Source organism: Chiroxiphia lanceolata, chromosome 28 (genome assembly GCF_009829145.1).
Source record: "Chiroxiphia lanceolata isolate bChiLan1 chromosome 28, bChiLan1.pri, whole genome shotgun sequence".
In the NCBI taxonomy this organism is placed as follows: Eukaryota; Metazoa; Chordata; class Aves; order Passeriformes; family Pipridae; genus Chiroxiphia; species Chiroxiphia lanceolata.
Genome location: NC_045664.1, coordinates 4,142,422 through 4,285,304, shown reverse-complemented (window position 1 = coordinate 4,285,304; position 142,883 = coordinate 4,142,422). Strand labels below are relative to the sequence as shown.

The following is a 142,883-nucleotide window of genomic DNA, read 5'->3' as shown; positions in this document are numbered from 1 at the left end:
TTCAGCTCTGCAGGCTGAACATTCCCTGGCTGGTCCACTGGGGTTACTGGCACTGCAGAGTTGGTTTCAGAGCCCCAAACCTGGCTTTGGGAGCTGGCTGGGCTTTGGAAGGTTGCAGGATGTGAACACCTTGCAGTCAGTCCGTGGTGGGGCATCACAGGGACAATGTGCAGATTGGGGGTGTGTAATTTGGTTTATCTTCACAGCAGCAGCACTGACTCTTGGCATTTAGTGGCAGAGTGTTGTGGAGTACAGAGCACCACTGTAGATGTGGTCCCTGCACTGAAAGCTTAATGATAAACACCCAGAGACCTGCAAACAATCTTCATTTAACAGCAGGGTCACCTGCAAGTTGCTGCCATTGCTCAGGGTTCAGAGCTCAAGCCTTAAAATATGTGTTGGTGCAGCTCTTTGAGTTAAATAAGTTTGGGTTCTGTTTGAATTAAAACTAGTTCCAGAAGACCAAAAGGGAGTTTATACCAGCCTATTTCTATTCCTGCTCAGAGGAACAGCAAAGCAACAACCCCACCTTTATTCTGCTCCTCCTTTATCACTTCAGACAGAGCAGTGCAGTGGAGTGAAGGATCTGATGAATTCTGGCTCAGAGGGGCCCGGAGTGAGGCAGGAGAATGCTCCAGCTTTGCTAATTTCCCAGGGAATGATCAAGTCAGGGTTGTAGCAGCCTCTGATAAGAGGGCTCCTGTTTACAACCAGAGCCCAGATAACCTGCCTTTGTTTTAATGGCACCTTTTTCATCCTCAGTCTGGGAGTCTGTCATAGCAAGGGACCATAAATTACTGCCACAGCCTCCCCCTGCCCACCTTCTGGGGCCATGTGTGACCCATAAATCACACTGACACTCCTTGCCACGGCTCTTTTAATGCTCTTCCCTCTCTCCCCTGCCCTGCTCTCTCCCTTCCTCCCCCTCTGTGCTGGGAAGCCCAGCAGTTCCACCAGCAAGGAATGGAGAACAAAAATAAAAAAGAGGCAGCACGAAGCAGATTTTGTGGGGAGAGCTGGAGGTGACCCCCGTGGGGGTCAGTGGATCTGGACACAGAGTCCTCCCAGCCCTGGGAGCACTTTGACAGGCAGGGCTTGCTGGAGGGGTTGGCAGTGACAATAAACTCTTTTCCTACAACATCAGCAATAGAGTTGGTCCTGGGAACCAGTTCACTGCAGATTTCTGTCCAGAGATCACTCCGTGTTCTGAGCAGCCACATGTCCTAAAGGAAAAGGAATTAGATGAACTTTCTGGGATAACTCTGAGTCACTGAAGCCAGCTTGGTTGGTGGGCAGGTGGTGGCCCTTTAGAGGCCCCTTTTCAGTGTGACAGTAACTCACAGAGAGAGACAGAGACACAAAAGTCTGTAAGAATTCACTTCAGTGCATTTAGATTTAGCAGACTCTCCTGAACTACCAGCATTCTCTTAGCAAAGAAATTGCTTAAATGGTTTATATCATAATTTTCCCTCAGATCTCCTCATTGGCTCACTGGACAATATGACAATATCACAGATACCTGTTCCTGTTATTTCTTATTTCGTTATTCATTTTGCTCTTTGTTCTGTTACATTTATTCCATTTAGCCAATAACATCTCTGTCAAGTGCAGTTTAATTGGTATCTAAGGCCTAGTCTGCATTTTCATTTTACTGGAATAATAATGTTGCTAAGGGGTGTGATTTTTTTTTTTTTTAAGAAAAGAGTTATGCTGCTATGAACTCCTGGGTGGATGCAATGAGGTTGGTATAAAAGTGATTTATACTGGTTTACTTCTTCCCCTACTCCGTGGTAATAGCAATCTAATTATAAAGTATGTTTATGCTGACACAATCCTATCCACAATCGGGCTTTATTTTATTTTTTTTTTTCATTCTTCATTTGTCTCAATGTAAATTTTGCTGGGGGAAAATGGCACATGCACACACACACACAACACCCAGCAGCAGCATCAAAGCCCCGAAAATCCATTTGGTCGAATTCATCAGAAGATAATTCTGTCCCTGGGGCTTTAATCTCTGAAGAGCGAGATCAGTTTGTGGGGATCGTAACTGCTTGATTTGCATTGCAGCAGTAATAAAAGACTCCCACAGTGCTTAAAAAAATACCCCATTTATGGAGCTTCCTTTCAGAAAATAGGATCAACAGCAGAGTAAAGTGCTAAACTGCTGTTACTTAAAATGTGTGCCAGATTAATTTAACCCTCGAAGTTCTGCGTGCAGCAGATCAATGACACACAGGCAGAGGGAACAATTGTGTTCATTGATGCTCAGGCTCGTGAATCACTGAGCCATGAGGGCAGGGGCTGCTTCCCACGTGGTGGTTGTTTGACTTTGGTGCTCGTTTGTTTGGTTTCAGTGTTTTTATCTAGCTTTGGTGCTGTTTGTTTGATTTTTGGTGTGTTTGTTTGGCTTTGGTGCTCGTTTGTTTGGTTTCAGTGTGTTTATTTGGCTTTGGTGCTCGTTTGTTTGGTTTCCGTGTGTTTGTTTGGCTTTGGTGCTCCTTTGTTTGGTTTCAGTGTGTTTGTTTGGCTTTGGTGCTCCTTTGTTTGGTTTCCGTGTGTTTATTTGGCCCTGGCTTTGGTACGAGTTTGTTTTGGGGTGTGTCTGTTGCTCGCCTGTTTCATTTTGGTTTGTGTCTGTCTGGTTTTGGTGCCTGTTTCAGCCCCTGTGCTGGCTGAGGTGCCTTCCTGGGACCCATCTGTGAGGTTGGATCCAACCCTGTGCTCTCAGTTAATCCTATTTTGGTTTGGTTTAATCTGGTTAAGTTTCTTGGTTCCACTCGAGATTAAAAACCACGACCAACAAATGCTTGACTAGAGGTGAAATGCAAGTGGTGTTTTCTGAACTTCTGGGTTTATAGAAATGCTCTAATGTTGTTGCAGCCTGGCATTGAGACTGAAGAAGGGGAGATGAAGAGCTGTGGTGGGTTTTCATCTCCCAGGATGAAGACAAAATGAAAGGATTCCAGTAAAAGTTTCCTGAATTGCCCCTAAGCCATTAGAGCAGGATCTAATTCTGGGATAATAACGAGCACCCTCCTCCAGGCGTGTCCCACAGTGGGGAGCTGGGAGAAGAGGAATCCTGCTCTTGGGATATGAATGCCTGACATTTCTATGGGATGGGAGGTGATGGAAGAACCTGGCTGGCTGCAGGGATGTGCCAGCTGGTTCCCTGAGCAGCCCCTGCTCCTTCCCTGTGTTTGATGGGCAGGGAAATCAGCTGGGACGTGGCTGGGGGTGAGTGGCAGGAACACAGGGAGGGAGCTCAGGCTTTTCCTTTTTCAGGAGGGTGCCACAGGACAGCAAATCGATATCCTGCCTGTTCCAGGAGCAGAGGGAGCAGGGAGTTCAGCCTGGAGCTGATGGCAGGGCCAGGACAGAACTGCCTCGGCTGCTGCTGCCCTGACAAATAATGACAGAAAATGACTGAGGCATTTTACAGGTAATGCTGCAATAAAAAATATCCCGGGGGCTGCTTGGTTATAGCTGGGCAGGGCCTGGCAGGGCTCAGGGCCAGAGCTCTGTGGGATGCACAGGGAGGCAGGGAAAGCTTGCACAGAAGGGTCCAGCAGGGATCCGAATTTGGGGTTGCAGGGCTCTAGGATTAAGTTGCTCTGGCCACCCCAGCTTTGTTAGACTCCTATCACTGATCACCTCTGGCACCTGCTTCCCCCAGGACAGTGTTTGTGGGGCAGAAAATGAGCATCTCTCTGCAGTGAGATGGGCTGTTTGAAATTTTAAACCAGTCAGTGCTCTCTTCAGTATGACAAAGGCATGAGTGGCAGGTTTCCTGCAATATTCAAGTAATCCTGTATATTTTTGGGATTTTTCCTTTCTTCAGTCACTCTAAATAGATGGTAAAAAATCTGTAAAAAACGTGCAGGTCCCCCACACTAACAGGCTTGGTTCTGGGCATTGTACCAAAATGGAGAGCTGGGAGTTTCTTTTGCAGTTTCAAAGACTGTACTTTTTGTCTCTGAGGAACGTGCTGAACGAGTTAGCATCGATTCCAATGCAAAAAAAATAACCCAGTAGTGCAGGAAGTGCATCATTTTCCTCCTTGTGCTGCTCCCCTTGGCCTGCAATGACCACGGGCTGTCAGAAGGCCATAATTCCAACAGGGAGTGAAGTTACAGCAATAACTGTGTGCGAAGGCATCAAACATTCATGGCCATATCTGAGGCTTTCTAGTCCATAAACCTTCTCTGAACTCAAGTAATAGAGTTATCAAAAAGACAGAGCAGCTGTTCATCATGACTGTGTGATACTCATGGGCTTCTCTGGAATGTTCCCGTGTATTGAGTACATTGGTATAATCTGGGCCATTGTAAAATATATTAACCAGTACCCAGCAGACCTCAACTTTTGGCTTTTTCCAGTTTGGAGGATCAGCACATTATTTGGTGCAAACTTTTTTTTCTTTTGTCTGATTTGTGATATTTCTGGAACATACTGATTGTACAGAAATTCGTAGGGTTGTTTCTCTGCTGGTTTAGTTGAAAACCAAAGTGTGCTCATTCTAATGTTTTCTTTCATTTCCAGACTCTTTCAGAGGACATTCTCGTGCCTCTGCTAAGATTGATTAAATCTTAAAGCTTTCAAGTGTTATTGTCTTTCCAATAACACTCGGACTGGAGCTGTTAGCAGAGTTCCTCAATGCGTGATGTGATTTAGGGGGAGTGTTACATGACCTGAAGTTTTCTGCACAGGCACTTGCACGACTGCACAGCCCAGTCAATGAGAATTCTGTTGCTGTGATCCAAGTCCTGCTGGTTTCCCAGGCTGTGGAGTGGAGCCTGTGTGCTGTAGGCCAGGGCAGATTGTGCACAGCAGCACGTGCTGGGCTTCTCCCTCCCTGCCCAGTGGGTATTTACAGGGCTCAGGAAATACATATGGGCGGTGCTGTTTATAGACACAGGTTTAATAGAACCCTGTAAAGTGAGCTTTTACATCAAGTTCTGCCACAGGAAAGCCCAGAGGGATAACAAAGCCTGGAGGGGGTCCAGTTCTGGGTGAACTCTCCACCCCTGAGCTCTGCAGCTCTCACGGTCAGATTGTCAATACAATTAATTTGTCTCTTAATCTTTATTTTATTTTTTTTTTGGAAACAAACCACTTCTGGTGGGTACCAGAGTGAAAGCTGGGCTGTTCTTCACTTACTCCTTCCAACTGCTGTTCCCTCGTGGGAGTGTGGCTTGTGTGAGGGATAAAGGCAGTTCCCACACGTGGAGCAGAGTGTGAGGATCTGCTCTGGGCTGCACTCAGTGACAGTCCTGAGTCCCTAATTAGGCTGTTAGTGCCACGCTGCTTCTGCCTGAGTGCTCTTCAGAGGTGTGAGTTAAAGGGCTCCACCGGCAGAACTGCAGTCAAACCTTTGCCGTTTCGGGGGAGTGTTAAATTTAATGACCCTTCTCGTGGCTCTGCTCTGCCCTTTAACCACTGCTGTGCCAGGGGCAGGCTGGGCACGAGCTCCTGCTCTGAGCTCCAGGAGAAGCTTCAGTTGTGTCCTTCAGAGGGAGTTTCTAAGGCCAGCAGTGCTTTTTGTGCTTTGGCTTTGCACTGGGCAGAGAAAGGGGGTTTCCTCTCAGCCAGCACGTCTGTCCTGATAACTGAGAGCTGTGCAGGGAGTGCTCAGGGACAGGGGTGGCTTGGAGGGACAGGGGTGGCTTGGAGGGACGTGGAGGGACAGGGGTGGCTTGGAGGGATCCAGCACCAAAGCAGAGCTGGGGTGGCACTGCTGGCCCTGCCCCTGCACTGCATAGTCACATCTCCTCCTGGGGACACTCCAGGAGTGCTTTAATTCCAGTGACATGTTCCTTGGACTAACACAGCAGCAAGGAGAGGGTGGGTTTGATGCTGTGAAGACTCCTTTGTGTGCCTGGTGCCCAGGTGACACGGGGCACTCCTGAGGTGCAGCCTGTGTCCAGGGTTTACCTGCAGTGCCTCATGTTTTGCACCTCGTAGCAGGGCTTGAAAGCATTTTGATGGACAGGCCTTGCTCAGAGCCTTGTAGCCTTTCCAGAGGTTTGGGAACCTCCTGTTTCCGTGTCATCTTGTCGTGTGTGTTCTCTTTACATGCAAATTGTGGTGCTGCCTGTGGATCACTTTGAACATTTCACCCTCTGCCTGTCTAAACTTTTGAGCTTTACAGTCGTAGACCATGCACGTAAATAATTTATGAAAGGCATTATGTGGATTTTTGAGACTTACCCTTTTGGCATCTGCATTTTCATCTCTGAATGTTACTCATGTATGGCAGGGCTGTGATAAATGAGCTTTTCAGGGAATTGGTTATGGTGGATTTTAGGAGAAAGCAGAAGTAGCTGTTACTCACGTAAATATGCAAAACTTTGCTGGTAACAAACTAGAAAAAAAGGCTAATTAGTGTAATTACTGTCATTATAATTCTAATTTAACTGCATAGACTTGTATTGCAGCAACATCAGAGCTGTCACATTTGCAAACTGCATAATTATATGTATTAAGTACTGTCTCTGTTGCATCCAATATATGGAATAGGCTGTTACCTTAAAGTGCTCCAAAAAAGAAGTCAAAATGTCACTAAAGGGCTGACTTGATCTCCTTGATTTCTCTGATTACCAGTGAAAGGTGAAACAAAAAGCTTGTCTAAATAAACGTCTTTTAAAAGTTTACCTGATAAAATCCATAAATAGGTGGCGAGCTGGAAATGCTAAATGAAATAATTCAAAGCTTGTCAACCAGCTTCAAGCCCTGGTGCTGCTGCTGCTTTTCAGAGGAGCACATGTCAGCGTGGCAGTGCTGTAGTTGTGTGTGTGACGTGCAGTTCCTGGAGAAGTGCAGCTTTAGGGGAAGTGGGAGTTTAAAAATAGTCAGAAAAGTTCTCCTACCTTGGCCAGAACCTGCTGTAACCTGAGAGGTCAGTTTGTTCCTCAGGCAACGTTCCATTCTCCTCGTTTCACTCCCCAGTGTTTGGGAATTGGGCTGGTGTTTATCCCAAGTGTGGGGGGCAGTGATGGGGACGCTCCTTCCTTTGCTGCTCCCTGTGGGATGCTCTGGATCCTGCTGGGAACAGGCACAGCCCAGGACCTCAGACCAAAACCCTCCTGAGCTCTGCAGCTGAGAGACCCGAACCAGAGACTGCAGCTCTGAGGAGGATGAAGGGAAAACTTCAGCAGGAACAGACACGAGTTCTGACATGACCCAGATCAGACTTTGATTCTGAGCTTTTTAACTCGGTTTCACTCCCCGAGACCATGACATGTTGCACACCCTCTTTGAGCCCCCAGCCCTCTTTCAACAGTCTGAGGAAGTGCATCCTGTGAGACTTCCTTAGTTAATATGTATTTATGCTTCTGGAGCACTCTTGACAGTTTGTTTTCTCCCCCTTTCTACATAAAAAATGAGTTGCTTTTGTACCGCTCAGCATTGTGTTATGAATATTAATCCAGAGGGTTTATTTTTGTTATTCTAAATCTGCCTGTATCCTTTGTAAGGAGAAAAATGGGACATAATTAATCTCTCTGTTAATCTTGATATTTCCATGGAACAAGAGAAACAAGCTCTTCAAACCACTTGCTTGTCTCTTAAGAAGTATTTACGTTGCAGTTCAGAGGGAAACTCGAGGGCTTATTTATTTATTTATTTTCACCGTCTCAGATTCAATACACACAGTGGGAGGCAAATTTTCTAATTCCCAGTGAGTTTTATCTGGTTCACTGTGGCAGCTGGAAGATGGTTTCAAACGTGTCTGCAGGAGAAGGAGTGGGAAGTTCCGAGCACGAGAACAGACTGGGGCTTTTTTTTCCCCTCATGTTGGTGGATTTCTGCAGGCTGAGCTTAAATTTCCTCAGAATCCTGAGCAAGGACACCCAAAGCAGTGAACATTAGTAGGTGCAGCAACAATTGTTTGCCAAGACAAACCCCCCGTGTGTTAAAATTTCTGAACCAAACTGGTCTCGCTTCAAAGCGCCGCGGTGAGGACGAGGTTGGCCCTCCATCTGAAAAGTAAATTGGAGCAATATCGAGTCTTTTGGAAATGGTAACCCCGCTTTGAAGGCTCCTGTTTTATGAAAGGTGCTTTGAAGGTATTCATTTACTCTGAAATGAATTCATGCTATTCATTCTGCCACTCAGAGAATAAGATATAATGGCAGTCGCTGAGGATTGCTGTCATCTATCAACAGTTCATTACAGCCCAGTTAGGCTGAGGGTACGGAGCATTTGTGAAAAGTATTACCTGAAAAGAAAGAGGCAGCAACTTCATCTGTGAAGAGCTGAGCCTGTTCCTCTGCCAGCCCCTGCAGCTGATGTTTGCAGTGGGTTTTATCAGAGGAAGCTGCTGATGCACTGGGAGAGAAGGAGCCAGTTGAGCCCAGCTGAGGGTCTCAGCCTGTCCTGGCCCATCCGAGCCCACGTGGGGCTGTCCTGGATGGAATGGCTCCTACCAGCCCAGGGGAGCTGGGAAACTGGGAGGGGAAACAGGGCTTTGCTCTCGCTTCCACCAACCAGATGGGAAGGAATCCCAGCGGGATCTTCCTTAGAAGCTCATCCCTTTGGAGCAGATCTGCCAAACTGCTGGGGTGTCCCCTCTGCTCTGCCTGGGGAGCTCAGCCAAAAAACCTGGAGCTGAGGAGGGAGTTGGATGGGCCTGAGATTTGTTTACAGAGGGAGCTGGATCCCTCTTGTTACTAAAATCCCTTTTTAGGAGAGTGACAGTGTGTGAACAGAGGGGATCAGTGGAGCCCCAGTGACCTTCCTGTGCAATGCTTGCAGGAGTGTTTCCCTGGGTCATTTTTCATACCTAAGCACTGGTTTTAATACGGTTTTAATCCTCTCAACAACTTCTCTGTACACTGAAGAATATACAGGCTACAATGGACACCTTAGCTGGGAATACAGTTTCTCCCCAATCTCTGAAGAGTAATTGAGTTAATAACTAGTTAACTACTTGCTAATGTATAATTTTCTCATTTGGACAAGTAAGTTGTAATTAACACACATGGCCTACAGATACATGCAGGGCAGGGTGTGGGGGGGATGTATCTAATTCCCCCCCTCTTTTTTCCAGGAGTGGATAGATTAGAATGTCCTGTTCTGTGGGAATTACATTTTAATGAACTGTAATATGTACAGATCCCTTTAACGAAGGCTTTTTTTTTTTTTAATCAGCTCTTTTAATTACGAGGATCAGCTCGAAGCAAAAGGACTTGAAAAGCTTTGCATTTAGAAGAAGGGGGGTGGGGGAAAAAAAAAAGGTGGTGGTGGGGAAGCTCCCCAGCCAGGGGAGTGTCCTTGCACTGGGATGCAGCTCAACATCGTGCCGTGATTCGGGGTGGGGAGGTCTCCAAACATCCCCTGCTGCTCTTGTAGCTCCCCTTCTTTCCTTTTCGTCCAAACCCTGCGAGGTTTTCACTCCGGGAGTAGCTCAGGGCTGATGCTCCGCGCTTGTAATGGCGCTGTCTGTCAGCAGGGGTCCCTTCAAGATCGTCAATATTCTGCTTTAATTTATATATATTTATATATGTGTATATATATATGTATATAGATATATATATATATGTATGTGAGGGATATCACAGAGATTATCCTGAATGAAATGCCCCATGTGAACGTCCCAGGTTTGATCTTCATTTTTCACTGGTGTAGTTTGAGGAGTTGACTGGGGGGTTTTGTTAATAATGCCTGTAAAAAGGGGGGGGAAAAAAAGAAAGAAAATTAATAAATCTGTTGATGACCCGCGTTCCAGAAATCTAAAATAACTCTCAGGAACCAAACCTCTGTGTTTGCTGGGAGGGGGGATGATAAGGGATCCCCTTTGGCCAGCTCTAACTTTCTGGTGTGCTCTGTTGTTACGTGACACGTGAACAGAACCTGCTTTTGAAGGGGAGGGTAAAAAAAGCTGCAGAAAACCTGCCTGGTGCGAGCTGCCAATTTTAAAAGGATGTTTCTGTAGCTTGCTCTCAGCAGTGTCTGAATCAAACTACCAGTCTGGAACATTTGTGGTGCGTGGGAGGTTGTTTAGCTGGTTTGGGTGGGTTTGCAGGGTGTCTTTTAGGAAGCTCTGCTACTATCCTGGGCCACAACCAGGACTGGAGGAGGGTTCCTTCCACTCCACAGGATGCAGGGACAGGAGTTGGAGGTTGAGTCCCTTTTCTCCCCTTTGATTTGTCACCATGGATCAAGTTGTCTGTGGCACTGAAGGGGCCCAAGGGCAGGAGATGCCCCGGCCAAGGTTTTGATTCGTGGTGATTAATAAATGACAGGACAAGTGGGAAATTCCTGCACCAGCTGGGATGAGTGGCAGAGCTGGGAGGAACAGCCCCTCTGATTCCTGCAGGGGGGTGTGTGACAGCTCACTGAGCAGCTGCTGGGGCTGATGTGGAAGGGACTGACAGCTGGACTTGTAGATTCCATGGATTTGGTTTTGTGCTGGAGCTGAGTCTGAGCAGAGTCAGCCTGGGAGAGCTTCACTGCACCAGCTAAAAACCTGCTCCTGTGTCTGCTAATGCACCCTGTCCTTCACAGGCAGGGAGAGACTGCAAGATCTTCAGGGCTCAGATGCCATTTGGATCTTGCTCTCATCAGCATAATTATTCTCGTTTTAGAAAAATGAAAACGTCATTAGAAGGAGAGCCTGCATTTTTCTCTTTCAAGTGTAGGCTGTTGATTTTCGGTGCCTTTAAACAGCCCTGACTCTCCAGCTGGGTGGGTGGAAGCTGCCCTGGGCTAATGCAGCTGCAGGTTTTCTGGAAGTCTTTTGTAGATTGGTTGTAGGCAGGTTTAAGTTTAGTCCCAGAGGAACAAATTCTACCGTATGGATTATCCTGACCAGGATAATTGTTTCTCTGCTGAATCACCAGCTGAAGCTCCACAGTGCTGGCTGGTTTTAGCTTTGCCTCATCCTCCAGAGCTGATCCCTGCCCATGCTCTGCATCTCCACTTGCTGCTCACACCTGTTGGAGCCCGTGGCATTTAGGGGGTTATTGAGGAGCTGATTCCTAATTAACTGCAGATGGTTAGCAACGCTCAGAAGTATAAATAACAAACACCTACCACGGTAAGAAGCAATAAAGTGCGTCAGGCTCTCCTGTGAGATGTTCTCTGCTCCTGCGCCTCCCCCCTCCCACCATTCTTCAGGAGTTTGTGCTCTGAGAGCAGTGACAGCCATTTCCCAGAACGTTCCACTCCGTGGAGGTATCTCTGTGCCATTCTCTGCTCCCAGATTTGTAAATAAATGCCTCGTTGTCAAGGTGACGGGCATTTGATGGCAGTCAGTGGAATAAATAAATATGCTGGGAAATTAAAGCTCCCAAGTTTGCCAGTCCCTCTTGGTGCTCCTGCTCTGTGTCCCTGCTAACATGGAGGACAGCTGAACCCCTTTCTTGTCGTTCTCTGCTTTCAGCAGAAGAAGGTGTAAATCTTACCTTGAGCAAAATTCCACCTTGGCATCGCCAGCAGAGGCTTTGGCATTGACCCTGCAGAGGTCTGTGCCAGCCCAGGTCTGTGCCAGCACCGAGTGTTTCAGGGAGAGAATTAAGAAATCTGTAGGGAAACGGGATCAGATTATTCCATGTGTACCAGTGGATTGTTCTCCATCATTCTGTCAGACGGGAGGGGTGTGAGTGCTCTGGAACACCTGGCTCGTGGGCCATCACCTGCTTCCTGAGCATCCTCTCTGAATTTTATGGGTCAAATTAGGCTCGTGGCAGTTTATCAATTTCCAATTATATTCCCCCTTGCAGTGGAAGTGTCCTAGTGTTAATTTATTATTGTAAGTGGGGATAAAAACCAGCAGTGTTTGAGGACGGGCTCAGTGTTACAAACACCCCACAAATGAGGATCCCTTCAGCCTCCTGTTCTGTTGGAGTTTGGACATTCCAAGGAAACGAGAGGGAGCCCCAGTTTATTAATATGTTCTTGCTAATTTGCCTGGTTAAGGGTGTTGGATTTCTCCTCTGCAGTGTGTTTGTGCTCCCCAGTGTTTCCATCCCCACCACTGAACTCCTCCATATGATGCTGTCGCCGTCAGGCTCCCGATGAATCCCTGCCCAGATGGACTCCAGTGCTTCTCTCCACCCCAGGGGCTGGTGGGACCTTCCCCCACAGTTTGCAGCACCAAGTACAGCAAGCAGAAATTAAAAAACATATGATAAGTTGTTGCCCTTGCAGACAACTCGTGACCACTCCTGTCACCAGAGCAATCTGGTCACCTGTTCCTGCTGCATTAACAGTTGGTGTTTTGATATCCAGTCCGTTATTTCTGTTTAAATCCTGACTGCTCCTGACTGCAGAAAATACAGCAAGGGGTTACCTCAAATAATTCCTTAAAAGTTTTTTTTAAAAGAAGTTGGTAAACCACGAAGTTAATGTCTTAAAAAGACCCAACAAAAACCCCCCAATCCCTAAAAGTAAAAGGCACATTAACACACTGGTGTTTAAACCCAGTGGGTGCTGGAGATACACAGAATTTGTATTTTCTGCTGCATTCATAGCATGGAAAAAAAATTGCCTAGAGCTTTGAGTTTTGATGGTTTTTGATAAATTACCAACTGGCACATTTTCTCCCTTTTCCCGCTGTGTCAGACAGTGCTGGAGCCACACTCTGGTAAATGTTTCCAGCCCTGAAGGGGTCACAGCCCAGCCAGTCCAAAAATGAGGCACATCCCATCTTGCACTGGGCCCTTCTGTGGAGCAGTGACAGGGCCAGAAACAGAACACACTGCCAGTTTTTATAAGAACCTGGACCCTGCTCCTCAAGCATCTCAAACCTTCTTTTTCCTTCATCTCCACTGTTTGGATGCTGCCCCAAAGCATCCCTGTGATGCACGTGGCACTTCTGCTCCATGTCTCACCTTGTGCTTCAATCCTGTGTGCTTTGGGATTGGGGTTCATCCTCTGCTGCTGATAAATCCACTTGTTTTACTCTGCTGACCCTAACACAGGGAAATTCACTGTCTGGAAATGAGAGATGTGGACAAAAGTGTCTGTGGGATGCTGGAAAAACAGTTTTGGGGATGGTTGTGATGGGCATCACGTGTGGAGTGAGGAGGAGAATCGTGTGTTCTTCTGCTTTTCCTCCCACTCCCATCGAGTCTCTTGGCTCAGAGCACCCCAGGGGGCACTTCCACAGTGTTTTAAAGGTCAGTGCTCGGCAGGTTTGGTGACATTTGTGGATCTGCTGGGACAGACTCTCTCTGTGGGGAGAGAGCAGGGGCTGCAGGTGCAGGGAACAGGATTTTTAGAGCAGCCCTTGCAGAGGCTTTGGCTGCTCTGGCTCAGCAGAGAGAAGTGATTCTGTTTACCTGGAAAGATTAAGCAGAAGCAGCACATTAGAGCAGAGGTCTCCAGCCTGACAAAAAAAGCTGGAGTGTAATAAGGTGCTGTGTGAGTGAGGTTTTTCCCTAATTTGAAGTAATTACAGTTTCTGCTATTTCACATTAGGGCTGTCAGGCTCACACCTTGTTTTCCAGGAGCACTGCACTGTGTAACTCATCCTTCCCTTTCCACCTGTTTAAAATGGGAGGGAATTCCCTAACAAAGCTAAGGCTGAAGTGCCCCTGTCCCAGGCTGGAGTAAGGACATCCTCTCAACTTCTTATGCCAGTTTAATGGATGAGGTTTGAGACACTGAAATCTGATAAAGGTAGTGAGAAAAGAACATTTGGCAAATGATGTTTTAATACAGCGTCCATGAAATAATTGGGAGTGAAAGCCAATTAATACAATCAAAACTCCTTTATTCTGTGGAATGAGGGGAGAAAAAGCCTAAATGGAATAGATAAATTTCTCACAACTAATTTAACCAGTCCCAACAAAGAGCACCAGAGAAAACAGTGACTTGTTTGCTAACTCCAGCCTGGTTAATGGAGCAGGACTTTGCATTAGACACTTAATTTGTAGGAGGAAGGAGGGGTGGTGTGTAATTAAATATCAGAGGGCTGTTCAAAGTACTCTGGAAGAAATAAGAAGCTCAGGACAGCTGCTCCCTGTCTGCATTTACACAGAATTACAGGAGCTGCAAATGTAGAGCTGGGGTGAAGAGCAGGGTGCTGTGCAGTGTGCTTGGAGAACTGACTGTCAGGGCATCTCTGCTGCAGTTCTTTCTACATTTCATCCCTCTCCCACCCCCAGGTATTTTTCAGTTCACTGCTCCCTCGGTGTGTCAAATATAATTGGAATTTCCCGCTTGATTGTCTGAGCAAATTCTCGTGTATTTTCTGTAAAAATGCAATAAAGGAACAGATCAGACTGAGGGAAGAGTACATGAGCTAAAAAAATAAATAAAATAATTAACAAAATCGCTGCCACTGGTGGTTGTAAGTGGAAATAAACCATCTTAACAGAATTCCTCCTGGATTAACCAGGCAAATGCAGCTCCTCTGGCTTTGCTGAGCACGTGTCAGCTGGAGCTCTGGCCAGGGTCTCCCCAGTCTCAGTTCAGGTGATTCAGTGGCCTGTGATGGCTGCAGTGACACTGGGCTCAAGGTTTGCACAGCCAGGAGCTCACACAGCCACAGAATTAACTGTTGAATGGGGGAAAAGGAGGAAAAGGCGAGAAAGGAGCAGAATTTATAGGAGCAGTTTCCACCAGGTATGACAGTCAGTGCTAATGCCAACATAAACACAAACCAAAGCCCCCAGTTGGGCTGGAACACCAGAGACCTCCTGGTATTTCTTCAGGATCACATTAATCCGGTTGCCAGTAACAGGCAGGGTTTTTCCAGTCATTCTTCATTTTAAATGGGTTTAACAGCTCTGGAAGTGTTCATGAATTCAGGTTTCCTCGCTCCCCTAATCGTGTTGTTGGCTTAAAATTCCCATTTAATTAACCTCTTCACCCAAGGCATAAATCAATACTCAAACTCCAAATGCTCACCACCCTGATAGTGATTTTCATTTGGGCTCGCCTGCTGGAAATTAGAAATTAAGATGCCTGCGGGAAAGGAGCAAACTGGTTGTGTGGAGTGAAGCACAAGGAACTCGTAAACTGTAATAATGAATGTCCTTGGATGGAATGGGAAATCCATTCATTAGGGTTCCAGGGAAGAAAGAGAGAACCAGCCCAAGCTGAGCACGAGGCTGGAATTATAGGAATTTCTTTCCACAATTATTTTGCTAAAGAGGAGCTAAAAAAAAAAAACCCCCTAATGCTGCAAGCTTAAAAATTTGCCTTGGTCTGTTGTTAAAGCCTGAGCACCCCCTGAAATAATAATGGGCAATAATGGAATAGATAATTAATAATCACGGGATTTAATGAGCTGATAGAATGTGGTTGTTTAATGAGATGTGATAGGTTCTGTGACTACCTGCTGCAGCCAGTGGTCTCTTTTGCAGGAAGAATTCCTGTCTTTGTGTGCTGGAAATGCTCTTTGCTGTGGTGGGGAACCAACTGCCTTTGGGAAATGAGCTGCCCTGGCACCAGGGCTGTGCTGCAGGGGGGTGCTCAGGGGTGTCCCCACCTGTGGCAGGGCAGGTGAAGGGTGTTTTTCCTCCCAGGGGTCCTGGTCAGCCTGGGTCTGGAGCACAGGGATGGACAGAGAAAAGGCTGTGACTCCCTGAGGGGCAGCAGAACACGGTTCCCAATTTAGGGACTGGAGAAATGGTGTCTTTGTAGAACTGGAGGTTTTCTTAGAGCAAAGGACCTAATTTCCCCCTGTCAGGTGTTTGTAGCAGTGCAAGGACAACGTGTTGCTGTGTTTTGGGAGCAGACAAAACATCTTTATTCTGCTGTGCTGACACAGTGCAGAGAGGGAAGCACAGGCTGTCCAGTGTTCACTGCAGCTGCAGTGTGGGGTTTGAATCTCTTTAAACCACAGAACACTCTAATCAAGGGAGAGCCACCTTGCTTTGAAATGGTGAAATTGTCCATATTCCAGAGACATTTCTGCAAAGCCCCCATGGCCAGCTTTGCACACCTGGTTTACAGGTGTTACTTCAGGGGCACCTTTCTGTTTGGCAGTAAATGCAAGTCCACACACCTGAACCCTTAAACTGCTTGAGTTACTCACCTCACAGTGCTTGGTGTATCCTCAACAGGATCACTAAATGAAGTCTTAGCTCAGCAGAGTATTTAACCATGTGCTTAAAGCTCAGCACACTCTTAAGTCTCTTGGTACCTGAGGACCTTGAGGCAGAATTATATCTTCAATTATATGCACGTTTCTTCCTTGGCTGAAATGGGATTGCTCAGATGTAACAAAAAGTAGAATGGGGAGAAAAGCTTCCATCTTATAGATCCACTTGGCTTTGCCCTGGAATTGGGTTTTCTGGTAGGAAAACTTGAGCAGGATCCAGGTTCAATCCTGTTGGTTCTGTGTATTCAATGCTCAGGTTGCACAGAGTGTTTTTAAGGCTTGGAATACAAAGTTTCTGAGTTTCTATAACCAGGTAAATGAGGAAGCAGAGGGGAACCCAACCCACTTTCCAGTGTATGAGCTGAGCTTGTTGGGAGCCCAAGACACATCTGGAACCCCCCAGTGCTCCTCCCCCCCAGACATTGTTTGGGCTCACAAACCTCCTCTTCTGCCCCGGGTGGCCCAAGGCAATAATTAGTCCCCTGTTCTTTATTACCCCTCCTCACATGCAGGGAGGTTCCTTCCCAATTTCCCTTCTGCTTCCTTTAGGCAGATGATGCTCAGCAGCTCTCTGGCTGGAAATCCTGAGCATTTCTTGAGAAGAGACTTGGGAGTCAGATTTTCTTCTTTAAATAAAGTGGAGGATGCTGCTATGCCCAGGCCAGAAGCCACATAATTTTCACTTCAAACCCTGCTGGAATCAATACAGTGTTGCTGCTGCATTCATCTGCAAAAGGAAAATCTGGTTTGAGGCAGAGTGTCCTGCCTGTACCCTTTAATGAGCATCCCCTTGGTGGGACCTGCAGGGCTCTTGGCAGGCTCAGGGCTCTGTGCTGCTGTTGCAGAGCATAACAACGAGGTGCTTCCCAGCCCAGGGAGCAGCAGCTGGGCTCTGCTCTCCCTGCCCTGCTCAGGGATCAGGGGCTGGGATGTGGAAAAGTCTCCTTTGAAAGCTCTGAGTGCTGCTCGGGCACTGGCTGGTTACTGCTCGTGTAAACAGAGTTACTTTGTCCACCTTGAGGGTTTTGTTGGTTTTCTAATTTTTTAACTTGAGTGGGAAGGCCTCCTGTTGTTTCCAGAGTCGCCCTAAAATTCTCTTGCTTGTTGATCTGTGTAAGGGGAAGCATTTTGGTTATTTTCAACACTGATCAGCTGCCTAGTATATTTTAATGTTTCATACAGGGAGTATTCTCATCCCTTCAAATCCAAAAAGAAAGGAAAACCAATGAAGATATATTTAGGGAAAAACCTCAGAATGGACTTTATTAGGAGGAGACCCACATGTCCTTGTAAATAAATCTTTATTTTCCAGGGCTCAGGAGCCTAAAGCCAGCCAGGTGAGGCTGTGCAGGAGTGCCCAGCACTGCTGTGTTCTGCAGGCAGGGAACATTTTGGGTCTCCCCAGAGTTTCCTTGCTTCCCTCAGAGCTGCACAGGGTGTTCACGTGTGAGAGCCATCACTGCAGGCTCCATTTCACCCTGTCACATCCCATTTAAAAACTGGGGCTGTGCTGGGATGACAGGCAGCCACTGAGCAGGGGAGGCCTCAGAAAATAAATAAAGATCGAGGAAGTCAGAGATCATTAGAGCTGACACCACCTCACATGTTCATTAATTATGAATCTACTTGGAAGAGGTTCATTAGGCTCCTGGCAAATGTGTGTGACACAGCTTTGGAGAGCACTTGACTCAACTCTTGGAAGATCTGAGGTAGAGGAACCCAGAAGGGAAATCCAACCCCAGGGTGTTTGACTCAGGTCTGCACTCAAGCCCAGGATTTAAGTTTGCTCAAGGCTGAAATTCTTGCCAAGTGGGCTTTCTGTGCAAACCCACCTCCGAGGTGTTTTCCTTGTGGAAAAGAGAATCTCTGTGTGTGGGGGAGCTGTTTTTTTCCTGAGGGCTGTGTCATCACAGCTGTACTCTGACTTTCCTAATAAAATCCCAGCAGTCCCCAGTATGTCTTACCCTACATAAATGAACATTTTGGTTGTTACTTAGAGGAACAACTGCAACTTATTTTCCCTTCCAAGATAAATAGCTGGCTTTGAAGTTCACTCTTTCATTAAAGGATGGGGAGAAGCAGCTTTTGGAGTAATGTTGGGATGATCCCGGCTTGGGTGTCTGCAAATTGCCAAGGCTGAAAAAGGGATAATTGGAGCTGAGCAACCATTTGCATTATTGAGTTGAAGGGCACAGACACTCTCTGGAGCAGGGACTGGTGTTCCCCAGCTCACTCTGCACTCAGGGCTCAGACAAAGCCGGGCTGTGCCTGTCTCAGCTGCTGGGGAACAGTTGGGGGTGAGGAGCTTTAGCGGGTTTAGATGGAGCAGTTTGAGGTGTTACCTGTTCACACAATGAGGCGTGATTGAAGTCCCTTAATTAACCTGGCAAAAGCCTTCATTGACGTTTTACCTTAAGCTGTTTTTTATTTAACTTAAGAGCAACCCAATTAAGTCATCAGTTTAAGCTGATCGGTTTAAGTGTGTGCACCAGAGGTTTAACTGAGGCACTGGAGATAAAAGAGTGGAAAGTTGTGCATGGGAAGGGTGTTCATTTTACAACCTTGGCTGTGATACAGCCCTTCTTACAGTGCAGCTTCTCCTGTCCTCCCTAAACTAATTAAACCACGGAGGCAGGACACGAGCCAGCACTCAGGAGCTGGGACCTTTCTTCGTCCTGACTCCTCTGAGCCAATTTCTGCTTCCCTGCAAGGGCAGCTGGAAGAATCCCTTGGAAAACACTGGGAACATTAAACTTGGGTTAGAAACACCAGGGAGTCGTGAGGGTTTTTTAATCCTGCTCCCTGAAAAGGTCAATTAAAGTGAGCAGAGCAATTTATCCAAAGTCAGCTCGTGAGTGACTGATGGAAGTGCAGCCCAAAGCCCAGGGGTTGGATGATCCATTGCCAGGGCTCTTCACTGGAGCTGCTGTGCCACAAAATCTCTCCAGAGCTGGTGGTGGCACCCTGGGGGTCCTGGTGCTGTCCTGTGCCAGCTGAACAGCAGGATCAGAGGAGGTGGTGTGTTCCCAAGGCTGGACCAGCACAGCCAGTGCAGAGCCCGTGAACGTGCTCTGGGTCTGAGCTGGGATTTGCCTCCGGGTTTGAACCAGCAGCTGAAAAACACCAGTCAGTTATTGAGCTGGAATCCTCAGGGTGGCTCTGAAGTAGAGAAAGAGAAGCAAAAAAAGAAGCCCAGAGGGTGTGATTGGTAATTCTTGCGGTGATTTAAGGATTTCTACCAGGTGGTGCAGTGTCTGAACCAGGACGGGGCACGGAGCAGGAAAGGACTCTGGATTTAGTTTAATATATTCTCAACAATGTATCTGCATGTTTGTAAGTGTTACAAATCAAACCCAAATGAAAAATAGGCCACTGTTCAAATATTCTTACGTGTAATTGCATTTTGACTGTAATAACATTATCAGAGCATCTTTCGAGCTCCAATTAATGCAAACCTAATTCTCCCTTAATACCAGTACCAGGAGGATTTGAACTTAGGAACACACAGATTTATCTTGGAGCTTCTGGATGATTTTCAAATGCCTTTTGTACAACTTTTACACCGTGTGTCTGTGGCTCCTGGAATGGAACTGTGCTCAACTGGAGATCTACACCAGTGCAAGGGCCTGGCTTTGCTGTTATTTACACTGCAGTCTCTTTGCAGAATGGAATTGTGACCTACAGAGAAAGTTTTGATAATGCCAAACAACCAAAGACAGACTCTGGGAGTTAAAAGACATTCCCTGACTTCTATTCTTAGATATTGCTGTTATATCAAATAAGTATTTACAATTATTGACATTTCTGTTTGAGACACCTTGTCCCAGAATGGGGCAGTACCGGCTTTAATTTCCTTTTGGTTGCAGGATGCAGTTAGTGATAGAATGTTGTTTGCATTTCTTTGCAGTGGACGTTTTTCCTGAGGTATTTTAAGATACTGTTCCTGAGAATATAAAATTTAAATGGGCACAGCAGGCAGCACAGCACGTCTCAGTCATGTCTGAAAGTTGCATTAACATCACAGAAGTTGTTTTTTTTTTCTTTTCTTTTTTTTTTTTTTTTTATGAGTGCCCATGAAATGAAAACAGGTATAAAATTTGTGTCTGGTTTAAAATTTTACAAGTCAAGTTACACCCAACGCTAAGTAGGTCGTTTTCTAATACTATAAAGTGCAGAGCTTCCTGAGCACTGGCAAGATTCATTGTGCCCCAGCACTGAAAACCCCAGAAAAGAGGCAGGAAAAATTAACCTGGACTCTAAAGCTGGCAGAGGCAAATTCACCTCATGAAAACCCCTCATTTGCTGCCTTCAGAAGATCTGCAAAGGCCTTGAATAGGATTAAGGAAAGGGCATCAAGATGAGCAGAGTATCAGCAAGGGGCTTTGCAGATGGCATCTCTCCCTCTCCAGCAAAGCTTTTCATGCCTTAAAATGATGCTCAGACAGCTCAGGATCAGGTCACAAGGAGTGTGGGCTGGGGTGGGTGAATGTGCAGGAAGGCTGGGAGGGTTTTTCAGGTGATATTCTCTGCTGGGAGGGTTTTCCAGGTGATGTTCTCTGCTGGGAGGGTTTTCCAGGTGATGTTCTCTGCTGGGAGGGTTTTCCAGGTGATGTTCTCTGCTGGGAGGGTTTTTCAGGTGATATTCTCTGCTGGGAGGGTTTTCCAGGTGATGTTCTCTGCTGGGAGGGTTTTCCAGGTGATGTTCTCTGCTGGGAGGGTTTTCCAGGTGATGTTCTCTGCTGGGAGGGTTTTCCAGGTGATATTCTCTGTTGGGAGGGTTTTCCAGGTAATATTCTCTGCTGGGAGGATTCTCCAGGCAATATTCTCTCTCCCCATCCCATCAGCACTGGTGGTATTTGGTGTTGACACAGGAGGAGAAGAGGAAGAGGCCCCTTTCCACCCCAATTGCAGGGCAAAGCTCGAAACTCTGACCTCTGACAGGGGTAATACACAATAAAGAAAACCTCTCTCAGTGCAACTTTTTAAGAAATCAAAGCATTTCGGGGAGGGGGGATGTGGGATTCCTCCAGTGAGCACAGAACAGCCCAACCACTGCTGGAGGATCAGCTGAGCAGGTGAAAACCAGCTGCTTTCTGTACTGGAAAACATTGTTTTCCTGTTCTGTCAGGGAAAGAAACACGTTGAAAGCTTCTAAAGAGCAAAACTGAAGCAGAGCTCTTTGGGAGAGGTTAAAGAACCTGCTCTGAGTCATTGTTTCAATGTGTGTTCCTATAAAAACATGCTGAGTGACTGCTTGTTTTGACATCCAGCAGGACATCAAACTGCAAGGTCTCCTGGGCAGAGAATCAGTTTTTCCTTGGTTTTGTAAAGCCCAGGCACCACCTTTGTGCCAGGATGAGCAGGAGCCTTTTAAAAGCAGGGGACCCTCCAGGCCCTGCTGGTGATACCAGGGGTGCAGGTGGGGATTTTTGGTGTAAAGGAAGCTCAGCAGAGTTTTTTCCACAGATGGGAAACAGGCAGGATTTTTTACAGCTTGGTGTGAAGGAAGGTGCAAACCGTGTAGCAGGTTTTAAAAATAAAATCCTGGGCCTAAGTTTTCTGGGTGATACCTTGCAGACCTTTGATGTTCTGCACCCAAATGCCAGAGGAATATTTCCAGCACCAGCTCCTGGTCCCCACAGAGGAGCCCTTCATTTCCTTTGTCAGTGCAAGATCCTTAAGTACAGCTCACAACCAAATGTTATTTATGTTCTGAGCTCTATCCAGTAACTGCTAATTAAGTTTTTTGTAGCATGACTCTGAACTAATTAGGGTTAATTGAGCTTGGTTGTGTATCAGCTACTGCAGCACTTGTCCCGATAATCAGGAGTTTTGAGCACACAATATTTTGTGATCAGCCAACCCGAATCCAAGTTCTTTTTCCGGCTCTTGTGGCCCCTTGTGATGGCTCTGACAGCAAACACGAGCATCCCTTTCCTGCTGCCTTATTTCTTGAGGAAAGAAAATGAATTCCTGGTCACTCTAGTGGGCATTTTCCCAGGGGCTTTGGTGGCAGGAATGACTGGGGGAGGTGGCCAGTGCTTCATCCAGGGAGGGGAGGCAGCTGGAACTCTCCGGGGGGCACTGCAGTGAGGATATTTCTCAGCTGTCAGGACCGGGAAAGGTCCTGTCTGTCCCGGGAGCAGCAGTGGGAGGTTCCCTCCCGGTTCCAAACTCATTGCACCGCAAGCTTCCCATCCCGGAGTGAGAGCCCTGCGACAGAAGGTAGTGGCCCATTAAGCAGCACGTGGTACATGAATATTCATTCTTTTGCCTCTGTTATTTACATAAATTTAGCACAAGGCAAGTCTTTTTACTCCTGCCGTGGCTTTTTTTTTGATTGAAATGTTGATCCAGCTGCACATATTTCCTTGAATTGGAGCAATACCTTTTATTTTTCTCTGCTTTTTTTTTTTTTTGCTGTTGGAACTGAAAATAGTTTTTTTTCCTTTTGACTGTTCAATCTGGAACGATGTCATTAGCAAAAGGGATTGCATATGTATTGGACTTTCTGGGACCAGGGGGAATGCCAGAACCTGGGATTCAGAAACAGGAAATAGTTGGGTTTGGGTGTTGAGCTCTTAACTCCCCCCCCTGTGTGTGGTGCTCTGGGCAGGGATTTCCAGCTGGAGAGGTGAAGAAAGGAAAGGTTCTTTTCTCCCTGCCAGTTTACAGCGGCAGGGCTCTGTTTTCAGCAGAGGAAGATGCTCTGAAATCACTTTGCACACACATTCCACTCCTTTTCCATTTACAACATGGGTGTCTTTGCAAGGGAGATCAAGGAAAAAGGGACCACAGAACTCAGTGTAGTGCAGGTGGCTTTGTCTCCTCGTCCTCCTGTTCCTGCTTTGAAGGTAATTTGTTCATTAAGCACTAGAAAAAGCACTGAGCATCTGAAGAAACAACTGCCTTAAAACAAGTAATTCTGCACAGCCCTACAAGATTTTACTGGTTTTATTGTTGTGAGGAAGTCAGTAGTGAGTAAATCCAGCCACATGGGAACTACTGGTACAAATTAAAGTATCTGGCCTTGCAAAGCAGCCCAAGTTTTCCCAGGGTGGCCTGTCTGTCTTCCTGAGAGAAGGGCAAAAAGGTGACTGGGCTAAAACACCCTCTTAATGCGATTGTTTTACATTCCTTTCCCTCATCCCACTGGTTTTGGTCCTCTTTCATCTGCCCTTGATTATTCTGACCATACACTTTCCTGAGCTGCACTTCTCTCCAGTTGCACTGTGGTGGTTTGCAACTATTGCCCTTTTTAATCCAGAAAAGGGGAAAATGTGTCCCTGGCAAGTGCCAGAGGAATGCAGGAAAGCAGAAGTGTGCTCCACTTGGAATGGGAGCTGTGGGCAGCTCTGCAGTGACCAGGAGCCCAGTCAGAAAGCTGATTTATAGAGGTGAGAGGCGATGGAGAGTGGGCAATCTCCCCCCTACCCATCTGCAACCTTCATGGAAGGAGTTTAAGCACTGAAGGTATTTAGATGAACTGCTCTGATTTTGTCCTAAAATACACTTTCCATCCTGCCCCAGTGGGAGCAAAATAAAATCATTATCAGTTATCGCCCAGAGATTTAAATTAAGTTTTGGATTTGTTTTTTTTTCTTTCATAAAACCAAACTTCTGAAACAAAATCCCAGCGAAGTGGAATTAATTGCTGGGTCTGCACTGAATCACCCAGAGACATCCACGGCTCTGTTTCTGTGGTGCAGCAGAAAGTGCCTCATCAGGAGGAATTCACGTGGAGGGACACTGAGCCTGTCCCACTTATTGAACACGAGGATGTCCGGGATGTTTAATTATCCTTTGATTAATTTGTTTGGCGTTAGAGGAGCCGAGGGCTGCAGCACATCCAGCCCTGCCCAGGCTGCTGCCCCCAGCTCCTGCAGGTAAAGACACCTTGTGGCTCTCACCTGCAGCTGCTGTGAGTGAATTATTCCTTTTCTCAGCCTCCTTCCTCACCCCGAGGAGATGCACAGGGACCCGGCAGAGCCGAGGTGATTTGCAGCCTCTGTGGTTAACATTTAATACAATGTACTCAGTGTTTTCAAGGATAAAACATGGGGGGGGGGTGTCAGTTAAAACAAGTGTGAGGCTTTGGATTAATTACTTGGAAACCTCTCAGCCAGGCAGGGTACTTAGTGTGAGAACTCAGGCAGTGTTTTTGTAGGGTTATCATGCATATTTGATGTAAATCTAATAGGGATTAAGAAGTAGGACGTAGATACATGGCAGGCACTGAACATCAAAAGTTCACTGAGGTGTGAGAATGTCTCCTGGTGATGTGAACTCTTGGTGGCAACACTTTTGTCACGTGGAGATACCTCAGGCATGGCAAGCCAGGAGTTGGACATGATGATCCTCGTGGGTTCCTTCCAGTTCAGAATATTCTTCAGTTCTGTGATCTGATGTAGAAAGCATTTAGATCTGTTTAAATCTATAAGCACAGGGGTACAAATCAAATGTACAAATAAAGAAAATATCAGTGTAGTGTTTATCAGGCTCGCACTTGAGGGGTCTGGAAGTCCCATCCCAGTTTGGGGTGGAAATGCTCTGCTGAGGGGATGCTCCCTCGGCTGCCCCCACGTCTGCAGTGTGAGAACCCCCCAGGGCAGGCTGGGACAGGGCCAGGCCATTAAACACAGGACTGACAGACCCTCAGGGAACATCAGGGGCCATCCCTGCAGCTGGGAGAGCCCAGGAGCAGAACTGGGAGCCTTGTCAGCTCCTTCTGCTCTTTCACAGCATCAAAGTGTCACCTCATTCATCAGAGGGGTTTCCACAGCTCTCCAGCACTTGCTGCTCTGGTAGAGAGACAAAAGGCAACGTGAATGGACCAAAAATGTAATTTTGATCATATTTGAGTCCAGTGTTCTTAGTTTTGTCAGCGTCTATAGATGTCTGAGGCAGTGGAGAAGGACAATTGCTGGGGCAAAAGGTAGGACAAGGCATTTCCAGGGAGCATCCAAACAGGAGTCTCATCTTCCCACCAGGGAACACTCCTGTTGAGAACACCTAAAGCTCTGGTTTTAGCAAACCACAGGGCACATTTAAAATCCCACCCTAGGAAAGCATTTCCTACTGGAGAAGGACACACTTGAGCCTCTCAAAGTTCCTCAGAGTGAGAAGAGGAAATATTTAACGTGCCCAGACAGATGGATTGCTCCAAGACGGGTAATCTGTGGTGCCTAATTAGTCAATCAAGCTAAATTGTACTTAGCAAGCATGACACAATTACACCACAATGGGAACACAAAGGGAATTTCTGTTTCTGTGACATGAGTTGTGGAACTCTGGGAGCAGGAGCTGGTGCAGAGAGATGAGATCAGGAATGTTTGTTGGTTTTTCTCGCAGGGAAATGTGGAGGCTCAGGGGACAATGCAATGACAAGGGAGGGTTTCTCTTTTACTGTTTCTTTACAGACATTGATGTGCAGGACCCATAATTATATATGAATATTTTGGAGGCTGGAGAAATGTATTTACTGGTGTGTGAGGCAAAGTTGTGAGAAGAAGAAACCACTACAATATATCACCTTCTTCTCTTGGAATAGGGTTTTGGTTTCCCATCTAAATATGGCAGCCTAGTAACAAAACCTAATTTATAAATTATAGATGGGTCTGGGGGGGGGGTTTTGTGGCTTTTTTTTTTTCCTTTGTCTTTCCCCCACCCATTAAATTCTTAAGTATTTAAAATATTCACCATGCAGGTTTGGTACTGGGAAGAATTAATCAAACTGTCAGGCTGTAGACCAGACACTGCAGAGAATACACAGTGGTGTGTCATGGTTACTTAGCAACTCCAGCTGAAGAGGTTAAGGTAGAAAATACTGTCATTTTCCATGTGTGAGATCTCCTCTTCCACCCCCTCCTTTGTGTACAGAATTTCTTTTTTTTTTCCCCCAACAGATAAAGTCTTTTGTACGTTTTAATGATCTTTCAAATCGAGCTTTCAAAAGGACCTGCTATTTCCGGGGACCAATTTGAATTAGAGGATGAATTTGGAGGATTTGAGCGTAGCTGGTAGCAAGAACAGGAGGTATTAACCCAGAATGTGTAAAAACATCCCACTGTCACGTGGGAAGCTGTTTAATTTTACTGTAATTTTTCTCCTTAACAATTGGGGTTGGTGGGGGTGAGGGCAGTCCTGGCTGGGACAATGTTCCACCCTGGTGGCACTGGAAGGGGGAACTTCTTTGCACTTCTTTCACTGGGGTTTGTTTGCCCTGTTGAGGACGTGGAGTTTGTTTGCCAGGAGGAAATGGGTGACCCCTGGTAGCTGTGCTCTGCTGGGAGATTTGCCTCTGGCAGCAGGTTAAAAATAATAGCAGTCCTGAAAATTTTATGAAAGCTTCGGGGTAAGTGTTACTCCAACATCAGCAGCTATAACACAAACAAGCCTCAAACCCTGCAATTTATGAAATGATAATGAGGAGAGGGTCCAGGACTCGTGTTGGTGTCTGGAGGTGGGAGCTGAACAGAGGTATCTGGTTATTCAGCATCACTAATCCTGAGCTCTCCAGCTTTGTGCTGGACAAAATGTTCACTGGGCTGGGAGCCAAGGGAAAGGGGGGTTTCCTCTGCCCCCTTCTCGTTGCTGGAGGGGCTGCACAGCCCCTGTCCTGCTTTTGCTCCCCTGTGCCACACTCAGGGGGCTGCAGCAGCACTGCCCAGAGCTGCCCTTCCTCCCTCCTTGGCATGGGAGAGGCTCCTGAATGGGTTGGAAAATGAGCATCTTTGGGAAAAAAAGAGGCCTGACATGGCTTTAGTCTCCATCCCACAGCTGAGCTGGGAGGAAGCATCCAGGAAAGCTGAGCCTGGAAACCTGAGTTTGCTGTGAGATGGGGAGCTGTGGGATGGGAACTGGGATGGGAACTGTGGGATGGGGAGCTGTGGGATGGGGAGCTGTGGGATGGGAACTGGGATGGGGAGCTGTGGGATGGGGAGCTGTGGGATGGGGAGCTGTGGGATGGGGAGCTGTGGGATGGGGAGCTGTGGGATGGGAACTGGGATGGGGAGCTGTGGGATGGGGAGCTGTGGGATGGGGAGCTGTGGGATGGGGAGCTGTGGGATGGGAGCTGTGGGATGGGGAGCTGTGGGATGGGAGCTGTGGGATGGGGAGCTGTGGGATGGGGAGCTGTGGGATGGGGAGCTGTGGGATGGGGAGCTGTGGGTCTGAGTGTTACCCCCTCGAAGCAGAGCACCATGAAATCATTTCAAATGCCAGGCAGGAGGCTCGTGGCCTCCACAGCAGCACTGGGAGATGGGCAGGAATGAAGGTGTGTGGAAACACGTTGTGCCACTGCAATCAGTGAGAGGCTCAGAGAGGCAGCTCAGGAAAACGTTCCCAATGAATCAGGGAAGAGGAATTTGAGCCCCTCAAGGAAACAGGGTCTGATTTGAGTTTCCAGAAAGGGCATGAATAAATAGTGCAATCAGTGAGTTCTATAAATACACATTAATCTGACTGCAGTTCTCTTTCTCTTCCTTTGTCTCGGAAAAAGAAATAAGGGCAAAGAAAAAGCAGGATTTAAAACAACAGCTCTGGAGTATTTGAGGTGTTACCCCTGGAAGTCTGGGCATCTTTTGAGTGGGATGGTCTGATTTGATTGCCAGAGATATCCTGTCCCTCCAGCACTGATCCTGATGGAAGTGGTGGTCGTGCTGCAGTGGCCTCTCAGGGGTGTGCTGCATTCAGAAACAGGGAAATTGCCGTAAATTTGGGGATATTTGGCATTTAAGGGGAAAATGGGAAGATGGGAGATCTGGACAGCGACACCGTAGGCCTTTATTTTCTGACAGTAATTTGCTGAGGTGCAAACAATGTGGCCAAGCTCTGCTTCAGATAAATAGCTCAGACAGTCCCTAAATATGGCTCAGCTTTATTTATTGTTTGCAGGATTTTTATACCCCCGTGTTACATCTCACAGCCCCATTGATTTTTTTTTTTTTTTTTCCCCCGGGTTGTGTAATTTAACTGTGCATTGATTCATTGGCTTTCTAGAGCTCTGCATCTGTTCCTGTGGTCGTATCCAGGGTGGGTGTGCAGGACAGAAACAAGGGATAACTCTGAAATCCCTGCCTGGCCTTGCCAAGTTTAGTTTGTCCACCAGTTGCTCTTCCCTCCCTGGTTCCTGCTCAGGTTTGGCTCTTTTTAGCTGCTAATGATGGTTTTTGTCCTGGGCAGCCCAGAATGACATCCCAGCTGGGAGTTCCCTGGGCCACCCTGTGCCCTGTGTGACGAGTGATAAACATGTTTTACAAAAGCAAGGCTGACTTCAGGGAGCTTTAAAACACGTTTTTAAGATGAAGCATATGCTGTAAGTGCTTTCTTCACTTGAGATCCTCACAGTTTACCCAGGACAAGGAACGCTGTGGTTATATATTCATACTGCACTTAGCAGGGTGGTTTGCCCATCCAGGAGGATAAATAATGCATTAGGATCTCGCTGGGTGATCTCATGAAAACAATTAGGCAGCACCATCATTTTAGACAGATTCATCTAAATACCAGCTTAGCATTACCTTTAAGAAAGCTGAATGCCTCTCAAAAGTTTGGGGAAAAAATCGTGATGCAAATGTCATCTGTTGTCAGCAGCTGTTAAAGCGAATTTACTCCTGTGGAGTAATTAAGCGGTGTAAGGACATCAAATTCTGAGCCTGAAGAATAAATTGCATCCTGTCGTGGGCCTAATTTCTCTTATTTATTTCTTGGGTTTTTTTTTTATTTTTTAAAGAAAGCATTGCACTCAATTTACAAAAGACAATCATGGGATGTTTTTGTCCTCTGAAGACCTTCTGACAAGAGAAGGTGGGGGGAAAAGAAAATCACTGTTAAAGCATTTCCCGGGTGTTAAATGGTTTGGAGGTGTTATTATTGATGTGATTTTTATTGGAGCTATTTTCCCAAACAAGTTCTCAGTGGCAGTGCACTGGAGTGCAGTTAATTCATTAGAACAGGAGGAACTCGAGTTAAATGCATTATAGATGAGCTGTTGGTAAGTAATAAGGTCAGCTGAGCCAGGGCAGTGCTGTCTGGGTTATTAGCATTTGTTACAGGATCCAACCAACACGTGCCTTTGTTCTACCTGGGCTGAGACAATTTCTGCAGAGCTGTTCACTGGCTTTGCTGAAAATCCCTTTACAGAACCCCTTTAAATCCGCAGATGATGCTGTGCATATAATTCTTTACTAAATCAAAGTGTGGGATCAAGTGTTAGGTTCACACAGAGGTTTATATTCAAAGATTGATGCTCCAAGGGCGGTGCTGTTGATGTAGAGGAGCATCTCCCTTTTAAGTATTAAGCTTCAAGTTTCCACAGACTTTTCATATTAAAAAAAACCAGGACTGGGATGGAGATGGAAGAAGGATAATCCTGTGATCTCAACTTCCTGTGTGACCTCTATTTTTTGTGGCATCTGCTGGATTCTCGGTACCCTTGTATTTGCTTTTCCAAATTTCCTGGTGAAATATGAGAGGTGTTCAGTGCTTCCCAGAGCAATAGTGGGGTTTGTCCCGACTGTAACTCTTCACTGTAATCCACTTAAAGCCCTGGATGTGTAAAAATTATTTCTTTGGTGGCGTGGGAATGGCCATATGGCACTTTTGAGTTGGTAGTGCTTTAATTTAATAACCTCTCCAATAGTGGCTACCACTAACAATTATGTTGCAGAGTGATTTTGTGCACTTTTTAATTAAGGTCTGCTTGCAGGAAAAACCCTAATCCCTTAGAGGTCGATTTATGCCTTGAAGCAAGGTCAGTTTTTCTTTTCTTTCCTTGAAGTGGTGCAAAGGTAGAAGTTTCTCGTTGTTCCTGTCAGTAGCTTGGGTTTGGGGTTTTGTCTGTTTGGAGTTTTGATATCTGATTAGTGCTGCTCAGCAAATAGCAAGGAACATGTGCTGGGCTTTGTAAGGTTTCCCTGTTTCTGGTCCACTGCTCTCCCTTGCTCTTGAATAATGAGAACTGCAAGTGGAAGCATCTGATCTACCATTTTCACACCTATTTTAACCCAGTGTCTGTTTTATATAGTTATTTACACATATAAATAGACATAAAGAAATATAGGGGAAGATCCCAGTGTCCACAGCTCTTTTCACTGGTGACCCCAGTGTAGTCACCAATCTGCTGGCAAGGAGGAATCTTCCCATGGTTTAATAAAACAATTACAAACCTTTGCTCACCCCTGAATTTGCAGGGACAACTGAACACCCACTGCAGGTTTGCTCTGGGCCTCTAATTGGTTAAACCAAAAAAAAAAAAAGAATGTCTGGCTGTGTTTTCCAGCAGGACGTTTCTGGAATTCCTCAGCAGTGCTCCCCTGGCCCTCAGAGATGTCCAGTCATGTCTGATGTGCTGGAGCAGATCTTGTGCTAAACTAACCTTGATAATCCCGGCCCCTGGAGGCTGCAGCTCTGCCAGGGAGGCACAGACTCGTTCCCTGCCAGCCCCACAGACCCTGCCCAGGCAAAAATCACATCCAGTCACCACAACTGCGTGAGGACGAGGCTGGAGAGCAAAAAAAAAATGCTTTCAAGGGTGGAAGTTGATGCAAAATGAGCATCACTGATTTTTAGGGTCACTGTTGGCGCTCACGGTGCAGGATTGATGCTCCAGAGGGAGGGTCTGGATTCCTGGGGTTTAGTTAAGATGTGACAGTTTTTTGGTTGAATAACTGGAAGGCCAGCAGGGATACAACACCCCTGAGCCTGAATTCTGGGGGGTGTGCATGTAAACCCTCTGAATTGTGCAGTTGTCTGCTGCAACCCCAGCAAATTGGAAGGGCCAGGGCGAAAAATGATGGGCACAGCAAAAAAAAAAAAAGAAAAGAAGAGAATAAAAAACAAAGTCGAAATCTTTTTTTCTGAAGAGTAGGAGCCTTTGAAGTGGGCAAATCTCAGCCCTCAGAGGATAACAGGGGTGCAGAAAGCCAGGCAGGAGTTGATGATTGAAAGTGCCTGGTGAAGGGGAGAGCAAAATTTGTTCAACCTCTGAATGCTCCGACTTTGAGTGAGCATCTATTTGCCCGACAGGCTGGAAAATGCCATCTCTGAAGAGTTAACACTGTGTATCCTTCAGGGAGAGCAGGCACAGCTGGTGGGGGGCTTTGCTGAAATAAAAGAGCCTCTGGCAAGTTCCTGCTCTGCAGGCAGCGATGCTCTTCAGAGCAGGGCAGGCTGGGGAAAAGGCTTGAAAAAGTAGCAGTTGGTTTGCAAAGGCAGATAAAGTTGTTGCTCGGGAAGGGAGCTGCTGTTTTGTGTCCAGCTCCTCCAGCTGCTGGTTTATCCTCCCCATTCACTGCCTCTCACATCACAGCATTGTGTTCTCGGCGGGGGTTGGTTTGTTCTGCTTTAGCTCTCCAAAGGTCAAGCTCCCCTTCTGGAACTTGCATTTAACCTTTCAGAAAGGAGCTGAAGCCTCTGCCTGTGACCTTGAAGGCTGGGGGCAGAGAGGGTAACAAATATCAGCGAGCCTCACTAAAGACACCTTTAGAAGTGTCCAGCAAGGCATTGAATGTGAAGTGGGAGAAGAGGACACTCACTGTGAGTGACAGGGGCTGGGGAGGGGCAGAGGGATATTTGGCACGGTGACTGAAAGCTCATCTGGGACCAGGGGTGACAGTCACACGAGCTGGACAGGCAGTGTCCCTTCTGTCAGGTGAGTGCAGCCCTGGAAAAGGTGCCAGGGGAGTGAAGAGCTGAGCAGGGCAGGGATGGAGAGCACAGAGCCCCGTCCACGGGGCAGGAGGACTCTTCACAGTGGAGGTGAAGGTTGTCAGTCCACGGATTTCAGGTGATGGTGCTGAGAGGAAATGTCATTTCTTCCCTCTTTTCTCCTGCCTTTCCTCTCCTGTTGACCATTCAGTGCCCTGACACAAATGGGGAATATTGCATTTGCTTTTGAAGCATCTGGAGGCAGAATGCTGCCTGTGGTGCAGAGGGTTTGGTGTAAGGCAGGGAAGGAATTAGGTCTTTGTGAGGCTTTGGGGTCTTCTCTAGTGCCCAGCCTAGACCAGGAACTCCTTTAGTATTTGGTGGGGGAGAAATCTGGCCATAAACCATCGATCTTTAGCATCATTAATCTGGTGGTAACTTTCAGACAGACCTTATCCATGCTGAACTGGGGCAGCTGATGATAATTTTTGCCTCTCAGTTGTTTAGGAATCGGGCACTGCTGCCCTGGTTTTACAGGTGGGAACTGAGGTACAGGCCAGAGACTGATTTTGGCAGTGCCAGAGTGAAAGTCTTTGGCAGAGCAGGGGTCAGGTAATTGAGCTCTACCCACTGAGGTGCTGCTGCTCCTGTGGGAGCTGTGCTGCCCGTGGCTGGGGACCCTCCTTCACTCATCCTGCCAGGAGCTGCACTTCCCTCCCCAAAATCCTCTCCCTCCCCACCTGTCAGGCTGCAGCTCTGCTCAGCCCAGGAAATCAGCTGGGTTCAGTCACACAGCTTGGCACAGAGCTGTGGATGGGGCTCCCGGGTGGTGCCATCCCTCAGGAGGGCTGAGGAGTGGGTGGAACCGGGGGATAATTTAAGTTGCTGGGATGCTGGGGGTCAGATCTGCAGAAATCCATTGCAGTTGTGCCTGCCCCTCACTCCACTCTCAGCAAGAGTTACCTGCTTCCCTGTCAGGAGTGCTCTGCACCTCTTTGTAGAGCTATAATTGAGTTAGGAGTGTTACCATAGCAACCTCTGCAATTAATTAAAGTACTTGGGCATGGTAAGTTTAGAGATGCAGAAAACATTTTCATATATAAATAGTGCAATCTGTTTATGCTCAAAGGATTTGCCCCTTCCCTGTTTCTCTTCTGATCTCAGATGAGAAATTGGACTCTTTTTTTGGGTTTTAGTGTTATTTTTTCGTTTGAGGATGGATAAATCATGGTGTTGCTGCCCATAAACTGGGTAAATAAGTCTTTGCAGTGAATGTCCAGTGAAGAGCTGCTGAGTGAGCAGCACAGGAGGGATGAGCCTTCCCAGGGCATCCCAGGCCACTGTCCCTGCAACCCCCTCTCCCCCTGGGGTGGGAACTCAGGCTCTCTGCTCCTTCTCCTGTCTCCTCAGGTCTGGGCCTCCACTCTAACAGGAGAAGGCACCAGGGAGCCTCTTGTCATCCTGGTCCCTGCTCTGCCCCAGGCGAAATGTGTGACCTTGGAGGAGGTGGCTGTGCCTGCACTGCAGTCCTGGCTCTCTGTCCTGCTCTTAGATCTTTGCTGTGTGCCCTGTTTTACAGAGGAGGGAAATCACACCCAGCAGGACGAGGCATTGCCCTGGAACCTGCACTCAGAGCTCAGAAGGGAACGGGTGGGGCTCAGGAGTTTCCCTCTCAAACCACTGAGCTCAGATTTGGTTTATTCCCCTTTTCAATGACGACGTTGCTCCTCCCCTCCCTTTTTTCACCCTGGAAGACACCACCATCTCTGTTGGGCTGAGGAGAACCCCCCTGTGCTCTCTGGGCTCTGTTGTTCCCCTGCAGCAGCAGCTGAGAGATGATTTGAGAACTTGCTCGTGCCTCCTTTCTTTGACTCACTTGGAACCAGCCAACACAAGAGACAAGATGGATGGTGACCCAGACACAGCAGGGAATTGGCCTGTATTTCAGTTACCAAGATGGATCTGTACCATCTGAAACCCTCTAGGTGAGGGACAGGATAACTGAGAGCCCCGGGGAACATTTTAATACAGGATTTTAATCGAACCTGCCTGGTCAATAGAACTGTGGCTTTGTCAACTGTTTGCAAAATCAAGGGGCAGAATTGCTACTGAAAGGCTGAGCTTTGTGCAGTCAGCACTGAGGTGATGTTCAAACACCATCAGCTTCCATTTTCTCTCCCTGCTCCCGGAGTTTGTTCATCAGAGCTGTTACCAGAGCACGGAGCATAAATAAGCTCCTTAGTCAGAGGCTTTCAGGATGTAACACAACAAATTGTTCAGCACCACACAAACAGATGCTGCTCTGCAGGGTCAGAGCTTCCCAGGGAGGAGGAGGAGGAGGAGGAGAGGTGGGGGCTGCAGATCCACAGGGAAGGGGGTTGGGAATCCCGGGGGAAAGAGCAACCACTGGGCAGCTGGACAGTCCACACAGCAGCTGTTCCAGAGCTTTCCTGCCCAGGGAGGGATTGCAGGATTGCCAGGGCTGTGTGCAGAACCCTGAGGATGGAATGAGAGCTCTCCCTTAAATACTGGGGCATTTTGTGGGTTTATGATGTAGTAAAACTTTCCCTGGGTGTGACAAGCTCGGCTGGCAAGGGACAGGTTGATCTGATTCTCATGAGGAGGGAAGGGCCAGGCTGGACAAGGAGAATAGAGGGAAAAACAATCTCCACAAAAGCTCCAGCAGCAAGAGGAGAAAAAAAAGATTGAAGGTAGTTAATGGCAGAGGAATAGGCTCAGCTGGGCAAATATCTGATGGAGGGGTGAGTTTGGAGAGTGTTTTGTGTCTTCAGGTTATTTGTCACTTATTGGTTTACGCTGGAACCTTCAGGAATGACCTGGATGAAGTTGTTGGGAACAACCCCAACAGTTCCTGAAAAAAATCCCTGAATTAAAGCTGCTGCCATAGGAGTGACCTGTTCCTGGGGGGGGATCCCTTGCACACCCATCTCTGCACTTTCCTGTGCTGGGAAGGTGCAGGTGTCACCTCACAGCACTGCTCCTTTTCCTCCTGTTATTCAGTGGTTTTATCATCGTGTGCTCAAATGCACTGGGGATTTCTAAATGGTGTGTAAAATGAACATCTGCCATTGGCAGGATTGGCACATCTGGATCCATTAATTTTTCATTATTTCCCAGTGTTGGGGGTCAGATGTTCACCATGTGGTAATGTAAGAGATTCCACTGGTGGGTTTAATGTCTCTGAAGCAGATAATTCTATTTACAGAAGCATTTTGAAAGCCCAGACTGTGAGAGCTTGCTATAAAGGTTTCATTTTCTCATTATCTTTATTTTATTTTTTTTTAAAGTCAAGAATCCTACAGAACTCGTCCAAATAGCAACCAATTTATGATTTAGAAAAGTTTTGGAAACTGAGTTATTTTTGTTGTCTCTACTGTTTCGTGGCTGTACTGGGGTTTGCTCCACCTCTTTCTTGTCTTTCACTTCCCATTTTAAGCAGGAGGAATCACTTGCTTGTTGGCAGTAAGACTGCAACAAGTAGAATAAATATAGGTTAAATATATTAAACATACAAAGCTGGTAGCCTACAAGGTAACTGTTTTTTGTCAACTGTGCTAAAGAATTCTTACTTTTATTTGGTGCCAATGACACCATAATACAGGGACTCTCTCAGGCTGGAATTATGCTCATGCAGAAACAAATGATCAGTAAATCTGTGGTTCTGCCCCTCACTTCTCTGTTCAGGGCTTTGATTTAAGGAGCCTTCCAATGCCCTGAGAATTCCACCCATCCCAGTAGTCATTCCCATTCCCTGCCAGGGCCAGGGCTGGGTTAGGGACTCCTTAAAGGCTGAGTTGGTCTCTCCTGGTGCACAGATGCAAAGCAAATGTCACCCAAAGGTCACCCAGCACCAGAGTGCTTCGCTGGGATGGATGCTGAATTTCAATGGGCTTCCTTGATGGGGGGTGGGGGAAAATAAAAATTAAGGAAGGGAGAAAGAAAGTCCCTGTTAATTTTGGTGGCATTTTATCTGTACGGAGCAGCATCACCTCGGGCTGGACTGTCCACGGGGGAGACTCTGCAGAGCTGGACGTGTCTCTGGACTGTTCACTGCCTCACCTAGAGGGGAAAACACAAGGGCAGGGAAGGCACAAGGACAGGAGGGACCCAGCTGAGCCTCTGCAGGGCAGCAGGCAAAACTTTCACCTAAATTTAGGGGCAGGGGAGAAGGCAGCATCTCTGAAATACAGGGAGAGATCCTCGGGGTGTTCACTCACAGGTGCCACCTCCTCTGGCCCTTTGGTTGGCCTAATCAGCTGTGAATCTGCTCCTCTTGATTTTCTTTTCTCAGTTTAAAGTCTGGGACTGGCTGGGGCAAGGTTTAAATGTGGGTATTCGTGCCTGGTGTGCTGCCTGAGCTCAGCTCTGCCTTGTTCCCTGTGCCGGTGCAGCCGACACGCTGCATCATTTCGGCTCCTACCTGTCAGGATGCAAAGTGATTGTTTCCAGCTCTGTTAGCAGAGGTGCTGGGGGGAACAGCAGCCTGTGATTAGCTGTGAGTCCCCTGTCAGCTCCAGCCCGAAACCGAGCAGGAGCAGTTTGCCATTTAGAGGGAGCCTTTCCGGGGGAGGATTTTTGCTATCTATTGCTCAGAGCCCAGGGGTTGAAGCGGAGATTTGTTCCCCTCCAGCTGTTCATCCAGCACTTGACATTTAATGGCAAGCTTGGTCCTGTGTCAGAAAAGTGAATTTATTACGTCTTCTTGGCAACTCCTCACTCGTCTCCTCTCCACTTCCCCCGCATCCCCTCCGGGTCTGACGCAGCAACAACAGTCCCTGCTGGGGAGAAATGAGTGGGAAATGTTCCCAGGAGCAGCAGTGGTGCTTTCCTGGGCTCGTGTGTGGACAAGAGCCCCGTGTCTTGCTCTGGACCCAGAGATTTTCTCCGTTCCTTGGCACTGGGAGGAGTTAGATGGCTCTCCTGCCCTGTGTCCCACACCTCAGCCCAGCAGTGGGTGTTCTCAGGGTGTTCCCGAGCAGCTGGAAGGGGCAGAATTCGGGAGCTGGGAGAGCAGGTGCTCAGCCATGAAGCTTCTGGTCCCTGCAGGGGCCTGGGAGCAGCAGCCGTTTGGAAAAACAGAGCTGTGTGTTCTGCCTGGGCTCAGGTTTCAGCTCCTGAGCAGCAGGAGGAAGTTTGCTTATCACAAATGTTCAGTTCACACCAGACTTGTGTTATTTCTGCTGGGAAATCTGAGGTGAACTGAGCCAGTGTTTCCAGGGCGTGCCAACGTGAGGAGACTAAACAGCAGAACACTTGCACTGCTGAATATTTAAATGGGTGTCAACCACTTGTTGCTGTGGGAAAGGAAGGAAAAAATAATCCCTGGATGTGTTCTCTGTTGCTTTTCCTTGGGGGTTGTGGAACAGGCTCCTCAGTGGGCGACGTGCAGGAACCCAGAGCACAGGGATAGTTTGGGCAGTGGCCTTGGTGGGGTGGTTTTGCATCTTTGTCACCAGCTCAAACCTTGTCCAGTTGTTGATGTATTTGACCTGGGTGACTCAAGGCATGGGGTTCAATTAATTTGTGGGTCTCAGTGCATTTTCCTTTGCTCAGATCTGTCCCTTCCATTGGCAGCTGCTGCAGCAAGGCTCAGGCAGTCGTGGGCTTGTGACCTCTTCTCTAACCCAGCCCGAGTCCATCCCCCCCAGGATCAGGAGTTTAGCACGTGCCACTTCAGATATTCTGGATTTCTCTGCCATTCCTACTCCTTGACTGTCCTTTAGGGTTCTCTCATGTGTGACCTTCTCAATGACAGATCAAAAGTCTATCACAGTGTTCTTATTCCCCACCACTCCAGATGTAGCCCGTGGACTTGAGCTGAAAGTCAGGTCTTTCCAGCCACATTCCTGCCTGTCGGGGTGGGGACACTGATTTTAATAACTGCTGAATGAATTAATTGAAACAGAATATTTAAATGCTACCCACTGAAGTCCCAGAGGGTGATACAGCAGAGGGTGAGGCTGGGAGGCTGTGACATCTGCTGAGCAGTTGCTCCTTGTCTTCAGAGCTGTTTGAGGGCATCCTGTTAGATTTGTCCTGGTACCCATCACATGCTTTACAGTGCCAAAGTCCTTGCAGACTCAGGCCCAGAGTGGTGTTTGTACAAGAGGTTGTGGGGGTTGGTAGCTCAGGTTCCTGGGGCTGGGCTGGTCACACAGCAGTGAGTGAAGTGTGTTCACCAAGCCAAGCAGAAGAAAGGTAATAATCTGTCCCCTGTGCTGCCTGTGCCAGGGCTCTTTACATCAGAGCTCTCTGCCAGCCCTCCCCTGGGATCAGCTCAGCCCCAGTGGGATATTCCTTCTTGAGATTGCTCCAGGCCAGAGAAAAATGATCTCCTCATTATTTCCTTATCTGGACTGAGCTCTCCTTGTTATAAACCTCTGGAGTTCCTTCGAGATTAAGCTCTGACAGAGATACCCCCTTTAACTCCTGAGCACCCTGGTTTCTAAATCTCTGCTGCTTTTCCACGTCCTCCAAAAGGAGTCAGGCCAGTGAGCACCTCAGAAGAGTTATTTTGTGTATCTGGAGGGGAAGCAAGCAGGCAGCATCTCACTGAGTGGCTGAGCTTTTCCAGGACTGTGCTCTTGGTTGTACATTGAAATGCTTTTCTTTGTATGTAACATCCTATTAAATTAATCCTGGATGAACTTTTAGGTCCCACCCAACCATCTGAATAACATGGACACTGATGACATTAATGGAAGGTCCATTAAAGGCCTCGGTTTGGTTCTGAATGTGAGAATTAATTAATTAATTCCAGCTCTGTTGATTGCCTTTAATTTCTGCTGGGCTGTATCACTTTAAGCCAGCCCTGGATCTCTGCTCCTCGAGGACTCTGTGTTTCAGCAGCCTGTACTATTAACAATTAATGCTCGGATTTCTAGGATGGGTTTGCTCTAATTTGAATAAAAGGCCTCGAGGGAAGGGTCAGTGAACTGCCAGGAATCAATCTTTCATGAGCAGCCTTTGGTTCTCATTGCAGTATTTATGAGTGACAAAGCTGTCCTGACAAGGCAGAGTTCAGTGGGACAACAGGACCAGGTTTCCAAACCCACAGTGTGAGTGATTAGAGGAGGGGCACGGACTGGGAGCAGGAGGAGATGTGTCCATCCCCTTCCCTGAGTGCCCCTGGAGCACTGATCCCATGGGACTGTGCCTTGCACGAGGCCCTTCCCTCTCCAGGCCAATGAACTCTTCGGGGGAGGGAATAAAACCCATCCTTTGGAACTTTTTCTTCAGCTTGATGGGTGATGAGCAGAAAAGTTCTGAAGGGATAAATGCATTTAACCTAATTGAAGCTTTGCAGGGAAGGAGGGGTGTGCAGTCAGTAAAATAACTGCCTTGGCTTGTTAAATTTCCGTGATGTAGGAAAATGTTCCTTCGTTTGGAAGAAAGTCGCTCAAGTCACTCATAATTTCTGCAACTGAACTGGGAATAGAAATAACTTATTTTGAGTCCCTGTTCCTGTGAATATTCTTCATGTGGCTCCTGCAGATGTGTCCAGCTGTGTAAATGTGCACAGTGGGACAGGCCAGCAATTCTTCCTGTCCCAACCCACAGCCACTCAGGCTGTGCAGCCTGGCATTAAATGCATTTTGCCTTGTAAAAAAGGAAGAAAAATACGGTAAATAGCTTTAAAATCTCCTCTCAGTTTAAAAAAAACCGTGTTTTTTCATCCACTGAGTTCCACAGACTAAAGCCTTCAGCTCTGGGAGCAAGGCTTGGTTTGTGTTTTTCAAACTGCTCTGTAAAACACCTCGGAACGTTGCTGGTGCTGTTCCAATAATGAAGACAGCGAGGCAATTTCCCTTGCTGGTGATAAAAACAAATCCTTCAGGTGTTGGGAAGGACGGAGGGATTTATTACCCTTCATTGGGTATTCACCTGGCCTGTCAGGCAGTCAAGGCAGGGCCTTTTTCCATGTGTTTCCTGCCTCCCACATTCCCGTGGCATCAGCAGAGCCCAGTGCATTGCTTCCCTCTTCTCTCTCTTGTCTGCCCGAGTTAACACCCCCTCCCTTTCTTTTTTTTATTTCTTTTTTTTTTTTTTTTTTATTAATGTCAAAAGACATTTTCAGCCCTGCAGGGGACAGGCAGCATTACTGTCTGGGCTCATGTCGAGTTATTAATTTAAGCCCAAATTTCAATTTCAGATAGCCCGGGGTGAGTCTCCTGCACTGGCAGCCCCTCATCATTGCAGCCTGGCCCCAGGAATAACCTTTGCCTGCCTCATTACCCCCGTGCATGGCTAATGGCACCAGGTACAGGGGATTACAATGAGCACGGGGAAAAATGGGGCATGGCTGGCTGGGATATTTTATAATGGATTCCTCACCTGTTTAGAGAAATGACAGGCAGCAGGGAACTTGTTCTTCCAGGAGTATGGGGGGGGGATGCACTTTTTAAAGGTGTGCTGGTTTAAAGGTGAACCAGCAGGGGAAATGAACCCAACTCAAAAGAGAGATTATAAATCAGAATAACAATTGAATAAAATAATACAATAAATATGATTATACAGACAAACAGTTGGTTTTAACCCCCAAAACCCAAATGTCTAACCCAGCACCCTGGGGCATGAACAGAGTGGTGTTTGTTGGGCCCCCTGAATCCAAAGGAAAAGGAGAGGGAAAAACCTGTTGGTGAGAGTGCTGGTGCAGTCTGGGCAAGAGTGGTGGTCTCAGTCTGGTTGAGAGAGGTGGTCACAGCCCTTCTCTGGATCCCAGGAGTGGTCAAAAAAGTCCCAAGACCCCAAGATTCTCTATCCTCAGGTTCAGGCAGGAATGCCCAGCACCTCCCTCAGGCTGGGGAGTTCCACAGTGGGTGTGAGGACAGGAGCACCCTCCTGTCTCCCAGTTCCACACTGGGGGTGAGCACAGGAGCACCCTCCTGTCTCCCAGTTCCACACTGGGGGTGAGCACAGGAGCACCCTCCTGTCTCCCAGTTCCACAGTGGGGGTGAGGACAGGAGCACCCTCCTGTCTCCCAGTTCCACAGTGGGGGTGAGCACAGGAGCACCCTCCTGTCTCCCAGTTCCACACTGGGGGTGAGGACAGGAGCACTCTCCTGTCTCCCAGTTCCACACTGGGGGTGAGGACAGGAGCACCCTCCTGTCTCCCAGTTCCACAGTGGGTGTGAGCACAGGAGCACCCTCCTGTCTCCCAGTTCCACACTGGGGGTGAGGACAGGAGCACCCTCCTGTCTCCCAGTTCCACACTGGGGGTGAGCACAGGAGCACCCTCCTGTCTCCCAGTTCCACACTGGGGGTGAGGACAGGAGCACCCTCCTGTCTCCCAGTTCCACACTGGGGGTGAGGACAGGAGCACCCTCCTGTCTCCCAGTTCCACACTGGGGGTGAGGACAGGAGCACCCTCCTGTCTCCCAGGCCTCTGAACACTCAGTTCACACCCTGAGGGGTCAGGGCTGCTCTGGGCAGAGGGTGTAAATGGTTCATTGAGAACAGTTTCTGGGCAATGGCATGGAAGGCTCTGGAATACCCAGTTTTGGGTTACACCCATCCAGTGATGAACTGGTCCCAGCTGTTCTAACCAGGACAAAAGGGCAGCATCCCTCCATTTCTGATGCCCATCTGTAATCTCTGTGAACTGTGGGGCTTTAATGAGGCTGCTGTTTGCAAAGGGCTTCTCCCAGTGTTTCACCAGGCAGGGAGTATTAAAAAGAAAAGTGATCAGTGAAGGACGAAATGTGAGGGGGAAAATTGCAGCAGCTTTTCCCTGAGTCAAATTTTAATTGAATCTCCACGAAGCAAAACTGTGAAGTTCTTTCCCCATAAATGTTAAATGCAGAGGTTTCACCACTGTAACAACCCCATAAATTAGTTTGATCATAACAAATCCTTTAAGGAACAACTGTCGCTCCTCGGAAAGTTTGTAAATCAAGCCAAAGCTTAATGTACTTCTTCTTCCCTTCAATTTTAATATTCTGGGTGTTTCCAGAAGCCCAGGATCTCTGTTGCTTGTTTCCTGCTCAATCCCAGTCCCCTGGATGTGACAGAAGATCATGATAATGAGCAGTAAATAATTGTTAGCCGTGGGCAAGCACGAGCAGCAAACCCAACTGTTTCCAGGTAATGAGAGGGAAAATACCCCTGTATATACATGAAATGGGGATAAAGAAATGGAGGGTCCTACTTTCGGAGGTGTTTGTCCCCCACAAACAGGATGGCATTTCTCAAGAGACCTCAGCTGCTAATTAGCAGCTTCAAAAAGTCAGATTCTTTCCCAAGGTGTCCCAGGAGTGATCCCAGTGGTTCATGTGTTCCCCAGGGATGTGTGTCGTGGGGGGGACTTGGATCTGTGTTTTTGGAAGGGCTGTAACGTGGAGCCCATGGGGTGCAGGCAAAGCTGAGCTTCAGAGTGAGTGTGGGTTCAAGGTCTGTTCTTGTCGTTGTAGTTGTTGCTTCCGAAGCTGCCCAGAGCTCGAGGACAGGAGAGGATGAGATAAAGGGGGCTTGTGGCTGATTGGAGGAGGAAAATATCTGTGAGGGGAGGGGAGCATCTTTATTTTTCTGGGGTTTATTGGTTTTGTTTTACCCTGGTGTTGATTTTTGGCGTCTGCACTGGAAACTTGTCATCCCCTGGCAGCCCCCAGCCAGCCCTGAGCGCTCGGACAGGGATGTGCCCGAGTTTGACAGGAATATTTGCCTCCACCACCTTCAGTGCATTCAGAACTAAACAACTTGCTGCTCTTGCACTGCTTTGGAGCCTGGTTGTGGCTGTTGAGCTCAGCAGAGGCAGTTGGGTGGCCCGGGGAGCAGTGGTTTGAGTGCTCTGGGGGTGGCAGAGGTTGCTCCCGGCCCTGCTGCTCTCCCCAGGCAGCTGGAAAGACTTTGAATAATCAAACGGGTCGTTTCTGCTCAATTGTTGTAATTTATTGTCCCACTGAATCCAGATTTTCTGGACGGTAATGAAAAAAAAATACCTGTGACACCAGCTCCTGCCATTCTGCTTTATGACCTTATTAAATCTTACACCTTCTTATCATGTGGTGACAATTACTGGAGGACAGGACAGGGCTCCTTCCCACACCAGCTCTGCTGTCACAGGGGCAGGCTGGATGATTTAGACCAAATGAACAGTCCTGAGAGGTATTTTAACACCCCTGACAGGATTATATAACAAGGGAAAGGCCATTAACAAATACAAAGGGATAAGCAGGAGGGAGAAGGCAGGTGACGGATGGGGCACGTAAATCTTTAGATCTGTCACTCGGTAAGAAAATAACCTTCATGGGAAGATTTAATGAGCTGGTTATCCTGCTAAAAGGGAGGGAAACACTGACATCCTGCACAGCCTGGGGGGGTTTTGGCACAAGACTCACCTGGAGGGGGGTGTCGGAGGGTGTGCCCACCTGTACCTGGGTTTTTTACACCCCCCTTCCCAAGCTGGTTCTACCTTTTTTCCACCACGAGAATTTCTCAGCTCTCACCCTGATTTCAGTGGCTGCTCCTCAGCTGCCCTTCTCCCTAATTCTGCAGCAGGATTACCTTCTACCAGGTGTGATGAGGAGCTGGGAGCCCTCGTGCACAGCCCAGTCTGGGCTCCTGCCGACGACTCAAAACAAAACTCTTTGAATATTTCTGGTATAAGAAACTGAATTCTTTAAAGGGCCTGCTTTAAAGCTGATTTTTGAACTCTGGAGGCATTTTTAAAGAATTGGTGATTTATTTGCACGTTTTTCTAACAAAGCTTTCTGCAGGACTTCAGGCACTGCCCGTGATTTAAGGTTTGACTCTATGATGCTGTTATTTAGTGAGTCAGGCTGGCAGGGGAAAAAAAGAGCAAAGAAATAAAGCAAAATAAGGGAAAATAGCCTTGAAGCTGTGATAAGTACTGGAGTAAAATATATACAATCCAAATGATATCTCGGAAGAGGGAAAAAAAAGCCCAAACTCCCTCAGCAGAGCAGATTGGGATTGATTCAGTTTGGTTTAAATTAGTCTGGGGTGTTTGTAACCAGGAGTTCTCTCCAGTGTCGCCTCCTGTCACAACAGAAGGGTTACAGCATTTGAGTCAGCAACCAAATGGCCCTAAAACACAACAAAAAATAAACACAGGCAGGGAGAGAATCTTCTCCTCCCCTTCTTCTCTCTGTCGCCAGCCCAAGCCACACTTCTGGTCCTATTCCTGTAGATTTTAATTCTTTTTTTTTTTTCCCCAGGAAAAAGGTGCCCAGCACAGAGTTTTCCAGCACAAACCCAGCCCAGCCTCCCAGAGTGCTCAGCTCAGCCCCCCTCCTGTTTTCCCACAGGAACAAACGTGCTCCAAAAGGTCAGTAAAAGACTCTTTATTCATAAATAACTGATATGCAGGAGTCCCCACCTGTACATGTCTCTCCAAAAGGCTGGGGCCACAGCTCTGCAGCCCCTCCAGAAAACACCCAAAACCTCCCAGGGTCACTCTCTCAGTACAATATAACACAGCTGGTTGGCATTACCAAATATATATATGTATATATATTTATATATGTACATGTGCTGAAAAAAAGAAGCCAGTGCAGCCTTTTCCAAGGAGTCTTTCCCAAATATTTTACTGTACAACATTCAGAATTTACATTGATAGAACAAGGCACAGAAAGTGTGGTATGAAGCCAAGGCCATGCTTTTGATTTCATGTTCTGTCTCTCCTCCCTGCTCCTTCAGCTTCATACTAAAGAAAGGGTTCAAACCTCTGCTCTCCTTCAGTTCTAACCACACTGGACCTGGGGGAGGGAAGGATGCTCAGTCACATGAGCCCAGAACCAACGTTTTCAGAACCTACTCATCACAAAAATAAGGGAGCAGAAGAGAAAATAGGTCTCTCTAGAGGAATATTTGTGTTTTGTTTGTTTGTTTGTTTTCACTTTTTAAAAAGTAATTTACATTTTGTGTGGTCAGGGTGAAGTTCCCCCTCCTCTTTTCACCAAAGGGCTGGTCAAAAGTTTTCCAAGTTGAAAATGCAATGGGAATTTTTTTTTTCTTGTTAGCTCTTGTGGTGTGTAACACTGCTCTGAGTCTGACCAGTCCAATTTTACTTCATCCAAATCAACAGAAGGTGCACAATTAATGGTTTTGGAGCCAGGTTATCAAATGGGATCAGAATGGGATGAATTGGATTAAGAGGTGGGAGGAGGCAACTCCATCTCCCAGGTCACAAATTCCGTGATGTCAGGAGTCAATCTCTGAGGCATTTACCTGTGTGTGTATGTACTGCTCAGGGATGCAGCCAGGGAACTCTGGGAGGTTCAGGGACGGGGTTTTAGTGGAAAGGATGCAAAGATCTACAGCTTCACCTCCAAATATTGCTCCCTCCCCCTCCACCTTCAGCGCCCAAATGGGGGGAAAACCGAAGGAATCGGTGAAAAGGTGTCACCACCCCAGGGTTAACACTCCAGATATCAGCGTGGGGAGTACCAGGGGTCAGGATGTTTTAAACTGCAAACCCCAAGCACCAGGCAGCTCCCTGGGAGGATCTGGGAGGGCACATTCCCCTTTCCAGGGCAGGTCCCCTGGCTGTGAGATCCGCGTCCTCCCCTCCCGCCGGGCCACAACAGCTCGAGCCAGGCTGGGTGCAGAGCACCCTCTGACTCCCCTTGGTGCCACACCCAGGGCTGGACAGCGAGATTCATGTACAGAGAGCAGGGAACAGGGGGTTGGCATCTCCTGGGGTCTGCCCAAGGACAGTTCTGCACCCAGGGGTTCACGGCGGGGCGGACGAAGGAAGCGGCTGCTGACACGGGAGGGGAGGCTCCGGCTGGGCCAGGGCAGGGACAGCCCAGCTGCCCCCTGTGCCCTGGCCATGGCTCACAGGTGACTTCAGCTCCAGCTCCCCCGGGACACGAGGTGAGCTCCAGCTCGCCCGGGCTCGCCCTTGTAAAGCACAAACCAGTCAAGACAACTCGACAGCTCAGTTAAAGCAGCTTTTGCAACAGCTCGAAAATTACAACAACACCCCCTACCCCCCCCGAGCCCCAGACAAGAAACACTAGTAGAGTCTGTACTATTCACCTCTAATACAAAAAATATAGTGGCAAGTTCCTAGACACTTATGTTATTCTTGGACAGAACAGTGAACACGGGTACGGATAAAGGTTTTTCCTTGACTCGTGGCAAGGAGCAGAACTCGGGTTCTGCCTCCTGCACTGCAGACACTGTCACTACCAAACAATTCTCTAAGTGAGTCTTTAATCTTAGAGTGACTGATTTCTTTCTGTCTCGTGTTGGAAAGGAGATTTTTGCTACCATTTCTGCTGGTATTGGCAATGAGAGAAAAGGCATTACTGGAAAATGATTCGTGATGTTCGCCAGCATATTGAGTGTTGTTTGTGGCTACAGGTGTTGTGTGTTTTAAGTTATTGTGTTTGCTCAGGAATCCTTTCAGTCATTTTAATTAGACCACTGTTACTTTTCCAGAAAGGGCCAGAGGTGCCATTTCACTGCTGCCCTGGAAAAGCCTCCAGCCTCTGCTGAAACAAGGACGGTGTCGAGGGAGTAATTCCACCAAACCACAGCCCAGAAATGAACAACCCCTGGAAAACCTCCCTCAGCTGGGTTAACGTGGCAAAGGCCCTCGGTGAGTTATTCCCACCACCTCTGCTGCTGGGGAACAAGTGGAGAAATTCCTGGGGATCAGTGAAATTAGAGAAAGGCCAGAAAGGTGAACTCTCGAGGTCGTTCACGGCCGGTAAGGACTTGGAAATCTACTTTCCTGTTTTTCCACTCAGTTAATTACCTTCCAAGAACTAAGCAGCCCCTTTGCTTAAATCTGTGTTTTACAGGCAAAAACAGCCTGGAAAAAAAAAAAAAAAAAAGGTTTGACCTGGTGAACAGGCAGCCAGCACAGTTACTCCCCTGTTCTAGTTCTCTGTGCACACAAAGCTGGATTTTTTTGTGGTGAGAAATATGCTCTGGAATTTATCTGTTGCTGAATGTGTTAAAACTCACAAGTGGGAAGAAAAGAATGGCCCTTTGGTGTGCTGTTAATACCCTGGAGTCCTACAGGATCCATGTTTGAGTGATTTATGCTGAACAAGCTTCTCTGAACCTGCTGCAGGCCAGCGATGCCCGGAGAGGGGGAGAGCAGCTGCTGCCAGAGACAAAAATAATAACAAACCCAGCTCCCCGTGTTTGAAGGGAATTGTGTTGATATCTTTTCATCTCTTACAAAAAGGCCAATAAAATTTTTGTGGGAGCTCAGGGTTGTACAGACTGCAAAATGAGCTTTATGGTGCTGGGGCTGGCAGAGCTGGGGCTGCACGTTGTGCTGACACAACTGTAAGTCATTTTTAGAATGCAACTATTAGTCTTAAATGACTCACAGCACAGGAGTACCTGTGCTTAGGAAGATGAAAATATATTAGAGCAGATTCTTTGGTGATGTAAAATCAAAATGGCTGTTGCACCTGATCAGACTCAGGGCAGCCAGATGGAATCTAAAGTGTGCAAAATTACATTTCTCTTATCTTCTAGTTGGTGAAAATTGTTTTTCAAATGCAATAATTTATAAAATGGGAGAAAGGAATACGTTTTTAGGTTCTGGCCCCTAATCCTGCTTCAGGTGCTCCTCTACATCTGCATTTTGGATCAAATCCTATGTATGTACACAGAGCTCCAGGAAGTCTGTTTAAGAGCAAAGGAAATGTGCAATATTGGGGCATTTCTGGTTCACTGGAACAGCACAAGAGCGTCAAAACAACCCACAACAGGCAGAAAAACTCAAGAGCTGTTGATCAGACTCTCAGAGTTTAAGATCAGTAACAAAGAAGCTGCTTTAGCCAAAGTGAAGATAAAAACAGGGAACAAAACCTGAGGGGTAGCAGCAAAGGCAGCCCTGCCCTCGGCCACGGAGGAGGAGTTTCCTTTCTGGCATTGTCAGAGTTAAACATTTATTCCTTTTCAGGCACTGGATGTCCTGGGAACCTGGATTTTGGAGGACACCAGCCCAGGGAGCTGCTGGGTTTGTCTCAGTGTTCCTGAGCTCTGAGCTGAGGAGCTGAGAACAAATTCCCTGCTGGAGAGAGGCTGGAGCTGGTTTCCCAGACAACAGCAGCTCTGGGTGCCATTCCTTATTTTGGCCTTTTTTTTTTTTCCCCTAATTCCCAGCATTTTGTCCAATGAAGAACAGGTTCCTGAGGAGGAGGAGGACTGGCAGTCACTAGAAATGTAATTCAAACCCAGATAGAACCATGTGCTGCTAAAAGCAGTGACAGCCTGCTGCCAAACGAGCTGGTGTTTGTGTCTCAGCCCCAAACCTGCTCCCCCTGCAAACAGCCACCAGCCTGTCAGGCTCTGTGAAATCCTAAAGTGCAGAAAACCTTTGCAGAAGTCTCAGTATCTATAAGTCTCAGACTATTCCAAGCCTGCTGAGCTGGGAAGGCAATAATGACATTTGCAGTTCCAGAGCAGCAGGAACAAGTCCAGAGTTGTAGGTCAGACTTTTCAGACCTGGAATCCTGGGTAAAGAACAGCTTCAGATTATTAAGAGATTTGCTCTCTGTACCTACCCTGTGGCCTATTGTGCAGCTCTGGGCAAAAAACAAGGGTGAAAAAGCCCCAGAATGCCCCTTTTCAGTTCCTTTCATTTCCATAAAGCTCCTGAAGCCTCCTTTCTGTTCCTGCTTTCTCCTGGACGTGCTCCTGCTGCCCACACCGACCCAAGGAGCACCTTGGCTGATTGTAAAGGACAGGAGTGAAAATAGGGGTTAAATTTGGTTCAGCACCAGTCCCACCAGGCCCCCTGCTCACAGTGACAGCTCTTTTTGGTTTGGTCGAAGTAAGAAATTAGATTTGTATGAAATGGGTAAAAAAATAAGGCGAATTCTCCAGCTGGATTCTGACTGGGGTGGGAAATGCAAATTGTGGCTAAACCCAGCCAGCTTTACATCCCTGGCATTCCCAAGCTGTGCAAAGGAATCAAGCCCATTTCTGGCAGTACCAGGTGGGGTTTATTGTTTCAGCCTGAAACCAAACCAAAATTAAGCTGTGCTGATTGACTTCACCTTCACTTAGTTTAACCCCAGAACATGAAGGAATAATAAAATAAAAAAAAAAAAAAATGTGTAAACTTGCTAAAGTAGGGCTGGAAATTTCCCACGTGTTATTTGGTTATTTAAATCCACCCCCCCCAAGGAAACAGCTTTTGACTAAGTCAGAGTTTGCAAACCAAGAAAATTAGAAAGTTCCTCTTGCGTGTGCAACACCCCAATTTCACAGAGAGGGGTTTTGGTCTGTAATTTTGGGAACAGAGCAGGCAGGAAAGCTCTGCAGCAAATGTACATTCACTAAGGGATTGAATTTTTAAAAGAAATGGTTTGGATACACATGATATGGAATAATTACGAGAATCTTCTAATTCCTCAAACATCTGAACAGGATAAGGCCAAATTGTCAGTTTTCCTGTAGCAGACATAAAGTGACAACGTGATGCTCTCAAATGGGATTTTAAACCACTCTGGAAGAGACAAACCTTTAAACCAGGATTAACCTCCAGTGGCTCTAAACATCCACCATCATATTTGTTGATTTTCACTGGGCATTATATCAGCATTACTGTTCCTAACTATACACTGTCAGAACATTTACCTCCCACGGGCTCTGTGTTTTCCCCTTCCTGCCCCAGGATTGACAGATGTGCAGATTTTGTTTTGGACTTTACCAGGCGAGTTTTAAAGGAGGGGAGGACGGGGGAGAAGGTCGTGTTTTCCTCACCACCAGGTGATTTTTTTAAGCAGGGCTGCTTCTGCTCCTCCCCCTGCAAACTGCTCTGTGGGACGGGGCACCCACGGGTGCAGAACCCCCTTCCTTCCTCCCTCCAGTGTCACAGTCCCAGAGTTCTGGAGGGGGAAGGGACTAAAGCCCGTTCTGGCGGCTGTAGCTGAAGTCGGGCTCCTCCAGCTCGGGCTCTGGGGGGTCGGGGAGTTGGGAGTGTGTCCTCCCAATCTCCTCCAGGGCACAGGCCAGCGAGTCCAGGTCCCCGTCCTGCTGGTGCCGGGCTTCCCACAGGTCCAGGATGACGGCGGAGGGGCTGCTCTGGGTGGCAAAGTAGGAGAGATTCCTGCGGGGAGGGAGGAAGAGGGGGGTGAAGAGGATGAGGAGCAGCTGCCACTGCCCAAAACCCTCCAGCAGCAGCTGGGGGGGCTGAGCTGAGGAGCCCTGGAGAGGACCCCCCACCCTGGGGCATTTATTCCTCAGGTGTCCCCTGCCCAATTTTAGCAGAGGGACAATGACCAGGGGACTGGCCCAGGAATGCTGCAGCCCCAGCCCCGTGGAAATGAGGAAACGAGCCTGGAAAGCATCATTAGGAAATTCAGCAAAGGATTTGACAGGCAGAGGATTTACATAACATCAACTGATGCTTGTGATTACGTAAAGACCCGACATCTTTTAGTTTGTCAATCTGTGGTTTATTAATATGCAGATTTTAGGGCTCTGCAGGGGCGATATTCACAAAGAATTCGGTAAAAGAAAGTGTGTTTACCATAAACAGGTTTTTTTTTGGTTCAGATGTGGCTTGTGGAGATTCCCATGCACGGCAACAAGTCAATGGCAAGTCAGTTTGCTTGATTTAAGTATTGCTGTGCTCTCCTGGGAACATATTTATGGCTATTTCTGTCAGTGAACTTCCTCTGCCAATTTAATTCACCCAAGCAGAAGAAGCAAAGTAAATAGTAAATTGGTTTTTACAGCATCTTTCAGTTCTAATAATCATAATACTATTATTACCCCTAACAGGAGAGCGTGACTGTCTTTTCCTTAAAAAAACCAAACAAACAAATCTGCAATATTCATTTTGGAACCCAAAACAAATCAGCAGGAGCCAGAACAACAGGTCATGGGATTTTTTTTTAAATTTTTTTTTGAGAAAGAAAACATGCAGCCTCTTAAAACTTTTTCTTAGTAGACAAGAGAGCCAAAATCCTCCTACTGAAGTCTTGGACTTCACCAAGACTTGTGTCCAGAGCAAAGAACTGCCCTCCAAAGGGAGAAGCTCCTGTTCCCTGCGGCTGTTTGTAGATAAAAGCAGGTACTTGAGAGTCCCTTAATGACTCCTTAATTAACCCTGGCAAACAACCAACCCCCCACCAGCCGATTATCCCCCTTTCCCAGGTCAGTGCTCCCCTCCCTCACCTGTTGATGCTGTTTTTCTGTGCCAGCATCTGCCAGTCCTTGCCCTTGGCGCTGGGGGTGTCGAAGGTGGCGCAGATCCGCTGCCGGATGGAGAAGGGGATTTTGAAAGCCTTGGGACCCACCTGGGCAGGGAAGTTGCTGTCGTCGTGTGCAAAGAAGGTGATGGTTTCTCTTTCACTCTGCAGGGAACGGGAGAGCAAAGCAAGTTGGATTCAAGGATTCAAACCCGAGCCTGAGGTTCCTCCCTGTAGCTCGCAGAATTGCCAGCAGAAAATTAAATAGGTAAGAGGTGGGGCTTTTTGGGTTGTGGAGGAGCTCCCAGAACATCATAAAGACTTGTGTATAAAAGCATTTAAAATAGTAATATTCTCCCCTTCTAGGAGTTTTGGTTTTTTGGGTAATTTTGTGTTAGAGATGGAGTCAAACAGAGCAGTGATGGGTCTCTAAACCTTCCACTGCTTAAGCCTCAAATATGGACATGCAAATCTCTCAGTCGTGGTTTGTGGGGTTTTTTGTGTTTTCTTTTTTGTGTGGTTTTTTTTTTTAATTTTTTTAAAACCACCTGAATTCTCCAAGAACCTCAGTCCTCCCAACCCCCTTGGAATCCAGGCCCTCTGTAGATCTGTCCCCCCTTCTGCTGTGGAATGACCCCAGTCCCGTGTGCCAGAGCCCCATTTCAGTGCTTTATCCCTCTGAGCAGCATCAATACCAACTGACAGAGGTGGAGTCTCCTCATAGAGCATTTCTGACACATCCCCAGAGCCAGCCATGCACAGCAGTAGGTGCTGGAGATACCTCAGCTCTGCCTGGTTATGTTAAATATGCACAACAGAGTGGATTTCCATCCCCTGCACATGGGAGATAAGCGACAGCGACCTGGGCAGCTCTGGGAATTGTATCCCAGTGAGCAACTCAGTGAGCAGTTGTTGGGTTTGTATTTATTCTGCAGTCAAATTATCCTCCCTCTTCAATCCCTGCTGGAGATAGGCATGAGAAAGCCCTCTGTACCAGCAAATTTGTTTGAAGGCAGAACTCTGACATGCTCTGGGGACTTGTGTATGGATGGGACCCTTAAAAAAAATCCAGAGAGAGGAAATACAAGGCAGTAGCAACACTGCAGTGAGACACACAGAAAACAACAGAAGATCTGTATGAAATAACAGTAAAGAACCAGAAAAACACCTGGCCATACTCTGAGGATTTTTGATACAGGATGATGTTGGTGGTTCTCTTGTGCAGTTGCTGCATTCTCTGCAGAGAGCATTCAGCAGTGGGTGGACAGCTTTAACCCAGAACTACTAATCTGGATTAATCAACAAAGTTTTCACTGCTCTAGGACAGATCACAGCCTGCTTGACTCTGGGTTTGATTTCTTTTACCAGTGAGCAATGCTCCAGTGCCCAGGAGACACTGTGAGCACCCGTGTTCAACTCCCAGGGCTCTGCAAACTCTGCCAAAACTTCTTGCAAGAAAACCACAACCACCGACCCGAACAGGAGCTGCTTTTAGTGCTGCAGAATCTCCGTGCTTTGATTTCTGCTGGAAATGGAATCTGGTTGTCCAGAGAAGCTGTGGACGCCCCAAGGCCAGGCTGGACGGGGCTCGGAGCCACCTGGGCGAGTGGGAGGTGACAGAGCAAGGGAACAAAGCCAGGTGAGAGCAGCCCTTACCTCGAGGATGGAGGTCTGGACGTGCAGGACCTGCTCGTGGCCCTTGAGCTGCCTCACACAGACCTTGCAGCTGAGCTGGGTGGTGCCGGGGCTGTAGCGCTCCAGGGAGAAGGCACAGAGCAGGGGCCGGGCACTGCCGCGCCACACCCGAGAGAACGGCACCTCCTGCAGGGACAGGGACACGGGACAGGGGTCAGGGACACGGGACAGGGGGCAGGGACACGGGACAGGGGGCAGGGACAGCCAGGGCCCCTCCCTGCTGCTCTGCTGAACATCCCTTCGAGCCCCCAGCAGCACAAAGCCCACCCGCGACGATTCCACTGATAAACACCTTTACTGAGAGCTGAGCTTTCATCCAGTGAAACAAATGATGGGAGACTCACCTAAAACTTGGAAATATTGCACTTCACCTCCTCCTTACCGAGATCAGAACCCTGACTCTTCTCTGTGTCTCCCTGCCAGTTCCTTGTACTGCAGAATCCAAAAAAAGGACCTTCCCATCAAGACCTGCCCTGGCTCTGTCAGACTCCCCTTTTCCACCTGAACCACCCCAACTGTGCCTTTCTTCAGCCCCAGCTGGATCCTGGGTTGGGAGCAGTAGCAAGATACTGACACTGATAAAGAAAACATTAGCAAAACAAGTTACAAGTGGAGCAACCATAATTAGATTTTTTTTCAGGGTAATCATCTCTGCTTTCATCCCGAGTGGAAGAATCACTCAGCCGAAAAGAATCACACGAAACAATACAGAGGGACAACGTGTGGTGAAGGATGAGTGGTTCAAGTATTCCAGAAATGCTTTCAGTTTCATTCTGCCTTTATAATTAAGTTCCCAGCAGAGACAGGGAATGTAAATCATCTCCCAGCTCCAGACAGAGCCCGGATCCTCCGAGGGACACGAGATGGGGGAACACAGCGGCTTTCAGCCCCCAAAGGTGCCTGCCTGGCTTCTTATCACACTGTTCACCGCCCCTGCCTGCTCCCAGTTCCCAAGGGTTCCCCCAGTTCCTCGGGAGCGGGGTGGGAAGGGAGCCAAGAGCTCGGCAGCTGCTCCTGCAGCAGGGCCAGGACAAACAAACCCTGCGCGGAGTCTGGAGGAATCCTGGCACCACCTGCCACCCACTGCTCTGCAGCAGGATTGATTCATCCCCCCGAGCTGAGGGATCACTGACACCCCTCTCTCCTCATCCCACTGCCCCGGGGTGGTGTCACGGGTGGAGCACAGCTGTGGCCCCTCTGCTCCTCACAGGCAGCTGCCTGCACAGGGTGGGACGTGGGAGAGAAGCCAGGGAGCCCTGCAAGGAGCTCCACGGGCACAGCTCGAGCCTTTCATCTCTAAAGAGCCTGGAACCAAAGCAGAGCTGTCACCAGACACCTCACTGAGGGCGAAACACAAAGCCAGTGCAGGTTCTGCAGTTCCTCTTAGACACAATTATCTAATTATCAGTATTCCTGAGCTGGCCAAGTCATGCCAACTACACTCAGTTATAAAATGGGAATATTCCTTTGGTTCAGTAAGAGCCACTGTGGCAGCAGAGGTTTTGCACATTTAACCCCGAGTCCCTGCTCTGATCAGACTCTAAACAGCACTTTGAGGTTGAATTTCAGTCTGTCACACACATTTATTCTTCAGGCCTGGACAAGGATCAAGAGGCAATAAATTAATCAAAGTGTGGAGCTGTGTTCCATCCATGAGGCAGAACTCAATTTGTTGTATTTAGAGAAAACTCCCATGATTTTCACTGCTTGGGCACGTCCTGCTCCTGGTGGGCATTTGCTGTAGTACTGGGGCATCCTAATGCTGAGTGGTTTGGTTTTTAAAATGCAGTTCAGTGAGTAGAACAAACAAAACACTTAAAAGCTGTTCTTCATAGGAAGCTGAAAATGATTTGGTTTCCCTCACTTTTTAAGTTGAAGCATAAATTATCCCTATATTCCTAATGAGGTAAGACTTCATCTGGCTGTGGATCTGTGTTTATAAGTTTCAGAGCCCATTACACTCATGTTTTGGAGAACATGGCAACACATTTAAAACAGTTTTTTTGCCAAAATACTGAATGATAGATAATTGTCTCTCTGCTTCTGGGAAAAGGGAGATTATAGAGTCTAATTGAGTTCTGTATTTTAAGACCAGCCCACTCCATGTGCCAGCACATCACTTCTGATTCCCAGTAACCCACATCCTTAGAAATCCTTCCTTTGTTTTGATTTTCCCTTTCCGCTTTTCAACAGCCTCTTTAATTAATGGAGTGCAGAAAAAAATAATTTGCAGCTCTTCAGTTCTAATTCTTGGTATCTGCACGCTGCGCTTTCAACTCCTGATTAACATTTAAATGTCATTTGCAGCCAAGTATTCGCAGTTGTTTCACAACTGGAATAACAGGTATCAGAAACATCTTCAGGAGTGATAAGCTTTAACAAGAATATTGGCCTTCTGACTCATTTTTGTTGCGTGCCCAAGAGATTTAAACCAAAACAGAAGGTACCATTGCCTTATCTGGGTTCTGCCCATCCCAGTGCAAACCTGAAGAGGTAAAATTGCCAAGTACCTGACATGCAGTAAATGGTTTAATTCTCCAAAGGAAGGGAGGGATATCGAGGACTGAGATCTGGAGGCTGCAGGTATTTCCTTTAAAATGCAGGAGTTTGGGTTCCTCCAGCAATTGTCCTCCTTGGAGCCTTTCATCTGAAACCACCTCCTGCAGGGGCAGAGGAGAGAATTGTGTCAGTATTAGGAACAAACCCCAAATCTCCAGAGTTCACCTGTCCAAAGGTGTCTGGGTCACCCACAGCACACCAGGAGGGTTCCTCTCGTGGGCCAGGGGATGGGACTGGTGTTTGTACACCCCCATCCCAGTTAAAAGGCACTCAAAGGCACAGGGACAACCCAAAGCAGTGCCTGCAGCTGGAGCCAGCAGCAGCTTGGCTGGGAAACCTCTCCCAGGGCTTTCAGAGCACTCAAACACAAACCCCCACCAGGAGAACACACCAGGTCAAACAATTCAGCCTCAGTTCTCCTCTCTGGGGCCTCTTCAGAGTCACTGGACAAGACCCTGAGCAGTCTGAAGGGCAGACTTGGAGCAGGAGTTTGTATTACAGTCCTCCAGAGGTCTGTTCCCAGCTACATTTTTATGTAATTCTGTGAATTTAAAGCATAATAGTAAAAAAAAAAAAATAGATCGCCCCTGCCTGTGCTTAAGCAATGTTTACTCCTGTGCTGAGACAGTAAAAACACCAGTGAGGAAGGAAAGGTTGCACAAGTCTTTATAAAAATCAGCTGGCAAGCAGTCTCTCCAAATTACCTTTTTTTTATCCACATAAATTACATCAAATCAAATCCATCGAAGGGGTTCAGTGCTTGTCAGTACCAAAGGTATTGTCAGAAGGGCTCCTGGAATCATTGTGACCTTCTGAAAATTCAATGCCTGCTCGAGCTCTCTGCAACTGTACTAATGGATTCCTATTAGAGAGCAATTTTTACAGGAGTTCAGCTCGTTTTAACTCCTCATGGTCGGGTTTATATGAAGGAAAGAATTAGAAGGGAGCCTTAATTTTTGATTTCCAGCCACGAGGGGAGTGGATTGTTTCATGACTGTTTTCAAAACTCCTCCAAGATGCTGGATTTCCTTTTTAATGTGCCACAAACCCTCAGGTGCCACCGAGGCTGCAGCAAATGACAAAACACAAAGGGTCTGGGAGAGTTTCCCAAGTCAGAGCTGCCCAGGGAGCAAAGGCAGCTGCTGGAAAAGCAAGGTGGGTTTCCACAGGGGGGCAAAGTCAAAAATGAAGGAACTTGGTATCTCATCCAGGACTGCACTGCAAAGGAGTCACTGTCAGACAGAACTTGGTGACCCCAACTCCAATTCCTCACCCAAAGCCCTGTTTCTCCATGTTCACACTAATATTTACATGCTCTTAAGGGCTGTATCATTTTGTAAATATACACAGCTGTCTCACTATCTACAAACACCCTGCTCTCCTTCCTCTGCACGCAGAAAACTGGTAATTATTCTTCTAATAATTTTCTACAGACTCATCAGGAAGATACTGGTACCCACTAATTGTGTAAGTGTTATAAAGAGTATAATTACAAAGCCATTGTAAGACTTTAACAATCCTTCTGGTGGCTCTGCTTTTATTAGAAGCACACAGACACCAGTGAGACCCGTGTTTCCACCCTGTGAGAGAGGCAAGGGAAGGAAACATTCATGTCACAACTGTCTTCAGTTCAGCTCCCTGAAGAAAACCATTTTGTTAAAGCTTCTGAGTTTACTAAGGCTGCAAAAGCCAGTGAATGTCACTGCTTTGTCCTGGAATACCATTAAAAAAATCCTGCTCATTTCAATTGCCACCTGGGGATTGGTCTTTTTTTTTTTTTTCACCCCCCCTTTTTTTTTTTTTAAAGGGAAAACGCACCAACATTTAATTTTTGTTTAAGGAGATGGTGAGCCAACCTCTTTCTTCTTGCTCCAGTTGTAACTGGGAGAGGAGATCCTGAACTGCTGCCAGCTCAGGGATGTGATAAAGACTCTCCACCAGCTAGGAATGACTTCCATGTCCTGGGGGTGTGATAAAGACTCTCCACCAGCTAGGAATGACTTCCATGTCCTGGGGGTGTGATAAAGACTCTCCACCAGCTAGGAATGACTTCCATGTCCTGGGGGTGTGATAAAGACTCTCCACCAGCTAGGAATGACTTCCATGTCCTGGGGGTGTGATAAAGACTCTCCACCAGCTAGGAATGACTTCCATGTCCTGGGGGTGCAGACTGAGCTCCAGCTCAGCCCCCCGGCCCCGAATTTGTGCTGGGTTAAGCAGAGCTGAGGGATTTTGGTTTTCCATCTGCCTGGCAAAGAATGACAAGCCAGTCTGGCTGCCCTAAAGCTCTCACAGTGTAAATCCACACGTGCAACAGCACTGCAGAGAAATCAAGGGACTCATTGCAAGTCACGCAGCGGCGGCTTAAAAAAAACCCCAATATTGTCACTTTTGGTGGAGTTCTGGGCTGTTGGGACCGTCCCCAGGACAAAAATAACCAACCCCCAGCGAGCAAAGCGAAGGCATTTACCTGGAATGCACAAGGGGTGTTATCCATGCAATAAACTCTCAGATTGTAATCCAGAGAATTGCAAGACAGGCAGCCAAAAACGGCGACTTTCAGCTGTCGAACGGCGCAGTCAGAGATGGGTTCCCCAATTAGGGCATAAGTTCCAAAGCTGTTTAAGAGAATGTGACAGGCATAAGGATCCAACAGGCAGTAGCAAGAAGTAGTTTCCTCTTCCACAGACATCACTTCCTGAAAAAACGAAATTCGGGTTTAAAGAAAATAAAAAAAAAAAAAAAATGAAGTAAAACCAACAGGCCTCGACAATAGGAGTCATTGCATTGCTTATTTTTTTATTCAACTGGAATGCAAAGCGTTCCTGAGGACCAGGCTGCTCACTCAGGGAAGGGGAGATGGTGGACTACTTGTGTGAGTAAATATTCCCAATTTAGCCCTGAGTCAGCAGGAGGATTTATGGCCGTGCATTGTGCAGGCCCCGATGTGTGCAGCATACAATAATAATGATGGTGTGTAAGCAATTTTAGCATCTTTTTTCAAGTGCTCTCGACTTCCCAGCTAATTTTTTTTTCCCCCCCAATGTCAGGTTCAAAAAAATTACCTCGAGGATTAAAGTTCAATAAGCAAACCTTGAACAGTAGCTGGGACTTGACTGGTTTCCAGAACACCCACTGCAGTCACGTTTTTCCTTCATCAAAAACCTCCCTGCCCCACTCCTCTGCCTTTGAGGCTCAGCCCTGCTTTACAGCCCCACCAGAGGAGGGATCTGCTGATTCCTCCCCAATTCCAGGGGGTTTGGGACCCACACTGATGGAGCTCACTAAGGAAATCTAAAGCAGGAAAACCAACCTGACCTGGAAATGGTTTAAAGGGGAGCAACAAACCACGCAGTGGTTTAGAGGAGGCAAAGCACAGAGGGGTTTATGGAGCCCAGGAATGGATTTTATATCCACAAATGTTTTAACTGCTAATTTTTCCCTCCTCACAGTGCAATGAACCAACCAGTTCCAGCAGCAATGCAATAAATCCATTGCCTATGGATTTGTGTCTGGTTACTGGCTCTGCTGTTCCCAGGGAATTCAGCCCTTTCCATCCTGTGTGGGTTTGTGGAATGCTGAGTAACAGGTTGGGTCGTGTTTTATTTCAGGAGGGTTCTCAGTCTGTCTCCCCAAATGACACAGAAAGTTCAGGCCACCTGAGATTGCTGCCCCCCAAACAGCTCCAGCCCAAGGTGGCCAAAGGCATTAAAACTGCCAGTGGACAGACTGAAACCATCAAATCCTCCTGTTACAAAAGCACAAAGCTTTAATCTCCTCAGCCAGGCAGGATTAAGAAATAGATGTTCAACTAAAAAAGCACAATAGTTTAACGTGCACTAATCCTTCAGAGGCTCTGGGCACAGCTCAGTCACTGAAGGCTGTGCCCAGAGACACAAGATTTTTAAACTGGGAGGGTCCTTCTGCGCTAAAAAAAAATAATTAAATTTTTAACAATTTTTAAAAAATATTTGCAAGCACTTCCATAACTCCTTCTATGCCAGGATAAATTCTTGTGTGGACACAATGTTCTGTTCCGACACTGAGTCTCTTTGGGATCAAGCAAAACCACGTTTTTTACAAATAAATCTGAGAAAACTGAATACTGTTTTTCAGCCACGGGGGTGGATCACAGAGCTGCCCCTTTGCTGCAGTGCTAAAGTGGGTTTTAATGGTTTCTCTCGGGTGTCTGTGCCTGTCACTGCTGCAGTCTCTGAGCTGTGCCCGCACGGCCGGGGGGGTTCACTGTGGCTGGGCCAACCCCGTCAGGGGGCTCTGGCCTTACCTCCCACTTCCCCTGCTGGGTCCTCCTCTTGAGGTGGATGTTCCAGTGCTCGGGGTCGGCGTGGGCGCAGTGGGGGATGGTCAGGGCGAAGGGGGTGCTCACGGACACCTCCGAGGGCCCACAGGTCACCTCCGGCCCCAGCAGCACGGCCGAGCCCTCGGGCTGCAGGCTGGGGGAGAGGAGAGGAGAGGAGAGGCAGGAAAGTCTGTCAGCAGCGAGAACTCACTCCAACTGCAGATTTCCAAGGGTTTTAATCAAGGTCTCAGCCCCTCACTCATCTCTTAGAGCAAAGGACGAGCGGGGAAATTCCTTTCATGGAGGAGCTGGAACAGAACCATCAGAGCCCATCTAACTCCATCCCTTGGTCAGCTCAGGATTCTGGGATTCAAAGCACGTTCCAGTTTGTTTAACCCAGATCCAGCACTGAACTTGCTGTGTGCAAGCAAGCCCTGCTTCCCTGCACCAGCTGGTCCCACCACGCTCTGCCTTCCAAGGCTGCCATCCACAATGTTTTCACAGTAACGAAGATAAAACAAATTATGGCTTAAGAAAGGCAGGCTCATAAATTTTTCCAGATTGAGTGTGATCTCCCTGGTTTGAAAGCCCATTTATATTCTGCAGGATGAGCAGGCTCAGTTACTCACACGGGCACCAGGGATGGGCCTTTGCTCAAATCCAGAACTCTGCAAAGTGGATCCGTGCACGTGGCTCCAGGACAGCCAGGGGAGATCCCACCAGCACAGGTCCAGGGGTTCATCCCATCTGAATTCATCCCATCTGAATTCATCCCATCTGAATTCATCCCATCTGAATTCATCCCATCTGAATTCATCCCCCATGCCTGGCTGCACTCCCTGCTGGCTGAGTTAAGGAGATGAAGTATCTGACAAGAATTTTCTCACCTGGACTCCTTCTGAGTGATGGCAAGGTAGATTTCCCAAGAACTCTCTTCAGGAATAGCTCCATGTGGGATCAACAGACTGACTCCTACAAAAGAGCAAAGGCAGAACTTCCCTTTGGGAATGGCACAGGATGCAAAGAACACTCCCCACACCCCCTGGGCTCTGATGGACACCTACAGAGGTGCCCAGCACAGGAACGTTCCTCCAAAACTGAGCTCCTGACTGCAAAGTCATCACATGAAAGGGAAATACATTATTAAAGGAAATAAAGACATTATTTTTCCATTAAAGGAAAACACATCTTTTTCCCAAGAAGCCTCTTGAAAGCTCTTTGCCCCTTCCCAACTTTGAAATCAAAGCCGATAATACCAGGATCATGAGGAATCACCTTTTTGTTCCTACACATGGTAACTGGTGAATCCAAGTGATCCCATCATCCTTTTTCTCCACCAGGATAAAATCAGAAGATAACAAGGAAGCTTTCCACTGAAATCAAACTGCTGGGTCATATCCTCAGGAGAGGAAGGATGTATTTGACTTTGCACGTCACACAGATCAGAACCTCAGCGAAGCAGTGACCTGATCACACCATAATTCACAACTGGCCAGCAAGGACAGGCTTACATAAAGGCAGAATTACATAAACTGCAAGTGGACCAAATACATATTTAAATAATCTAATTGATGGGACTACCATTATATAAAGTAGCTAAATATACAGTGTGAGGGAATTCTTAATTTATGCCGTAACTGACTTAGTGCCTCTGCCTCTCTAATGTTCATCCCCGAGCATAAAAACGATCTGGGAAGAAATTAAAACTCTCCATGTGTTGTGCATGGTTGTGCACTAGCAGTGCATCCCTCACTTGTACACTGTTATCAATCTTCTCTAAACACAAACCACATTTTTTATGGTAACCTTTGAAGCGCCCATTTGATGAAACATGAAGGATAAAGCTCTGAATCATTCGGTTCGACCAGAGAGCAAGAGAAAGGCCTGGACACACCAGGGAAATGGGAACAGTTGAATTTAGAGTGAGTGAAGTTCACCAGAGTTTGAAAGATGGTGGCAGCTCTGAGCTGGCAGGGGGGGTATCTGGCTTTTTCTGCTCCCTTTGCCTTTTTGGAAAAGGAAATTTCTGCAGCAAGGTGCAAACACAGCGCTGTGGTCCAAACACCCTCTCCTCCAGCCCAGCCTGCTGCTGGGTGTGCTCAGCTCCAACAAACAGCTCTGTCCATCTAAAACATCTCACAGAACTCTGGAGCCACAAAACAAACTCCACTCCTCAAACAACGTGAACTGAGCACCCCAGAGCCCAGCCCAGCCCTGGGATGCTGCTGACTTTGAAGTGCCCCACTCTGGGAACCTGCCCAGCTTTGATGCTGAGAGAAGAGCAGAGCAGGAGGGCAGCAGGGGCTGATCCCAAAATCCCCCCCCAGGGCCCCTGTGGGGAGCAGGGGCTGCTCTGCAGGGCTGGCTGCTCCTCCTCTGCTGCTGACCCCCAGCCTGGCAGTGGGAGCTGGAGAGGCTGCTTGGAATGTGAGCCCATCAGATGAGATGCTGATCCAACATCGACCCCCTTCCCGGGGAGCCCTTCCTTTGGATCAGCATCCAAGCAAGCAGCAGCTTTGATTAATGTGGCTTTCATGCTGAAGACATCAAGAGAGGCAGTAATTTAAAACAGTTCAAATAGGCATAATGCCTCCTTCCTCCTCATCCCAGGCTTTCTTCTGATCACTCATCTCCTGTGTGGGCAACATGCCCTACTTCCCAAAATCTGCATTAAAGGGAGCCCCCACTTCTTCTTTCCTCGCCTTTTTTTTTTAAAAACTTAGTTATAAAACACTACATCAAGCTCATCTGAAATAATTCTTTTATGTGCTTTTGAAGGAGGGAGGATCCACCCACCTGTGTTCGGGACCACCAGGCGACCCCCCAGGTGCCCGAAAAGGGCCGTGGTTCTCAGCTCACTCGTGGTGGAGATGGAGGCCAGGTTCTGGATGTACACGGCCTTGTTCCTGCCCTGCACGGTCCCAAAGGCTCGGTGGGGAACGTTCCCGTGGGGGAAGGTCCCGGGATGAGCCTTCCCGTGGAATTCCGCCCGCTCCGTCACCCCCAGGGACACCATGAAGGAGCTCTGCACCTTGACCTTGATGTCGGACAGGGGGTTGAACAGGGAGGATTCCGTCATGAGCTCCTTGTCCAGGGGGTCCTGCAGGCAGATGGGGCCGCTGTAGGTCCTGCTCACGGTCAGGTCGGGCTGCATGGAGGAGTTCAGGAGCAGGGAGTTACCTGTGGAGGGAGCAGGGAGCTCGTGACTGCTTGGAATGTCCCCTCTGGAGCCCTCCAGAGCCCTCCCATCTGCTCAGTGACCTGCCCCTCCTTCCTCACCCTCTCTGAGCTCCAAATCACACCAGGCAACGTTAAAGAACAAAAGCCCATCAGGCAACGTTAAAGAACAAAACCCCATCAGGCAACGTTAAAGAACAAAACCCCATGAGGCAACAGCTCCAACATCCCTGTTTCCCACACTCCAGGCAGCTCCAGAGTGCAGGAACCCAAGAAGGAGCTTCCTTTTGTCTTGGATTCAAGTTTGTGCGTTTGCCTTTTTCTTTTCTTGGTTTTTTTTTTCCTCCCCCTTACATCAAACCCCCCCCCGGGGGAAAGCAGAGCTTCCTGCAGACCTTTTCTGAGAGCTCACACCAAATGATAACTTCCTGCCTGAGGGGAACCAGGCTGAAAAGAAAGTGGGACAAGAGTAATAGGGGGAAAAATATCACAGTTATTCATTTAGGGGCCTTTAAGCTCACAAAACACTCTGGGAAAAAAAAAAAAAAAAAAGAGAAGGAATGGATGGATTTAGGGCCTGAATCCTTAAGCTGGTTTGGGGTTTTTTTGTTTGGTTTTGTGGCAGGATTTTTTTGTTCAGTCGGTTGCTTAGTTTTTGTAAATCCAAGTTTTCCAAAGTAACTATTTTTCTGGAAATTATCTGTACTGTATCCTTGAACACTTGATCCCTTTAAAGGACTGCAGGATGGTTTGCCAACATTATAAACACATTTCTCCGAAGAATAAAGTTTGGATCACACTAATCTGTTGTCCATTGGTCAGGACTGGGCTCTCTTTTCTCAGCAAACTGAACAGAGAACTGGCCTTTTTTTTTTCCTGCTGAATAGATTACAAATACTCTCATTTAAAAGCCCCATAGACAGAGAACCCAAAGTTACTGAAACTGAACTAATAAGTTAAGGGATTGGTGTGCTCAGGTATTTTCAGAGCATCCAGAACTAATGGCTTTAAACATCGGGTCAAATGAACAATTCTCCAGACTCAGAACAAGATTTAAACTGAACCACAAAGGAAAAGTCCCCGTGTGAGAGTCACTGAGAACTGCACAGCTCTAATTAAAGGCTTGGGTTTGGCAATGAATGACTGAACCTCCTTCAAACATCCTTGTCTACCCGGCCCTTTTCCCAGTTCCTTGCAAGTCCTGCTCGGTGAGAAATGTCCCCCACGACAGAAAGAAACTGTAAAAACAACAACATAAAAAAAAAAAAGCCCCAGACAAACTCTGCAACATATTTCCCTTTTCTGCAGAGGGAACAGAGACATGGGGCTGCTTTCACACCCCACCAACACACCACCCACTGCAGGCAGCCTGGGCTGGGGAGAATGGCAGAACAGAACCAGGAAACATTCTGTTTTCATCACCGTTCCTGTCCCTCCCCACCTGTCTGTCCAAAGGAAATAACATTCCAGAAAACACGAGAGCTGCCTTCACTGAATGTTCTGTCCACATTTCATGGCACTGGCGGGGTTTTTAGGGCTTCAGGGGGTTTTTACACCCATTTATTTCCCACAGACCTCAGTGCTACAACCTACAAGTTGGGGTTCTGAAATTATCAGTAACTAACTATCAGTTCTCAAATTATCAGTAACTAACTAACCACTCTTCCTGGAGTAAAGAAAAGGTCTGTACCTGAACAGGAAGGAACCACAGACAGTGCTGCCTGGGTTTGCTTTGACTTGGTTCAGTCTGGGCTTTTCCTAAGTCAGTGTAAAAGCTGGGACAGGGTTTCTAGAGCCTCTGGAGCGTGGTCAGGAAGGATTCTGTGTTTGCTCAAGCTGCCAGGGCAGGGCAGTGGCAAAGGCAGCTCCAACCACCAGGTCCTGTCCCTGCAGCCAGGACACCCTCCCCGAACATGTGTGTGCAGCGGGAGCTCTGGGGGGAAGGAAAACACGAAACCAGGGCACCAACCTTGTCTGACTGCCTTAAAATGAAATGCCTGGAGGCTCCCGGGAGCGCAGAGGAATCAATGAAGGAATCAATGAAGGAATCAATGAAGGAATCAATGCCATCCCCCCCCGTACTCACTCTGACTGCGCCTGTAGAGCGTCACGGCCACCACCAGCACGGCCACGGCCAGCACTGCTGCCCCCAGCCCCGAGTACAGCGCGATGTCACTGGCAGTCTCCAGGTCTGGGGGGAAGAACAAGAGGGCCCAGGGTCAGGAATGTCGGCTGGAAGGAGCAGGGGGGGCTCTGGGCAGCCACAGCCAGACAGGAGTGGGAGATGCCGGCACGGAGCAGGTCCCGGGAGCACGGAGAGCGCTGGGGAGCGACCACCCGGGAGCAGGAGCAGGTTCCTGAGGGGTCACTGCACACAGCAGAGATTCCTCTGGTTCAGGGGTGCCACCGTGGCCCCTGCAGGTTTTAAAACAGGAGAGGTGGGTTGTGACAGCAGCAGAGCTTGTCCCTCTGAGCTCCTGGCTGAGCTGGGCCATCGATTCCCGCTCCAGCCCCCCGGAGATCACTCAAGTGTGGAACTCAAGCCTCAAAGGGAGTACGAGGAGCTGCAGCCAGGAGGGCTCAGCAGGACTTTCATCTCCTGCTGGCTCTTCCAGGGATGTGCAAGTTCTAGGTTTGGATTCTGGAGCTAATCCAGGAGGTCATGGATCCTCTGAAGAACCCGAGTGCAGATTTCCCTTTCCTCCTCCTCCTTGCTGCGTGAGCTTTAGGAAGGAACACTCCATCCTGTCCCAGCCCAGAGCGGGGCTGAGGAGACTCCCAAACATCCCTGGGAGCACCTTCAGCCTTTAAAATCAGGCTGGAAACTGAACCTTGCCCATGGCTGTGCCCACACACGAACCCACAACCAAGTTTTCTACGACTCCAAACTCTGACAGCAGAGAAACAGAATCCCCTGCTGTGCCCGAACGGATCCAAATGAAGACTGCAATATTCCATAATTGAAATATCCAGCCCTGCTGTTCTAGGTCTGCTGGGATTTGGGACAGCCTAGCATGAAATTAAATTACTTGGCAAGTGCCCTTAGTGGGTCCTTGGATGGTTCCCTCAATGCCCAGCTCCAGTTTGGGGGCAGAGAGCCACGAGTTCACCCTGGGCATCAGCTGTTCCCTGCTGGGGGGGCTCCTCCTGGCACGGGAGAGGCCCTGGGAACACAAACTGCATTTATTTACAACAAATGACAGTGACAAAAAAAAATAACTGGGGAATCCAGACTGCTCAGAACCCATAAACGAGCTGCACTGCACAGAAATAGGGCGGAAAGTTAAAAATCAGCGTTTAATAAATAGCCAATTATCGAAATTACTTAATTACTGTTTGGGAGGAGGCTTGCCTTGCACTTTCCTGCGGGAAGTCAGATAACTCTGTTTTAGCTGAGCTTTTTTAAAATGATCCCGGAATTTCAGAAGGGTTGGGATGAAAGAAGTGAAAGAAATGAGCACCTCCAGCAGCGTTTCCACAAGCGACAGCAGCCCGAGCTGAACGTCCTGGGGAGGGGCTGAGCACAGGCTGCTCCTCACCCGAGGCAGCAGAGGAAACCCAGCACCCCCTTCAACCCAAAACAAATGTCCTGGAATCAGTTTTATGAGAACCATTATTTAGCCAAGAAAATTCTGCTGCGTTTCCAAATAACCTCAGACTGAAAAGGGTCCTGCTTTTAACACGTTCACAACTTGCTGAGAAGGGGGGGAAAAAAAAAAATAATCGTGAAATTTGCGTGCAAATATCAGCTTTGAGAAGAAATCCACCTTCTGTGGCAGGTCAGGACGGGAAATCACATTAATAAACTTAAAAATAGCTCTGATCCAACTTCTCAGAACAATTCAACTGCCACACTGTTCTATTGAACCAATTACTAGAGAGAAAGGTTTCTTTCTGAAGCATTCTTTTTTCATCAGACCCCCCCCCCCCTTCCCACCTTGAAAAATGTTGTCAAGAGAATTTTAAGCATTTTTGGTGCAGCTGAGAATTGCAGAGAGTCAGCTGTGAGCTGACAGTGCAAAATGAGACTGAGGATGGGAGATGGGAGACAGGACAAGGAAACACAAACCCAGAGGGTCACACCAAGACAACCCAAACCCCAATCCAAAGCCTCAATCCCACACTGGTTTTACTCTCCAGGATCAGGTGCAGAAAGGGAAGCACAGACACTGATTACACTTCTATTTCTTCCAGTTTACTATTCCCAAGTTGCTTTGTTGTTACAGGGAATTAATTATGAGACTCTATTGCTGACATAATTTTGGCAGGTAACGAGTACAACGAAGGAGGCAATAGAAGGGATGTGATGGATGCCCAGGGGGAGGAGAAACCCAACAGCAAGTGGGTTCTTTGCAGAGTGAGCTGTGGTTGCTGCACCACAAAGCATCTTTAGGGCTTCCATTTTGATCATTACTTCAAAGCAGGAAAGGGCTGAAAATCTGAATTACCTCTTCTACCTCTACTTTTATAACGTTGTACCTGGTTAAAGAGCAGAGAGAGAACACGGAATTCAAAACAACCAGAAGAAGTAAAAGAGAAGTTTCTTTTGGTGAATACTTTTGGGTATCCTCAGAACTTGACTTTGACACTGTTCTATAAATTCTATGATTAAAGCCTCTTACAGTTAATTCTTTCTGAGTTTCCTTCTCTTTTAGGACAATGACCGTGGTTCTGTTCCAGGGGACACCTGGAAGGGTCACTCAGGTGCTCCCAAAACTGTCCCACTGTGAGGGGAAAAACCCACCACAAACCCCAAGCAACACACAGAGCCCAGAGGCCAAGGATCTCCCTTTCAGGATTTAGCAGATTTTCAAACAGCTTTTTGTTAAAAGAGCAAAACAAGAGGGACGTGGCATTCCTTGAATTATTCCCATGGAACAGAGCTCCATGAGAAGGAAAACTTCCCCCTTGATTTAGGATGTCAGTATTTCTTTACAAACAACTGCTGGCTTTTTAAAGCAATTTTAATCTCTTCATCTTTCTCTCTTTTCTTACAGAGAATTCCTCTCGTGGAAGACTAGAAATTAATGATAAAAAGGACAGCGTGGGAAATTTGGGGAGGGGGGGAATTTCTGCTTTTATGTTTTCCCAGAAGGGAACAAAGTGAAAAACAAACAAACTAGGAAAGAAAACATTTATAGCCAACCAATTACTATTTAATGAGCTGCATCCTCCCAGCCCGGAGCCGGGAGGGACTCTGGCAAAGCACCACGATTTTTATCCATTTGGGTTCCAGGATCCATGTTTGTGGTAATTGCAGCCTATTTTTCACTCCACCTCCTGACACTGTTACACAACATTTATTGAAAGCACATTTGATGGTAATGAAGTTTCTATTAACTATGATTAAGTTTCATAAAGCACCTGAAGATAATTTAAGATGTGCAGGAGCAGAAAATGAAACATTTGGTTTAGTACATTAGGAACAGTAATTGATTAAATTATCTCATTTACGAGGAGTGCTTTCCAGGAGCTGTGCAGGGCACACCCTTCCCCCTCCACCAGCAGGGTTTGGGAGCAGATCTGAGAGGTTCTTGCAGCCCCAGCCCTGCCCCTGCTCCCTGCTCTCCATCCCTCCCTCCCAGCCCAGCCTGGGCTCCCTTCCCACCTGGAGCCAGTCCTGGAGCACCAGGAGCAAAAGTCAGAGACTCGTGTGAGAGGTTATTGAGTAGAACAGGTTGTTTCTCAATTATCTTCATAATTGGCTTTGATTTTGCATCACTGATGACTCATGGAGGCCTGGACCAAGGCCCTGTTCTGCTGAACAGCAACGAGCTGTGCTTTATGTCTCCAGCTACAACACAGCCCTTGCATTCCCCAGGTGTCTCCTGGGCTAAAATCAATTCCATTAAAGCTGCTTTTGGGATAAATCAGAAAATCAAGTGATTTCACTGGTATTCTTTCCAGATCCTGTGTCAAAGGGGAGGTGCACAGATGAACACAAGCTGTGGCACAGCCTGGCCACGGGGACCAGCAGGGGAGGACTCGGGGAGACACAGACAGGCCAAACCCAAAAATGCTGAGGCAGCCAAGGCAACCCCAGCACGGTTCTGAGCTCCCTAACTTCCACTTTGGGGATCCTTACAAATGATTAAGAGCCAGGAATGCAAAAATCATGGAATCACAGAACCACTAAGGTTGGAAAAGCCCCCTAAGACCACCAACCCCAACCATCAGCACCACGGTCACCACTGAGCCACGTCCCCAGGTGCCACCTCCACATGGCTCTGGGGACTCCAGCACCTCCCTGGGCAGCCCCTTCCAAGGTCTGACCACCCCTTCCATGAAGAGCTTTTCCTAACACCCAACCTGAACCTCCCCTGGTGCAGCCTGAGGCCGTTCCCTCTCATCCATCCCCTGTTCCCTGGGGCAGAGCCCAAACCCCCAGCTGGGGCTGCAGGGATGGGGGGCAGGACAGGGACCCCCAGAGCAGCCCAGAAAGGGTGACCAGACATTCTGGACACGGGAACCCCCTCAGCAGGTGAGACTGGAGGGAGCTGAGCAAGGTCAGAGCCAGGAGTGGAACCGGATCTGGAGCAAGAAAACCAAACTCCTCTATTAATTCCTTTTTTTTCCTAATCAGAAGGGCTCAGGAGATCCATTCCAGGACGAGCATTCCTGCAGTCAGACACAAATTGCTAAGGACTGATCACCTCTCTGGTTTCAGACCAAAGCCTATGATCACAAAGGTGCTCAGAAGACACTTTCAGCAGATGCTAAAGCCTTTTATAAAACCTTCTGTGGCACTTAGATCCTGAACAAATAAACCAAATGGCAGAGAAGATGAGAAAAATCATATTTACAAGAGAAAAAAAACAACTTACTTTGGGATTTTATTTCATGAAGAGGTTTTTTATCTGAGAGAGAGAGAAAGAGAGAGAGAGAGAGAAAGTTGCACTTAATAAATTTATATGGAGCATATCTATTTCCTATATTGCTTCTGTCTCACTCTATAAATGAAACATTTTCTCCTCGTTTGCTGACAATATGAATATTTTATGTTGTCCATATTTTTCTCTTCATCTTATTTTTTTCTAAATCCCTTTCAGGATGTTTCTTTGCAGTAATTTCTCACTTGGTTAATTCGAGTATTTGAATTAGCTCTATTGGATGCTGTTATTTATTTACATCTCAGCAAGAAGGAAGTTCAATACTTTGCAGTGGATCACTTGGCAAAGAGTCAGTTCAGAATTAATGACTTCTGTGTGTTTGATATATGGGAAGGTGAGTGATGGACACTTAAAAGTAACTCATAAAATACAAAAATGTAAAGTATATCCATATTTATGCACCTAAACACACCCCAATAATCACATCTGTAAGTGTATATAAGAACATACAGAACCAATGTACCACCATACATATGCAAATATAGGATAAAATTGGCTTTATCAGGCCTGCAGCTCTCAAAAATGAGGCTTCTCTGTCTCCCTTGTCATAATTACAGTTACCATTTATAACCTAAAGCCTGACAAAGGAACCCAGGGCTGGCTGGAAAATGGGAAGTGAATTTCTCTGGGATTTCTGCTGCCTCAGTAACACACGTTTGGGGTCGGGCTGTTTATGGCCCAAGTGTTTGTTTGTGTTCTGGGCGCTGGGAAAAGAAATCAATAGGTTTGGAAGGTCGACAAAATAACTTTAAAGCAAACAGATAGAAGTAAAGCAAACAAACAAAAAAACCTCTTAAAAAAACACCCCTCTCTTTTTATTAGGCAAAGAAAAAGCTTTCACCTCTGCAAGAGAGAATTCCACCACGGAGAAGGACTCTACTGGGAATACTGGGAGGGAATAAACACTGGAAGAACAAATGTGCAGGGAACCAGTGAGTTCCTGGGGCTGTGTGGAGCCAAAGCCACCTTTGCACGAGTCAATCCCCATTTCCTCCCAGCCTGGCAGCCCTGGCAATCTTTGCTATGCATCAAACCCCAGATAATTCTTCCTTTGCATCCACGTTTGCATTTATCCAACTGTTACAAGTGGGAGAAGAAATTCCCTGGAAGAAAAGCACTTCCAGCTGCTCCTCAGTCCAGGGCTGGACCACTGGGATCCATCCAGAGCATCAAGGAGCAAAGGGAGGACAGGGATGTTCCAAATCCTCCTGTCAGGGATCAAAGAACCCAAGGGCTGCCCCTGTTTTATCCCCATTTCCTTGACTCCAACATCCATCCCAAGGATCAGTGTTTCCTCTGCCAGCTCAGGATCCCCCGGATTCTTCCCTGGCACCCTCCACTCTCATCCTCACTTTTTCATTCCAGTTCTTATTCCTTAACCAAAGGAAGGTCTCATTTCTATTTTTGCCTCACGAAAGGAACAAAGTTAACAAGTTGTGCCTGATAAATAACCTCCAAGAGATTAGTTTTCTGCAGCACAGGGCTGCATTTCCTCCACGATTCCCCACGGGAGGAGAGGCAGAGCAGGAAAGGCACATATTGGAAGATGAGCAGGGGGAAAAAAAGATTTTTAAAAAATAGGGTAATTGCATCAATTCCTATTAGCTGAGAAAGCAATTACAGTCCTAAAAATAATCTGACACAAGTACACCCGTGCAGCTCGACCCATAAAGGAGAAACAGGATCACACTCGGGGGGGGGAAGAACCAGGAGACACTGAACACTCCAGTCCAGCTGAATCCATATGGAAACACAGCCTTTGGAGCAGGGATGGAGGTGTTGGAACAACCTGGGCTGGTGGAAGGTGTCCCTGCCCGTGGCAGGGGTGGAATGAGATGAGCTTTAAGGTGCCTTCCAACCCAAAGCATTCCATGATTTTATGATTCCACAGGACACTCCCTGGCACTGCCTGGCCCAGGCAGAGGAGGGGATGAGATGTTTGAAACTCAGAGAGCTCAGAGGGCAGAGCTGACCCAGCTGCCCTGGGTACCCAGACAAAGGCACAGGGATGGATGGATGCACTGACACAGAGTTCCCCTCTGGGAATTCCACAAGGCAGCTTTTATCTCTCCTACCATGAAAACCAGCCTTGCTTTAGGGGACACAGACACCAGATGATTAAAAAAAAAATAAAAATAAAAAAAGGTAAAATAACGTTGTCCTGGTGCCACGCCTGTGAACAGAACCCCAAACACACAGACCCTCTCCCTCTCATTTCATTTGACCAACCTGTGGATTCTTTGATTATATAATAAAGCTTCAGAGGGCTTTATCCCAGAATAGCTCCTAGGAATGCACTGCTGGAATTAGCAGTAAATATCACAGTGGTCTTGAGAAACAAGCAACAAGCTCAGCACCATCCTGTGACCCCTGAGAAGGGCCAGACTGACCCTGATCACAGAGTGAGAGACAAACAGCAGGAGTGCTGGGTACCCCCTCCCACCAAAACCCAACCAGATCTCATCTAAGGTCTCAGGTGGAAGTGTCTCTGAAGCCTGAATAAATACACAGGATGCTCTCTGCCATCAGGAAAATACTAAAATCTCAGGGCAAAAAAGAAAGTTCGGGGCAACGCAGGACCACAGAAACAAAGACAGGGGACTAGTTAAATACAAAATCAAGCAAAAGCAGACTTATTCCTGTTCACATCTTTCAGCCCTGGCACTCCTGACTGCTCCCACAGCTGCCATTCCCCCTGGCAAGGTGACAGTCCCTCCACAGGGACAGGGAGCAGGCTCAGGGCTGGAATGAAGGTGCCAATTCCTCCCTGCACAGCCCTGCCACAGCTGCAGGGCTCCTTTCCTGGCTCCCACTTGTTTGTTGATAGTAGCAGCCACCAAGTGCCAGATGCTTTCCAGACACTGAGGAAGGGCAAATCCTTTCCCAGGGAGCTGCAGATTTGCCTGTATTTAACTCCTGTGTTAAAGGCAATAAATGGAGTAAACTCTGACCTCGAGCAGCTCCTGCACCAGGAGTTCCCTGTCGGTGCCCTGCCCGTTGACTGGCAAGGAAAGGCAGGAGGCTGAGGGGGCACATCCCGTGGGCCAGGTGGTGGTGGCCACAGCTACACACTGCAAACCCCCTGTGCTTGGATTTTTAGAGTCATCTGACCATTCCTGGGCAGAGCAGGTGCCGGGCAAAGCCGGCGGCTCCGGAACCACCGCGGATCCCGAGCTTGGCACGCGCAGCCCCCCGGAACCACAGGTGCCACATTCCCATCCCAGCCCCGCTGCTCCCAGGCCACCCCAGCTCGGTGCCAGCTCACCTTGGATGCAGAGCCCCTCGGTGCAGTTCTCTGACTCCTGGCCCAGCCCCTCGCAGAACTTGCCCCCGTTGCGGGGGGGGGGAGCGATGCACTCGCGGACCCTCAGGTGCTCACACTCGGGGCTGCACACAGACCACTCGCTCCACACCTCCCAGCTGCCGTCCACTGCCAAGGGGGGGAAGGAAAACCAGCGTCAGCACCAGCACTGCTGCGGTTCCAGGTCCCACAGGAATGCTTGTTCCACATCTCTCCCCCGTAACCCCGCGTTTAGTACACTGGAAAGCAAACTTCTCCCAGCTAGAGAACACTTTTAAGTGAAGTTCTTATCTCAGGTTTTTGTGCTTATCTTCCTGGTGTTACCGAAATCAGCTCCCCCTTTCCCACTCCCCCAGCACCCCCCCAGTTACAGGATTTCTCACTCTGAGCCAGTTGCTGGTTTGTTGTTGAGTGTTCTGTCAGTGTAAATCACAGCATGGTGAGGAACCACAGGTGCCTGTCAGTGCTGCTACAGCGGGCTCTGAGCTCCAGCCCGAGCAGGGCTGTATTTCCCCCTTCCTTTCTCTCAAAGCCCAGCTCTGCCCAGCACCAAAAGCCGTCCCAGCCAATGCAACACCCTCAGTGGGGACTCACCGGGGCAGAGGGAGGTGCAGGTGATCTTCTGCACGGACATGCCCTCGCAGAAGGCCCCCCCGTTGAGGGGGGCAGGGTTGGTGCAGGTCCGGGAGCGTTTCTGCCAACCCCGACCGCAGCGGGCGTTGCAGTTGGACCACTCTGTCCACGACGACCACCCCCCGTTCACTGCAAAACAAACCCACAAAACGGGGCTCAGGCCGTGCCGGGGGGGGCAGGAGACACCCAGCAGCAAATCCCACCAGAGGGGAGCTCCTCCTGACGGCCCCGGGATCCGGGGTGTTAAAGACACCGAGTTGTGCAGCAGGGAGAGCCCCGACCCCCCAGTGCCCAGGGTGAGCCCTGGCACTGACCGTACACCACCACGGTGGCAGACATGCTCCTCCTCTTGGCCACGATGTTGGCAGCCATGCAGGTGTAGTTGCCCGAGTCCGAGAGCCGCGCCTGGCGGATGATGAGGTTGTGGTCGGCCCTGGTGTCGATGTTCTCGTCCAGGTTGGAGTCGATGGGCTCCTCGTTCTTCAGCCACTCCACCTGCCCGGGGAAGGAGCAGAGCAGAGCCTGAAGGAGGCTCTCAAAACAAAAGCACCTGGGCTAATCACCTCATTAATCTTGTTAATACTTCCTTTGATTGGTAACTCAGAAAGGCTGATCTTTGCTCAAAGAACACGGAGGAAAATCTCAACCAAGACAGAATAAGAAATATTTTTAAGCACTGCTCTTGGTGCACCGTGCTTTATGTGGTCAAACAAGCAGACAACTGCCAGTTAAGGTTCATATTAGGGTGGGATGGCACATAAGAAGTATTATTAATTCTACTTTTTTGAGAAGAAACAGAGAGACACTGAACTGTCAGTAAAGAGACACTGAAGTGACACTACAGACAAAATTGCTTGACACCACAAACAGTGGAAGAGCCAAGTCATCATAACAGATTCCCAATTTCCATAAACATCCTTAAAACAGAGGCCATTAATGTTTGCTGTCACAGCACATAAACACCATGAGATGCTGTGTATAATATATTTCAATGCATCTTCTCGAGTTCACCGACCAACATGTTTCTGAGCAGCCCCAGGAATCATCTGCAAGGCATTTCTCCACTTGAAACATTAAAAACAAATAGTTAAGGCATGGCAAGCTGCTCTTACAGAAGAGAAAAATTAAAAATAGAAGCAAAATCAACCAATTCTACTAAAAGGCTGAAGGTATGTGAGTTATTTTAATGGCTTTTCTGGACCTGAAGGAGTTTATGGCTGGGCCCTGGAGTCAAATACCCTTCTCAGCTCAGTTCAGATGAATAACCTTGTTTAGTAACTTGTGGAAGGACTTGGAAGTTCATGGTAATGAGCTTATGGATTCGGGAGCTACAGGCACTCATTAGCGCTCTGCTCTGCGCAGATGGTCTGCAATTTGTGGATTTTCCAGTTTATAAACAAAGCTGCAAAAGCTGACCAGCAAAGCCAATTACAGCCCGTGCCAGGCAGCAGGTTCCCCTTCCAGGAGCATCACTCGTGTGGGGTGGCTGGGACAGGGGGTGTGGGAGGGATGGATCCATCCCCCCGTGTCCTGGACCACGGCTGGAGACTCACCCAGGAAAGATTCTGGGTCTGGGGCACTTTATCCCACACCAGGACCATGGACTTAAACAGTTATTTGACACAGCTGGGTAAAAGAGTATCCAGCTCTGACTCCTTTCCCTGCCACTCCTTCCCCAAGCCAAGGGACACCTCCCCTGTGCCAGCAGTGCCAAACCCTTCCCCGAGCAGCATCTCCTGGAGCACATTCCATTTTCCTCTGATCTGAGGCACAGAACAACCAAGGAATCTGTTTGCTGCTCAGTCTCCCTTCTGCAGTTAACTTTAATCCTAATTGTCCAAGGGGGTTTCAGCACAGAAATTAGGAATGCAATTTAAATTATGGAGCAGCCACGGGAGCATAAATCAAGTGACAGAAACTCGATGGCCGCGCTCAGAACCGAAAGCACTTTCTGTGCAGAGAAATGTTCAGAGCAACAACAAACACGTCCAGCACTCCCAGAGTTCACTGTGTCACGAGGGCATTGATGGATTTTGCATGTTGGCTCTGAGCAGGGCAGGGATTTTGGGGACAGGAGGGTTCAGTGTCCCCGTTCCTGTCACTGCTCCAGGAGGGAGCACACTCTGCTCCCGTGTTCGCTGGGACTGAGAGGTTTGGGGAATGAAAAGCACTGACACTGAAGCAAAGCCTTTAGAGGAATGATGATCACAGCAAAGGGAGAACATTAAACAGACAGAACATAAACACCAAAGTGTTGAGACGTGAGATCAAACCAGGGTTTGCTCTGGAGGACACACGGCGCCTTCTCCTTCTCATCCAGAGTGGATGGCACTGCCAGCACTCCCCTCACTCAGCCTCCCCCTCCCTTGAAGAAAACCAGCCTCATTCCGAGCCATTCCCTGCCTTTGCCTCAGCAGGAGGGTGCTTTCAAAGATGGAGAACTAAGGGATGAACTTCTGGGATGAACAGATAAATTTGAAGGGCTCGTGGTGACAAAAGATGGGTGTCACTGGCAGGGATGTGACCTTTGGAAAAATCCAGCCCACACACAAATACACACAAACCAAGCAAGGAAAATAAAGGTAACAAAGCATCTGCAATGTCTCCACACTGAAATGAGCAGCAGGGTGCTGAACTGCAGCCTCTGAAGAGTAGACTCAAAACTCATCAGCATTTAACTCCCCTCCCTTTGTCACCAGTGGAGGTCACACAGCTGCTTGTAACAGAATTATATCCTTTTCTTTTTAAGAATTAGTCCATCTGAAGATCTTAAATGTTTCTATATTGAACCAGACTTAAAACTTGCCATAATATACCATAAGTTTGTATAAAGATATCTGGGGTTTTTTCCCCCTGAAATTCAATCTGCTCAGAATTAAAATACCCCCATCATTTCTTTGGAAGGCTAATCAGGGAATGATCTGCAAAGGCAGTGCAGGGGCAGATGGGGATTAACTCAGCCCCTCCGAGCTGGGTGGCAGCAGCAGCCGAATTAGCATAATCAGAAATTTGTTCCAATTACAGAAAGCAATTATCAAAGACCAGCTTACAGCACTATCAAAGTAAGATCAGCTAATACCCCCCATCCCACGTAGATTACAATGGGTGTCAGAGAACTCTTCTTCTCCAAAAATAAACCCCATCCCACCTCAGCCATGCCTCTGTCTCCTGGCACAGGTTAAAGCTCTGCCCATCTCAGGGGTGACAGTCGTGGCCTCCACGAGAACAGAATGTTACACCCCAAAATCTGGGCTGCTTTGGAGCCCCATGGTGAGACCACAGGAGCATTTTTTTTTCCCCTCAGACCAGCACAGTGTTGGCCTTTCCACAGGCAGGCATCAGCCATGAAATTCCAGGAGCAAAATGACCCAACTTCCAGAGGAGGAAACAACACTCCCCTGGCTCTGAATCACTGCTGCTCTGCCAGGTTTGAGGGAGGCTGCACAGCTGGTGAACCTCCTGTAAGACTAAAGAATGTTCCTATTTGCAGCAGCAGAAATTACTTTTGCTTGGCTGGTTTTAATACCAAACTTATCTGAGTTATTTATTTTAACATTTATTATTTAAACCTTGAAGATGAGAGCAGGTCAGAGAGCGGGTATGGCTCTGAAATGGTTTGATGCACTAATTCTTCATCAGCTGCTCAGTGTGACTCAAACATCCCAGGGCCTGGCTGCACAGGACTCAATTTCTGGTTCTTTCTGGTGATCTCATTTGAGGATACAAACCCACCAGCAGCAAATACAGCCCTCAGCTCTTGTGGGCACACGTGATAATTTGGCAGGTCAGAAGACAAAAGACCTCAGTGCCCCTGTTTCTGGCTTATCCTCTCCTGCCCTTTAAACACAACATCTGACTTTCTCTTGTGGTCAATCCCCAGAGTACATATATATCAAAGATAATATAGTTAGAATGTCAGCTCCTCTTCAAGAGACAATCAATTACTCTCTCCATGCAAGATAAACACTTCAGGATCTGGAGATGGGAAAGGTCAACACCTGACTCACGACAACACAAAGGTTTCTTGTAGCATCGTCAAGATCCCAGCTTTAAACAGTCTCCCTCTCAGCTGGAAAAGCAGCAAACACCTCCTTACCTCCCTCTCTCAGACCTAGCAGGACACTCCTGCTCCTAAAAATTCAAGCTGGAGAAGTCTTGCTTAGTGTTACAGCTGGGCTGGGTGAGGATGGGCAGGGCACAGGTCCAGGGATGCATTAAAGGGCAGAATCTTTGTTCCTTTTATCTTCCTTTCATCCCCAAGACTCAAACAAGCAGCACTAAATCACTGTGGGAGTTTAACACAGAACAAAGGCCAGTTTGGTGGATACAAACATCCTCTTTATGATCCCATCCTTGTTTCACCAACAGAATCAGCCCCCATCCATCTCCCAGCCCAGCGCTGCAGACACGGGAAGCAGGTTGGCTGTACCTGCTGCATCCCTCAGATTAATCCACCCAGGGAACACTGCTCCCCAATCATTTAATCACACTGCTGTCACACTGGGCTGGTAAGCATATTTTTCCTTCATTAGATTGAATGTATAATCTCATTACACAAATCTGACACACTGACTGACTCATAAATCAGCCCGGGCTGCTCCTGGCCGTGCTGGGGGAAGCTCAGAGGAACACTTGCTTTGAAGGGATGTACTTGGTTGTTGCAAGAGGGATCATCTGAAAACTTGAGTGCTGCTAATACCCACTTTCTGTGCTATTATCTCCCTTTATGTGGCTGCACAAACCCCCACCAGCAAGGGAAGCCACGAGAGAAGATCCTCACTGGTGGCAGCTCCAGGGCACGGCTCATCCTCTGAGCTCTGCCCCCTCTGTGCTGTTTGTGTGCTCTGGAACCCCAGCCAAACGTTCCTAGTGATGGAAAACCCAGAGAAGGGAACACAGGCTGACATGGGAGGGCGTGAGTCAAAATGAAATCAGAATCAGGATAATGGGAGAGGTGACAGCCTGGACGTGGGTATCAATTTATAGTGGGAAAGGTGGGCAAGGAGCTGACTCAGACAGGCTATTTTAAATCACTGCAATGAAGATCCACTGCTAAATATGCCACTGCTAATGGTACATTGTCTGATTGTTAAAGATATCACCAGATCCCAGAGAAGTTTGCCCTTATTCCTATTTCTGGAGGAATCGGTGTCTGACATTAACTGGTTTTTATGGCCATGCACAAACAATGAACAAATCAGCACTAATGAACCCACAGGTCATTAGGTGGGCTTGGCTGGGAGCTTTGCAGGGGGGGCAGTGCACACACAGACCTGGCTCCAGCTATTTTATGGTAAATAGCACTAAATGATGCTGGTGAGGCTCAAACCCTGCAAAGCCCAGCAATGGAGGGGGAGCAGCTGAGCCTCCACTGCAGCTTCTCTGTGTCTGAATAACTCAGAACCCAAGGGTGTGGTGTGACCCCCAGGTCTCATCCTAAGACAGGCAGTGCACACTGGATGTTTCTTGTGGATCAGGAATTTCCCTGTGGATTAGGATGGGCAGAAACAAAGAGCCCAGGGCAGGGAAGGTGCTCCCAGTGCCACGTCACTGAGGTTTTCCCTGCTTTCAATGCCCAGACATTTAGAAAGTAATGAAAAGTGCTGCTGACACTGAAAAAAAAAGCCCTTTTTAGATAAGATTATTGGCACTGCTGTTTGCAGTGTTTAGCCAACGTGGCATCCTGATAGGCAGAACCACATCCATGGGAAATCCCTGGAGATAAGAAAATCATCACAGGCAGCTCTGCAGTAATTGAAACCAAAGCCTGTTCTGCCATCACAGCAAACAAGGCTGTGATTTGACTCATCTCAAGAGCTCTGGTGGATCTTTAAGACACGATGTTGCTCTTTTTCCTTAGCAGCCCTTCAGATATGATAATTTCAAGAGAGTAATTGGGAGCTCTCACCGACAGAAACATCCTTTAGATCCATCAGTGACTCACGGGTTTGTGCATATTGGAAAGAGCAATTAACCTCAAACTCTGCGTTTAAAGAAATACATTGTTAGTTAACAAATGTGTAACATTTACGTTGTGTCACTGAAAACTAAACGCAACAGAACACCAGATCCACAACTTCGTGGTTTCTCCTAAAGCTGTTTGCACTGATGCTCCTCCAAATCGTTCAGTCAAAACCTACATCACAGTGAAGTCTCCAAACCCTTGTAGGACCCTCTCACACAATTATCTGCATAATTATAAACATAATGATAAAGTCTCATAACTTATCCTTTCATGTTCAAGCATTCGAAATCAAGCACATTTCTGAAAGCAGGACCAGAAAAATACACAGCACTGCAAAGCAGCGCATCAAACCCAGAAAAGCCCCAAAGCACATGTCTGTATAAAAAGGAATTATCTATTCAGGGGAACTACAAAGTTATCTCCCTTCTTTTTTCTTTTCATTTCAGCAATCTAATTCAGAAGTGCTTTGCTCCAGTGTTTCTATTCCATGACCTCGGTACCCCCCTGGCTGTATTGATTTATTCACAACAAGTCAAATCTCAGAAGGAAAACAAACATTTTTTTTTTTGCTGCTGGAAGAAAACAGCGTCCACAGTTCCCTTGTCTGCCTGGAAGGCAGCACGTGCCCTCACTGTGGACAGAGCACCCGAGGGGTGCTGCCCAAAAAAGGGCACCTGAGCAGGGACTGAAATGCTCTCAAGAGCTGCAAAATGCACAGAGTCAGCAGAAGAGGCACCTGGACTGCTGCAGATGTTCCCAGCTTTTTGAATAATGAAATAAATATTTAAAATAATTTTAAATTATGAAACAATTAAAAAAAAAAAAGGGGGATTGTAATGAAGCAAAAATAAAAAAAATAAAGCTCACCATGAACCTGAGCTGCACAACCAGCTCCCCCAGCTCATGGAACTGCAGGTCTGTGCACCCCCCTTGCCCTTTTATTCCTCACTCACCCAGAATATGAGCCAGAATATGAACAGAGCCAGGAGATCTGAGGCTCTGTTTCTGCATATTGAGCAATGGCTCTACAGAGCAGTCCCAGGTCAAACAACACAGCTTCAGCTGAGCGGAAGTTCTGCAGAATGAAGAGACCTGTTACCAGGTCACCACATTCTGGGGGGTCAGTCCAGCCCAGCAGGTCCTGTGTCACACAGTTCTCAACCTCTGCCAGACCTGAAACCATGACAATTATGAGATTGCTCTTAAAAGCAGCTGAAAACCTAAATCTAACTAACAGATAAATCACAGCTGAGACACCCAGCACACACCCCAGCTCGGGCTGGAAAGTGAAACGTCTTCAGTGAGAAATGAAACCCATTTATTGCACTTGGAGCTAATGCCCCTTAAAAGTAAAGCAAATATTGCTATTCCAGACACAAGAGCCGAGCTCTGTGAGCACCTGTACAAGTGCAGGCTGTTTGCATTTAGCAATCACCCTCTGCTGTCTGGGAGCAGAGCAGGATTCATTGCAGGCCATAACTCAGAGCCTGTTTTACTGCAGCCCCATTATCCTCCACCTCCCATTTCGGTGTGTGCAGGCCCCATAAATACCCAAACCCATGTAAAACAGGCTCTCACCACTCTTGGAATACTTGCAGCTTTTGAATTTTATGTGGGTTTCACATTTTGTTGATGTGCCTGCAATGGAATATGTACTGCCCAGAAGAGAAATGATTTTACATTTCCATTAAAGGCTCCAGTGGTAAATAAACCCTTGAAACTCAGGCAGATATTCCTGGGAACATCTACAGCAGTCCATTAAAACGTCAAAAATCTGTGTTAAACATTTGAAAAAATAGCACTGGATACAACACATTTAAATCTTAAATATATGCATATATTATGTGATAAAGATATTTTAGAGTATTCCACAAACCTCTGCAGAGCACTCAACAGTAATAGTTCAGTAACAGTAAACTATCAGCAATAGTTTAGCACAACAGCTGTCCTTTTATTATGAAAAAATGAAAACCACAAACCCACAACAAAAAAAAACCCCAAAAAAACCCAAGCAAACAAAAAGAACCCAAACCCCACAAGAAAAGCCCACCCCAACAAAAGCAGGCAGGAGGTGCAGGAAGAGCTGCAAGTTCTTCTAATGCTCAGGTCTGAGCTACTCAGAGACCTCGTCTCAGAGAGTATTTATTGATAAGAAAGGATTTAGGATGAATTTTAAGATCAGCTTCTGCTCAGATTGGCTCCCCCCAGCTCATCCCACGTTCCACCCCACCCTGCAGGTCTCACCTCAGACACCTCAGCATCGTCCTGGCAAAGAGAAGCAGAGTCCAGCAAGCTCAGGGTGTGCTCTGGGTTTGTTTCTTTGAAAGCCTGAGGTTTATAAACACTTTGCTATCATGTGGCACTTCAGCACCAAGGCAGTGACATTTCTAAGGGACAGGACAGAGCACTGGGCACAGGGTTTATTAACCCACCCCAGGGCAGCTCCAGCCCCACTTCACAGGACCATCAGTCTCACACCTTCTCCACATTTAAGACTCACCAAGGTCACACCAAACCCAGGGCTCAGGAAGGTGCCACAAACTCCTCCTGCCGCTGAATTTCAGAGCAGGACGTGGCAGCTCCCTGTCCAACTGAAGAAACATTTAAAAACCTGATTACCAAGTGCACTGAATTACAGAGGAGCAGCCCCTGACAGCTGGAGGGATCCAAAGCCCTTTTGGCACTGAGGAAGAGCAGCAGTGATGCTCCTCCAGCAGATCACAACACCTGGCTGAGGGATTACCAGCTACAACAGGAAGAGCTTTTTTTTTTTGCTCCAGTACCAGAAAGAATTAATATTTCACTCTCTGAAGCACTAATAAGGGAGAACACACAGAACAGAGATTATCCCAGACCTCATTAAATGGGTATTGCCTATTCTCCAGGTTCCAGCTGGTTTGACAACAGCCAGGGAGCAACACCAGGACTGAAGGAACCAGGCAGGGAGGGGGAACTGCCAGCAGTGAACCAGAGAGGGTGGAGTGGTTTGTTCTGTTTGCTGATTGCTGCAGGATCTATTAAGCCCCGTTGATTCCCCCTGAGCTGGTCAGAGCTGCACAAAGTGACAGAACTGAGGTGCCCCCATCCTTCCCTGCTCCACTCCGAGGGGAAACGGTCCTGTCACAGCTCCAGCTCAGCTCAGTGAGTTCTTAAAACCACAGAAAGAAAAGTACCCTTTGGCAGGAGCAGAGGGAAGCACTGAGGGGTGATTAGGGTTCCCAACCTGCCAGCATTATGGATCTGAAATCCCACCAAATCTGCTTTAGACAGCCAGAGTAATGGGTCTGAGCAGCACTGGATCGTGGTGATGGCAGGGCTGTGACACCCAGAAAATCACAGGACAACGGGGATTTCTCAGGGATCAAAGCTTAGGACCTATTTAGAAACCCACAGCTGCACCTCCACTGCACTTGGGGCAGAACAACAGAAAAATAACCTCAGAGAGCCTTGACTTCTTCAGAGAAGAGTTATTGAAAGGCAGAGTGAGGAGAAAGCACTGCACAGAAAGGAGGAGAGCTGAAGATGCTGACACTCAGCACATACAGAGGCAGCAACAAGCTTGTCAAGCACTGCAAAAAGGAGGATCTATTATGTTTTATGCCTTCCCTCCCCCCCCCAAAAAAAGAAGAGTTTCAAGAAGCTGAAGAAAGCACAGACTGGAGAAAACCTATTTAAAGGAAGACCAAAAGGTCAGCTGAGAAGATAAGGGATGCATATGCCAGGAAATTCCCTTGAGGAGATGTATAGGAGAAAAGAAACAAGAGGTCTTATTCTGTATTGTGCTGCACAAAATGGAGCAGTGCCCATAAAAAGATCAGAATTCCACGAACAGGAAGGCAAATCCATCCATCCCTCCATCCCTCCCACCTGCTGACTGACCCCTGTGCTGAGCTCTGGCTGCAGGGGATCAGGGTTTGGGTGACCCCAGGCTGGACCCCACAGCTGCCTCCTTCCAGGGCTGGGATAAACAAAGAGGAAAATGCCCAAGAACTTGGGGAGCAAACAGAGAGTGCCCTGAGCTCTGCTGGGCACCCCCTCCCACCTTCTCTGTGTTTCCAGCAGGCTGAGCTGGGTGAGCTCCAGTTCCCACCTCCCATCCCTGGGACTGCACTGAGCCCCACACAGGACCTGAACCCCGGCCAAGGCCGAGCACAGAGTGTGTTTTATGCCAGGCTGCAGGTCAAGGCTGTGCTCTAAAAATCATCTAAAAGCAGCGTGAGGCTTCCCTGGTGCTGAGCCCCAGGAGTGCCCCCTGAGTAACTGCTGTGTCTGCTGGGAACGTGCAGGGCAATGAACTGAACCTGCAGGGCCACGACAGACACGGGCAGAGCAGGAAACCAGCACAGCCAGAGACCAGCACAACCCCAGGGTGAGCAACACTCCACCTCAATAACACCCTGCACTTGTCTGAGCTGTGTAAAGGCTCCTCTGCAGCAACAGGATTTGTGTGAAGGGAGGGAACTGCCAAGGGAGAGCAGCAGACGATGCACCTCGAGGAACACATCGTGTGTCGTGTCCCTGTCAAACAAACTGCTGTAAAAACATCCCTCTAATAGAGAAGCTGCTCTTCCCTTCACGGATTTCTGCAGGGTGGTCCCCAAACCACGGGCTGTGTGTGATGGGCAGGGTCAGCCCTGCTGAGGAGTCACAGATCCTCATCAGCCACGGGGCTCAAGGTGTGGCTCCAGCAAACCCAACCTTCAGCTCCACATTTTCTGGGGGAACTCAGCCCTCCCTCCCCTCTCATTCTCATCCTGCCAGTGAAGAGCAGAACCCCTTCCCCTGGAACAGTCCCAGCAATGCAGGGGGGTGCTCAGAGAGCCCAGCCCGGGTCCCCCCCTGGCAGCAGAACCACACCCAGAGCAGGGGGATCCCTCTGGGAGCTCAGCTGATCCCAGGAGGATCCCCCACTGCTCCCCAGGGCACACAGGGAGCCAAAGGAGGCCTCTGCTGCACACAATTAATAAACATCTCCGTGGGGAGAAGCTGCTGGGGGACAGAGAGCCAGAACTGACTCTTCCCCAGGCCAACTCCACATCAATAGTGAGAGGAATGGCTCTGCTCCCACAGAGCCCGTGCCAGCAGAGACTCTGTTAGATTTGAATCAACACTTGCCACAGCAGGGGATTTTCAGCTGTTCTATTTAAATGCTGAATTTTCTTTTTTATTTCGATGCTTAACTCATAAAAACTGAATTTATTTGGGTTGGGTGCTGATGCCTGCAAGCACAGCTGCTCACCAGCTCTCTCTGCTTGCTATGTAAATGCATGAGAAGAGGATTCAAAACCTTTTTTGTCTGCCCAGCACGAGGATTTGGGTTTTCTTTCTCTCTTAGTGCTGTAAGTGATGCACCCAGAGAGCCCCAAACCCCCAGCACCCTCCCAAGGCAGAGGTGTGCACAATGGTCTTGTATTCTCATCTCCAGAATTAAAACCCTGCTGCTCCCTGTTTGTAATCCCTGGATTGTTTGCTTTCACTGACATGTTATTCAGCTTAAAGACTATTTACTAAACTGAGCCCTGGGGGCAGAGCAGCCACGGTGTCACAGGAGCTTCCAACTCCCGGGAAATTCACTGACCCACGCCGAGTTTTAAGCCACAGACACTTTAAACTCGCTTAAACTACGGATCCAGACCTTTAATGCATCCTCTCCTAACTCACTTTATACCTCCTGTGTGCAGAAATGAACACATTTAAGCAGATTTAATCTGGGTGTTCTCATTGCTGCTGGTGAGGAGACGTGAGAGCCTCACTCCCCCTGAGTTCTGTTTCTCCCAACGAAACTTCATCAGGAGGAATTCTCAGCAGAGAATCACCTCCCTGTGAGGGCTGATCTCCATCCCTGTGTCCTCCCACCCCACAAACAACTGACTCCATTAAAGGATTAGCCCCAAGAGGGGCACCACTGGCCCGTGCTGACACCTCGGGGGGCTCAGAGCTGGCCCCCAGTGCTGCTGCTCAGCTAAAAACCTTCTCCTGCCCAAAGGCACAGCCAGGGCATGGACACACCTGGGAAATGCTGATGGGTTTGAAAACAGCACCTCTGCCCCCCAAGGACTGCTGAGAGCCCCTCACTGGGCTTCAGACGAGCAGTGGCTAAAATCACCAGGTGAGAGCGACTAAAGATGTGGAAAGGAACGGTGGGAAAGAAAGTTTCTCCCTCCTGGGGAGGTAATTCCAAGGAAACTGTGTTAGCCATTCCTAGGAAATATCCCTGCCTTCCACTTCTTCAGGACTAATGACAGGAATTTTCAGATTAAGCCATGGGGTAGGTGAGGAACATTCACTTTCAGTGTTTCCAGCCTCAGGTTTAAGAAATCTTCAGCTCCCCCAAGATCCAGAAAAACAATTCCAGGCACGAAGATTTATACCCTTGGCAGTGGGGCAGGTTCACATGAACAACTGGGCTGAACTGAGGTTCCAATCCAGTTTTAGGTTCCCCTGTCCCAGCCCTTCCCAGCCTCTGCCAGGAATACCTGGATTAACAAGGGATGGTGGCAAACACAGGGAATGGGTTTGGGTTTTGGGGAAACAACATTCCTGAGCTCATACACTTGATGGAATAATCCAACCCTTCCCAAGGGACTCAGACACACACTGGGAACACAGGAGGGGCTGGAATCTGGGATCCCTTTGTTTTCAGTTCCCATTTCCAGGCCCCTGCCCAGTGTGGATTAAACAAACAAACAACCACAACCCACAATTAGCATCCACTTTGCATCTAATGAAACACAAGACGAGCTCCTTTGTCCAGAGTTATTTCAAGCCTTGTGTTTTCATCCAGGGCTCCATCCAAACTCTAATGAAATTAATTCCTGGCTCAGAACCACGGGGTTTGTTGCCAGCACTGGGGTTGAAACCTCCTGCACTTCTGAGCACCCCCAGAACAATCCCTGAGTGGGGTTTGGGGCTGTCTCAGCCCTTTCTCACCCCTGGGTTTAACAGGGCAGGTTGACCTTTCACTGGAAGGTACCAGCAGAGTTTAGAACCTCGAGCTCAGTGTCCCAGCCCAGAGCCAGGACTGGTTTAACCTGGACCCACTGAATTATTTCCAGCAGCCTCTTCACCTTGATGGGCCCAGAATTAGCCTGAGCCTTTATGGGAAATGTTACTGGCCAAAGCAAATATGACCTGGTGAGATTTACCGGCTTTATTAGCAGCAATAACAAGTTTACTGTCAACATCAGTATGTCAGGGTTTATTGGGAACTCCACCATTTTTATCTGCAGAAAGCAATTAAAATATCACTCTTCCATCGGATATAATTCCCAGCTTCCACAGAAGACAGAGCCTCTGTTTGTCTGGGGAGTGTAAAGCTGTGTAGTTCAATAAATCCTGAAATTCTCACTGAAACTCAAACAGACCAAGGATGTTTAGGCACCTCTGGAAGTTTGTTTTGTCTATGGAACAGATCCATTTACCAGAGCACACATCCAGTAATTCTGGCAATTCTCTGTAACACAACATCCACTTTTCTAGAAACATTAAACACAAGTAAAAATAACACAGCTGAGGGGAAGGTGGGAGCAGAAACCTGAATGCCAGAGTAAAACACATCAGAAACCTGGACACAAATTCGTCCTCATTTCCAACTCACTTTCCTTTGGGGCTGTACCATTTCCACCTCACTGGCAGTGCCTTTGCAACCCTTTCTGCTGCATTTCTCCTCTTTATTTTCAGTGACATCTGCCCAACACTCTCCTCCTTGGCTAAAAGACACACATTTCTCTGGTGTTTATTTTCCCTCGCTCCTTTTGTTCCCTCAATTAGAACAAACCCCGGTGATGGTGGAGATAAGGGGCAAAAATAACTTCTGAGCGAACCTATTTGTCTTCCTCAGAAGCTGTTGAAGAGCCTGCAGAATGCAATTAGAAACACAACGTTTTCTTGTTGTTTTTAAAGCCTCTGTAGCAGATTTTTAACCAAGACCCACTTAGAACATCTCCCTGCCAGAACAGCCTGGCCGTGGCCATTTTAAGGCATCCCCATTAGTTTCCTGTTAAGATTCAACTCCCATGACAAAAAAGCATGTTTAAAGCTAAGCAAAAACCCACCAAATTATTCTCTGCAGCAGATTTTCCCTTCTCCAGCAACAATTCATCATAATATTTTTAGATTTGCCTTTTCCCTTTGTTTTTTTTTTTACTTTTCAAGGAGAAAAGCAACCCCTGAGAAAAGGAGCCGAAAAATCTGTTTTCGGTTCGGAAGCACGAAAACACCAGAGATTGTCTCAAAACCTGGATTTCTCAGAGAACTCTCCCGGGTTTGGGTAGAGAGCTGAGCCCTCCTGCTCCTCCCCTGCCCCCCCAAAGCCTCACCTCAGCTGCAGGGACCCCCTCGGGGGGTCGGCAGTGCAGGACGATCATCCCCTCGATGGGAACCTCCTTCCCCTGCGGGTCCTGCTCGAAGTTCTTCCTCAGATCTGCAGGATTGAAAGCAGGAACCTGTCAGAATCCATCACCCCTCCAAAGGCCACTCCTGCCCCGAGAGCCCTGTGCTGGCTGCAGGGTGAGCCTGTCCTCAGATAACCAAGTGTTCCTAATTCCTGCCCAGACCCCATCACCTCCAGCTGTGTTCCCATTTCTCCACCTTTCCAGAACCACCTGGGTGCAGACACCGCCCGTGCCAGAACCCCCCTCCCCGTGTTCCAGCTGGGCATTCACTCCCTGGAGCTGCTGCCTTTCCAAAACAGGAGAATTGAAAGCAAAAACCAACCCTGTGGAATTCTGAGGGTGCCAGGAGAACCAGCTGAGAGAAGCCAAGCCTGGGTGGGCCGTGTTCCTGGCACCCCCTGCCCGGGGAGGGTCTGACAGCTCATCCCAAGGGGGATGTGTCCTTTGGATTGCACACACAGCAAGTTGTAGGGAAGGACTGAGAGCAATTCCAAGCAATTCCAAGGTTCTTCATTCCAGACAGCCCAGCCCAGCTGAGGGTAGGGAATGTCTCAGCCACACTGATGTGGTGGCAGCACTTCCATGGACAAGTGTCTGGGCAAACCAGAGCAGACCCAAAGGAGAGCTGGATCCAACATCCCAGACCTGCCCCAGGGATGCCTGGGAATATGGGATGTTCTCCTTGCTGTGGGAGGGAAACAGAACCCCAGGAATGCTCCTTCCTGCCTGTGCTGGGAGAGCTGGGATGTTCCACTGGGAACACTCGGTGTCTTCCCACAGTCTCACACTCCCCAGGGTGGATTTACTGCCTTCATTCCCTGCCTTGCTCACACCTGCTGAAATGCAGCAGCAGCTCCCAGGCAGTCCCACTTCCATAGATTACACAAAATACAGGAAGACTTGTCTTGGCAAGCTGCTGCACACAGTGCCTGGGTTCTCCTTTTCGTGGTTCTCTGTTGATGTTGATTTTTTTTCCCCACGGACAACCAACATCTTTTCCAGTCCTCTATTTAAAAAGCTCTTCATTAACAGCCGGGCTGCAGCTGTGCCTACAAATGCCTTTATTAGGATGAAAAATGGAGCAAGATCCATCTTCTCATTTTCTCTGCCTCCCCCACTATCACACAGAAATACTCACCTGCTTTTCCAGAGAAATGTAACAGTGCTGCAACACTCTGGACCTGACTCACAACTCAAGAATCTTTGGGATTTAAGTGCAAAAGAAAAAAAAAAAAAGGGGGGGAAGGAAAAAAGTGTTCAGTTCCTTTCTGTGCACCCCAGAGGTGCTGGGAACACATCCTGGGTCGTGTGTGCTGTCCCAGACTGGACCTGCCAGGCTCATCCCCTGTCCTCCACAGGGGATTCCCTCTGTCAGAAATCCACTTCCCAGGTCCAGCAGGGAGGTTGTTCCCCACGGACAGCACAACACAGAGCCCTGGGCACTCTGAGCTCTGGGTATTTGGGGAGGTTCCAGGCTCCTGCTGCAGCTCTGCCTGGAGCTCTGCCCATCCTCATCATCCCTGCCCATCCCCATCATCCCTCCCCATCCCCATCATCCCTGCCCATCCTCATCATCCCTGCCTGTCCCCATCATCCCTGCCCTCAGGAGTTGCTGCTCTTCCCATAAAAAAATCCACAGCTTTCGAGCCCAAGTGGCACCAGAACAGGCAGCAGAGGAGCTCAGCTCTCAGCCACAGCACTCAGAACATTCCAGGGCTGGGCTGAAGAGCCTCTGGAAGCAGGGGGAGGTTGATGGGATCTGGGGTGGCAGCTGGGGGGGTGCTGTGCAGGGCTGGTGCCACAGCCTGAAATCCCAGTGTGGCTCCACCTGCTCCTGCTCACTCCGAGCTGGACTCAAATTGTCATTTTGGGGGGTTGGGAAATCACAGAGCGGAGAAAAGTCAATAAAAATTCAATTCAGATAAAGGCCCTTTGCAGCTCAGCAGTGCAGGGGAATTATTAGCTCAGTGTTATGACAGTTAATGCAGTGAAATAAAAAATTGAATTTAGAGCTATTTAGACATTCAAACAGAATCAGCCAGCAACAAAAAAAAAATAATCTGCCATTTGTAAAATGGAGGAGTTGTCACATTGTCCTTTTTACTTCTCTCAGATGTTTACTTCGTCCTGTTAAATGTTTATCTTGTTAAAAGACACCATTTTAGATTTATCAAGAATTGCTGGAACACCACCTGGGAGGTTACCCTTCAGAGTTTCTCATTTGGACCTCCCCAGCCTTCTCCTGCTGCCCTCATCTCCTCCCAGGAACCATTTCTCCCTCCTGTTGCCTCATTTCCTAGGACTGGAAAGGGAAGACCTGGGGTGGTGATTTAAAGGAAAAGGGTTCACAGCCGTTTGGGGGGAGCAATTCCCTGAATTCTCTGCCTGGCAAAGAGGGGCTTCAGGCTCTGATTCTGTTAGAAAACCATCACAGATCTAATTGCAAGGTCCAAATTGGATGAGGCTTTGAGTAGCTCCACAGTCTCACGGCCACAATTGCATTTGGGTTCTGTCTCTCTTCTGTCCCTCTGGCTATGGGGGCATTTATTGCATTGTCCTCTTCTGCACCTTTCCAGCAGTGATGGGCTGGTTGTGAGTTATGAGCCCACACTCCCTGTCACACACGTGGGGACAGAGACAAGCCCAGTCTGGGCACTGAACATCAGCTCTGGAGCTAAAGAAGTGCAACATTGCCCACCTTGCCTGGGAATTATTTCATTCTCTTCAGCAGTGCTTCCATAAACGTCTCCATGAGCAGCACTGAACATTATTTGTTTCCAAGCACTGTGAGCTCAGCCCAGGGAGAACCAGCAGAGCTCCTGTGGCACCTGAGCTCTGCCAGGGACGTGCTCATTCCTCAGAGAAAGGAGGGAGGAGATTTTTCCCTCTCCTGACACCCCTGGCCTCCTGGGATATTCCCAGAATGTCCCCCAGGGAGGGCTGCTGTGGACAGCAGTGCCTGAGGAGCTGGCTGGTGGTGTCTGACCCCAGGAATAAGTTTCCCCCAGCCCAGACCAGCCCAGCCCAGCTCAGCTCATCCCAGCCCAGCTCAGCCCAGCCCAGCTCAGCTCAGCTCAGCCCAGCCCAGCCCAGCCCAGCCCAGCCCAGCCCAGCCCAGCTCAGCCCAGCCCAGCCCAGCCCAGCCCAGCTCAGCCCCGCCCAGCCCAGCTCAGCCCAGCCCAGCTCAACCCAGCCCAGCTCAACCCAGCCCAGCCCAGCCCAGCCCAACCCAGCCCAGCTCAGCTCAGCCCAGCCCAGCCCAGCCCAGCCCAGCTCAGCCCAGCCCAGCCCAGCTCAGCCCAGCTCAGCCCAGCTCAGCCCAGCCCAGCCCAGCCCAGCTCAGCCCAGCCCAGCCCAGCCCAGCTCAGCTCAGCTCAGCCCAGCCCAGCCCAGCCCAGCCCAGCCCAGCCCAGCTCAGCTCATCCCATCCCAGCCCATCCCAGCCCAGCCCAGCCCAGCTCAGCTCAGCCCAGCCCAGCCCAGCCCAGCCCAGCCCAGCTCAGCCCAGCCCAGCTCAGCCCAGCCCAGCCGAACTCTCACTCACACGCGATGCGCACGGACGCCTTCCTGCTCTTGGAGGTGCCCAGGTGGCTCCAGGCCACACACTGGCACCAGTAATCCTCTGGGCCATGGAAATCCTCCACCTGCTGCCTCGTGACGTTGATGAAAACCTCCCGGACCTTCAGCCCTGCGGGGAGAGAGGCACAGAGTCAGCAGGGACGGGGGTCGGGCAGAGTCACCCGAAGCTTTCCTCTTAACTGGCAGGTTTCCATTTTTAATCAAGGCGAAGCTTTAATTACTCTGACAACAATATATTGCCACTAATTAAGTTCTGTAAGATGAGTAGGTATGTGAATTACCCGCTGTGGTCTCTGCAAGCACAGAACAACCCCCCTCAGAAACCTCCTCTCAGGTGCCTTCCTCGCCCAGAATGTTTATCTGGAGCTTCACGAGACACAATAAAACTCTTTTGATCTGACATGTCCTTGAAAACCCTTCTCAAGCACAGGTGAAGTTCAGCACTGGGGCCCTTCAGACCAGGAGCATTTGCTTCAGCCAAAGCCTGATGGTAAATTCAAGCCCTCAAGAAGCCTCCTAAACCTGACAGCTCATCTTACACACCAGGTCTGCAACCACCTCTGTGTGATAACCTTGGGAGGGGAAACATAACCCAAATCTGGGCTCAGAGGCATTAGGAATCATTTGAAAGGGTCAGAAAGACATTAAATAAAAATGGAAAACATTTATGCCTTGTACTTCCTTCTTTCTCCTCCTGTGCAGTCCCAAGACACTTATTTCCCCTTCACTGGAAATGAAGGAAAACTCGATCCTAAAGTATTTCATGCCTGTGAAGTTTATAAAGCAGCAAGAATTCTAAGCCTGAACTCCATAAAAATTGGCTTCCACTTAATCTCAGGCATCATTAACAGCTGGGCATTCACTCCTCAAAGGCACTGGGAAGTCAATGTGCTCCTCTGGCAAACAGCAGAGATGGCAAAAAGCACTGGGGGTGCTCCAGAGAGGGGCAGGGATGGTCAGACAAGCTTAAATACCACTCAACACATACAAAAATACAAAATACTCGCCATTTTTCCAGCAACAGGCAAAGGGGATTTTTACTACTTCTCATTTAGCCTGTTTGGCTTCACACCAACACCCAGAGACACGGACAAACCTGTGACAGCTGCCCCAGCTGCCTCAGGAATCACTTTAGTCACTCAAATATTTATTCCCCCTCTAATAAACAAACAGAGGTTTCCTGGTTGTTTTTATTTACGTTTCGTTTTCCCCCTGCCGGTGCTGTTTTTAACAGAGCTGTTCACAAACACTCCTGTGGTTTTCAGACTGGTGACAACAAACCCTCGGGAAACAAACCCGGCCCTTGGAAACAGCAGCTCTGCCAGAGACCCCTCCCTGCTGCCACTGCCACGAGGATGCCCCATTCCCCCAGCCCAGCTGCCCTGCCAGGGATAAATCCCTGGATCAGAGCATTTTACAGTGATCTGGAAAGGTTTAGGGTTAGACAAGCCACGGTGAGTTCCCCTGGAGAGCACCTGAGTGCTGGTGACCCACCCAGCAGGTCTCCACTGGCTGCAGGTTTGGCATCCCAGCCCCCCCCGGGCTGTGGGACATGGAGAGACATCCATGAATGACATCCAGGGCACTTCTTGCTCCCCATCTTTGGCAAATAAAGCCCTGTGCAGCCCCTCACTCAGAGCTGTGCAGCACCAGAGCCCCCAAATCCACACTGTCCAACCAGGTCACACCCCATCTACTCAAAGGCTTCAACAAGGGTGAGAAGTGATGAAGTCCTTGACAAAGTGACCTTTCCAGGCTGGCCTGGCCCCACCAGGAATCACTCACCCAGCACTCCAGAGCTCCATATCCCTCTGTCCCTGCAGCCTGGGTGTCTGTGCTGCCTGCAAATGCTTGGATTGATGATCTCACAGCTCTTTTCCAACCTTAGTGATCCCGTGGCAAACACAGCTCAGCCTCCTGCTGGACCCAAACATCTCCAGCCATCCTCCCACCCCACCATCAGCTGGTTCCCAGCAGGACCTCTCAGGAGCATCTTCCTGGGGAGGGGACACCCCCTGTATGAACTGCAGCCCTGCTGACCCCCCTGGGACCCCGGGGGCTCTGACCCCTCCACCCCTGAGCCCCTCTGGGCATTTGGGAAGCAGCAAACAAAGGTCTGAGAGCAGGTTCCTGGTGCATCCAGGCTGACAGTGACAGAACTGCTGACACCAACCCAAAAAAGTCATCACCCCCTGCTGATGAATTTTCGAGAAGCAGGAGCCATTTCTTGGCTCGTGGGCACTGCACATTTCTGGGCAGGCGTCAGTGAATTCAGGCATTTACAGCTCTGGATTTATTAAGGCAGAATATTCTCCTGCCCAGCTCTTCCTCTCACTGACATGGTGTTTAATTAGTCTATAAATCAGCCCACATTTAATGTGGCAAACAAACAGCACATGATTTTGGGGAGCTGGTGGATCAGCGTTTTGAGAATGGGCCAGGTAGGATTTCAGGTCTTTTTAAAGGTCTCCCAGGTTACCCATAGACAAAATAAATGCATCCAAAACAGCAGAATCTCAGAATTGTTGGGGCTGGACGGGGCCTCTGGAGAACATCGAGTCTTTGGGGAAAGTTATCTTTTGTTTATGGAGAAAGCAGAGCTATTTTCATTTGTTTTAGAAACAACTACAGAAAGCAAACCTATTGGGAGGAGAGGAATATTCTTCATTTTTCATCCCTGTGTTTCACCAGCAAACACATTCACCTCCCCTCCTGCATCTTGAGAAACACCAGAAAAATTGTTCCTGGGAAATGACACCGAATGAAAAATCCATGCAAATAAAACCAGGCACATCATAAACAAGAGCAACATTTTACCTGTGACTTGAATAACTCTAATAAGCACTGCAAGTCCAACCCTTTAAATTATTGTGCAAATTATAACCATCATCTTTTGTTTTACAGTACAGCCGTACAGAATATGAAATTATGGCTGTGGCACTGATATGCTAATGAGCTTTCTGCTCTGCTGGATGGTTTAGCTGCAGATAGACTAATGCTGGCAGCAGATGAATAATTGCTCTCCATGTACTAAACACAACAGAGCTGCAGAGAACTTCAGCATTTGTCAGCTTTATTTGTTTAAATGAGGAAAACACTGACAGCAGTTATTGCTGTAATCCTTTTAGTTATCAGACAAGGAAACTCGAGTTACTCCGGGCAGGGCTGATGCTCTGGTGAAACCAGAGCTGGAGGGTTTGCAAAGGGTTTGAAGTGCATGGGCAGTGCTCAGGCAGGGAAAAGAAAGCAGGAGGAAATGAATCAAACTGTAATTATTATTCTTTTATCACGGCAGCATCTCCAAGCTCAAGCTCTCATTGATGAGCCAGAGAAGAGAGACAGCGAAGTCCCTGCTCTGCCACGTTCAGGGAATGAACAGGGGAGGCAGACACAGAGCAGCAAATGCACAACAGAGCCACTCAGAGCAAGCCCTTCCAGACATTCCCAGGACATTCCCAGGCAGGCAGCACAAGGCACAGCCCAGAACTACAAAATCCCTTCCTCTCCTGCTGTTCCTCCATTTCAGGTTCCCGGTGACTCCTGTGCTACCCTGAGATATTTAATTTCCCCTCCCCTAAAAACAAAACCACGGAAAACTGGGTTCTGTTCATCAGGATGACAAACAAACCCCTTCCCATCGTGTCCCCCCCCCCGTCCCCTGTGCAGAGCTGGGGGACATCCAGCAGGACACGGTGCCTGCAGGTCCCACTGCCAACAGCTCCTGGCAGGAGTTTACAGAGATGCCAAGACACACTTCTCTCACTCAGCGCTGAATTTCCCCTTGTTTGGGTTTCTTGTTGCTATTTTTCACCACTTCTACACCTCCCCTCAGAATCTGAGCCCCGCACAAACAGTGGAAGGGTGGGGAGATCCTTTTGCTGCAGTGCAGCCTCCCCTCGGCGAGGGACCAGAACCCCCCTGCAACCAAAAGCACCGTTTTTGGCCCCAGTCCCAGTGCAGTTTTTCCAGATGGAGCTCACACAGCACACAGAACACTGTGTGTGCCTGGGAACAGACACGTTTATGCCCCAGATTCGACTCCAGAAAGGAGAGCAGTGCCAGGACACACATTCATTCCAAAAAACCCAGGAGTCTGCTGTTCACTGAGGGCTGAGCTCCAAAACAATTCATGGCCATGGATCCATCCTGGTGACAGAAGAGCCATGTCTGTCCCTCAGCACTGCCCTGCACGTTGCCTTTACCCCCATTTCTGCGTCCCAAGGACCGTTCAGGCAGTTTGGGGAACTCCCAGACCCTGCCCTGTCTGCCCCACGCTTGTTTTGAGAGACCAACCCTCCACCCCCGGGCTGAACCCAAACCTGCACCACTCCTGTGGTCCCGTGGGAGGTGTCCCTGCAGGGGTGGGAACGAGATGGGCTTTAAGGTCCTTCCAACCCAACCCATTCTGTGGTTCCCAGCCCCCCTTTGCTCAGCCTGTGCCTCCACGGCTCAAACCTCAACATTTCTGGCATCATCTAAAAAAACCCCTCAGTGTTGCTTTATCTTGTTTCATTCTGCTATTAATCCAAGGCTTAGAAAACATAATTGCAGCATTCACAAGGCACATTTTCATCAGCCATATGGAAGGAAAGCTTTCAGGGACGAGATTTCTCCTCTATTGATTCAGCAGTGCCTGCAGAAGTAAAGGTTATGCCTATTAAGTTATTTCCGAAAAGGTAACTGTAAAAATTAAAATTCTTCCAGATTAGCATTTACAAAAACCTTCAGTATGAAATTTCTTCAGAATATGTCACTTAGAAAGAATGCCAAACACCACTTTGGGAGATGCATCTTCTTTTAAAGTGGCGTTTTTGCCTCTAAAAAAAGGAATTTCTTGTATTGCCAGAGAAGATGTTACACACACACACACACACACACACTCTGCTATTCCAAGGCCTGGAGTTGCCTAGCAATCCTGGAATTTCAGAAGAGGAGAAAAGCAATAACAAAACAGAATTGTGAAGTCACAGGCATTAAATTGGTTTGCAATATTTCTCAGGATGCTGCTAAATGAGAAAAGATAGAGGGGAGTGATGGGACCTGATCAAACCTGGGGATTGTTTCCAACCCTCTCCCTTCTCACTCTCTTCTCCTCCACACACACTTGCACTCAGAGCACTTCTATGAGAAATAAAGGTATGGGTTTTTTTATACAGGCGTTGTAAGATGTCCAAGTTCCAAAAACTGGACTGGAGTATCAGGGTCTTTTTCAGCCAGATAAGGGAAATACAAAAGCTCCTAAAAATTAAACTCTTTTGGGGCCATTTTGTACACGGGGGTTCTTTTCTCTCTCTGGGCAAAGGAAGATCCATCACCTTTGACAGGGGACACCTTGCAGCTGACTGGGATAAAGGGAAAGGATTGGGATAAAGGGAAAGGATTGGGATAAAGGGAAAGGATTGGGATAAAGGGAAAGCCCCTTTTCAGAGAAAAGAAACCTTTTCAGGCAAAAATGAATATACTAAACTTATCTGGAAAAGGGTGGGATTTTGTGATACTATAAAATATATAAGGTTTAAACCCAAAGGGTCTTTTTCCCCAGAAATTTGATGAGGGAAAGTGTGAAGGAGCAAGAGAAATCCTTCCTTCTTTCTTTGCTCCCCGAGTTTGTGCCGTCTTTCTAAATTTAAAAGAGGGATTTTTTTTCCCCCACAGGCCCATCCCCAAGAGTCTCAGGGGATCAGCCAAACCCTGCTGGAGCTCTGGCAGCCTTGGGGCTGTGCCCACTGCCCTGGGGAGCCTGGGCAGTGCCCGACCACCCTCTGGGGGAAGAACCTTTTCCCGGGACCCGACCCGTCCCCGCGCTCACCGGTGGCCTCGTCCAGGCTCTCCTCGGACACGTGCTCGTTCTGGTGGACCCACTCCCCGTTGCACTTGAAGAAGATCTGCATGGCTGGCTTGGCCTTGCAGCGCAGCACGATGGGGTTGCTCTTGATGATGTAGGAGTCGTCGGGCTCCTCCATGAAGTGCGGGAGCGTCCCCGGGGCGGAGGGAATGGACTCCGGGAGGGCCTCGCTGTTCTCATTGCCTGCAAGGGGAGGAAAGGGAAACAGAGATGGTTTTCACGGTTTTTTCACCTTTTTATCATGTTTTTCACCCCTTGTGCCGTTTCTCTGATGAAACAACGCTTCATGGTTTTGTTTAAAACTGATTTGAAGAGGAGCCGGCAGCTGTCGGGTTCTGCTTTGAGAGGAGGGACAAGCAGAGTCAAATAACTTAAGTGTGAGAACTGTCAGGAAAACAGACAGAAAAGAAGCATCAGAATCGTCAGAAACTGCACCACCACAGTGAACAGTTTTACAGTGAACAGTTTTTTCTCTGAGGCAGAGAAGGATTAAATGACTCACCCAGGGTCGCCCAGAAAGCGTCTGTGGAAGAAGGAGACACTAAACCTCCCTCCCTGGAGTGACAGCCCCGAGCCTGAACTCCCAAATCTCCCTTCCTGCCACTGAATTTAATTTCCTTTCGACAGCTGCTGCAGGTTTAACGGGGATCAGTGTTAACCACAGACATGAAGAGCTCCCTGCAGCACTGGGACAACCAAGCTGCTGGTTCGTGCCCTCCCAGAGGAGATTCTCAAGGGGGTTTTACTCTGCTCCCATTGCCTGCAGCCCCTAAAGGGGATATCAAAGGGGAAAAATGGTTTTTTAGGTCCAGAAACCGCAAGATAGTGAGTGTTCTGAGCCTCACCTTCTGGATTCCAGGAGCCCTGGAATCCAGGCTTCTCCTTCACTAGAACTCATCAGGTGAAACCTGGGAAATTCCCACCGACTTCCAGCAGGGCTGGAATTTATCTCAGTAGTTTGTCATTCTTTTTTAGAGAAAATTCAGAGAGCAGCAAAAAAAATAAGTCAGAAGGGATTGGTTTGTGATGGAAGGTTGGGAAGCACTGAACACATCCAGCCAAAGGATGAGAGAGGAGATGAAGGAGCCCAGGATCAGAGAAGGGAAGAGCTGAGGGCACCAGGGATGTGACTGAACCCAAACAAGGAAATTAAGTCAGATGAGAGGGAAGTTATGAAGTGAGTCTGAAAACCTTCCCAGGTCTAGTAGATGGCAGAATAATGAGAACATCCTCTGTCTTTGTTTCCATTAAAGCCAGGCCCCTGTCCCTCAGCACTCAGCATTGCTGGGTGTGCAAACACTCTGAGGCTGTGCTGGGAAACCACAAACTCTCAAACGAGGCTGGTGCTTTAAACCACCTTCTCAGCGTTACTTTATCAAACATTATCACAAGTTTTAGTGTTTCACCACTGAACATTTATGCCAATTTCCATCTTGTCAATCTCCGTGTCCCTGCAGGCTTTATTAAATCTGCGCTTCGGAGGAAATAACAGAAAACTGTCATTCCCAGGGTTTGGAGAGGCTGGGAAATCCCACACTGCCATCAACGCCCCGAGTGCTGCACGAGGCAGCAGCACTGGTGGGGAGGGAGAGCTGCAGACAATTCCAGCAGGATCATTCAGCTGGAGAACTCTGGATGACCCCGCGCCATTCCACTAAATTTGCTATTTAGGGCAAGACACAAAGGATGAAATCCCAGCCCCACCGAAATTCAGGGCACAAATCTCCTCCTGGATTTGATGATCTGCCTGTTACCGGGTTGTTCTGGGCTGGGGAAGTGGCTCCTTCCCAAGGAAAACCTTTCCCAGCCCGGGGTCAGTCAAGGTGCATCTTCTCACTTAAATGGAGCTCCATGAAGTGCCCTTGAAAACCAAACTGATGCAGATCCCAGCACACAGAGGGAGAAATGACTCTCTCTCCCCAACAAACAGACAGATATTACTACATTTTGCTCCAGGGTCAAGTCCTGAAACATGTAATTATGAGGCTAATACTGATGTTCCATAAATGCACATTCCCAGATAAATAACATTTCCTCCCAGGTAGCTGCTGAGCAAAGCAAAGCCTCTCCCAAAGTGCACTTCATACATGGAATTTTAACTTAATGCCTCTTTCTTTTGTGCCTCATCTTTCTCATACCCCAACCTGAAAGCACCTGGAACTTTCCAAGGGCCCTGACTGCCCATCTCTGAGGGTTTTTCATGTCCAGCCCCCAGTTTTCAGCATTCAGGCCCTTCAGAGCTATAGAAAAAGGGCTGTTTGGGTGCAGCAGGGAATGACAGAAGAGCAGACCCTGAAACACAATTCTTGTGGTTTTCATTCCTGGAAAATTACCTTTCAGGAAGTGCTTTGTGCTTTATGCTCCACACACGGGGCCAGGAGGGACTTTAAATCTTTTTATGGCAATCACAGAAACAAAAAAGAAAGGGGGGGGGGAAATTCGGAACAAACATTAAATTCCTCTATGAAATAAATAACCTGCTGCTGTCAGACCACATTAGAAAATGTGGACAGCAGCAGACAGGGATGAGTCAGTATTTCACAACTGATTAGGGTATAATTTAAATGTTAAAGTGACATTTCAAAACAATGAAGAACTGAGTTCTGAACTTTTTTTCTTCCAAGTTAGCAATTACTTAAAATAAATAAGTGGCATTATTCTTTCCATATTAAAACAAAAAAAGTCAGAAGTGTCCCGAACAAACCACCTAACTCGTAATAAATATAACAATAATATTAGGCAAAGACTTTTCCCAGGTGGAAACATCCCAACCCCTCCTTTGGACAGGCCCATTTGTGAGCTGAAAAACACCTGGAGAGGACCAACATTCCAGACCCTCACATTCTTCCCTTTCCATGGATCTGATGCTCCTGATCCCCGTTGAACCACAACTGAACAGTGCCAAATGCCTTCTGCACGTGTGCCCAGCTTTGCAGGGAAGGGAGAATGGGAAAAAAAAACCCCACATTGCAGACCCCAGCATTTCCTCCTGCATGGAATGGTTTCCACAGTGAAACCTGAGTCATTTTTTCAGCCAGAAAAGCAACATTTGCTCAGTCAGACGCCCCTGTCCCACAGGCAGGGGGGGTTTTTTGGAAGTCACTCAGATACTGGGGGAAATACCACATTTTGTTGCCCACGTGAAATCCTTCGATGCCTTTGTTCTTTCCTCTGGGTCAGGGATTTGCCAAAGCCCAGGGGGACAGGGAATTCAGCAAAGGCTGCCAGCACAGGGGCAGGGGATGGGCAGGCCCAGAACACAGGGGCTGGGGAGTCCCTGCAGCAGAACTCTGGTGTCATTAATGCATTTTAAACATCTTTGCCACCCAGGGCATTTTTTTTCCTGGATATCCACATGTACCCTCCAAGGAGGAACCATTTCTCCTGCTGTTAAATCCACTCGTGTTCCCAGCTCCTCCTGCCAGAAGTGTCCTTTCCCAGGGTGGTGCCTTTGGGGAAGCTGAGGAGAGATGGACCCTCCCAACCCCTCCTGCTGTGCTGGTGCAAATCTGCTGCCCTGGCTGGGCACAGGAAGCCACCCCAGCCTCAAACCCCAGCACTTACAAGGGCAGGAAGAAAAGGGAGCACTGGAGGGAAACCAGGATTGGGTAAAACCACAGCACCCAACGTGCTCCCCTCTGCATTTCACATCTTTGTCAGAGCCTCCTGAATTTCCAGCACAAGTGCTGCAGATCCATCTCAGCAAGCCAACCTCTGATATCAGTGTCTCTGCTTCACCAGCCCCTCTTGCTTCCCATGGATATGAAGGATAAACTTCCAGCAGCTGCACCATAATCCTTCTCATCAAATATTTGGGCGACAGGTGGAAAATTGTTCTGCCAGCTGAGGAAGACAAAATCCATCCCTCCTGGCAATTTTCTGCAATGAAAACTCCAGAAAAAAAAAAATAAAAATGAATGTGCAATAAGTTGTGGGAGCAAATCTGGGATATTATCACAGGAAAGCAGTGTGCTCAGAATCTTCAGCTGCAAACTCACCCTCCTTATCTGAATTTTAAAGCCTCTCACTCCTCCTGGGTGCACGGGACGAGATGTGGAGCTGGGAGCTGCCACTTGAGACTCCTGGTTCTACACCTGGGCTTTTCCCATCTGGATTTGCTCTGGAATGCACTGGGGCTGCTTTGATCACCCTTCAGTGGGGTTTTTTTGCATGATCAGGGAAGTCTGACCCCAAATCTGGGGAGCAGGAGGGCGACAGTCCCTCAGTGCCACGCAGCACACACGGGGTCCCTCAGCCCTCCCTGAGCAGAAAAGCTGTTTGTCCCCAAAACATTCTGATTTCTTTAAGCTTTTCCTACACAAACCCTTTCCTCCTCAGCTTTTCACCAAAAAAGCAGCAGCAACATTATCATCCAAATGCCTCCTGTCACAAAATCCACCAGGCAAGGATCCTGGGACAGCACCAAGGTGTGGCTGTGCCTGTTATTCCAGACCCACAGAACTCTTCCTCCCGTGGGCAGGACCTCCCCAGCAAGGATTTTTATTCCAATATGAGCAAGGCCATTCTCTCAGCCCTCATTTATTCCACCTTCCCTGCCCTCCCCTTCAGCCCCTGCTCCCACGGCAGCACCACTCACTGACACCTTCACTCCCATAAAATGGGATGGAGTTTAAAAGCCTCACACCCTCATCCACAAATTCCAGCCTTAATTCCTCTTTGTCAACAGGAAAAGCACCTCTGCAGCTCCTGGCAGGGCTGCACTTCCAGCTGCATGGAATTCAGAACAGGAACTTGCCACCAACCACTCTGTCACTGGGCTGCAGGACAGGAGGGCATTTATTTTCACCAATGAGGATTAATATGTTCATAAAACATTCCTGGTCTGTTCTGTGCCAACAGAGATGAATGTGTATCCTATTGTAATCCCTTATGTATTCTAAATTTATTTATATCTAAGCTATACATATTTATAAAAATGATATATTACATTTATTAAATATTAAGTGGGTTACAAACTTGAAGAATCTTTCCCACATTCATGCATTTATTTAACATCTAGATATTTTTTTTTCTTTCGGCAGTGTGCAAGCAAAATAAATCTTTAAAGGGGGAAAAAAGATTCTCCAGCATTCTAAACAGATGGATCTGCAACAAAAAAAAAGTTTGCCAGCATTGTGTGAGGAGTTATCAAACTTCTCCTGCCTTGCACAGCAACCTTGGTGAGAATCAAACTCCAACATCAGTCACTGTCAGGAGGGAATTACGGAGTGGAAACGAGTGAGGGTGTCTGAGCAGGCAGGAGGACAACTCCAAATACAAAAGGAACTTCCCCTCCCACATCCCCCCTTTTTTTAGCCACAGTTACCACACACGGGAACGGGGAACAAACCGTGAATCACCGCCCTCCTCTGGCTTTGTTTAAAGGTCTCCTGTCAGAGAGGTACAAAGGGAATGAGAACCAGGGGCTGGGCTGGGATCAGAGCAGGGACTGCTCTGCCAGGGGAGAGCCCTGAGGAGGAGCAGAGGGAAGAGGAGCTCCTGTCTCTGAGGAGCAGAGGGAAGAGGAGCTCCTGTCTCTGAGGAGCAGAGGGAAGAGGAGCTCCTGTCTCTGAGGAGCAGAGGGAAGAGGAGCTCCTCTCTCTCCCCCCCGAAGTACCAAGAGCTCCCTGAGCTCCTCCTGCCCAGCCCAAAGCTGCACAGCCCCTGCCCTGAGCCAGGGCAGCCCTTAGGGATGGACTGGCCCCCTAAAAACACCCCAAACAACTCCTCCCAGGGAAGAAGAAGAAGGAGAAGAGCATTTCTGCTCAGAAGGAACAATAATAAATTAATACCAATAAACCCCTCGAAGAGAGCACAGGCTGCAGTGCTCAGTGTTCACCTGTTCACTGCCAAACCCACCCTTCTGCTTTCCCAGCCATCAAACAACAAACTCCTGGCGCTGACAAACACAACTTCCAGAGGAGATGGATTAACAGGAGAAGGAGGGGACTCCCTAAATTAACTCACACTCCACTGCAAATGCTCTGTCTCACTAATGCTGCTGATCCCTGCCGTGCTCACCCAGCACAGAGCTGTGTCTGTGAGCAGACCTGGCTTCACTTCATCTTAATTACTGAGACAGAGAGCTGGAAATGCTCATTTGGGGGGAAAAAACCCCATCAGCTGAGAGAGAAATACAGTTTCATTCCTTCTGGATTAAAGGGAGAGAGCAAGCTCTGAAAATGTGCCCCTTGTTTTAATGCTGAGAGTTTGAGAGCACTGCAGTAATAAATACATATATTGAAACACAATTGAGGGACACTCTGAAATTTTCATCTACTGAGTCTTAAATCCCTAATGATCTAATTAAAATTGGACTAAAGAATGCTGCAGTTATTTCTGCTCCTTCAGGTAACTCAAATTTTGTAAGAAAAGAGGTGCCATTAGGTGTTAATAGACATAATTTTAACTATAGCATCCAGTGCTGAATTTAGATAGGAGTTTAGAGGAGAAGGATATTAGATTTCCAGATCCCTATAAACTCACGTATTGGCTGAATTTGCATTTCCATTCCTCGCTGCGCTTTACACAAATTAAATAGAGAGATAAATTAAATTTAATGACGGATCTTTATATTCTGAAATTTTGTTTTGCTGTGACTGGGGAGACAAACTTTATCTGCAGTTAAATAATGCAGTTTTGGAAGCAAAGTTTTATAAGGCTTTTTCTTACAAAAAAAAAATAATAAATTAGGTATTTCAAATACTGCCCAGTTTTTGAAGTCTCCAGTGTCCCCCATAACAGGAAAGATCCCAGGAGTTGATGTTTTCTACTCATATAGGGAGACTTGAGCCATGGAGGTGTTTTAGATCTCCCTGTAAATTCAGCCAAAGTGTGGAATCCACTTCTTTGGGCTCCAGAGCACCTTTGTGCTTCCACATTCCAGGCTGGGCCTGTCCTGGCTGCTCTTTTTGTACTTTTTACAGGTGTTCAGCTACAAACATTTAATGGAGCAGCCACTCCAGGCAATTAAAACTGAACCAGCAAAGCACTGCAGCTCTGTAATGTTATTTACAGAGGCCTGTGGGGCATTTCAATTTATTTGTGTTACTGTAGTTCTCAGAAGCTGTTTTCTGCACTGGAACATGACAAGATTTCTGCAGTGCCCTCCAGTTAATTGTTTGAATAACTAAAGATTTTGCGACTCTCCTTCCATTCTTCTCGTTCCAATCAGGGAGCTTCTGCTAAACCCTGGGAGGATTTGGGCAAAGATCCCCTGCACAAAATGAGGCAGGAAAAGCCTTTTTGGTTTTCCCTGGGTTTGCCAACCTTAAAGGTGCTTTAAACAGAAAACCTGAGGAGTCACTGGACACGGCTGTGGGACTGTCAGGAGGAAAATCATGAAGGAAAAGAGCTTTGTGATGGTGGAGTTCAGCTGTTAATTATGCAGCTGGTAACGCGGGAAATGGGCTGGAAATGCCCTCCCAGAGCCTGCCCAGGGCCAGCAGGGCAGGACCCCCTGAGACCCCCCAGCTCAGAGCTCTGCACTCCCCCAGAGCATCCCCTCCTGCCAACCCCCCATTTCTGGGATAACTCGGCACAGAATCGTTTCTCATTCACTTGTTTACCAATTTCTCCACTTCTATCCCCATTATTCCCCCCCTGCCCCCCTTTGCCTTGACAGTGAATCAGAACCCCGGGGTGGCAACACTCGTTTGTGGCTCTGCCAGAGCTGTGACTCCCTCAGCTTTCCTCAGCTTTCCTACCTGGCAGTGACTATCCCAACCTGAACTTAAACTGCCTGTTTACTCAGCCACCCGCGGGGGGAACAAAAGAATCCCCAAAAAAAAAAAAGGGAAAAGTGAAAAACAGCCCCCCCCAAAAATAAAACTCCACTTGGAAACCACTCTCCTGCAAGAGCCTCCCACGCCGAACGCCCCTGCAGCTGACAGCTCTGCGAGGCACAAAGATTAATAATTTTCAAAACCTGACATTTTCCATCTGAATCACAAGCTACTTTTGTGAAAAAAAGCTTTTCCATATCCTGCTTCTCACGGGGAAGGGGCATTTTAGGCTCCGGCTGCTTTTGTCATGCTAAAGACCAGGCAGAGTTACAGCTGTGGGCTCCGCGGGGAGCTGCAAACACGCACTTTTGGGGGGAGAGACTGGAAATCTGGATTTCCATGGAGCCTCCCTTTACGTGTCTCAGCCACATTCCCTGGGACTGACATCGTTCCACTGGCAACACGCACCTCGGAGCACTAAAACTCCCCCTTCCTCCCCTCCAGTGACACAAAGCTCTCAGTGTCACAGCTCCCCCTTGCACCAAGTTTTCCCCTCTGTCTGCCCCGTGGCTTCAGCCAATTTTACCAAACGCTGCAGTTTCTGCTCTTTTACAGAATCTCCACTAGGATTTTTTTTTTTTAACAAATTTTTTACAATTTTTTTTTTAAGAGTCCTCCAGAATTTTCCGGCCCTGCTGCTGACACAAGCTCTGGGGTCTCAACCATTTACTTCCCCATTTACTGATTGGGAAAATTCCTGCATCACATTTCAGCATTCCTGAGAGTGCCAGAACACACCTACATTTATCCTCTAAAGCAAGACTGGAAGAAAATCTGGAGGGGAGATTTTGGGTTGATTTCCAAGGGGAGTATTTCTGCTTCTTTTTTTTTTTTTTTAATTCTGTGAAATCAGAACTTCACCTGCCCTTGCTCCACTAACAACCCAACATTCCTTTGCTGCATGGCAAAAGGGAACACTGTGACCCCACCACTTTTTTCAGGTGGCTCCAGGGAAGGCAGGAAAATCAGAGCAGTGATTTTCCTCAGGCCTTGACCAGGGCTTTATTTCCTGCAGAGAAGAACCGAGTCCCTTCAGATTCCAACCCACGGTTCAATTTTCCTGCACTGCACTTCTCACCCTGTAATACAAGGCATTACATTCTTTGCAACTTACCCTAAAATTGCTGGTAATTTTTTTGTGTTGGATGAGGCAAAGGAGTAAATCAAGCAAGCCCCCATTTGCAGGGGTTTTGGTGCCATTGGGAGCGGGACCGTTTCAATTTTGAAGCGGAGGCAGCTCCCTGTAATTCAGGCTGCAGGCTGAAGGACTGGCTGGATCAAGAATGGGTCAGAAACACAGACCCTGGGACTGGAATCTGTGTGGTTTTATATAACCCATAGCTGGAAACCTGCTGATAAAGTGCCTTGCTTGTCCCTGGCAGGGCAGGGAAGGGGTGAGCAGCCACCTCTGCTCCCTCCCAGCTCGAGAGCCGCTCTCAAAATGAAAAGGCAGCAACAACATCCCACAACACTCCCATTTTTTTCCCCCCAGCGTGTCAGATTTTATGGAGTATGACATTAAAATCCATCTCCTTCAAGCTCCCCAAACATGCTATTTAAGTTCAGTTTCTCAGTGTTAAGAGCTGTGGTGCTTTATTGGCTGCAATAACCATCAGCTCTCACTTAGGGAAGTGATGGATGAGGCACCCACCCCTCTGGAAGCTGCTCCCAGTCCAGCCCAGTCCAGCTGGGCTTTCTCATGCCCCCTGCCCAGCCCTGCCCTGGCAGGCAGAGGTCCCTGCTGAGGGACACGGTGGGAAACAGGATGGAAAGCTGCTGCTTTCCATCCCCCATGGAAAGCAGCAGCACAGTCTTTATACCCTGGAATGCTGCATTTCCATTCCAGCACTGATTATCCACTGCCCTCCAACCATCAGGTTGCTGCTGCACCTCTCGGGAAGCAGCAGCACAGCCCCCTCCAGGTGAGGCTGGGCTGGTGTCTCCATCACTACCAAAACACTCCAGTCTAGAACCTTCTTTTCCTGGTACTGTGTGAACGGCTAAAAATAAATCCCACCCGATGACAGGGAGGCAGCATTAAGTTTCCAATTTAGCACAGAACAGCTCTCAGACTGCTTTTAAAAAGTCAATGAGATTTAAGCACATGCTTGACTTGCAACTTATGCTTAAACTCGTTTGCCAAGTCTGGTTAATGTGAGGAACTGCATCCCGCGAGTGAGGGACGGTGTGACCTCCCCAGAGCTGGTGTCAGCTGATGACAGGACATTTAACTCTTAAACAGGGTCTTATTTAGAGACATGAACGAGAGTTTGAGCCAATCTCATCCCTCTATTCACAAATACTTGGGATGCGCAGCATGGAAAACCCCACTGGTGGAACAGACTCCCTGCAACTCGTCTGTGCTGGAACACTCGGGAGTTTCAGTGCTTCCCATTGATCTACATCACAGGGAACAAAGTGAAACACGGCACAACATATATCCTGATGCAATATATGATACTCAGTATATTCAAAAAGACAAATACCTCTAACAAGAGGGTGGCAAATCCACCCTGGAGCTCAAAACCCTGAGCACTTTGTCACGCGCACAGAAGCAGCTCTGCGAGATCAACAAACACTCACATGCTTCATGTTGGGAACCGAGAACACAAAGGAATTATACTGATGACAATCTTTTTTATTAATAATGTACAAAGCCTTTCCTCATCATCTGAGATGGCCTGTCAGAGACAGAGGCGTTCTCAGTGTTGTTTTGAGCAGAACAAAGCTCAGAGGTTTTCATCTTCCCTTCCAAATGCCAACTGATCCTAAAAAGTCTCGCAAGCGCCGCTGATGCCTCACCTTTAATAAAGGCTGTTGAACAGAAATACCTCAGCACAGATACATGACTCACTGAGCCAAGTCATGGGAGATGAGCTGACAGCTAATCCCCCCCGTGCTGCTGCACCCATCCTTCCAAACCCTGCTCCCTGCCTGCCTTCCGAGGAAACCACTGCCCTGGAACTTCCCCGGTGTGAAAACACGCTCCCCTGCCCACTAAACTGTTCCTTTCAGCCCATTGCTACAGCAGGAGGGAAGAAACAGCCCCCCTGGGACTGTGCCAGCCCACAATTCCCTGCCCCAGAACATCCCCAGGAACACCTCAGGGTCACACCCTGCCCTGGATCCCCGGGAGCCTCATCCTCTCCTCACCCCCTATGGAAAGCTCTGCTAAGGACGTGGAATTATTCCAGAACTCCCTTCAAACGCCCCATGAACAACATCCCTCTCACATCTCTGGATGATACAAATCACTTGTTCCTTCCCTGCTGCCTGAGTCACCCTCCCCCTGGAGTTGTTAACCCGTGGTTGTCGCCCGCTCGCTGAGCGGGAGCCCTTTTGTTCCAAGACTTGGAGATTTATTTGTCAAGCCTGACAGCTCTGATCTAGTCTTGCAGAGAACATCAGTGCCTGAAAAGGGATATTTATGCAGTCACGAACTGCAGGAAATAGCCAAAGTCACGGCAAAGTTTGATATTTGAAGCAGGAGGGAGATAAACAATATACAGATAAAAATCTGCATTTCCATAAAAAAAAGACTCACTAAAAAGGCCTGAAAGAGTGGTGGAACAGTGCAGTGATAGATCTCACGTCTGCTTAACACGTGATTTACAGGTATTTGAGAAGATACACCCATCTAGATTCCATCCAGACATCTTTTATTCCAGATCCTGAAAAATCAACAGGTACAAATAAGACACATTTAGTGTGAAAATAAGGTGGTCTTTCCTCTTGCCCATGTGCTACAGTGAGTGGTGTCACCTTAGGCTGCACTTAAACACGTGAGTTTGGAAAATAACTATGATTAACCTCATCACATCCTCACAGGGCAGAGTTGTGACACACTTGGGATGATTTTCCTCATTGGAAAACTCGGTCTTGTGGTGACGGAAACGTCACCTGTGGGCACAGCCACCACCACCCCACCAGCCCAGGACCTCATCCAGAGCTCACAGATTAGATTCTCAGGGTGTGTGTCCACAGGAGTGTCACACACTCTGAACCAGCCCTGGGGTAACACTTGGTTGTGTGTCTGGGCACACAACACCCACCACAGACCCACAGCAGTTCTGGGCCAGGTCCCCCCCCGGGGGGAAGGTTCAGATCTTATTTAAGTCAGGAACTGAACACCCAGATCTTGTCACTACCCACAGGCAGCCCATGGATTTACCCACATCCATGACTGGCTCTGACACTGGACATTAACCCTGAGCTGGGGCAGGAGCCCAGGAGGAGCCAGCCCAGGGGGAGAGGAGCTGCCAGGGCTCTGAGCCTCTGAGCTTGGCCACGCTCCAACCACACCAAAAGCTGTTTTGTCAGTGCAAGGAGAATAAATCAGGGATGTATTTCACCTCTGAGAGAGCCAGGCAAGCGGCTCATCCATCATCTCCCATCAGAGGGAACTCCAGGAAACAGGAGCAGAACAGGAGTCGATAAAATATCCTTAAATACCACCCAGGCCTCTCCTTGCTGGGCTTTTAATTTGGCAAATAAATGCCTTCCTTCGGGAACACACCCCGGAGTCCTTCCCAGGCGTGGATTAAGTGCTCTGTGAGCAGTGCCTGGTGAATGGATCTCCCTGGAATGGCCTCAGACACTCAGCCTCAATCTCCCTGCTGCTTAATTTCCCCCATTAAAAGGTGCACGTGGGGGCAAGAAAACTCTGGAGTTAAAAACATAACCCCTTTTATGGTTTTATTTAATCTGTTAACTACACAAACAGGGGATGTGTGTCTTGCAGGCGAGGAGCAGCAGTGTGATAATAACCAGGAAATCTGGGAGAACACACTGTTAATTAGGCTGAGTTTAGCCCCAAAAGGCACATTCTGTCTCTTTTTTTGAGGGCTAATTAAGAATAATATCGAGGGGAAAAAAAAATCCCCATGTATGAATGAAGCAGGTTGGGCAGGAAAAGGGGTTTCTGCTGCAGAGTTCTTACATGGCTGGGAGGATTTTCCATTCTGGTCATCTCTTTATTGATCTGCCTTTAAAGTAAGGCACACTAGAAGGTGAATATTTCATAAGTTTTTCTTATGGTGATATAAAATCTAGTGCTCTGGCCACAAAATGAAGTGAAAGAGGGAGAAGGATGCTCAGAGGTTTCAAAGTCTCAGCGTCTGTGGTCAGAGCTTCACTTCAGGAGGACTCAGAACCAACCTTGAAAAAAACCCCAAACAAACCCAAACAAAACACCAAAAAACCACAATGAAGCAACACCACAATTCACTGTCACGTACATGCAATATTTGGGACAAATCAGCCAAGAGTCTGGAAATAAACAGCTCAATTCCAAATATCCAGGGTAGTACAGGGAAATATCCAGGGAAGTGGTGGTTGTTGTGATCGTGGAAACGTTCCTACTTTGGTTGGCTGAACTGGAAAAATGCAGCAGGTGCTGCTTTTTTTTGCTCCTTTCAGACCGTATTTTCCAGTTAGGAAAATGCAGGATTTTTGTGAGATGAAGGACTGATGTCATCAGCCACCTCTGAGGGCAATCCTGCACCCCCTCCTCTTCCAGGATGTGATCCTCTTCCCTCTGGATCACACCCCCAGCCCTCAGGGACAGAGAGGAAGAGGAAACAAAGCAGCCCAGAAATTAAAATGGAAAAAGGTAAAGAAAAAATTCACCTTTACCCACCAAAGCAAACCAGCCCCTCCAGCCTCTGAGGCAAAAGGATTCCTTTGAACAGAGGGAGGCTGCTGGAGACAGGACGGGAAAGGAAGAGGAATTTATTTCTACTTCAGCCCAAATTCAGCAAAAGCATCTCCTGGAGCAGATGTGGCTGTTCCCTTTGGAAGGGACAGAACCCACCACACGGTGACAACACACACACAGCCCATGAGGGATCCTCACAGCGAATTCCCAGATTTTGATGGGCATCCTGTGGGCTTTTAACACCAATTTATTCCGAGATGGGGCCCTGCAAAGCTGCCAGACATATGTTATTTGTAGAATCTCGTTTCCCCGCTGTTGAAATGACCTTTTGCTGCTTTTCACTAGTGTTTGCCTCCAATCCGTGTCTGGCACAGTGCTGAGATACCAATCCCAATTCCAAGGCTGCTGGAATGCTGGGATGCAGCCCAGGGTGGGATCCAGGAGGGATCAGCCACGGAGGGCTGAGATCCCTTGGAGGGCACAGGGCTCACACCAGCTTGTGCAGAGGACAGAAGGCACTGGTTCATCCTCCCTCTGGATATAAGGATTTCTATTCTATCACATGTCTTCCATTAAGAATTTTGCAAAGGTGAGGAGCAAGCCTTTGGATTGAATAATCCAGTTGTGAGGCTGCTGGCAGTGCCAGGTAGGGCTGTGATGGCCCCTCTGAGAGGTGGGATCAGTCACCAAACCCTGCAGGTCCAGGGCAGTGCATTCCCTGCCCAACACACTCAACTTCCTACGGGGAAAATGAGCAATAAAGTTTAGCCCAAAGGTGTGGATCAAACTCTTATTTCCCCCTGGTATTGAACAGCACAAACTACAACCTGTTCACGGGGCAGCCACAGTTTCACTTGCAAAATCCCCTCCTGCCCATCCCAGGGTGGAGGTGGGAATTCCCTGGGGGGCTCAGTGCTGGCCAACAGGTCTCCAGGCCCTGGGAGAGAGGACATTTATCCACCAGCAAAGGGCCTCCAGCACAGCCCAAAGGAGAGGCCAAAGGAGGAAAAAGCACCACTCTCAAGCCAGGGATTCATCCCAGGGATTTCCGTGGCTGATTAACATCACCCACCACAGTGGGAGAGTTCCCATCCTCCCCCCCACCCCATCACCCTGCAGCAGCAAAGATGAAAGATTCCTTTCTGGAATTGCATAACCAAGCTGCAGAAAGGCCTTTGAAAACACACACACACACAACTGCCTCCGTTCTGCTATCGCTGGCAGAGCTCATCCATAAATTAGCTGAGGTTATGGAGGCTGCAAGAATAACTTTTTATTCCCCACATGCTTCCCCTATTATGCTTAGTAATGCACAACACAACACCCGCACTGACAAGCACCAGAGGGAAAAGTAATAAAAGTAGCAGTAGGGAAGTAGCAAAATGAGAAAGAAACTGTTCAGCAATCTTTAATGAGGTCCTTCTGGCCCTGGCTGCAGCTTCGCAGAGCGAGGCAGAGAAACTCCACATAATTAAAATAAAAGGCCTCAAATATAAACTTGATCAAGCCTCAGTTTTTTTTAAGGCAACAACGGGCTGTTTCTTTTGCGAGCGATTCTGATGTCAGAGAATAATCTAAGGAACAAATCTCCATCTCCCTCATTTTTATTACATTTCAATTTGAAGCCCCGAATCTTGAATTTGCTGTGTTTGGAATGGACACAGCCCCACTCCTGTTTGCTCTTTCTTCTTGGTTCAAGAACAGGAATTGTCACCCGAGCACAACTTTCTACCTGGCAGTGGCACCGTCTGTGGAGTGGGAAATGTGCATTTCAAAGGCAAAAACAAACAAAAAGGAGGACAAAGAAGCCCCCAGTCCTGGCTCCTGGCTGCACCTTGATAACCTTGTCCCCAAAACTACTGAGCAGGCAGTGACCCTGTTTTTCCAAGGACACTGCTGTGACCCTCTCAGGGCAGCTCCAAGGGAGCATTCCTGAGGATTTCCTGCATTAAACCAGACAGACACCCCTGAACCCCAGCCTTGCTTCAGCCCCACAGACACGGGGGCTGCTCAGGGGCAGATCCTCTCCCTCCATCAACATTTCCTCTCCTGATGCTCCACAAAAACAGAATCCCAGAATCACTGAGGTTGGAAAAGCCCTCCAAGACCATCAAGTCCAACCTGTGACTGATCCCAACCTGTGACTGATCCCAACCTGTGACTGATCCCAACCTGTGACTGATCACCCAGTGCCACATCCAGTCCTTCCCTGGGCACCTCCAGGGGTGGGGACTCCACCACCTCCCTCTTCACCTGTGTTTGTCCTTCCATCATCTCCTGTCACCTCCCCCTTCCCCTTGTCCCCTGGACAGCAGTCACACTCACAGTACTTTTTATATCTTTTTAAAAGCAATATAAATTTTTATCTCTTCCTCTGTGGTGATACAAACAGAAGAGGCTAAACATGGCAGCCCCTGGGAGGACTTCAATGGCCTGGCCCTGTTTTGTTCCCTAAACCTCCCATTTTATGGGCACTGAATTGTCACTGTGAAATATCACCTCAGGTGATGACACAGCAGGTACTAAAGCCCTTCCTGCTGCTGGGATAACAGTTGGGAGCCATTAAGGGACAGGGGAGGTGGAAAGGATGGAGGTGCAGGAGGAAGAAAGGACGCAAGAATCGCTGCCTTTAATATTCATTAGTGCAAAACTGAGGCCCACAAAGGCATTTTTCAGTGCCTTCTGACAGCCTCTGATGCACCTGGAATGAAATAATCCAGTTGTGAGGCTGCTGGCAGTGCCAGGTAGGGCTGTGATGGCCCCTCTGAGAGGTGAGGTCAGTCACCAAACCCAGGGCAGTGCATTCCCTGCCCAACACACTCCACTTCCAACGGGGCAAACGAGCAACAAAGTTTAGCCCAGCCCTGAAAAGTTGCTCAAATGATAATTCCACAAAGCAAGAATCCTACTTAGTCTCAGAGGAGGATATGATTCAGCCACAGTTACCTGGGGCTGGGGGAAACACCGGACAGGGTTGTCCCATTCCCAGAAAATCCCACTGCACCCAGAGCCTGCCCAGCACAGCAGCTCCGGGGGCTCCACCTCAGCCCAGGGACTCTCCCCCTGTCCCAGGGTGTTCTGACCATCAGCTTTTCATCCCTGGAACCACCAAAGCTCAAACACACACGGGGCTCCCTCCCAGCTGAGACCCAGCCTGGAGCTTCCAGACAGACCCACCACGGCCACGGAATAACAATTACCAGGATAATGACCCTGAGCTACCAGTTTGCACCAGCAAAGAAAATCATCACACTTTGGGCAAGCCAAACGACTCCCTGAAGGATTTTGACTAATGACACTGTAATTTACTGTAACCTCCACGTTTACTATTTTATTCAGTTCCCGTCGTTCCAAATTACACCAGAATTGTGTTGTTTGCACTTTTAATCTTGTAAAAACTCTCTGGCAGCCCTGCACATTCCATGGGGGAGGATTCCTAATTTATGTAAAGTATTACAGAAAATGATCTATATGACAGTTTGGTATAAAATGCTAAATGCAAGTCATTACTCACTGAAGATAATTTGAGAGTATTGTGTCAGGGGAGATATTAGATTGCAGAGGATAAAAAGTTGGAATAGGTATTCACATATTTATTCATATTTGCATAATCAACTGCAGGATATAGTGGGTGTTCTCTTGGGCCCAACTAACAGACAATGAGCCCAACAACAGTTGGGAAACTTTCTATTATTTTTCAAGCCTGTTTGGGGTTTTTTTTGGTCTTTCAAAGACAGCTGTTGTTCTTATCCCAGAAATCAGCACACTCCTGGATTCTGGGGGAGTTTGCAACCAGCCAAAGCCAGGGGACCAGCTGGCTGCTCACTGAGGGGATGGAAGAGGAGCGAGGTCATTGATTAGAAAGTTTATTTATTGCCTCAGCGCTGGAATTGGAGGATTTACTCCTTATTCCCTGTCATGGAGGAAGGCTCCCCAACATCTCCCTTCTTTCAGGCAATGGAAGAAAGGGCAGTAACACCATAAAACTAAACAACACTTAGCTATCTGTGGCTGTCCATGACATTCAGGGTTGTTTCCCTGCTGACACACAACCCAGGGGCTTGGCTGAAGTGGTCAGGGAGTGCATGAGAATTGTCTCCCTTTGCCAGCTGGACACTCCACCATCCTCCTCCTCAAGTGAGAGCTCTTTATTCTGTACTTCAGAGGGTGATGCTCAAAATCACAACTGTCCCACTGGAAATGATTCCCTGTTCCCCCAGCCCAGCCCAGCAGCTGGAATGCACCAAGAGCATCCCAAGGCAGTTCCATCCCCAGCTGCAGAGCTGCATTTACAGCAGTCACCATCAGCATTTAACCCAGACAGCAGCTAATGAGCAACCTGGAAACAGCATCCACACCTCAGCAGCTTTGGGGCAATTTCCCCGGAATTAATGACCTGTCAGAACTGCAGGAGCACACACAGGGCTCTTCTGTCCAGCTCTGCTTCCCAGCAAAGAGGAGCTACGTGGTTCCCTGTCCCTTCCCTCTCTCCTCATTCTCCTTGGGCCGATTTCAGCTCCCACAGCAGGAGGGTTTTGTCTCCCTGCAGAGTTTGTGTGCTCAGAACTCTCGTTTTAATGATCCCCCTCCCAACCTGCTGTTTGCACAGCTCCCAGGAAAGGAGGGCTGGGGGGGTTTATCTCCAGTGCTTCCCTCTGTTTGTGATTATCCCAGATTCACACCAGCCCCATCTCAGACAGATAAGCAGCTCCAGCAGCTTCCAGGGCTCCAATAAACCAGTTTAGTTGCAGTTGCTGTGGCACATTCCTGGGCCCTGCTTCTCCAGGTTTTTCCTTCCATTTAGGGCTACTCTGGAGCAGGGGAGGGTGTAAGGGCACATCCCTCTGCCCACATGACAGCAGGATCCCCGTGCAGTGCACTGAGGAATATCCAGAAGGGAGTCACTAAATGCTCCAGCAGGACCTGCAATTGTGCTCCAGCACATCCAGGAATTCTCAGGTACCTGCTCCAGGTTTAACATCCCAGCATTTCCCCAGCCATGGCTGTGGGATGGGGGGCAACACACTGAGCTCAGCAATCACCAGCACATCGGGAGGCTCCTTGAGGAAGATTCCTGCCTGAATGGTGCTTCCTTGGAAAAGGCAGGAAAAGAGACCAACAGGACAAGGTGAGGACAAGTCCCCTGCAGTGCCCAGCAGTGTGTGGCCTCCAGCACTCCCACATCAGCAGGGGTTCCTCAGACAGCTCCATCTGCACAGCTCCCTGTCACCCCTTCCTGGCCTTTTCCAAGCCTGGATTTCTGCACTGCTTGTCCCATCCCTTACCATTTTTTTTTTTTATAACAAAGAAGCAGCAGTTTGGATCCCCTCAAGCCCCTCACAGACCTCCAGACCCCCTGCACTGCTCCAAGGTGCAGTGCCTTCTCTGAGAGAACTGGATCCAGCTCCTTCCATTCTATTTTCCTTGGCACAGCCCTGTCCCTGCAGCAGGACTCAAACCCTCAAACAGGACTCAAACAGGACTCAAACAGCTCTGCTGGGACAGAGGGTCCAGGCATCAGATGGGGATTAAAGCTTTGCTCCAACCCAGTGCTCAGGGTCTGGCTCTCAGACTCAGCAGCAGCTGCTTAAGATCCAGGGATTCCATAGGGCTGAAATCTGCACATGGAATGGTTAAAGCACAGGGAACAGCTCCAGGATTCTGTCCATGGGTAACACGGACAGATCTGCACTGATGTCCCCACCATCAGGGCTGGGAGAGTGAGGGTTTGCAGGAGCTCTTCTAAATAAAAAGGGAGGCTCAGAGCAAAGGGAATCACAGCCAAAACAGACACAGAAAAGAGCTCATGAACCACCTGCTCTCAGAAAGACACTTCTCCAGGTGGGAGCTTTCCTATGTTTTCTGGGTGAGGTCAGTCAGTGTTTCAAGGAGCAGAGCAGAACTATTGCCAAAGCTCGTCTCAGAGCACATCAAAGGAAGAGGAAAGGCAAACTGTGCTCAGCCTTGAGCTATCAGCCAAAAACCTCAAGCTGTTCCAAACAGCAACATCCCCCAGCTGAGAGGGTGTGAAGGTGCCCCACGGCCTCACTGGCACGGGGACTCTTCCTGAGCACTTCAATTAACACAGAGCCCGCTCTGCAATTACATCTCCGGGTTATTCTGCAGGCCTGGAGTTCTACATCTTCAAAGGATGGGACAGGCACCACTCCTCGGGTTTCCTGAGGTGAGGGAAGTTTGAGACACTTGCCCAAAGGAAAACCACCAGGCTGGATTGGTTTTTGAGCCATCAGGGTTTAGGGAACGGTACAAGTGTCTGCCCTGCTGCCACCTGACTATTCCACCTTCCACCGCTTCAAAAAGTGTCAACAATAAAATAAAAGAGATCATTTTCTGCCACAAGAACCCAGACTCCCTTGCTGTTTCAGCACAGCCTGAGAGAAGGCTCTGTGTGGAGCAGACGAGCTCATTTCTTGCAGCTCCCCTGGCGTGGGACACAGGGAGCCTGGCGACGTTCACTGTTATGACACGAGCTGAAAAAATAATTTCCAGCAATCTGAAGTGATTAAAGTTCATTTCTGCCTCCCTGCCACACGCCACAGAGTGTGTAAGGAGCCTGAAGTACCTGTAACAGCCCCAATAAACCTGCCCTGGGCTCGCTGTGGTTTGTGGAGCCGTGACAGCTCACGTGGCCCCACGCGGCGTTTTCCCAAAGTAGCTGAGCTTTAATAGGGAAGAATTCCCGTTGGATGGATGGGGAACAGCACACCCAGCTCCCCAGGCTGCCACTGGTACAAATGCAGATGCACAGAGAGGACAATGCTGCCCAGCAATGGCTGCAGTGAGCAGACACTGCACTAAACAAGACAAATTGCAGGACGCGAGCACGGCCGGTGTTCCGAAGGAATGCCAACAGCCACCTCAGCTCCGAGCCCAGCCAAGCACAAAACAATGTCCCATGTCTTCCACAGAAGAAATAAGAAAAATAAACCTCTAAAAATAAAACCCAGGGCGTTGACAAACTCCCTGTTTTGCTGATTTTCTAATTAACATCCCGCTCAAAAGCTCTTAAACCAGACAGAGACGAGCTCGGGACAAAGTGATGCCCCATTTTTCTCCCTAAGGATGCAGTTCAGTCCTTGCAGCATTAAAGCCTGGCAGTGAAGGATTGGTAAGGACAGAAAAGCACATCTCCTTCCCTCCTTAATCTCTCCACAAGGGTTTATCTTGTCATACCCCAGCCAAGCTGGATGATCTTCGTGCCCCCACTCACCAGCTCAGCCACCACAACAACGTCCCAGACCCTCAAAATCCACTGGAAGTGGGGAATGCCACTGCCTGCTCCATGAGGGACTCTGCCATTTATTACTCCTGTCCTTTCTAAATCATTATTTAACCTAAAAACATCTCAACATCCAGCCTGAACAGCACCAAAAATGTTATAGGAATAAAAACACCCTGCTTATTCTCAAGACCCCAAATCAACCCCTCCCTCTCCTTCAAAAAAAAAAGACCAAACCACCAAAAACCCCACAGCCCAAAGAAACCCCTGGAAAAGACCCCTTTTCATCCTTCAGCCTGGCAGTGCCTCGTGACACCTTTGATGTTTGGAGTGTCACCTGACAAAGGGGAGCACCTGGAATTCTACTGAGTGAAAACCAACACAAGGTCGTCTCCCCAGAGCTCCCATCCATCCTCGTTAGCTCCAACAACAGCAATTCCACACCTGCATACTCATGACTTCTTACTTAAAAACCCCCTAAATGAAGATTTAATGCTCCTGGCCGGGGGAAGATGCAGATCCTGGGACACAGTCCTGCCTCCCCTGCAAGGTCAGGACACAAAAACTCCTCCTGCAGGGAAACAGCTTCCAGCAAGGCCTGGACTGCCCTTCAGAGGAGGGAAGGGGCAGCATCTGGAGGGATATATTCACCTCTTCGAGGGTGATGTTAAACACAGGGTTCTGTCTGTGCTCAGCAGAAATCACCACAAAGGATTTACAAACAACCTGCCGGCTCTGGGGAGGAGGGAGCAGCTCAGGGGGGAGGATGAGCTGGAGACATAAATCCTCACTTCCAAGTGCTGATGTGACAAGTGCATTGGACACTCACACCAGCCTGTCATCAATAAATATTTTATATCAGCCGAGTTTTCACGTTTCTACTCACGAGAACACTGAATATTTCACCACCACATGAAAGCCCTCAGTGTTCTGGGGGATGTCCAGACAAGGGCTGGGATGGATTCACTGGGCTTTCCATGCCAGTAGAGACCAGCTGAAGGCATGAGCCAACTCTCTTCCCAATGGAAAGCAGAAAGTTTTCTTAAAAAGGGAGGTTTTTCAGCTGAATTTGAAGGAAAGGTTTTTTTTGGCAGCGAGATCTGAGACCGTGGGGGTTTCTCTGGGAAATGCAGAGGGAACATCCCGTGTTTACACCCAGTTCAGGCACGTTGGGAAGTGTTCTTTGGGAACAGCCCTGTGCTGGCACACAGCAGGGATCCAGGGGAATCCCAGGTGGGGCCCAACCTGCTGCTTTCCTGCTGAAAACCGGGGGTGTGAACACACCCAGCTGCACCTTTTGGGGCAGGACCATCCAAGGCAGCTCCACAAAATTCAAATTAATGCAATAACAATGAATAACCTGCCTCTCAAAACCCACCCAGGGAGGAAAGCTCAGCAGTGGAAGTGAACTGTGCCACCATCACCACGTGGGGAGCAGAGACACAGCAGGGAAGTTGTGCCCACCCTCACATCTGGGTCATTTCCTGGGACCAAAACCCACCAGCACTGTAAGTTTTTTAAAAATATTTTACTATTACAGTCCAAAATATATTCAAAGCACCAAATGACACCTCCACTGAATTGTGCTTTTTTCAGCCCCCCCAGCCAAGTTTAAAAATAAATTTTGCATCTGTTAACATTCTACTCCTGCATAAAAGAAGAGAACAAACCCTTACAAAGATAAAATACTCCAGTGAAGATAATGCCATTGCACCACTGCTGGAGAACTTCACAGCAGCTCCAGAGCCGCTGCCGTAAACCCTTTTATGGGACTTTAGCACTTAGAAATGAAATTGTAAATGGGGAAGTGCAGATTGCTTTGATTTAGAAAATTGTTGCCATTAAAGAGTTTACAAAGAACCCGGTGTTTGGGCGTCGTTATCCCCGACGTGTCAGAGGAAGCGGCTCCACAATATTTAAAGCGCTTCCCAACTCCTCATAAATATCATTTATATTCCGAGGCTGCTGCTCAGCCTATCAGGAAATATCATTTACATTCCTCTGTAGTTACACAGCATGATTACCTGAACAGAGAGCCCCTTACCTGGCATAAATAATGAGAAAACAGGAGGCCACGGCGTTGGAGAGGTTTAATAAGTGAGGTATCGGGTGCTGCACTGCAGCTGAGCTTTGAGAGAGCACAGAAAAACACCTCAGTGGCCACGGGCTGAAAAAACGTTCAAAGCCTTGGTCAGTGTGTTCACAGCTCCTGTTTGTGCACAGGAGCATCACCAACCTCGAGGGAGGGCCGAGGCCACGGGTTGGGGATTCTCTCTCTGGAATTTCAGCCCCGATTTGCTGCATAAAGACTGAGCTGACCCTTCCTTTCCTTGATCCTGCCACAGCTGAGCAGAGTTTGCTGCCCAACCATACACCAAAGGGTGCTTTTGGTTTCTGTGCCTCAAACCATTGCAGGTCCATCTGCCTGGACACACACACACATAAACACCTTGGAATGATCTGGATTTATCAATCGACCTGCCCTTCGCCCCTCTCCAGTTTCACACTCCTTGGCCAGGTGACACCCAGGTGACAGTGCTGGGTGAGCAACAGAAAAGGGGCTACAGGTGGATCATCCAAAGGGCAGAGGATGCACAGTGACCCCGAGGTTAAAACCTTGGAAACTGGGAGAGAGGGGTAAGAGCATCCCATCAACAGCCAGCCCGTGCCCACACCCCCCAGTCCACTGCAAAACCATCAGAGTCTGTCTGGAGTCACAACTGTCCCTCTGTCCTGGTGAGCTGATGACCCAGAGGAGGGAGAAGAATTTCAGTCATATTCCAGCTGCAGAAAAACCCTTTATTTGGAGCCTGTGGGTTACTGGACTCCAAAGCCAAGGATCCAGACCCTTCACAAATCCCTGTGTGCACAGAACTGCCCTTCCCAGTTTGTCCCCTGGCCTGGACAACCTGTGGGGAGGCAAAGGTAGGAACAGACACAGAAGGGAAAGGGTGATCTGCTTCCCAGAAATCAAGAGGCCCCTTTAAGCAGACACTCATCTCCTCCACACAAACCAGTGAATCCTCCAGGAAGCAAATAAATGGTTTAAATAAACTGTTATTGCCCAGGAAACAGGCTGCTGGCTGAGGAACTCCTGACACAGGTAAGACAAATCCCCCCAGAATGTATTCAGGCATCTAAATGCCACAAATAAGGACAGATGAGCTGCTACTTAAGTTGTTTTACAGGCCATTTCTCCCGGGCTGCATTGCTGACCTGAGAATTCCCTTTCTCGGGGGGACAAAGGGAAAGGCAAAGCACCGTTTGCAGCCAGGATGGAACAAAGGGGTTGAAAGGGAAAAACATCAGGGGAGGCACAGAGACACGATGATAGAAATGCAAATGTAGATGTTCTCCAGAAAGCTTCCAGAAAAATAAAAAAAAACCAAACAACAAGTAGAGGAGGAAGCACAGAACCAGTTCTGCTTCCACAAAGCTTTGCCAGGAGCAAAACCAACCTGGGGAGCTACAAACAGAGACATTTATCCCATTTTAGCTTCCTGCAAGAAGCCATCCAGGGTGTCAGGTAAAGCAGCACGGCCACCCTGGGCCAAGTGACTCATCCTCTCACTCTTCACACCAGTAAAACCAACCACCATTTGGCATCTTGCTCCAAAAAAATAAAAGGAAATAAAGTTACAACTCTAAAGTAACTAATATTTATAGTCCATGAAAGGTCTGGAAATTTAAAAAAAAAAAAATCAAAACAACATCAGACAGGCCTTTGATTTTCACAGCTGCCTGCAAATCAACCTCCCATGATTGTCAGAAAATATTGGCTTCCCACATTCTGTGACTCCCCCTCCATCCATCCCAGCTCTGGTGCTCCCGCTGGGAATGTGGGATACACCCAGGGAAGCTCCAGCTAAACCCACACTGGATTAGAAACATAAACCATCCAGGAGATACGTTTTTATCAGCAAATTCTCTCACACTGATTCTGTAATTTCTCCCTGTTTGATCCTTTAATATTAAAGATGCTTTTGTGCTTCAAAGATGTTCAGCTGAGGGCTTTGTTTCCAGGCTTCTGACAAACCTTCCCTGCCAGGGCTGGATCACAGTGGTTCCCACCTGAGGGGAATTCCAGAGGGTTGTTATGGTTTTAATATCACCATCAGATAACAGAGCTCCAAAATCTAAATACTGATTGACTTTTGAAAAATTATTGATGAAAGCCCTGTCTCATGCCACTTATTCTTACGAACATCATCCAGCTTTAAATTATTCAAATTTAATAATTTGAGGGATTTCAAATTAAACTGATGTTTAAATTGCAAGCAGCGGCAATTGAAATTGTTATTAATAAATAACAATTTGAGAGATCGATGAGTGCTTTAATTGGTTTTAATTTGTACATGCCAAATATCTTCTCAGAATAAAAGAGGAGAAGACAGGCAGAGATCCAGAGGGGACCAGAAGAGATGTCACCAGGTCAGGTTTGCACTGTTCTCATACTGCCCACACTCGACTTCATCTTGAATGGAGTAATTGGCTCTTGGTGCAGATAAAAGGGGCCTGGACCAGCTTCTCCATTTCCAAACACTCAGCCCTTCCTTTTGTGTTCCTCAAGGACAACAATTATTTCTGCATTCAGAGGTGGGTTCATTCTCCCCTCTCCTCTCACAGTATCCCATCCTTTTGAACGGGGGAACATGGAGACAGAGAGAAAAATACCAACAAAAACAAGAGTTCAAGGCAGGAGCAGCTGCAGGAACTGCTCAGCCAGGGGCTGGAACTCCAAAGTCAGTGATAATGTAATGGATCCTCCCTCCCTGGAAAAGGGTCAGCTGCTGGTGGAGGGTTTGTAGCTGAGCTTTCCCTGCACTCCAAAGCAGCTCCAGCCCCTTGTGCTCCCCCTGAGGGAGGCACAGCAGTGCTGGGACAGGAGCCTGCAGAGCAGCTCTGCAAGTGTGGCCAGAACCCAACTGAAAAGTCTTTAAACAGAACAGACACCAAAACCCCAGGATGGAACAACAGGCTCGGAGAACCAGGGAATGTCCTGGGGTGGGAGGGACCCACCAGCATCACCAAAATCCAGCTCCAACACCCCAACAATCCCCCCTGTGCCTGGGGATGGGTGAAGAAAGGATTTTTTTCCTCTGAGGATAAATAACTGCGAGCACAGAAGCTTTAACCTGCCACCCTCAGAACCCCCTGGACAGCAGCACTGGGCTGAGCCAGTCCCATTCACAGAGCTTTTATGAATATGCTGTGCTGCCAATAATGCAAAGATTTTACAGTCACAAATCAAGAGTCCAGCAGAGGTTCTCTTGGTAACTCTCAAACACAGAGCTGCTCTTGGCTCCCACGGTGCAAACAGGACAAACACTCCGTGAAAACGTGGCCACAAAGTGCCAAATTTCCAGTTTTATGAATGTCTCACTGCCACAGCTCTCCCAAAAGCTGGCTGTGTGGATTCTTCAGGACAGCTTCCAAGCTGCCATAAGGAGGGAAAAGCAACGTTACCTGCATTTGCAAGAGCTTGCAAAACTGCAGTCCTTGCCAGCACCATCCATAAAACATTTTAACTGAACACTAATTTAAACACAACCTTTGGCACCAGCAGCTTCACCCCCAGCTCGCTGAAACAGCGCCTGGAAAGCCACATTTACCTCAGGGCTGAGTAATGGCACGTGCCAGGGAGATTTACCTGCTTGAGATGAATCAAGCCACAGAGCAGGAAAGCTGCTTCCCTGGGGTCACTGTTAAAACCCCTCCAACCAGACCCAAACTCCTGCATTTCAGCCCAAATGACAATGTTCACAAGCCAAAACCCCCACTGCAAAGTGGCCTTTTTGCACAGATTAATTCTAAGGATTATCTGAAAATGCCACTTGCAGGCCATTAAAAATAGGAAAAATAAAAAGCCATAAGAGGGGGGGGAAAAAAATAAAAATAATAATAAAAAAATCCAGCTTTCTGAGCACAGTGGAAAATGAATTTCTGTGGTTTGTGTTCCAAGCCCTTTAAAGCCACAGGGTTTTGGTGCCAGAGGTGGGTTGGGAAAGGGAAAAGGGAAAGGGAAGGAAAAAGGGGATGAAAAAAGGGGAAGGAAAAATGGGGGACGAAAAAAGGGGAAGGAAAAAGGGGATGAAAAAAGGGAAGGAAAAATGGGATGAAAAAAGGGGAAAGGAAAAAGGGAAGGGAAAGTTTGGGAAGGTTTGGAAAGGAAAGGAAGGGGAGGGGAGGGGAGAGGAGGAAAGGAAAGGGAAGGAAAAGGAAAAAGGGAAAAAGGGAAAAAGGGAAAAAGGGAAAAAGGGAAAAAGGGAAAAAGGAAAGGAAAGGGAACAAAAAAAAGCCTGAGCTGCCAAGTTTCTCTGTGCCTTTTCAGAGGAGTGATGATGGCAAAGAGACTGTCAGAGCCCTGACAGGGACTCGGGTGTTTCTTAACCTGCCACTTAGAGCCCTCTTGGCTCCCATCACATCCCTGCTGACAGGGTGCAGGATGTGCTTTCCTGCCTGCTGTGGTAAAACCTCTTTCCAAAGGAGGTTTTGACAGTTGTTTTTAGCAGCAGCAGTGACTGACCTGACCCCCAGTTACCCACCTGCTTCTCCTGACACCCAAAGAGCAGCTCCAGCTCCTGGCACAGGATCAGGTGCCCCATGGAGCAAAGGGGCCCTGGGCTGTGCCCACCTCTGTTATAACCCTCTAATCCTCAATCACACCCACACTGGATCAGGTGCCCCATGGAGTAAAGGGGTCCTGGGCTGTGCCCACCTCTGTTATAACCCTCTAATCCTCAATCACACCCACACTGGATCAGGTGCCCCATGGAGTAAAGGGGTCCTGGGCTGTGCCCACCTCTGTTATAACCCTCTAATCCTCAATCACACCCACACTGGATCAGGTGCCCCATGGAGCAAAGGGGCCCTGGGCTGTGCCCACCTCTGTTATAACCCTCTAATCCTCAATCACACCCACACTGGATCAGGTGCCCCACAAGCAAAGGGGTCCTGAGCTGTGCCCACCTCTGCTGTAACCCCCCAGTCCTGATCACACCCACCCAGGACCATTCCCAGCTCCAGAGCAGGGGGCAGATCTTTGTTCCCAGTTGTTCATGGTGACAGGTCCCAGCCTGAGCTCTTTCCAAAGGGGTCTAAATCCCACCCCACCCAACAGCTCTGAGCTCTGGAGTTTGTTCACAGGTGGTTTGGATGCTTCATGAAACCCCCACTGATGCAGCAGCACACGAGGCACTGAAGTGTTTTCAGCAAGCAGAGACTCCACTCCACACTGGTATTTAAGTGACTGCAGAGCCTGTGGCAGCAGTTTCTGACATTTCCAAGTGCCAGCGGGTGCCAGAGGCACTCAGAGCACAATTATGGTTGACAATTATGTCATGGTTAAGCAGCTTGGGGTTTGTTTTTTTTTTTTTGCCAGGCTCTGAGAGGAGGTTGCAGAGCAGAGGTCATGGTTTATGAAATCCATTGACAGCAATAATCCATCTTAAAAAAAAAAAAAACAACCTCGATTCACATGCAATTAAATCACTCTTTAAATGAAAAATAAAATGAAAAAAAAGGCAGAACGAGGCTCTTTTAGCAAATGACTCCCTGACTCCCTGCCCAGGCCAAGGGTGCTCCTCTGCCAGTTGAGGCTCATCTCCCTGCCTGTCACACCCTGGCACCTGCCTGGGCACAAACTCTGTGACAAACCTGCCCTGGGTTGGTCAGACCCTCCTTGGATCCTGAGCAACAGCGACACAGCCACCAACTCATTCAGCATCCCGGGTTTTTCTCCCCCAGGTTATCCCATTCCACAGCTCCTGAGGATTCACTGCCACTCCCAGGCAGGTTCTTGGAAACACCTACTGAGGTCTCATCCCAACAGCTACTGGGTTTGGGGTTTTTTTTTTTCCCCACAAAAAGCATGAAATTACATTTGTGGGGCTAATTAAGCATAAGATGACTTCTTTTTAGGTCCCTTGACACTGCCTCATGGCCTTCAGGATGTTATTGCTGGGATCAAGGCACAGCTCAGAAATCCAAAGAAATCCATCCTGCAATCATCTGGCTGCTCATGGAAGTAACACGGACTAGATTCTATTTAATACTATTATTTATGCAATAGCAGCACTATTGTACCACTCATATAAAGCCTACATCTTTGTAAAGCACTTTGCAAATCAAGTTTTGCTTTTCACCTGGCAAAAACCTCTTGGGAATGACCAAACCTTGTGTTCCAAACCTTCCCCTGAGCACTTTTCCACGACCTGATCCGTGTCTGCATCCCAGAGCCCAGGGAAGGCAGGAGAGCAGGGGGTGCAAACCTCTGAATGCTCAGCAGTTTTACTGCAAATCAAGCACAAAGAGCCCACTGTTTGTTGTGTTAATCCACCAGGTTTAGATAATATTCTGCTAAAATGGTCCCAATAAGTCCCTTTTGTTGCCAGCTGAGCCCGTGACATCAGCAGCTGCAGGCCCAGCTCTGCAGGACTAATTGGCTCTCACCAAATCTGGAATAGAAAAAGCTCATGACATCCTCAGTCAGAACTTCAGCAGGATTTGAAAAATTAGTAAATAGGCCTGAGGAGTCACATGCTGCAGCTGCAATTTGGGGGAGGCTATTTCTGTCCTTTAATTTTAATGCAATTTACCATATTAAGCTAAAAATGGTCCCTCTGAGATGTGCTGCAACATCCCAGCTCCTCAGTCTGGAGCAGAAGGCGCTGGGGCTGCGTGCCAATGTTTTATTATTTAAAAAAAAAGTCCTTCTCATTTAGGTTTTGATCCGTTTTACGTTCCTTGACACAGATTAAGTTATTAGAAAATTAATGAGAATCGTCTGCAAGGCAGCAGGTTTGGGGTTTTTTTTCTTTCTTTGGGCCTGCAAATGTCACCATCCACCCACAGCAGAGGAGGGAAAAGGAGGGGAGAGAGAGAGGGTCTGGTGCTGACAGACACTGCCCTCCATTCCCTCCCCAGGGAGAGAACCTGCTGTCAGACAGGCAGAGCATTTCCAAGGCAGCCCCTTCCCCAGGGACGTGTTTACAGCAGATAAAGTGGGAATTGGGAAGCAGCAACTTTGGGGTTGATGGGAACAGGGGACCAGGAGGCACCAAAGCAGGTCTCTGGTGGGGCTCCAGCAAGGCTGGGGCAATTTTCCCTGCCAGTCAATGGATTTCCTCTGGATCTCATGGGCTCTGGGAGCCAGACCCCCCCCCCAGGAGCAGATCCCTGGAGCCAGGGAAACTCAGATCCCAGTGTGGGAAAGGCAAAGAGAACCAGGGCAAGGATGGGCATCACCCACCTCCAGTGGGGTCTGAGAGAGACTGTCCACCACAAAAAGAAAGCAAAGGCTTTGGCTGATCACTTGGCTTCCTCCTGTCCCCAGCCTCACCTTGTGCCATCCACCAAGGGCTCAGTAAAGTGAATTTATTTTGGTTTAATTGTACAGATGCAGAACTGCCTGGTGATTTAAGGCTGTTTAATAAAACTCTGCAATAAACCCACTGTAGCAATCTGTAATGTGGACAGTTTGGGAACAAACTCAAATCCTGTCCTTCCTGGACCCTGCCAGGCCCACCCAGCCTGCACAGGCAGCTGAGGATGGAACTGGCTCAGAGAAAACCCACCCCAGGTCTGAAGCCCTTGGCCAAGAGATGAAATGATCTCAGTAACATTGCAGGGAGTGATGAGCTTCCTTCCCCCCTCTCCATCTCTTAGATACTGAGATCCTTCCCCCAAAAGAGCCTGGAATGAGCAGAGCAGAGGCTCGTTGTGCAGAGTCCCAGGAATGTGGATTAGGAACTGAGTTGGTGCCTGAACCACCACAGCCACCCCTGCCCTGCCTTCTGCAGCAAGATTTTTCTTTCCATCTTCTCTGCAGCTGCTTCCCAGGCAGAATTCCTGCCTGAGCCCCAGAGGCACTCCCAGCTGCTCAGACACCTCCAGCACCCAGGCCATGTGAGATGATAATGCCATTAAACACTTGTCAAGACAGATTTGAGGGAAGACACCAACTTAAGGTTCCAAAAAGTGCTTTTCATCCTTTTATGAAAAACTAGAGAATCCTCAAGACAAAGATGTTCTTTGAAGTTTCTTTTAGAAATGCAGACACTGAGACAGGATATTCATATTCCTGATAAGCACGAATTTATTAGTTCACAGCCTTACTAAGGATTGCTCCAAGTTTGGAGGAGAAAGCTCTGGGTGTTTTATCTCCCCTGGCCAGGCTGACACAAAGAACTGGCTGATAGTGACATTCCCAGGTGAAAGGCATCTGTCGAGGTCATCGATTCTTGCCTTCAAGGGCAGAATTAATTCTGGCAAAATATTATTTATGGTCGGCTCTCTGGGGCTAAGATAAGTCAAAAGGGAACAAAAGACACATTGGGTCTGTCTACCAAGAAAACCCCATTAATAACAAGCCCTCGCTGTGTCATTTCACATAAAAAGGGTTTGCAAAATAATCACGTCTCGAGGAAATTTCAGAACGATAACCCCCAGCAAAGCTGCTCCTGAAGTGCCTGCAGCAGAGGTTTGGCAGCACTGAAGGAACCTGAGAGGAGCTGGGAGCAGAATCCAAGCTCTCCTGCAGGATTTTGGGGAGCCAGGGCAACGCTGGGGGGTCGGGGAGCAGGAGACAAGAGTTCTCTGCAGGATCAGGCAAAGGGTGCTCTGGGGGCCACAGAAAACCAGGAACAGCAGCTTTTGCCTGAAGAACAGACCTCAAAGTGTTCCAGCCTGCTGCTGGGTCATGCCTTGGTCACACACAGCCCAAGGTGGGATCCCATCCCTCATTTCCACAGCGGATGGACTCCTCCGGCAGTTAATTGGGAGCCTGGGTGAGAGCCAGGCTGCCTGTCCTGGGGCTTGGCTTTGGGAAGTGGAACAAGGTCCTTTGTGAAAGATGCAGGTGAATGGAAAGGGGAAGGAGGAGGAGAGGACAACCAGCAATGAGCAACCCTGGGGTCATTAACGGGGAGGAGGTGGGAGAAGGGAGGTGGTGCCACTCCAAACCCACCCTGTGCTCATCACTCACTGCTGGGCCACACACACCCCACAATATTGCCCTGGGGGATTCCAGCCTGCAGGAAATCAGGCCCCTGTTCCTCTCTCCTGTGTTACAAGCTCAGCTCTGCAGGCACACAGTGGTGTTTTCCCCCCTCCAGAACAGCCAAGCTCCCAGGGCAGCCTTTCCTTCACCAGAAATAAGTGACTGCTGCTTTTCCCTGACACCTGCTTTCCATTTTCCCATCAGGGTCTGGCTCCTGAGCCTCCCCCTGTGGCATGCACAAAGCCACAGAGGCTTCAGGAGGTCTCATTCTGTAAAATAAATGCAAACCAAAAAAAAAAAAAAAAAAAACACAAACCAGCAATACAAGCAAACCCTTGCTGAAATCACTCCCTGCATGTTTGGTTTCTGCTGTGCTCGAGTGAAAGCCAAGGCAAGGAGTTCACAGTCATCTGCAAGAGTGATGGTGCAAGAGACAACCCAAGTGAGAGAGCAGCCACAGCACTCACAGCTTCAGTGCTCATTAATTCAGCAGCTTCCTGGCTTATTCCAGTCTGGGAGAAGATGAATTTGTTTATAAACATAAGGATGTGCTGCTCTGTATTCTGTGAAGGTTTAGGACTGACCTGACCAGCCCCCAGTCTGCCCAAACCACTGCAGCCTCACAGTCACCCTCTGTGTCCCTACAGCCCCGAGGGACGAGGGGGAACAGCACAAGAGCACAAAGAATTCCTTCCACTTCCATAAAGTCCAGTGAAGACAAAGCAGGAGGGGGGATGGAGAGCTCTGGAGGACCCACTGCAGGCACTCTGAAATCTTTCTCCCTGGCTGAGCCCATGACCCAGCAAAGCCATGTCAGCCCAGGGCTGGGTGTGCTGGGTTTTAGGCTACAAGGGGTAAATCTGTTAAACCCAGGCTCAGCAGGATCCCAGGTGAGCTCTGCTTTAGTCACAAGCCTGAGCAGATTGTGTGTCTGTCATGAGCATCCCAGTCATCACTGCAGGCCTGGGGAGCAGACACGGGATTAGGGACAGCAAATACTGCTCACAGAGTTTCTCACTGTCTCAGGCAGGGAATTTAACCCTCGTGCTGCCCACGAGCAGCTGAGGGGCAGGAACACAAGTGGGCTGAGTTGTGGATTCACTGACTCCTCTGACACAGAGGGAAGGGGGTCTGAGATGGCTTAAAAATTAAATGGGATGGATTTCTGAAGACACCACACACCTCCAGTGTCCTAATCCAAAAAAACCCCAACCCTGAGGATGTGCAAGGACACATGTGTGAGGAACACTGCCAGGGCCACCCAGCCTGCTGAGCTAAAACCTCAGAGATCCTTGACAGGACAGAAGGATTCTCCCGCCAGTCACCTTGTCACAGTGATTAAAACAACTCCTTCGTGTTGCTCCCGAGGATCTGCAGTGCCAGCTCAGCAGGAGAGGCTCCTCCAGCAGGAATGGCCACCAGAGACTTGCTGATCTCCAGCAGAAACCGTTTAATGACAGCCCAGAGGTCAAAAATCTGTTTTCATGAACACGGGACATCACCCGGGCTCTGTGCAGTGCCTGGGCTGGAACAGCCTCAATCTCCATCAGCCCCTGGCAGTGACAGATCCTGCTCCTGAGGAGCCACTCCAGAGCCAGCAAACACTTCCACCAAAATAAATAAGACTCTGAACCTTTGACCAACACCATTCGCTCCCCACTGGTGAGCCAGTTCTGCCAGACAAGGCAGCAAAGCAAAACAAAGCCCCTTGTTTTCAAAGTGTACCAAAAACTCTCAAGATGCATCATCTGTGGGCAGCCCCACAGCAGCAAATACCTGCACAAAACCAGCAGCAAACACCTGCACAAAACCAGCAGCAAACACCTGCACAAAACCAGCAGCAAACACCTGCACAAAACCAGCAGCAAACACCTGCACAAAACCAGCAGCAAACACCTGCACAAAACCAGCAGCAAACACCTGCACAAAACCAGCAGCAAAGTCGGTGCAATCTGCTTAAAATCCACCTTAGTTCCCTGTATCTTTAACTCCTTCCCGAAGCAAACCCACTGGGGTTTATTGCACAGCATCAGATGCTTGAGGAAAATTTCATTAAATTAGTTTTCTTTAACCACCAAGAGCATTTTCAATAGCCACAAAGAGGGTTTCTCCTGGTGTCCACAGTCCGGGTTGTCCACTGGAGATTGAAAACAAACAGAAGTGCAAGAACAGCTCAGGCTTAAAACAAGTTCTGTGCTTGTTCTGAGGAAGGGAGGTTATTTTATTTAATATAGATTTTATTTCCACACCCTTTAACTGGTGCCTCTTTTGAAACTCGGATCCAACTTGATCCCAGAGGCAAAGGGAAGAGAAAACCTGCAGCCCGAACTACAGAGAAAAATCACTGGAAGAGGAACAAAAAAAACCACGGCTACAAATCATGAACCAACATTTCCACCTGGAGGCTTTTACGTGTCAGCTGCATTTCATCGGAAACGTTGGAAAGTTGAAGCTCAGAGGTGCTGCTGGGAACTCCAGGAAGCAACACTCCCTGGTGCTGAACATGACACATTGCAGTGGTTAACACGGGCTTTCACAAAGCTGGGTTAAAGGAGAGGAATGTCAGCGGTTTGTGCTGGGGTTTGAAGGATCCCACCGTGTTTTCAACAAAATAGAAGAAAAAAATAGAAATCACACTCGCTGGCCCAAACTGAAGTTTTCTTTTCAAGGGTGCACTTTAGCATGACTGAGTCAAAATAATGATATGAAACCAGCAGATCTCATTGCTGCAAGCAAATGACAATCAGAGCTTATTCCTGCACGTCCCCTTTGGGGCTGAGGCCAAAAATCACTGCTTTGCTTCTGCATCACAGGGCACAGAGACACCCCTGGGGCTGCCAAGTGTGTCCTGTGCACCAGCCAGGGCTCAGCCTGGGCACAGGACACGTCACTCTGGGGCTGACATGGCTTAAAAACCCCACAGGAACAGCAGCAAGCAGCAGGAACACACAGCTCCCCCATTCCAGCTGCACCAGGCACTGAAAAAACCAAGCAGGACTCCCCAAAATAACACAAATAACTCCGGGATTAGTGAAGCTCCTTCCTGCTTCAGCAGGAAAAACAGCTTGGGCCCCTGGAAAACATTTTATACCTCCAGTAAAGAGCATTAAGCACGGATCTCCTCAAGGGTTTAAAGCAAAACAACCTAAATCCCTTTACTGGGGGAGAACTTCTAACTGTGGAACCTCAAGACCTCTGTGAGGGCAATATTACAGTTATTTCAGTCAAAACTACAGCCCAGGCTCTGCCTAAAATCAGGAAGTTTCTCCACCTACTATGGACTCTTCTCCAGAGGAAGGAGAGGTGGAAAGAGGATTTGTTAGGGGAGAGGGGGAAAAAAAAAAAAAAGAGACAAATGTTCCTGTTCTGCTTCCTTAAGGCATCAAATGAAGTTATACTTAAGAAACTTAAGACATCCAAGACCAGACAAAGATGTGATAACTCAGAATGACCCCAGACTTCGGTGCTTGCACTGCAGCTCACCCCTGGGAATCCTGCTCCTCCTTTCACACAGCCCTCTGATCCCCCTCACAGAGCAATCCTGGTTCTGTCCCTGCTCTTCCAACCCCTCCCTGATTCCTCAGAAAAAACTCTCGGGAAGAATTCAAGATGCAGGAGCGAGAGTTCGGAGGGACTGAAGTTGTGGAGCTCCTCATGGACCAGGCACCACATCTCTGACTCTGAGCTTCAGTCAAACCAGAGCAGGAACATTTAAATTGGAGTCTCAGTGAGATCCCCAGCAACCCTCACAGAAAACAGGCAAGTCAAGCAGCAGAGTTATCTTTGGGAAAAATCTATTCTCCATAATGGAACAATAATCCTTTTGGATTCATTGATGCTGACAGATTAAATGCTCCAAATTCACCTTTTATTTTCTGGGCTCATTTGACGCAAATAAGTCCTACATTTTTAATATTCCAGGGGGAGCAGGGGGAGTTCTGCTGTTCCTGTGGCAAACTGGGTAATTAATGGAATGCCCTGGGAATTCAGAACTATAAATTCTGGTACCAAGGTGAAGAACTCACTTGCTGCCAACTTTTAACCTGGAAGCTGAATTCCTTTTGGTGAATTTGCTCCCTGTTGAGGAAAAGCCCACGGAGCTGGGCTGGTAACAGAAAGAATGTGAGAATAAATGTGTTTATAATAAATTATATACACACCAGGCCTACTACAATAAGTTATTCCTACCCTAATATGGGTCCCAAAACCCCAACCAGAATCTGAAGGGCAGCAAAAGGCACAAAATTAGGACACCTCCAGCATCCCACCTCATATTTCTTCATCTTAAGGTCCACCAGGTCACTCAGTGTTGGCTCTGCGTGTTTTCCCCGTGGATTCTATCAGGTTTCTGTAGTTTCTAAAGGTGAATAAGAGGGTTTGCACTGCTGTGTTTATCCCTGGAATAATTCTCAGCTGCTTTCATACAAGGGAAGTTGCTGCTCGTTGCCTGAGGAGGCTCAAAGGCTCCAGGATGCACAATTACCCAGGACATTTTAATGCTTTTTTAGAAATCTGTATTTTTTTTTAAATCACTTTACTCCAAGAACTCCCTGATGGGAATAACGAGCAGAACTGTACCGGGACATCCCAGTACATCCATTCCCACCCTCAGGGCACAGCTCTGACAGGCAGAGGGCTGTTCACTGCCTCCCAAAAATCCCCTTTTTACCCCAAACAGCCCCTGTCCTTCACAGCCAAGTTAAAGGACACAAAAGATCCCAGCTGGAAAGTGGCACTGTTGGTGTCAGCAGCACTAAACACCTCCCAGTATATCACCAGCAGCAGCAAATTCCACCAGGATGGGGAGCTGGAATGAACATTTCAGAGGGGAACAGCTTCCCAGGGATCTTTAGGGGTTTGAAACCCAGCCTGGAACGTGGAGCATCCGTCCCCATCACAGTCCCAGGCACATCTGGTGAGCTGCAAACCAGACATGGATTTATATCAGAGGCTGAATTTAATTAATGGGATGTATTTGTTTCTCTGTTATTGTCAGATGGAAGCTCAGGAGGGATTTTGGGAACAACTGTCCCCAGTTCAGAGGAGATCTCCATGTGTGCCATATTCACTCTGCCAGGGCTTGGGCAATGCACTTCCACAGGAGAGGAGTTTCAGAGCCACAAAAGCACTTCCTACTGGAAAAAAATCCCAGTTATCCAGCAGAAGACGAGCCCTGTAACACTCCTGGAACTGCTGCCAGGTGACCCACCTGCTGTGGGGCTGCAGCTCCCCTCGTTTTCTCCCACAGAAGGACTGGCAGAGCTGGTGCTGGAGTTGTGTTGGGATGCACATGGAACCTCACACGTCCTCGGCTGAGAAACCACATTAATTTTGCCATTGTTCTACAGAATTGCACAAACAATGCCCTGTATAAGCAAATTAATTAGCTGCTGCCTATTCATCCTCCTCAATAATCCAAGAGCCAGCTAATTGCTGAATAAATTCAAAACCACGCTGGGCTTCCCAAAGGAAGTGTTTTTAACCCAAGTGGAGCTGAACGAACTCAGGGCTTCGCTGGGGTCTGGAGCTTTTGTAAATGTCAGAAAGAGAAAACAGGCAAAAAAAAAACCAGCCAAAGAAACACCTACAGCAGCAGCCAGCAAAAAATTCATGGGGGAAGATCACGTTGAAGTGGAATTGCCCTCTGACATTCCCTGCATGGAAATTCCTATGAAGTATTTGGCACTAAACAGCAGCAGGCAAGTCACTGGACTCCTCCAAGAGCCTGCAATAACAGCTCTTCATTAAGAACGTTTCTGAATGGTGTTAGAAAGGCCACAGAAGGGTGGGTGGGGAGGGGAAGATGATGAAAATCACATTAATCACTGTTTGCAGGTAAATTCCAAGGGTCAGGTTGCTCAGAGGGCTCTAAAATGTGGTTTCTTGACCCCAGCGAGAGATGCTGGAACACAAACCCCCTTCATACTCACAAACACTCCTGCTCTATCTGAGGCCACGTGACACAACAGAGACTATTAAAAAGTATAAATAGAAAACGAAACGGTTTTTTTTTTTTTCTGTTTCATACAAATGAACCCTGACCATCTGCTCCAGAGCAGCAGCAGCATCCAAAACCAGCCGAAACAGCAGCCTCTGGTGTCAACACCCTGCTCCTTCCTCAGCCTCCACCTCTGACTGACACCACAGCACAGGCACAGCGAGGGATTCTGCTCCAGGAGCAGTTTTTCTCCATCTTGGCATGACAGGTCATGGTTTTGGTGTTTGCCTCCTGGAATTCACCCTGAAAAACCCCCTCAGCCTCCAGCCTGGCCTGGTGAAAACCCACCCTGAGACGGGGCTCTTGCTGAGTGAAGATGTATTCCAAAATTCCTGCACCCCCGGCTGTGCAATCCTGCCCTTTGGAGTGCCCAAACTTCCCCGTGGTTTTGGGAGTTACGGTTCCAAAACCTGAGTTTCCTACTTATGGAAACAAACCCCTCATTACACCACGCACAGACAGAGCCTGGGTCACCAGGGAGAGCTGAGGAATAGGCTCTGTTTACTAAATAAACCCACGAGTAGACTGAGTTTATTTTCCGAGAAGTTACAAAGTCAAATAATATAAATATTGACAGAGAAACCCGCAGGAGACACTGCAGGGGAGTGGGAGGTTGGCTCAAAGCAGAGCAGTGCCTTGTCATTTTAATAAATGCTTTGTCCTAACAAGATAAAAATGCACCATTATCTGGATGGAGTGATTTGAGCAGAGAGATTCCTACAGCATCCCCGTCCTGCCTTAATTTCTGTTTGCTCCTGTCTCAAGCCCAGCCCCGGCTGAGGCATCAATAACACCCCTACTTGGAGACCAAATAAATCGATGTACTGACACCTGGGTGTGCAGCTGGGGCTGCCACATCTGCAGTGATTCCCTCAGTGAACTGTTGAACGTCCTCAGAACCAGCCAAACCAGCCACAGCCAAACCAGCCACAGCCAAACCAGCCACAGCCAAACCAGCCACAGCCAAACCAGCCACAGCCAAACCAGCCACAGCCAAACCAGCCACAGCCAAACCAGCCAAACAGCTCCACTGGCAGCAGAGACAGAGAGCCCAGGACAGCCCCGGGAGAGCAGCAGGAATAACACCCATCCTTTGGGATGGAGGGCTGGGGACACCCAGACCCCTCCCCGCTGTTCCTGGGGTGGGAACCCCGGAGCAGAGCTGGCACAGCAAACCCACAACATCCCCCAGAGCATCACTGGTGGCTCCTCCACAGCTCTGGGCTGGTGACAATCAGGCTCTTGGCAGGGCTGGACAGAATCCTCGGGCACACAGCGAAATCCCAGCCCACTCATGGGGAAATAAAGAAGAGCTCATCTAATCTGCACAAGGACATCATTAAATACAAGATAAAAGGTACAACCAGGACATAACTTGCCCACCAGTCCTGTCTTACTTCTACATCAACAGAAGTTGCTATTTTTACCTAAAACAAGCTTTATTTCTCCAGAGCCTGGTTTGTCGAGTTGGTTCCTAGATGCAGAATATCACTGTAAACATGCAGCTCTCTGAACAGTATGTGATCAGTGCCTCTCATGTTAAAAAGCAATTAAAAAAAAAAACAAAAAACCAAAACCCAAACCAACAGCAGATTTCAGGCTAAAAGGGGATCTTTGCTCCAGCAGCTCCCGAGTCCATTAGGTGGCTTCACAGAGCATTTTATCATCATAAAATCCGAGCTGACCAAGCCATCCAGTCAGAGCCACACCGTGGGAAGAGGCAAATCCCTAAACAAGGCTGGTTTGGAACAAAATGCACCCAGAGCTCTGAACCCCCTGGAACAGGGAGCTTTGGGTGTCACGGCACAGGAGAACATTAATGCTCATGTTCAGAGACATCTTTATTCAGATGTGTGCAACCCCAAATTAGTTTCGAGGCATCAACGAGATAATAAATATTAGTGAGACTCTTCTCAAATTACCACTGTGTCTGAGCAATTTTTCCTGGAAAACAAAAGCCCACAGCTCCCCATGTATATTCATCCCAACAGATTTCAAGTGCTGAGAGAAGGGTATCTACAGTTATTTCATTTTTCTTTAATCCCCGTTCAGAATGGGAGCCTGGAACACAATCTGTCTCAGAGGCAGCTTTTAGACAACTTCATAAACCAAAAATCTCACAGCTCAAGGGTTGGAACTGAGGTTTAACTGCTTCAGCCAAAGCTACGAGTAAACACCAGGCAGCAGCACCACTGAGAGCCCACGGACACCAAACTGCTGGGAAAAATAACAAATACCACTGTTCTCCTGAAAGCAGGTTCTGCCCCAGTGCAGAACCTGTAACGTCCTGCGTGGCAGGTTTTAATTAAACAGCTGAAATTTGTTATTTAACAGCAGCAGAACATCATCCTGCTCCGTGGGGTGGAATTTCAGATGCCAGTCGGGCCCGATCCTGAGCACACTCCCCCCCAACCCCGGAGCAGGAGCTGCCCCAGCTCTCCCAGGTGTGGAACACAAAGGGCCCCCAAGCTCCTCACACCGCTGATCTGAGCACACACACACACACACACACACCCTTGTGCAGGTGCTTCCTGATCAAAGCATTAGAAAAAAAAAAAAAGGAAATATTTCTTATTTTATTCTCATTATTTATCACTGCCTTGTAAACTGGTGGGGTGGTTTTTTCCCTGTTTGGTTGTTTTTTCTCCCCCAAAAGGCCATATTTTGTCCACCACACAAAAGCCTCTCTGATTTCCCCCTGCTGGACCAGTCAGTGGGTTCAGCGGGGAGATCGCGGCAAGGGAGGTGGCCACTGAGCTTCCAGGACCTGTGGCGAGGTGTCACAAGCCACTGGCTACCTGTGGCTGATTCCCCACGCAGAGACCGGAGCCAATAAAGTCCATACAAAGGAAAATGGAAGCACAGACACGACAGGCACGCCAAGAGAGCTCCAAGGAAGGGCTGGTGCGGGAGCAGCGAGAGGAAGCTTTGAGGATCCGCAAAGTCTGATCGCTCCATTGTGCCAAAATGAACCCTTTGTAACGAACACACCATTGCGGGCTCCGAGCGCGGACACTGCCTCACCACCAGCAGGTACCTGCCTCCCAAAAGGACACCAGCGCCCTTCTCATCCCCTGGCACTTCCAGCGCCCGGGGAAGCGCAGCTCCAGCCGCCGAGGAGTGCGGGATGCGGGACCGCGAGGGGCCGTCGGCATCCTTTGGCTCCGTGCCCCGAAGGGATCGTCGCACTCGAGCGATCCAGCAGCAAAAAGTTACATAAAATGAAGAGAGCGGGACTCCGAGCGCCGCGAGCACCCGCCTTACGGGGACGCGAAAAACCAGACCCCTGGCGTGAGCGCATCGAGCCGAGACACCTGCGCTGCTCCGCGGGTGATGGAGAGGGGAGCTCTCCTGCCAGGAGAGGGCAGCGAACCCCCCAGACCCCATCCCGGCACAGCCCGACCCGTCTCCGGGACCCTCGCGAACGCCTCGCACCGGCCCCGTCCGAGGGACCCGCGCCCCGCGGGATGCCCGAGGATGCCCGAGGATGCGGGGCTCTCCCCGCCCGACCGCCCGCAGCCCGCGGGGGCTGTTCCGCGCTCCGAGCACCGCAACCACCGACAGACAGCACCGACAGACAGCACCGACAGACAGCACCGACAGGGCAACCACAGCGCTGCCCGCCCCGCATCCGCCGCGCATCGCTGTCACCTCCCGCCCCGTCCCCGCCGCGGCGCGGGTTTCTCTCGGCGGGGGTGCGGGTGTTGCTCTCGGAGGGGGTGCGGGTGTTGCTCTCGGAGGGGGTGCGAGGTGCTCTCTCGGAGGGGTCCCCGCCGTCCCCCCATCCCGGAGCCGCGGTCCTGCCCCGCTCCCCCCGCACCGGAGCAACCGGTGGCACCCCCCGCCCCAAACTTGCCGGTGCCTCGGGGAGGGGACGAGGAGCCCCCCGCTCACCTCGCAGCGCGGTGCTCCAGCCGCAGAGCCCCAGCAGCAGCAGCAGCAGCAGCCGCGGGTCCAGGCGCGGGGCTCCTCCGCCCATGCTGTGCCCGCAGCGCCGGGGGATGGAGGGAGCCGGGATGCGGATCCGCCGAGGGTCGGGCTCAAGATCTCCGAGAATTCGCCGCGGCTGCGGTGGGGCGGTGGGTTTTCCCCCTCCTCCACCCTCCTCTGTCCCGCCCTTTGTCGCCGCTCGGGTGCGGGGATGCTGCGGGTGCGGGGGATGCTGCGGGTGCGGGGGATGCTGCGGGTCCGCGCGCTCCTCTCCCCGCTCCGGCCGCCGCCGACTCCGGGCCCGCGGCGCGTTCCCGCATCACTAATGAGCCGCCCCTCCCCCCGCAGCCAATTAGGGGGCGCGCGGGGCGGATCCTGCCGGCGGCGCGCGCACAGGTGGGGAGAGACACCCCCCCCCCTCCCAACAGGTGAGCCGGGGGGGTCGCACAGAGGTGGCATCAAAACCCACCGGAGGGGCTGGACCCCCCGGCACTGGGGCCCCAGAGACCCCTGGACCCCCCGGCACTGGGGCCCCCCGAGCATCCCCTGTACTGAGAGCCCTGAGACCCCCAAGTCCCCCTGCACTAAAAACCCTGAGCCCCCCGAGCATCCCCTGCACTGAGACCCCTGAGACCCCTGAGCCCACCCTGCACTAACCCCCCTGAGCATCCCCTGCACTGAGAACCCTGAGACCCCCTGCACTGAGTGCACTGAGCCCCCCAAGCATCCTCTGCACTGAGACCCCCTGCACTGAGTGCACTGAGCCCCCCAAGCATCCTCTGCACTGAGATCCCCTGCACTGAGTGCACTGAGCCCCCCAAGCATCCTCTGCACTGAGACCCCCTGCACTGAGTGCACTGAGCCCCCCAAGCATCCTCTGCACTGAGACCCTCCTGCACTGAGCCCCAAAGACCCCCAAGTCCCCCTGCACTGAGCCCCCGAGCCCCCTGAGCATCCCCTGCCCTGAGAGCCCTGAGCCCCCCAAACCCCCCTGCACTGAGCTCCCTGAGCCCCCCTGCATTAAGAACCCTGAGCATCCCCTGCCCTGAGAGCCCTGAGCCCCCCGAATCCCCCTGCCTTGAGCCCCTCGAGCATCCCCTGCACTAAGAACCCTGAGCCCCCCAAGCATCCCCTGCACTGAGTCCCTCCTACACTGAGACCCCCAAAAAATCCCCCTGCACTGACCCCCCGGTGAGTGCAGAACCCACTCCGGGGGAGCCACTGGAATGAGCCCAAACTCTTCCCCCCCATTCCCAGTGATCCCCCAGTAAACCCTCTGATCCCCCCCAAATGTGTGTTTGGGGGGCACAACCTCCTACCTGCCCTCCCTGTGCTCCTCCAGCCTCCCCAGGTCATTCTACCCTCTCTTACCCTCTTAAATCCACACATTTGGTCACAAACCCTTAAAAACTGCGAACAAGAGCACAGGGAAGAACCCCCCAACCCCCCAAAGCACCCCCGTTCTGGGTTGTTATTATTAATATTGCATCGGGCTGTGATCAAAAATTCTGTTTCTTGCCAGGAGTGTCACTGTTTCACTCTCCCTTCCCCCAGCTAATTGTATATAAATATTTCTATTATATACCTGATCAGGACACATGGCCAAGCGAAAGTATGAGGCCAAAAAAAAATCTCTCAAAAGAAATCTCTGCTCAAGTGCCCAGCTGCTGTTCTGCCCTGAATAGATTTGATCAATAAGAGGCTGGAAAGTAAAGGTACAAAGGTGAGTGGCTAAAGGAGGAATTTTTGGGCCTGAAGAACATTAGTTCTTCCAGATTCTGTCCTTATATCCACCAGTGCAGGAGATTTCAGGAATTGGTGGGGGTTTCTTTGCCACAGGGATCAGCGGGCAGAGGGGGAGAGGAAAGGGGAAAAGCCCCAGTGACACCTGGTGTGCCTGAGCTTCCAGGGGGACACAGAGCAGCCAGGAATGGAGCAGGAAAAGGTACAAAATGAGACCTGATGCTGAGGAAGGGTCTCACCCTGAGATTCCTGCAATCCAAGGTGAGGACAAACGTGCTTGAGCTGTGTGGTGCCTGTGAGAGGAACGGGGCTGTGGGAGTGGAACATGGTGCAATTCCTGGCCAAGGTACCACAGACTGCACCATAAAACACTGGGGTTATCCTCCATTTCCCCCTCTATTGGAAATAAACTCCATTTTCAGCAGGTGCCCAGACCAGAAGAGTCAGAGCACGGGGGATTATTCCCATCCACACTTGAGCAGCTGCACTAAGTTCCCTCTCTCCCAGCCCCACCAGCTCGGGAGTGTGGGCACATCTCAGGTTTAAGGGGACTCGGTTACTACAGACAAAATGTTTTGAAATGCCTGACTGATAAAGGCTGGAAAGATGCAGGAGGATTAGTTACATCTACTTAAGAACAAGGCTTGTCAGTTGGTCCTCCTGCAGGCTGCCTTTGTGCTGTCTTCAAGAGGAAACAAATAATTAAAGCAAAAGGAATTTGTAAACAGGATTTTAAGAGAGAGGAAAAAAAAAAAATCAATATCTGAGCGCATCACATCAGAAGATCCTTATTCCCTTGCCATCATGTGTGTTTGGTGTTTGCCAGCCTTCAGCTCCCAAGGAGGAGCAGGGCTGAAAAGGCAGGGAGAAAACACGGGAAAAAATATATTTTCTTCAGCAACCTTTTAGGTCATTGTCCCTGTCCAGTGCCTCCAAGGAAAATAAAAATAATAACAAAAAAAAAAAGACAAACACCTCCCCCCTAAAAAAAAAACCAGAAAAAAACCCCAAAACCAAAAACACACAAACAAAAAAACCCCAAGACCAAACAAACAAAAAAAAGAAAAACCACCAAAAAAACAAACAAACAAAAAAAAACCAAACCAAAAAAAAACCCACCACAAACAACCAAAAAAACCCATGGAGGACCAGAACTGGGAAGCTGAGCAGGGAAGTTTTACCATGTCAGAGCATCCTGCCCCCTCCCTCCAGGGCCTGCCCACGTCAGCAGCACAGCCCCGTTTCCTGGGACACAAACAGCCACTTCTGCTTCAAGCCCCACTAATTACGGATTTTTTGCCTACGCCACCAAGTCCCTGTTTGGTGCTTTGGATAAAAATACCAAGTTCCCAGTTTGTAACACAGCTCTGATGGGGAAGGAGAGAGCAAAAGTAGAAATAAGGGCAGCAGCTGTAACTTCAATCAGCGCACTTGGAAATAAAAATGAGCAGAATATTGCACAAAAAAGCCCCAAGACTCAGGGTGAGGCAATGCCAGCAGCTCCTGAGGCGGTGAAACGCAGCTGAAGATGAAGTTACAGGTTCTTCAAACACTGATGAATACAGAAATAAAGCTCTGGAAGTGCCATGGCAGCTCAAGGCACTGCTGTGTTTCTGTGAACGGAGGCTCAGTCCACACTCCACATCTGGCATTCTTCATTTCCTAGAAGCTCCAAGCCTGGAGTTCGATGCAGCTGCATCAAACACCCCCCCCCCCCCCAAACAGGACTGGAAAAGGAGAAAGGCCAAAGCAAAGCGACCCCCTTGAACACCTCGACACAGCAACCACACACAGGAGTGAGGAAACACCTCTGGGAGGGGCAGAGAGAACCTGGAGCCCCAAATCTCCCCTCAGGGCTTGGCTCTGCCACCACCTCCCTCCACAGGTCCTTCTGAGCACCTTTTTCCCCCATCTCAGGCTCCATCCTGAGCCCCTGAGCCGGTTGCCAGAGAGATTTCTGTGCCTTCAGCCCCATTATCTGACTGACACCCAGCACTCTGCAGCTGCAAAGGAAACCTTTCCAACCAGAACACGCCAAACCCCGATAACTCTCAATAACCCACAGAGCTACAGGCTGGAAGGGGGGGGGAATAAAAAATAAATCACCTCCTGCATCCTGGAAGCTCAGCAGAACGTTCCAGCTGAGTCTGCAAAGGTGCTCTCAGCCTCCATCTCTCCTCGAGTGCAACATAAAACTCTGCAGGCAGGTGATTCCACCGGGGTCGTTCTTTGATGGATGACCTTGGGGTAACCCCCCTGTGCCTGGCAGTAAATCAGGATTCACATCACTTGGGTGCCAGAGGAGAGGTTGGGGGTGGTGGTGTCATTGCTGGGACCTCTC

At 48.6% G+C, this 142,883-nt stretch overlaps 1 protein-coding gene across 2 annotated transcripts; it reads right to left on the bottom strand.

The window, feature by feature from the left end:
• Positions 1 to 44,009: 44,009 nt before the first annotated feature.
• Positions 44,010 to 139,103, bottom strand: UNC5D (unc-5 netrin receptor D). 2 transcript variants are annotated; one of them, XM_032712717.1, is made up of 17 exons: positions 138,764 to 139,103; positions 97,157 to 97,375; positions 91,313 to 91,456; positions 87,694 to 87,797; positions 73,725 to 73,905; positions 73,372 to 73,539; positions 72,742 to 72,906; positions 69,411 to 69,443; positions 64,673 to 64,777; positions 62,206 to 62,589; positions 60,297 to 60,381; positions 59,395 to 59,563; positions 57,580 to 57,807; positions 55,061 to 55,210; positions 52,512 to 52,676; positions 50,842 to 51,020; positions 44,010 to 49,768 (listed from the first exon to the last, which is right to left on the bottom strand). In XM_032712717.1, the coding sequence occupies exons 1-17, from the start codon at positions 138,846 to 138,848 to the stop codon at positions 49,564 to 49,566; spliced, it is 2,769 nt and encodes a 922-aa protein (XP_032568608.1). In that variant the 5' UTR covers positions 138,849 to 139,103; the 3' UTR covers positions 44,010 to 49,563. The 2 variants fall into 2 exon arrangements, with proteins under 2 accessions (XP_032568608.1, XP_032568609.1); XM_032712718.1 differs by lacking the exon at positions 69,411 to 69,443.
• Between the last annotated feature and the right edge of the window lie 3,780 nt (positions 139,104 to 142,883).

Excerpts from the sequence above, each read along its gene's own strand:
- UNC5D (XM_032712717.1), bottom strand. The coding sequence starts at position 138,848 with ATGGGCGGAGGAGCCCCGCGCCTGGACCCGCGGCTGCTGCTGCTGCTG. Across the intron at positions 64,778-69,410 it reads TCATGAAATAAAATCCCAAA|ACCTGGAGACTGCCAGTGAC; the intron begins GTAAGTTGTTTT and ends TCTTCCCCCCAG. Across the intron at positions 60,382-62,205 it reads CCTGGTGGTCCCGAACACAG|GAGTCAGTCTGTTGATCCCA; the intron begins GTGGGTGGATCC and ends GCTCTTTTGTAG.